General features: G+C 47.4%; 4 protein-coding genes across 10 annotated transcripts in view; 2 read left to right on the top strand and 2 right to left on the bottom strand.

The window, feature by feature from the left end:
* The window catches only part of Samdc (S-adenosylmethionine decarboxylase), a 45,714-nt gene extending 33,503 nt beyond the window's left edge, over window positions 1-12,211 (bottom strand). The window contains exon 1 of the mRNA XM_077683963.1: window positions 11,959-12,211. Within this exon, the coding sequence (XP_077540089.1) occupies window positions 11,959-12,074 (116 nt within the window). The 5' untranslated portion in view covers window positions 12,075-12,211. The remainder of the gene's footprint in view (window positions 1-11,958) is intronic.
* A 3,574-nt stretch (window positions 12,212-15,785) lies between these two features.
* On the top strand, window positions 15,786-58,835 carry LOC144153084 (cyclin-dependent kinase 8-like). Of its 2 annotated transcripts, XM_077684735.1 has the most exons (15): window positions 15,786-15,929; window positions 22,843-23,093; window positions 27,964-28,039; window positions 29,033-29,143; window positions 29,242-29,382; window positions 34,358-34,415; window positions 36,870-37,001; window positions 37,313-37,456; window positions 38,922-38,991; window positions 40,193-40,265; window positions 40,826-40,923; window positions 43,866-43,950; window positions 46,397-46,501; window positions 50,089-50,133; window positions 58,656-58,835. In XM_077684735.1, exons 2-15 carry the CDS (start codon window positions 22,966-22,968, stop codon window positions 58,770-58,772), a joined length of 1,383 nt encoding a protein of 460 aa, XP_077540861.1. In that variant the 5' UTR covers window positions 15,786-15,929; window positions 22,843-22,965; the 3' UTR covers window positions 58,773-58,835. The 2 variants fall into 2 exon arrangements, with proteins under 2 accessions (XP_077540861.1, XP_077540862.1); XM_077684736.1 differs by lacking the exon at window positions 50,089-50,133.
* Window positions 58,836-60,222: 1,387 nt separating this feature from the next.
* Window positions 60,223-65,591, bottom strand: Nd-b15 (NADH dehydrogenase (ubiquinone) B15 subunit). Its single transcript, XM_077684426.1, has 3 exons — window positions 65,392-65,591; window positions 63,579-63,728; window positions 60,223-60,346 (listed from the first exon to the last, which is right to left on the bottom strand). Exons 1-3 carry the CDS (start codon window positions 65,548-65,550, stop codon window positions 60,278-60,280), a joined length of 378 nt encoding a protein of 125 aa, XP_077540552.1. The 5' UTR covers window positions 65,551-65,591; the 3' UTR covers window positions 60,223-60,277.
* A 132-nt stretch (window positions 65,592-65,723) lies between these two features.
* On the top strand, window positions 65,724-121,435 carry Scm (Polycomb protein Scm). Of its 6 annotated transcripts, none has more exons than XM_077684417.1 (13): window positions 65,724-65,848; window positions 66,917-67,003; window positions 72,312-72,482; window positions 99,370-99,562; window positions 100,255-100,325; window positions 100,653-100,829; window positions 107,616-108,006; window positions 109,441-109,824; window positions 111,127-111,327; window positions 113,423-113,605; window positions 114,712-114,942; window positions 115,962-116,149; window positions 117,447-121,435. In XM_077684417.1, exons 3-13 carry the CDS (start codon window positions 72,327-72,329, stop codon window positions 117,573-117,575), a joined length of 2,304 nt encoding a protein of 767 aa, XP_077540543.1. In that variant the 5' UTR covers window positions 65,724-65,848; window positions 66,917-67,003; window positions 72,312-72,326; the 3' UTR covers window positions 117,576-121,435. The 6 variants fall into 6 exon arrangements, with proteins under 6 accessions (XP_077540543.1, XP_077540541.1, XP_077540542.1 ...); XM_077684415.1 differs by having other exon boundaries at window positions 114,709-114,942; XM_077684416.1 differs by lacking the exon at window positions 65,724-65,848 and adding an exon at window positions 66,174-66,562 and having other exon boundaries at window positions 114,709-114,942.
* The last annotated feature ends 21,223 nt before the right edge of the window (window positions 121,436-142,658 follow it).

Raw genomic sequence — 142,658 nt, 5'->3', positions numbered from 1 at the left:
GCAGAGAGGGAGAAACAACATTGATTTGTCCAACGTGGTTTGGAAGCAAAGTATACGGGGTATCTTCGCCACCCTCAGACGGTGGCCAGAAGCCCTTGGGCTCTGGCGGATCCATCGACCATTTGGACAACATGGATCTGGACGTTCAGGTCGGAGCTGTGCAGAAGGGCTTCCCAGTGCTCCTTGATTCCATGCAGTACTAGCAGACTGTTCGAAGTTTCGAAGGAGCTAATATCGCCCGTTCAATAGACGCACGGGTGGCGGCCGCCTCATCGTACTCGCTTCCGATTTCGCGCTGTAATTAGAAGTCAAATAAAGTGGCACGTGGAGCGAGATTCTGAGTTGTGTCCGTTTCAAAAATGTCCGTTTCGCATTCCGTTTCAGCCGTGACGTATCACTTGCGAGGCCTCTGAACAACGAATGCGCTGCGTCACATCTGGTCGTCTGCTTTCAGCCAATCATGGCTCGCCCGAAACGGACACCTTCAAACGGGCCACAAATGGACAAAACTAAAAATTCCGGCCCTCCTTCGATGCGGTGAAGCACAAGATCACATTTTCCCGCACACGAACCATAGGCAAAACCGACACGCGTGTTACCCTCATAGTGCCTTTAAAAATCTATGAGCACACAACAATCAGACAAGCTCACTGGGCGACAGTTTTTTTGAAACGAAGGAATGCCACTAATTCAAAAAGAATAGTCCCGACCACGTTTCAGCTGAAAGGCAGACCGTCAAATTGACACGGATGCCCAGTGTGTGAAAAGGCTCGTCGGTGATGCGTTCTTGTAAACGAAGCGCAAAGGTAGACACGACAAGTAGTGCTCGTCTTCGTCTCACTCCTGTCTCGTCCTGTGTCCACTTTGGCGCTTCGTCTACAAGAACGCATGCGCAACACGACAGTGGCAGTGCCCGGGGCGGTTTGCGGCGTGGGCGCAATTCATCCGATCAAGGAACAAGCGGTGCAAAAGTAGTGACGCATTCAGCGGAAGATTTGAATATTCCCAAGAAATGTCCGGAGACTAATTGCACTTAAATAGTGTTGGGCCCAGAACGAGAGCTTGAGGCACACCAATGCGTTGCTAAGTGAGATGCTCTAGCAGAAACCCACGACTTGGTTACCGCCCCTTTTCACCGACGCCCAGTGCAAAACCCAAGATTTGGCAGGCGTCCAGAGCAACGTTTCGAACCTTTTTTTTTTTTTTTTTGCGCTAACATGATGACCAAATAGACTGTGCGCGAGCCCTGGGGCATAGATTCCAATTAGCGATCAATTAAGCATATCGTTTGGTCGAAATGTGTATTTTCCAGCAGCCGCTTTCTACCTTTACAACCGATCACGTCACCGGACTAGCCAGAACGCCTCGCTCAGTTGCCAACTGCGCAGCGTACGCTGAAGCCACGTACTGAAAGGGGCCTTGAATTGAGCGACGTACATGCAGCGCGCGATTTTAATGCACGCATCCATTTCACGGAACCGCAGACGCAGACAAAGCGAGCCCGCAATCATGCCTCGGTGAAAGGCACCACAGCTGTACGTAAAAGCTGCACTTTTCCGCCAAACCAGGAAGACGCATAAAAGGCACATACGAGGGTCGCTCGAACTATAACAGCGCGGAGACACGCGCGCAGAAAGAGATCGGGCGAACCCATCACCCGTGGGCTGCACTTGAAGACTCCGAGAAACCCGTACGCCGTCGTCTCGGAATCGGGTGATAAAGGAAGTCGCGGAACTTTTTACCGCCTTCGCGCGCGCGCGCGACGCCACATTGACACACTACACCGAATTGCTAGTAGTTGTTTTGCTACGCTAGTGGGCGCGCATACGCTTCGGGGAAGGTGGCCGTGTACTGTAAGAATAGAATGGGAGGTTTATTCAGCATATAGGCCTTGCGGGGTAGCAGTTTTTTTTTTTATTCAAGTAGGGCATGCAATGCGTTTCACGCGTTCGTCTATTATACCCGTGCCATACGTACGGTGCTGTCAGTAGTAATTGGAGCACGGAAGCTGTGGCCGAGCCGCATAGGAGCGCCGTGTAGCTGTACACTGAAGGAGCAGAACACGCATGCGCGCTGCCGACGGTGATCGCCCCTCTACACTTCTCAGCCCACTTCTTTCAAAGCGGCTTCGAGCATTATTCGCAGCATACTGGTCTCGGCGATGGCGCTGATAGCAGACCCACCTAAAAATAGTAGAAAAAGAACAATTGTCACTTCAGATCCCTGCGATTGCGACGCTTCTCCAGCAGCTCGCGTGCGCTGAAAGTGTTAGCGACGCTGCCAGATACCGCCTCTGCTATCAGCTCCATCGCTGAGACCAGTATGCTGCGAATAATGCTCGAAGCCGCGTTAAAAGAACTGGGTTGAGAAGTATAGAGGGGCTATCCCCGTCGGCAGGCGCGCATGCGTGTTCTGCTCCTTTAGTTTACCGCCGGTGTAGCTACATGGCGCTCCTATGCGGTTTGGCCACTGCTCCCGTGCTCCAGATACTTCTGACGGCACCTGTACACGAAAAATGACATTAAGTGCTTAATGCCTCAGGTTTTAATGCCAATAATTCACTGCTACACGCAAAAATGTAATGTCATTCGCTCTGATGTCATTTTTGGTTTCAGGAGTTCCGCACAACTCATTCGCCGTCACGAACGTCTTAAATCTGCCTACTCTCGAACGCGATGGGCACTAAATGAAACCAACGAAATTCTCGGCACCAGACTGTTGACGCGGAAACGCAGCTGAACTTCGAAATAAGGCGTTATTCGGTTCCCTCTTTGTGGCGCAGTTCTGAAGAAGCTCAGTAAAACAGCGGCGAAAAGCAGAACGTCATGCCACTCGTCGTTGTGAATTTTTGACTGCTACCGGTGGCCGGAGACGGCAGCTGCTGAAGGCCCTTTTAGAAACGGCTCACCATTTTTTAGAAAACACTATTTCGCACACTTTCAACCCTTCGAAGATGTTTTTCTCTACGTTGAAAACTTCTAAAATAGGAGTGCATTTTTCTTTTTGGGCATTACCACCAATACGCCGTACACATTTAATGCCTTTGCGTTTCGGCGTGTAGCACGGAACGCCCAAATAATGTCATTCGGTGTTTTAAGGACTTAACCACTTAATGACATTTTCCGTGCACGTGTGGCACGGGTATATTAGAAAGCCGCCCATCAGACTGCCCCATTCGAGCGTCCGTATAACAAAATTGACCGACGATTAATCTTCCTTGCAATGCAAAATGTGCGCGCAGCTGTGAATGTCTCACTGCGATAATGCACGACTCCAAAGAAACGCGAAGGCTGAGCCAACGCAGTGAAAATCGGTACGGGCTGCGATAAACGCTCCCCAGGCGCGTCTGATTTAACGTTAACATTACTATGGGACCTGCTACTCATGACCAACGGAGTTAAAAACCATTGTGAACGAATACGAAAGACTGTACAAATACACAATGTTCACAACAGCCTAGTTTGCTTACATTAGAGATGTGTCACTTCTGTATGAAATAAAAAATACAAAACTCTCGCTAGCCAGACAGCTAGCGTCATCTAGTGAAAACTGGATAAACCAAAATTCGTTTCTGGTTAATCTTTTTTACCTCAGTAAAGAGGTGTTATATTCCTAAAAGAAGCTAGCTAGGCCGTTAGGAACACGTTTATGAATTTAAAAACTTCATGTCGGCACACGATGGTTTTTGAGCCAGAGGGTCATGATTAAGCCCGTAGGAATGTGATCAGGTGAGTCCCTTTTAGCGTGCAGCGTACCCCAGGCAATCTATTCGCGATGTTACGGGGCCGCTCTAACACCACAAGTCACCGCAAGGAGCCCCTCTGTATACAGCCCGCGCTCACCTCGTACCAACAGGATAGAAAAAGAAGATGCTTAGCGGCTTCCCCTTTGTAACGCGGTGGCGTTGCACAGTGACCAGTCGTAACGCCACTGTGCAATCACCTCGCAAAAAAAAAAAAAAAAAAAAAAAAAACTTTATGGAATTTTTGTGCTAGTTTGACTTCTATGCTCGCATGTCTTCCCAAATTGTTCCCTGCTCTTTTCCCACCAACATTCTAACCTTTTGCTAACCTCTACTGCTGTCCAATTCATTTTTCCGCTAACCTTAAAGCCAAGGGTATCCGGAAGCTGGATGACTTCCTCACTGAGGACTGGAGGGATACTTTTGTACTCCGTTACAATATGCTGCATGGTTTCCGATTCCTGCCGCAACCTGCGCACAGTACTGCCTGAGCGGGCTTGCGGATAAGCGTTTTTGTCCGCAAGCAACCCGCCTGGGCTTCAAAAAGCAATGCCCTTCCTTTGGTATTATCAAAAACGTTTCCCTCAGGATTTCCCGATCCTGTAGATATGATAAGGACTTCTTCGCTTCCATCCTCGTTTTCCAGGTCGTTGTCTCTGAATCTTATCACTTCATTTTTTTATTGCCTTGTTCCGTTTCCCCTGCGCTTCCAGGGGCGGTATTCTCGAGTTTTGTCCCTTTTGCGTCCCTTTCAAAGTGTCCCTTTTGGCGAGCCCTGATTGGCTAAAAGCAAACAACCGGAAGTGACGTGCGCAAGCGCAACAAACCTACTGTCAACGCTCATTGCTTAACCGGAAGTACGTGACGATGAAAGGGACTGAAAAGGGACAGTTACGAGAATACCACCCCAGGTTTCATGCACTTTGTCACTGCGCCTTCTGGTTCTCTTCCCCCGCTGTGTGTCCACGCTTTTCATGTAAAGATACCGCAACACTTTGGCCGCCCATCTCTAATCAAAATTTTGTCGTTCTTCAAAACATTTTGCCCTGTGCTTCTCTCACTTCAAAGGAGGCCCATCCCACGTCTCCACCTTGCGGCAGCCGCAGACACCAGCGCTTCTGCAGCGCTGTGCTACCTCGCTCCATACTTTTCTCACCATGCTTCCGCTGCACCTTAGTATATTTTTTGTCCTAATAGACTCACTTCGCTATCCCCGCCACATCTCCGCTGCGCATGAAAAACAAAAAAACAAATGCCACGCCATAACGTTGCGCCAGTTTTTTTAGCACACAAGAAAACTGAATACGTGATGACGGCGAATCGGCACCGAACGTTGGCTGAGGCTAGAGTCGAGAGGACTAATCGTTTCTCCCTCTGCGCGGGAGAGGAAAAGGCGATGTCTCGCTGAGTAATCTTTTAGGTGGTTGGGAGCGAACAGAAGCAGCGGTACTTCTCTGCACGTGGCCGATAGCGGCGGCAAAAGGGGACGTAAAGTGTTCGCTCTGGTGGCTTTGAAAGACGACGTTAGTCTTCGGCTTCGCGAACACAAAAATATTGGTCTGTGTCCCTCGATTCAGCCGCCTGGCCTAATAGAGGGACAGACACTACTACCAAACTACTAGATTTAATACCATACCTCACACTCGTCAACATTTTGAGCAAAAAGAAAACGGGCATATTTTCGGCGAAACATTACTACACAGCTGGTACTAGCGGTGTGCTTTTAATTAAAAATAGATGTGTGCTCGATTTTTAATTGTGGCAGCAAATTAAAACAATGTTTTGGCCATAAAATACAAAAAGAGCTCGCGCTAGAGACCAGACCTCGAGGCGGCATTCCAAGTCCGACAGTAACGAAGGGTTCCAATAGGTGACACGCGAGCCGTGGAAGGCGGGAAAATTGAATTGGTTTGCGCAAACCTTCAACTTGTTTACCGTGGGAGTAGCGAAACGGGAGCGGAAGAGGGTGAGAGGTGGGCAGGGGAGTGGAGAGGCTGTTACGTGGCAGAGGCAGCAGAACACTGGTCTTTCGACGATATTTCGAGCGAAATGAGCAGAAACACCGCCAAGTTTTAAGGCGAAGCTTGTTACCTCTACCCCCCAAGGGTCCTGTCGTGACCATTGGTGTCAACAGAAAACTTCCGCGAACAAATAAAAGTTACTGGCACCACCACGAATCGAACCTTGAACGATTATATAAACTGAGCGAGAGCCCGTTGTCTTGCCGATTGAGCTACGAGCCCACGCGGAGACGGGGGAGACAGACGGTGCACACGCCGAGCACATCTGCGGGTTCGCCTCCTGCGTTGTACCACGTGACAGCGTCATGCGACCTCTCGCACCGCTGTGCGCTCCGCCCACGGCACGTGTAGCGGCCATGTGCGCGCCTTGCGCATGCGCTAGGAGATAAAAAAATTAAAGGAAGCTCACACCAACGCATGCCATCTTACTTCTCCGTCTCTGCCGCCGATCTCATCGCCTCCGTCGGCAGCGGCAGAGACGGAAGATAAGTGAGATCGTCTTACACAGAGGTTGAGCTTCCTTTGATTTTATAAAAAAAAGTTTCCACTGATGTGCTTCCCCAATACAGCTCAACCAACCACCGTTCGTGAATCATGTACTTATTTAACCTTAGCAAAGAATATTTCTGAATTAAGGGTGCGGTTAAGTGCATTTCACCTGTCTCTCGCTTCACTCTTTGCGCAGCCACGTGTGTGAATTCAAGTGACGTCGCATGGGTAATTGTTGTGGGCGTCGCTTACAGCCTCGCTTTCAAACCGCGTTCACAGGGTAGATTGGCGCGCATTTTTGCAACTGTTTGTTTTTGTCGACGCCACATGCATGCGTACTAAGTTTTTTCGACAAAATAGAGCAGTTGAGATTCACCGCTCTTGCTTGCTTTTCCCACATACTCCTCTTCATTAAAACTTGACATTGGCCACGGTTGAACAAGCGGCGACCACGCCGTGGCAGCCGGCCTAAAGAAACCGACTCGCCCCATCCTGCCTATCTGCAAGGAAGCGGCATTCGATCTATCGGGGCTCTCACGAAACTGCGGGAGATATGGAGAGGCTTCGGATCGCCGCGTCAGCACTGATATATAGTCGGCGCGCAGACAATGAGACGTAGCGTGACTGCGACCCCGATTCGTAGTCACGCTGCAGACATGTGGCGCTAACATTGGCAGCGCCAATCCCGAGCGCAATAAACTTGCACGCGCGGACCGGACAGACGATCGCCCAGTTCTATGCTCTGTCTTGAAGTATCCTCGGTGGAACCTAATCTCTACATATCACCCTGCCAACGGTATCTTCCGGTTTACGTTCATCCACGTATCAGAATTAGCGAGGCTAGATTCCGATGAAGAGAGACTGGACATAGTAATTTTCCACTTAAGTATCATGGTTCGTAACTGCGCCAAAAGCCCAGGTCTACAAATAGAACAAAGATGAGGAAATTCAAAAGGAGGGCTAAAGTAAATTGAAATAAGCAGAAAACATCTCTTACAAAGTATTGGGAAGAAGATTTTGAAAAATAAAGTTATCCGTGTAGGAAGTGACAAGATAATGAGCGCGACACAGCCGCTAATGTGCACCGGGCGACCACTAGTGTGCTGGTGGTACGCGAATTTTTTCTGCGCTCACGTATTGATTTTTTTTTTTGGGGGGGGGGGGAGGGGTGTTACGGGCGAAGCTGTCCCAGGACTATGCGGCGCGGCCGAACGTAGGACTCGGGACTGATTTTGACCACCTGGGGAATCTGCAACGGCAGCGTCGAAATCTCGACACCAAGGGCGCTTTCACCTCTGTCAGAAAAGCGTCCGCGGAGGTGGGGGTCGAAACCGCGTCCTTGAGCTCTGCAGCACCGCAGCGGGTAGCTGACACAGCGACAACAATGCTCCCAACACGCGGAAGCAGACGACCCGTTTTGGAACTCTTCTTCCGCGCATTCTTGGCTGCGCCTGTTCGTGCGTCACAACGTCTACAGCGCTGCAGAGGCCTGTACTTGCACGGGCGGAGGAATAAGACGAACCCGGCGTCCTGTCGAGGCGGACGTGCCGGGTTTAAATCTGAGTCCTCGCCGAGACACTTAGCGACTACTGCCCCTGTAGACAGGGCTCGAATGCGTACGGTATACGCGTGGTAGAATGACGAGGACGAACGCACACCTGACGCTACGCTCTCCGAACAACGCGTTCCGTGTACTCCGACGCTCTTCCGGCCGCAAACCGTAATTGTACCTGCTCCCGCCACGAGCTAAGAGACTGCGCGCGATGCGCAGGTGCGAAACAAAGACCGCGCCGCAACCGTACAACCCCGGAAGGGAGCATCCGATACGCCCTATATTCGTTACGACGGCCGACACAGACATAGGCGCCGAATAGTCTACCGCCGGCCCCGCGCACTGGGGGCGATCGAACGTACGAAGCTTGGTCTGTGGATTCATGAGCGCGACTACATGTACATGTGCGACTACATGTGCAGAGCGCGTTAAGTGCAGAAATATTGCGTTAAAATTCAGGCAGAGCTGTATTAAAAGTGAACGCGAAGTGCACCTCGACGAGTGATTGTGGGATCTTATCTTAAAGAATTTCCGACCTTCCATATGTCACTCATGTCAAATTGCACTTTATAATTGATATATCGAATTGTATGGCCGAACTGTTCGTATCCTATTGCAATGCTGGACGCAGAGAACTCTGCCGGGAAAGCAATGTCTTGCGGTAAGAACGCTGGACTTTCAAGCCATTACTGATTAACGCAACGAGCGGGACTTCGTGTAACGTGCAGCCAATACGGGGCCCGACCATTTAATCCCTTGCCCCTTCTCGCGTGGACGCAAGCGAGCTGCGACACCAAATCTCCTTTTAAGAAGTCGCCGCTGTGCGACTGCGTGGGACACGTGAAACGTATTGCGACCGCCAGCACTCAACGTCAGCACAGTGGCGCCTTTCATCCAGCGGCCGTGCTTGTGGGTAGCTTCGTTTCTGTGATGTCGCACCACCTACTAAGCCAATCCCAGACAAGCCAAACGGGCGCTTATCCCCGACGCGTAGTGCGTCCCAGCGACGCCGAGTTCTTCCTCCACTCGAGCCTCCAGAAGAGGAGATCCTGGAAATGGATTTCCCCATGCAAAAGCATTGCAGAATCCTCCCCTCAACCGGTGGAGGGATCGAATGGAGTGGAGGAGGGACTCAGAATACGGTATTAACCGGACTGATTTCAAATTACGCGCGCACGGTCTTCCCCAGAAGCTATCCGGCATTAGTTCACATGCATTCTGATGACGTGGGAAATCCTCGGACTATCTGCGGTGAGTGGGGGAGTAGGGTAGCGTGGGAACTAGTGGCGCTGCACCCTTATCTTTACGAGGAAGGAACAAATAGCGCCAGTGGCTGCATAACCGGCAGTGCAACGTGCCAAGTAACCAGTTCCAATTTTCATGTGCCTTTAAAAGCAGCACTTTGTGAGTCTACTCAGCGGTGCCATTTCACATTCAGGCGGTGTACGCGTGATTGGTGGCGGGAGGGGCTGTGTCGCGTTCGACCAATGGTTCGACGCCACGACCCCCCTTTCACGCGTTTCCGCCGCTGCTGCGCTGTTCCCCTTCCCCCTCCACGCGTTTAATGCAGCGCTGAGCGCCGACGCCGCCCTCCCCCACACCTCGGCCCTTTCTCCCTACCCAGATTTTGTCCGCGGTCATTTTCCGGCCCAAAAATGCTTTTAATAATCTCCCGGAAGATCTTCGGCGCATGCTAATGTACTGTGAAGAGTGGAACTCTTCTTCAGTGGAGTGAGATTGTTCAACGCTTGTGCCTGCTCGCTTGCGCACCGTCGGTGGTTTCTTTTAAGGTGTTCGTTCGCAGTTAAGACCATGGGACTCTGGACCACACTCGTGGTACTCAGCATTTTGAACGAGATGATTTCGAACGCACTGGTTTGCGTGCATCCGACTCCCACACAATCTGCTTTCTTTTACAACGACACACTGGCGAGCTCCCAAGGCTAAAATTAGCCTATTACGTTTAACCTGCATAACCCTGTGGGTGAACAAATACGACGACACCACAAATGGGTGGGAAGCGAATTAACGAGCGGCGGCCGCGAACACCTGCCAATTGCAGTTAAACTACGGCTCTGAAGTTTCACTTAACACTCAACTCATAGTGGAAATTCAGCGCAAAGAACAAGACACAAAGGAAGACATACAGGACGAGCGCTTGTCAGTGTCTTTCTCATAGCTCTGAATTTACACTACGAATATGTACGACCTACTTACGACCAGAATAATGATTTACACGGATTAATACACTGCACGATGCAGCTACAAATCGGAATTCGACAAGATCACCTCAGTGTCCTATGGCGTTTCAATACGGTTTCGCACTCCCATCCACATACGGCAATGTTCAAGAGGACCGCATCATGAAAGGAGCACTGGCCTACGGGGCCGTTCAGCCGTCATTGTTTCGGCGCTGGTGCCATTCAACCACACAGATCGCGTGTGTGCTAGGAGCGACAGAGCCCAGACATGCAGACGCAGACCGGACAGGGACCGGTCTTCGTCATAGTTTTTAGAAACGGGCACGGCCGAGTAGTAGTCGCCGAGAAATTGCCCCTGTAATGATGGGCACACGCAGTGCATGAAGCTGCAGGGCGGCCAGCCGTGCCCGCAAAGGGAGCACCCGCAAACGACCGCCGCTCCAAGCAGACGATCCAGAGGGCGAGAGCGAAGACCCGTCTGCGCGCTGATCCTCACCCCAACGACAAGCAAACATGCGGTGCGCATCAAGCCGACGACGTAAACGCCCGAACCAGACAGGGCGAGGCCGCCGTCAACAGAACAAATGTGTGTGGAGCGAAACTGATGGATTGAATATTCGAAAAAGCGCGGGCAGTTATTCAGAGGCTCTCAGACAGGCGACGCACAAAGAAAGGATGTCTCGTCTGCACATCGTTCGTATGTCTCAGCGTCGGTCTATCTTGGCAATGGAAATTTACCGGGCAGCCCAACCCGACATTCTGGGGTCAAGCGAATCACTGAAACTTCAACGCCTTTATAGATAATGAACGCAGACGCACAGACACTGCATATTGATGCCGTCGTGGTTTTACTGGTCTGATTAAAGATATCTTGGAACAGTGATACGAAACGATGTGAAGTTAGCAACTCAGCTGAGAAAAAAATGAAGGAAGTCTTCGCACGGTTATTTTGCCGGTATGGTCCGTTGTTGCACATGTTCGACGCACACATTTCTTGCGTCTGGCACTTGCTTATATTAGAGTGAACAGTTCACTCTACTTATATACAAACAATGCCCTGTAAAATCAGATTCGCGGTACCCGCGCAACAGCAGCCACGCGTGACGTCACCACCGGCTCGCCCGGCCATTGGTTACAGCGTATCAAGCGACACGCCTATCTGGAGCAAAGGCGCACCGATTCGACTTTGACCGGCAAGAGAACGGCACTGCTAGGCAGCGCCGAACAATAAATGCTTTTGCACGAACCTCGTTATGCGTGTGATTTATCTTTTGAGGTAGGTTCAGAAAACGATAAAGAAAGCGCGAACGCGAAAGACGCCGTCGCTCGCGCAAGTTCTACGCACGTGGTCGGCCGCGCCGGGCGCGCGAGATACACTACGGACATGGGGTCGTGGCCTTGGGCTAGCCGGGAGCTCAGCACACAAGCCGTAAAGATTTCAAGAAACATGCTTCTACCCAGCAACGGAGCACTCGAAATGCACGCATGCGGTTCTAATTAGCGTGGAAAAAGAAAGTAGCGGCGTATCAACAGAAGCAGCTACACATTAACTACGATAACTTATCGAAAGCAAGGGTAAAAAAGTACCAGCACACAGGCCAAGATTCTTTTCGTGCGGAAAAGAGCGAAAAAAAAAAAAAAAGCTGGCGGTGATCGTCCACCAACTCGGAGATATACATGTCAAGGTTTGAAATGTTGCATGCAAATTAGGCGTGGAATGATGCATAGGTGCGCGGCGCGTGCACGCGTTCTGTTCTACTGCCCTCCCTAGCGCGACCGCATAGGCCTATGTGCACCCTGCAGCCACCGTGAATTATAAATTATATTTTCACCGAGTAAATTTCTTACCCCGGTTACGAGACTACACGTGCGAAGATAAACAGCGTGAAATTGATTCACGAAAAGCCCGAGTTTCGGGTGTAAATGCACGGACGAAGGGGGTGAATTTCTCACCTGGCGATCTTGCGCAGGTCGCAGTTTTCTTCTTTGCCGTCACGGCGGCTGAACCACACCTCCAACAATTTTTCAGTTCCTTCGAAGAAGTCAGAGTAATTGCTCTGCACGTCCATTTCGACAGCTTGAGGCGGGTGCCGGGCTCACGGCGAAAGAACACGCAGCGGTCGCGGGTTCGACCGGGCGCTCGAACCGCAGTGGGAGAGCTTCTTCCAGGCGACCACACGAGAGGAGTGCGCGAGCTCGAGTGCTGGCACAGAACAGGGAGGATTTTAGAGAAGCAAAGGTCTAGCTTTGCCTGTAGTGCCAGAAAAAGCGTAGTGGCGGCGTCGTGAACTACCCAGTACGCCCGCTTGATGGCGCTGTAAACACGGCTTTGTAAACATGGCGGATGCTTTTTGCACAGGCCGCTTGAGCTCCTTAATAACATGGCTGCCCTCGCACGGCGGCCGCCGGCTCGCTGCTCCACGGCCGGACTCGACTCTCCTCCTCCCGCGCGCGAAAGGGGCGTCGAGTCCGGCCGTGGCTGCTCCTGCTGGCTCCTGGCTGGCACGCTGGTCGCGTGTTTACTTGCGCCGCGCTAGTGAAGTGATGTTACGCCAGGTGACCAGATGGCCTCGACTGGCACAGACCACAGTGAGCAGCAAGTGAGAACAAATCGTTTATTGACATCCGCAAGTTTACAGAGGCCAGGACATCATTTCATTTCGATCGCTGCAATTGTACGTCGCTTTCGTGACAACATTTTTTTTTTTTTTGCCATAACAACTCGTTCACTTGCGCTAAGATTTCGAACGAAGGGCACAAATGAAGTATTGACGGCGACAACGGTTTCCTTTGCACCGTCTTTCTAGCGGAGTGCATAACACTCACCTTCTGTTGGAAGAATCGAATATTCTGGCCTCGACAGCTGCCTTCCGATGCGGAATTTCCCACATTTGTCATTCCACAAGCACTCAATTCCCGTGTTTTGCCAGTCCTCTCAACAACTGATGGACGCAAAAGCACATAACAGCAATAACAGTCACGAAACCGGTGCTCCGCGCACATTGAAACGGTCGGCCGTTGCAGCGGTTTCAATTTGAATTGGCGGCTTTGTGGTTGCGAATTCAGAAACGAGGTGGTGCACCAGTCGGCTGTTCGTAAAAAGTTGCGTACATTTTTGCTCAACGGATGTTTGATGCGGAACTTGTTAATAGTATTTTTAAATAACACATTGTAAGCGAACTGTGTGGGCTCTTTGAGTCACGGAATGAATGTTTTGTATTCTATACCAAAAGTAACATTTTGCCTGCGCCGTCTGGTGGGCTTGATGGTCGAAAACAGCGCTTTAGGTTGGTCCAGGTTGGTCACGTGGGGCGTCGATTTTTACGCCGCCTATAGGGAAGACAGGGAACGTCCAAGCTTGAGAGGCCTGGTGCTGGCTTGCCGCACAGAACAGCTTGCCGGCTGCAGCAACAGCAGTGATGAGCCGTGGAAAGGGGCGGCAGCAGCGAACGGGAGCAAACCGATTGCCAGAAGTGACGTCAGCTTTATTCCCGGAAATACGTTTTTTTGCTCCGTGTTCTTGTGTATAGTTTTGTAGTTTTGTTAAAAAAAACGTTGCACATGTTTCTTTCGTTTAGCAACTAGCATGCTTCATTTAACTACTAAAAAGTTGTCCCTGTTAACATTTTGTATTCATTGTTGTCATTGAAGGCGCTTTACTAGAAAGTAAATAAATAAAGACGACGTAGTTCAAACTTTTTGCAAGTCAAATACTCATAAATAGGTTGTTTTTAGTACTTAAAGTTGTTTGTTATTGGTATTATTAGTAGTTTTAGTTGTGTGACTCACAGCCTGCGCCCTCTTTAGTAGCCATGTCCGAAGCCATCATTAGCGCGCCAACTATAGTGAACTAGAATGATCTAGTGGCGCGAACGGCGAGGAAGGGGCGTGCTCTTCTGTGTAGAAAACACCAGGTGGCGCTGCTGCGCCATCTTCGAAAGGCGCCGCCGCGGCAGGCTGTCGCTGTTCCGATGTTGGGTAGTAATTAACCCTTAAAAAAAAAAATGCTACTCGTGTCTGGCATTTCCGTACCTTGCTAGGAACGTTTTGTTGCAAATCTGCCCGTTTGAGCTGTAGGGAAACGGCTATAAATCGAGTTGTTTGGTGTCGTCTGCTACCTGCGCAGACGATCGATGCGAGCGTACGCGTTCGATGTGCTGCCGGCGGACAACTGCTATGTTTAATTCTTTACGAATGGATTTACTTTTTATATTTACTGTAATAAAGTCCCGGCATGAACCTACTTGTGAATTTCACTCTACAAAAGCAAATTATACCCAGTATTCACGCGTCCAGTAGCACCCGGCTGATTTTCTCAGCAGCAAAGTTTGCAATAAACAAATTACCTTCAGAGGAAACTTTCCCCAGGCACTTAGTGCTGAAGGCAGCGTCTCCAAATGTGTCGTTTGAGATCGCAGCTTCTGTGTTAGCACGTGTAATACATCACTAAACCTCCTAGTCGTCATGGCCCCTTTGCAGGCCGAACTGCTGTCAGCTTCTTGCAGCACACTGTTCGCAACAGCTAGGGAATATATGTCACCGCTTCCGCATAACACACCACGAAAAGAATGTTTGCGACGACACTTTGTCGTCATGTGGATAGAAGAGCACAGATTTCTCGTGAAAATGTCTAGCTTTTTTTTTTTTTTTTTCGTATCGATGTCGTATAGCGAAACGAACGTTTCGATCGTCGGCACAATTTAGCCGGCACCAGAGCTTTGAAGGAAGCTTGACTTCTTGAAGATGGCTCATTGTGAAAGCATCATTCCACAGAACTTGCGACTTCATTTGATGAGCACTGCGGAGAGAGAGCCTCGTGTTGTGGCTGGTGCACCTCATCTTTTTCGGCTCTTCAGCTTGCTTGCTGGCTGCCGAAACTGAAACTCTTGTCCGCCTTTTCCTTTGCGGCTTCCGCGTGCATGCTCCGCGCAGAATTCGAAGCACAGTCAGGCAGGATGGTAGGTACAGCACCTGGAGCCAGTGACAGCTTCCCGCGTACAAGTCGCACTTTACAGCCGTTTATTACGTGGATGTAATCACGCAATAAGCACTCGGGCTCAAAGTGGCGCTCACCAACGGCTGAAGATATGGTCAAGAGTTTGTCCAGTCTTCCCAAATTTTGTCCCCACTTTTTGCACAGTTCCTCGTCCAAGGAGCGGCGAACAAAGACGCCTTGGGAGCACCTGCAGGGTAACCACTGTGACAACCCGGAGCAAAGCAATAGGTGTCCGTCCTTCGTTTTGACATCGCGTACCCGGCCTGGCCAACCTCTATTCGACAGCACTCGCAATAACTATATTCCTGACGATTGTATACCTCTTGCTTCTGTGGAACATCACGGAAACGTAAAACACGCAGAAAATGAAAGGCCGGCCTCAGCCATAAACAGACGGAGAGTTTGTCCGACCGCGCGCCGCCAACGTATCGCACATCCGCTCGTATCGTCTGCGCCGCTAGCAGACGATTTGTTTGTAGCCGTTGCCCGATGGCTCAAACGGGTCTGATAAGCAACAAAACGTTCTTAGAAAAGTACAGGGACAACAAAAGTGAGCATCTTTCTTCCATAAAGGTTAATTACTGTACCACAGTAAAAAACGGCAGCGGCAATAGCTGGCGAGCGCCCCAAGGAACGGCCCGTGCAACCGCGGTACCGTTTTCGAAGAAGGCGCAGTGGCGCCCCTGGCGGCGGTAGACGCGCTTTGCTTCAGCCCGAACGCTGCAAAGCGCTCCCGTTCGCGCCACTGGATCAAGACATTCTAGTTCACTGTAGCGCCAACTGTCCCGCAAAAATCCGGCGGTAGGCGAAGTAGGCCCCGGTAATCAAATGATGCGTTTTTCCAGGCTACAACGAAAAACTCTTCATGGCTGGTCGGAGTAAACTCGGATCCTGCATCTACTGAGCGAGGAGTTTGAAGTCGCACCGGGTAAGCAAGCGTCACGCTTAGCGGGAGCGTTGCTGCGCTGCAAAACACAATGTTAGCGTCGCGTAACCCGGGTACGTTGACATGATGCTTCTTGGTTTTTGTATCAATCAATCACACAATACCGCAGCTTCTCCGCTTACCTAGAAACCTTTACAATTTGACACAATAGAGGATCAGTAACCGGTGTTACTGCTTAGCTTGCCTCGGTGACTCCATAGCGGTGACTCCATCGCAAAGCTTGCGTTTGTTTCTTTTTGGGTAGGTGGATGCAAACGCAGCAGCAGTCACTTTTCAGTCTTGTCTGTTTTCCAGTGAATATTTGAGTGCTATCTTTTAGTGTCTGTGGAAACTTTTTTTTTTTTTGCGTTTTGCATCGATCTGCAAAATGATCAACCCTAAACGAATTGCCGCTAGTTAGGGTTGTGCGAGATGACGCGAAGAGAAAAGACCTGCAGCTGTAGCTATCAATGCACTTTTGAGCCTATTTAACCTTGTGGTTATGCCTCTCTAATCACGACCTCCATGCGTGCAGGTTGTCCAAGATTTTTCCTATGGCAGCATAGCTTCAGGAGCATAGCCTAGGACGCCTCGCATCGTGTGCGTCATTGTATCTTCGGGTCTCCGGCAATCAGGATTTTGTACGACCGCTGAAGAGCGCTGTTTGCAGGACGTCTGTATTTTAGCTGAAGTGGATTCGTATTTATAACACTTGCTTGGGAGTGGACGCAGTATCACGTTGTTCCTGTTAAGTGATTAAATATAGCCTAACCGAATGGATCCTTTGTAAAAAAAAAAAAAAGGCTCCTAGCCAATGCATATGAGTGTCTCGATTGCGTTTTCTTCGCCCTGTGTTAAGTGATTAGATGTAGCCTAATTTAATAAGTCCGATAGGGAAGCGTCCTTTATGAAGAAAAACCTCCTAGCCAATTCATATTCGGGTCTCGATTACGCTGTCTGCTCACAAATACCTTTTAGGAATGAAGGGGCCCTGCTGTTAGCACCCGTCGAGCTTTTGTAAGAGTAAAGCTCTTGTCCATATGCATATATAGGGCGCTTTTTAGTCAGGGGTACTGCCAGGCTAAACCACCGATGCAGCTACTGCAGTCTGCTGCATTTTGTGACGATGCTATTTGTTGCTGCTTCCTGGCTATCATGGCTTATTGGAACAAAAGTATTGCAGTTAACTTCGTTTCTACGCCTGTTTTTGATTTCCTGCTTTGACATTCGGTGACAGATAAAAGCATTCAATACTCCTTTCCATTTATTTGGCTTGACGAAATGCAAAATGCCTCAAAGATACTTGGTATGCTTCCAAGTATCTTTCAAGTATGCAGGGTGTTCAAATTTCAGTGTGAAATGAGCTTTATGCATGCATAATTATGGGTCTCAAGCATAACTGACACCAACAGTCAAGGAAATAATTTAATAGGCCGTTTACCTTACCAGGGAAACTGCTTCTAAGCCGGGATGGTAAGTACATGTAGCCAATTGTCTTGAAGTATTGAATGAGCATTTGCCAGCCAGCATGTCAATGCCTACTGGTGGTGCTCAGTAGTGAAGTCGCTGACGGACAAGTCATTGCAAAGAAAGCTTACGTTGCCGTGACCGCATTTCGTGTGCATGTTTTCTGCATTTTCTTGTAGCACTGAGTTGTAATGGCCATTCTGGATGAGATTCTTTTAGTACTCTTTTAAATTCAACTTACACTCTTGTTTATTGTATCCCAATGCCATTGTCTGTATAGAATAGGTAAAAATCATTTTGTTCAATTCAGAAGCATACGTTTGTGTCTCATGAATTTACGGCTTTTTGTTGAGGAGCACTACCTTGTTTATGGTTGTTCTATTGAGCTGACATGTTTAGTTAGTTCATAAATCAAAAGAATGTAGAATGGGGCTAGTCCATACTTCTTCACCTTCAATTGTGCTGGGTTTACTGCACAAGATCCACGGCCCCTTGTCGTCCAATTTGATGTAGTAAAGCCAGTGCAATTCATAAATCAAGATGCAATAGCTTCATCTCGGGCATAAGTAACAGCAGGTGCCCTTTTCGCATGGGAATCGACAATTTATAGCATTTCTTGCTTACTTTTTTTGCGACATGCAGCAGTCCATTTTAGGAGCAGAAGTCAAACTTCCTCAATAACGGTTGCCTAACGTTCCCTCTTGAAAGGAGCCATGAAGAGAAAACACAAGTTTGGTTCATTTGAAAGATTGCCTCGTTAGAACCATACTGACACCACTTTTAACACAAACTTCGCTCAAATAAGCTACATAATTAGGAAAAAAGGGAATGACCATGCGACCCACCAGCTCATTTCCCGCAACAGAACCTATGATGTCGCACGAGAATGCTCTGCGATTGGCGGAGGCCGGCAAAAGCAAACGCAAGTTAGGCAGGGCTTACCAGTTTGCATAGTGAGCTATATGCCCATTAAACATACTGCACATTCCTTTTATGACACTAAGAACAGTGGAGTAAACGGTTGAAGTTCCGAATGAACACGCAAGCGTGTACGCCAATGCGTACGAAACTACTGCCAGCCGAACTCGACATCTCGCCGTCGCCACCGTCGTGCAGAGGAATTTTCGGGTTCGAGGCTCTTCGGGGCCAACGAACCGTCCCAGCACGCACAGCAGCGACCTTGCTTGGTATCGTAATCCCTTCACAGGAGGTTGGCCGTCATATCGCCAACCAGCAAAGGTAAAAATAGAAACGAGGGGAGTAAGGAACAGCAAGAAGCGACGAGATAGTGACAGTCGTCGCAGGAGTTTCGGAATGGTGTTGGCTTGCTGCTGTTGTTAGTTGCTGCTGAGTACTTCACAATGAAATTTCATTGCTGCGTTTTGAAATGCCCCTGTAGTACGGGCAAATCGTCGAGGGAGTGCGACATCCCCGCCGGTGAGGAGACTCCTTTCGTGTGCTGCCCAACGACGAACCTCGGCGAAGCAAGTGCTACGTTTTGTGAACTTTGCAAAAGGAGGAGAAAGAGAGCTAAAGGAAGTACGAGTGTGCTCGCTTTATTTCCGAGGAAGTGATTACGGTAGGGGGACCCTTACGTTAGCTCACTCCTGGGACATGCTGGCGCTCGTCGCCGACTTCGTCAAATCGCCGTCAAAGCGCTCTGACCTTGGGGGGAAAAAATACCGTACACACTGCGCATTGACGCTCGTATCTTTCTGGTCGAAGCAGGGAGCTCGCGCGAACGGCTTTCCATACACGACACCGGCCAACTGGCATAAGCGATACTGCTACTGAAATTGAACTATTATTAACCGTAATAAAAATACGGCACATACGTACCAGTCTGTATTCGTCCGTCGCGACGGGGCTGACGAGGCAGCGGTGCCGACGGCTGGGCATTCGTCTGTTGTGGCTATCGCGGAATGGTCGCTTTCCGGCCCATCCGCGTATCCTACAACTCCTGCCGCTCGAGCACTTAGAAGAATTGAGCGTTCAAGTGGTGTGAGGTTGTTAAATGCAAGCCCGAGCGAGAGTTTTGTTCTCCGGATCAGGCGATTCCAGGACTAGGGCTGCGGGTGCACTAGGTTTTACTAGTATTTTTAAAATGGCCGCCGTCTCGGTTTCGGCATGAGTTCCGGTTCCTGTTTGATTCCCGCGTGTGGGTGCTATATGGAGTCGACATACTAAGTATCTGTTTCATGGACCGGCTCGTATGACGCCATTGTTCACGTCACGAAATGTGCAATTTAGCGGGAGATTTAAAATTTTGGCTTAAATTGCCTTATTTCTCAGTGAATAAAGCATCATTTGCTTCGGGGAAAGCGCTTAGGGTACTATGAAACACCTAATCTTTCGAATAAAACAAACTTTTGTTTTCTCTTCATGGCTCCTTGAAGGCCTCAAGGACACACGGGGCCTACTCTTGATTCTTCGTGGCTGAAAACAATCACTGTCATTGTTTTCACCAATTCGGGAGATTGGTTGCGAATATAGATTTAATCAATCGAGGTCATTGTGATGACCTTGATTGGTTATACTCAAAGTATTTGCCAAAAGGCTAACATGACTGTCGCCAATGGCTGGGTGGACAGACACAGGGGAAGTCGGCAAGACTGCGAGAGGTGTAACTATGCAGAAATGCTCATTACGGAAGCGGATCTCCCCACTCGTCTTATTTCCTTGACCCAATCCTGAGCAAAATAAAGTTTTTTCTACTCCCTTGAGGCCCCCCCCCCCCAAAAAAAAAGAAATGTGCAGCAAAGCCAGTCGTGTCTGCTGATTGAAGCAGTGTTGTAACCTGATGCCCCAGTGCATGCATCGGCAACTGTCTGGCTACCGTGTAATCCAATAAGAGTTGTGCAAAGAAGCCACTTTGGCGCTCCACAAGGGTGCGTCAAGGTCACTGGCTTTTCAAAGTCACTTGTGGCCACAATGGGCCACTCAATGCATGCTATTCATGATTTCACTTTTTAGCAGAAGTGCAGCCCTTTAAATTATCTGTAATGGGAGGCGGAAGAGAGAACACTATGCCACGCTCACAGTTGCCACGCCAACTTCCCCAGAGTTGTCTCAGTGGTTTTCAAAGTGTTTTCGTGCTATCCCTCAAAAATGTTATGTTTATTAATTTTATGGTTAATACGAACATTTTGTCTGTTTCATTCAAAGGTTTTTCGAGTGGAACACGCCAGCAAATTCCTTAATTCAACCTTATGGACTTAGCAGCTTGCTGTTACAGGGCTATGTCGAATAAAGAAAGACATTTTGTTTTACTGAAGTTTTAATCTTCTGAGGCTACTGCAGTTGTGACCACCAGTGTGATCAAGTGGGCTTTTTTGTTTGAACTTTATCTGCCGTTATGGGTGTTCGTATAATGCAGCTAAAAAACAATAGTGCCCATGCTGTGTATAAAATTTTGGCACACGGTAAACATTACCCGGCTGGCTGAAATTAATCCTAACACTCCGCTACAGCACACCGCATAGCCAAGGGGCTTCTTCAGAGCTTGGAACCACAGTTTTGCCCTTTTCTTGCTTGGAGATGTAAATTTCTTTTTGTCTGTTACCGACTTTTGAGAGATTTTGTCAAAGCATCGTAAGACAGTTTCACTGTACAGCTTTTGTAATAGATTATTCTATACCGTTTGGCTGGGATCGCGACTGGGTGGCATCCTGCTCATCATACCTGCATTTCACAGACATTGAGGTTGAAAACTGTGGATGTTGACTCTCGACAAGCCCTGCCAATCTGTTTTCAGTACTGGTGGCATCTCAGGTCACTGGGGAGGGTGCTCTTAATGTTGGTCATTTTCAAGTGAACACTACCGCCTGATGGCCACTTGGTTCTTATTGAAACCGATGTCCATTCATGTTTTCAAGAATTGTTCGATGTAGTGAAGCTGCTATGCTGTTGTACGGCTGTCCTAAAAGGTCATAAAAAGATTATTTCATACACAACAACAGATGGCAGATGGGGTAATAAAGTTAGCAATAAAAAAAATACAGTAGCAGTGGATGAAAATTCACTGAGCGATCTTTTTTTTTTTTCATTTCCTGTTATTATTTCACAGGATACCACACAAAGTGATTTTAAAACTGCACAACGTGCCAAACGGCATCTGCTCAAGCACTGTGTAACCAGTTTGTGTGGAAAAAAGAAAAGAGGAAAAGTCTCGTTACACACTGGATGTAAATTAAATTGCTGGGTTTCTAGGTTTTCATCCTGCTTTCATTTCAAAGGTTGTTTGTTTGTTCTTTGAGGATGGTGCTGTCTGTTTATTGGGCCAGCTCATTGGCCTTTGACCATTTCAACTACGTTTCACAAGCTCTGCTAAGTTCAAGGACCATCGAAGTCAACTGTCGTTTGAAGGGGCCATGGGGTATGACCATTCAATTCCTGGATAATCAGTTGCAGTGTTCACTAAGGTGGTAGTTTGGAAAGGTATAAATAACGGCTGCTGAAGTTTTTCTGTGAAATATGTCGAGTGCATGAAATGAAGTAATAGCAGCCTGTGGCCTTGTGCTGCCAAATGGTCTTGTGCTGCCCATCCAGCACTTTCGTGTTGGATGGGCAGCATCCAGCGAGCGGTGGGCAATGGCTCTTCTTGTATTTTCTTCTCCTGGTCAGTTTCGAACCATGGACCTTATGTTCATCAGTCAGTGAGCATGCCATCTACTTCAAAGAGTTGGACGTGATGGCTATGTGTTGTGCGTTGCTGTGGACGCCATGGTTGCTACGATGTAACAAGATGTAACCTGTAGTAGCATTGAGGATCGGGTGAGTTAGTGTGCGTTCATGACAGCATCGCAGCGCAGGTGGTACTAGTAATAAGAAAAAACACGACAAGCATTACCCTTTCTATCCCTATTCCTGTCCACACTGCATTATTGTAGCCTTAATGCTACTAGAGTTCCACGAGATCTTTTCTATGTTAACAGCACTTGTCCTCTCTTTTCTATTCCTAGTCCCATCCGAACTGCACTGTTACGAGCTGCTGCATACGCTGTCATTGCTAGGCGATGTCCGTGCATTGCTATGGACACTGCATGCTAGGTGATGAGTGCGTAATTGTCTTGAATCAAATTGAATGCGATTGGACTCGATTGTTGAGCGATCTTGCTATCTGCTGTGCTACGGTCAGTCCTCCTGCATGAGTCAGTCGACGTCGTCTTGAAAAGTATGTGCTAACGGTGAAGAAAAGAATACAAATGATGGTGGCAGATAAGAGATCAGAAGGCAGTGGTGAGGCAGAAGAAGAGTGCACCTATAAGGAAATGCTGCCGGATCACCGAGCCACACTAACTTTCAGCTGTCCTTACTGAGAGGCGAGACTAAAAATAAGGAAGAACTGGAAACTCAGTGGAGGGATGGCGTAGGAAAACTTTGGGCAGGGAATGGATTTGGGTGATGGAAAATTTGGGTTGAAGTGTCTCGTTCCTCTTGGTTCTCCCAGGTACGTGACGATGGCAGTTCTACGGCCAAGGTGTCCCTTGTAGCCCGGCATTGTTCCGTGGCAGTGGGAGGGGAAGTGCTGCTTCCCCTGCTGCTGCTGCCGCCTACCTCTTGAGGGGAAGCCATGGACTACGACTTCAAAGTGAAGACGGCCAGCGTGCGGGCCAAGGTGGAGGACCTCTTCGAGTTCGAGGGCTGCAAGGTCGGCCGGGGCACTTACGGGCACGTCTACAAGGCCCGACGGAAAGACGGGTACGCTCTGCCAATCCTTCTGCCATCAAACCTTCTGGCCTTTAGAGGTGTCGTTTGGCCGAGTTGGTAGTACACAGTTGCAAGTGTACTTGAAAGCGTTCGAGAAGGACGAGGGACTGAAACGCAGTCTCTCGACATTGCCAGTGAGAGTGCACTGTGTGTATGTCGATGTTTTGGTCTGCTTTCAAGTCCTTGTAGGTGTAGCGGTCTTGCCTGGTCGATAAGACGGCGCTTGTTGCCTCTGCACTTGGGCATCTCAATCTTGGAAGGACATATACAGTGCGTGGTGAACTGCGTAGGATGAAGGGGGCTATAAGGGTCTGCCAAAGCATCAGGCTGAGGGACTGCCCGTGCATTTTAATGTGTTAGCGTTCGCTCGTCCTTTACTGAAATTCTCCGCCTTTGACACATGGGTGGTGACAGAAATTTGTTCAAGCAGCCTGCTTCGTGCCTTTGGTCACTTTTGTCCCCCTGTGATGATGAGTGTCATGCATACAGAAAGATAAAAAAGCAAGACAAAGGAGCGAGGGATTGCGAATGTGAGGGAAGGCTGGACTTTTAACTCTTGTGACTGCAGGAAAATGGACTGATTTTTAAGGGTCTAAGAAAACATTTTTTTTTTATGCTAAATAATTGGTTAGGGACCAATTACAGAAACAAAAAATGCAGATATTTAACAGCCTTTTCAATAACACCAGTTTTAAAATTTTTTTCATGCATCATAGTTGCGAAAAAAAATATCAAAATCAACATTTTTGTCAAGTTGTAGAAGAAAATGATACAAAAGGCGTTGTTTATAACAAACCACCGGTAGTAGAAAAAAAATTAGAATATAAATTTTGTAGGGAAACGTTTCAGAAACATGCCCTAGAAAAAATGTCGACTTGCGCAGAACTGTTTGTCAGATACAGTAATCCCTCGTTATAACGAAATTGCTTTACTCAAAATATCGCTTTATTTGAAATTTCTTCTGGTCCGAACCCAAACGCATGCATTTTAGGCCGCATTACTCAAAGCGCATGAAGAGCTGGACCCGCTTAGAGTGAAGTGGCGACCGGAGGCGACCCAGCGGCGAGTCAGGCGGTCAACATACCGGGTTAACAAGGTGGTGTTTTCCCCGGCGATTTTCTCGAGCCGGTCATGCTCAATTTGTGCCATCGGACTTTAGACAAACGGTCCGAATGCGTAGTAGGGTGATTGAATTTTTTTCTTAGACGTTGGTCAATGGCGTGGACGCAACTGTTTGTGAACACTGACACTCGAAGCGTAGAATTAGCAGTGTCGTCGACAGTGGGACACCGAAAAACTCTTGTTTTGAAAACTTCACGGCTGCACACCTTGGGAAAAAAATTGCCCAGTGATCATGCAAAATCCTAGTGGAAAACCGGTCAGTTTGCAAAATTGCGCTGCGTACGAGCAGTTGCTTTTTGAACTCAACAAAAACACCCTCAGACTCGAGCCACGGAATTGGCAACGCTTTCCAGCCCGAAACTCGCGTAGTGTTCCGTGACGCCCTCACCGACCAACCCCCCTCCCCTAAAAAGTGGCCGCTGCCTTTTCCTCCTCATTCGCTCAGCAGTCTGCGAGGGGTTCGGACAATAGTCACTGCATGCTCAAAGGGGTTGCTCACGCCCTGCAAGAACTCAAAACAGCCAAAGCTCACTGCCTTTTTTGCACCTCAAAAAGCTTTTCTTCACTGAATACATTGTGTTTTGATTCCTCGTAGTTGTGGCGCAGTTAAAGCTTAAGGGGGGACACTGGTCTTGAGGACCAACAATTTGCCAAAAAAATCAATTTTCTGTATTAATTTTATTTGCAGTCTAATGGTCCCAAAGAATCTACCTGCAAAATATTATAGCTGTACCATAAGTATTTACAAAGCTGTCACCATTTGAAGTTGGCTAAATGGCCATTTTCCCCTGCATTTCCGAACTTTGTGCCTTGTTTTCTCAAAACCAGTTTTTTTCCCATGACGTCAACTGTCGGGTACAATATCTTGGGATGTACTGGTCAGATTTACGTCATTCTTGCTGCATTTGAAAGCTTAAGAACTGAACAGTGCAATAAAACCAGAAAAATATAAAATTTCTTTGTACTAGTACAATTTTTTATGCATTTTGTTTTACGAAAACATTGATAATTGATGACCTGACATTTCATAGGTTTAGAGCAATTGCAGAAACAGTGATAAAATTACTGCTGTGGTATAGTTGCACTCCCTGGTCCTTCGAGAGCACAAAGGAACAAGAATTATTCAAGTATATCATAAGCAGATAATTAAAAAATTGCCCGAAATGGAATGACATAACATGTGGCAAAACTCTGAACTTAGACTATATAGATGAAAACTGACTGCATATTTGCGCTCAGGATGTTAAAACACACTTAATGTGCAAATTTAAAGGAGATTGGTTCAAAAATAACAAAAATGTCTTCAAGACCAGTGTCCCCCCTTAACTATTTTAGCTTTTCTCGAGTGGTCGCTTATATTGAAATACCGCTTATAACAAAATTTTTATCCATCCCGCTGACTTCGTTATAACGACGGATTACTGTATAAAAAAAAATGTTAGCACGCATGGTGCTCGTGCGATGCGGTGAAGCCCAACCTCCATTTCAAAATGTGCAATTTCGGGTGGTTCCCTGGTAGAAATCTGGTGGTTTGACATTATCAGAGGCACATATTTGCCCCCATGTAATGTAAAAACATCTTGTCAATGATTGACTTTGCATTTATGGCCAGCACAGTATTTGGGACTAGCACGCAATGTGGAAAAACATGCATGAAGTTGAAAATGCAACACCATGGTTGATGTTTGTTGACGTTCACGGTCAGTTATCTCTGAACACATAAAGCTGAGCTTTATTATCATCTTCTGACTCGCTATTGTAGCCTTGCTTGCAGGAATGATGTGTGATGCGCTAGAATCGTGCCCTGCAAACTTTGGCCAAGTAGCTGTTGCACGATAAAAAAGATCAGCACTACGAGCCTCCTACATTGCAGTGCCATCTAACATTTTTGAAATGAAATAGTACGAAAACTCATTGGCGACTTTGTCCGAATAGGCAGTTGAACTAAGAAGCAGCCCTAGACCCCCGGGAAATACCCTCGTATGAAAACGAAACTGGCAGGCGAACAGGTGGCGGTGTGGAAGGCTGGTTTGAAGCGCTCTCCCCGTTGGAACAGATATCTGGCGACTGGGTGATATCTTTTGACTTGCATCAGAAGTTCTTATCGCAGAAATCAGGTTAGGGTGGGGTAAAATCAGGAGCGGCATGCTTTTTTTCAAGGATCAGTCGCAGATGCCCAAGGCGCCATGGCAGGTAGGCTTGTAGTTGGGTAATTGCGTAGTAGTGCCAAATATTATTTTCACGATGCAGAAACGAAACTGAAACTGTTGTAAATTGTTCACGAATGGTCCTGTGGTAAGTAGAACTACAACACAGCTTAGAATAACGTATGCAAAGGCAATAAATCTGCCTAGGATCATAGAGTAACTTTGCAAACAGGCACTGCTTGACATTTGCAGCCGATTGCAGGGAATATTGCTGTCAGAGTGCAAACCTGACGATTGAAAATAATTTTCTGATTGACCATTCATGCCCTGATAACAAAAACCTAAGGCTGATGCAGAGTAATTATGAGTGGCACGCATTCTTCGTTGATAGCAGTGACACGCGATGACCATGCCCCTTTTCCACACCGAGGCGATGTAAATGCGCGTCAAAAATCACATTTTTGTTGCAAAAATAGAAACAAAATTGATTTTGAAAGGGCATTTTCTGAGCTAACTTTACTTGTTCCAACAACGCCTGGAATGCTATGAAAAAGGGCTCCCAAGGCATCGTTCAAATTGAACGATTTTGAGTAGGCGCGGTAACGAAAGAGTTAAGCCTTGCGTGGAGTTGCCGACAATTGCTCTGCGTACATGACACAGTTTAACGTTGTAAGAATGCTTGTCCACCCGTTAGCGCAGAGTTCTGTAGCTCTGCAAGAACGCCTGTTCACAGCATTGGAAAGATGATGTCATCCATTGGAGCATGGCAGACTCCTAAGGGCTGGAGGTCACGAAAAAAGTTCACCTACTTTGGAGATCGGTTTGAGCAGTTCACGATAAAGGGATTTACATCACCAAGCAACTGGCATGCTACCTTAGTTACGACCACTTAGATGGGTTGATACATGGGATCAAATGTTAATTTTGCTTTGCAATGCCGACCTGTGACTATCACCTTGTTCTTTTGTGGATATTATATTTTCTGGTCTATAAGTCGCACTTTTGTATAAGTCGAACCCCCCTCAAAATGACAGTTTTTCTGAAAAAAAAGACGTATGCAAGTCGCACGGGTGTATAAGACGTACTGGTGTACAAAACGCACTTGTTAATCAGGTAAACACATAGAGTTGCGGTGAAAGTACATGGTTGCGGCGGCCGCTGCCTCTGAACGCATCCCCCAGTAAGCAGTGCTAGACACGTGCTTCTGCATGCAAAGTCTAGACAGAACTAACTTCTCAAAAATGGTTTATTGATACACCCACATGGCATGTACTTACAGACGGTGTTGAGGCATAACCATCGAAGCCTTTTTTCGACTCGCTAACAAATAATTCATTCATTTAGACCATAGAGCTGTGTCTCTTAACGTGCGCTGACATCACGCAGCACACGGGCACCTTTTTGAGTGCGGGCCACACGCGGCCGCCACGTATGGGATTTATTCCATACATAAGCCGCACTGGTGGGTAAAACACACCAACTAAAATTTCAGAAAAAAAACGGCGACTTATACACCGGAAAATACGGTATATATTGTGCCCTGATGCTGTTTGCTCAACTCCTTCTGTTGGTTTGTTTCCGTTTCGTTCCAGGTCTGATAGTAGAGACTATGCACTCAAACAAATTGAAGGCACGGGCATTTCCATGTCGGCTTGCCGGGAGATTGCTGTAAGTGCTGACTTTGTGCTTCCCTGCGAATACCTCTTGTTATGGTCAGTGATGTGGGAGGGTTTGGTTAAGAAGCTAGTTGGTTTCAAGGAGTGGTGGTTAACACGCTAGTCGAAAAAAGGATTGCAGTTTGCCTACCTTAGCCAGTGAATTCCATTACCAAATGCCTGCCCCGTATGCCCTTGTCCCCCGTTAAGTAATGCGCTGCATTAGTGAAGTGAACTGCTTTTTCGTACATTTTTGTGCACGACAGCAACAAGGCTTGTTTCCTTGGTGTGAGGAAATGGACTGGGCTACTCTGTTTTGTGCACCAAAAAAGAGTTCTTTAGAAATGTGCTAGTGAAGCATAACAGACTAGGGAAACACAACAGCTTGGGGAACAGCAGCTGCCTAACTTGTTAAACTGCTTCCTTTACAAGTGACGGACTTTAAATTTAAAAAGCCTGCAGTGAATTTCGCTGTGTGTATTAAATCAGACACATATATAGCCTGTCCATGCATTCTCCTCTGCTGTGTGCAGCGTTCTTGCCCACTGGTTTTTACGTTCGGTACATTGTGAATCAACTGGCCCAGCAATATACTTTAGCTAGTTGCTACTCTTGGCATTTAGCCTATGTTTTTTCTGTTTCAGCAAATCCACATGTAAGTTTTTGAAAAGCTGTGCTTTGGAGCTCGCTTGCGACTAGTCATACGAACCGTCATATGGAGAGTCTGTCATACAGACCGTTAGAGCGTGTAGCGTGCATCTTTAATTGGGCCCACCGTGCAGTTTACCTTTGGTTCAGTCTTTGGCTTACAAGTGAGGCCTGGTCGTGGCGGAAGCATAGCCTGCTGTGGCCAGTTGGTGATTGATCCTTAGCCCTTTTGAACAGTACGGCTGGACTGGGTGCTCTGTTCCGTCCACACCCGTTTTAGTCCGGTTGTGTCGTTAGAGGAGCCCATCGTGGGGGGCCCATACAGAGTGTGACGCCCCTGTTGGGCCTGGCTTTGCAGCTCCTGCGAGAGCTGAAGCACACCAACGTGATCAACCTGCAGCGGGTGTTCCTGTCGCACAACGACCGCAAGGTCTACCTCCTGTTTGACTTTGCCGAGCACGACCTCTGGGTGAGATTGAGTGCGAGAGAGAGAGAGAGAGAGAAAGAAGGAAGCAGCCGCTTCATGCTAGTGCCTTCCCCTCCTCTTCTCCCCTACTGCAACGACAGCACATCATCAAGTTCCACCGGACGGCCAAGGCCAACAAGAAGCAGGTGCTGGTGCCCCGGGGCATGGTCAAGTCTTTGCTCTACCAAATCCTGGATGGAATCCACTACCTCCACTCAAACTGGGTCCTGCACAGGGACCTGGTACGTCTGCATATCTGGTCTCGCTCTTCCTTTTTGTGCGCGGGGATCTGGAAGAGGAGGGTGGTGTTGGGGTTGAATGCAAGGGGAGTAACCGTAGGGCTCCCTATGCGAAATGTATGATCTGTTCATAAGGCCCAGGAGGCAAAGAAGATTCCTCGTGGTTGGTAGTTTATAGCGACGTCCAAAAATGCAACACTTGATCCTGGCACAGATGGCAATTGTCCTTGTGGGTTAGTATTGGTCAAAAATCTGCAGAGGATTACTTAAATGTGATGGGATTGTTCGGAGTCGACTGGCCTTGTAGCGTCTGCCTTCTGTGGCTTCAGTTGTCAGAAATTATAGTTGCCATAAATTGCCTTTACAATGACGGCCATTGGTGTAATAGTTTTCCCTTGCGGGTGACTGTTTTGCTACCTTCACTGCAATGCAGGTGCGCTTGCTGTGGAGCACCCTTTAGAGGGTACATAAAGGCAAATTACGTGGTGTTAGGACAATGAATAAGGGCCTTTATAAAGTTTTTTTCTTGGCACTGCTTCATCGGTAGCACTCAAACTTTGCACGAAGTGCCCTTTTTTTGTGGGTTCCAGTAAGGTCTTTTTTTTTTTAATTCTAAAACTGCTGGACCCAAAAATCTACAAGGCAGACCAAGGGGAAGCTCAGTAGACATGCGTTTTAGTGATATAGCTTTAGACATAAAGGAAAAGATCAAAACGTAAAATTGAATTTGTATAAGACAAATTCTTGGTCAATCTTACGTAATGTTTTTAATAATACACCTATAGACCTTATGCAAAAACTGGCGCCCTCTTGCGGGAACCGCGTGCACTTCCGTCATGTTGGGGGATCTCCAGATACCGCAGTATACATGATAGCCCGGGGTTAGCGACGCGCACGTCGGCATACATCGTGGTCCAAGATGCTTAAATACTGCCGTGTAACTTGCTGTCCACAAAGATGATACGAGGACGACCACGGAAATAGCGTACACATCTTTTTTATTATTATTCCTCAACAGAAGCATGATTCGAGCCCTGCGTGAAGTTGCTTGCAGGTGTCGACTTCCGTTCGCGCAGTAATATTATAGCTAGATCGCATGCATAGTCATGAAACGAATAATATGTGCAGGACTAAAAAGGTCCCAAAGTGAGCTATTTTCTAGCCCTGTGTTTTCCGCCGACCACTCCTGCCTGCTTGTAGTAAAGGCGCACTGCATCGGTCAGCTCGTACTTTATCGTGTGGGATGAGTTTTGAGTCTGCCGTTCGTGCTTCGCGCGCCCGTGTTTCCTTTTTATTCTGGACGTTCGGTGGGCTTTTGTGGACGTACTATGCATTCTTTCGTTTGTCAAACGTTACAGGAAATAAGGGATAGGCAAGAGTTGCAACCTTCACGTTGCGCCATGAGTATAGCGCAAGTGACTTGAGTATGTAGTAACCCGTGCATCGGTCATCTACCGCTCGTCGCCTGCTGTTCTACCGTAGCCTATTTTCCCAAGATCAAATTTTTCAAGCGGAATTTTCTAAGTGGTAGTGTGCACCCAGTTTTGTTGGCGAGGGCGCCGCGGTCGCCGCGAGGCACGCGCTCAGGAGCGCTCGGCAGTTTCTCGCTCTTTAAGGTTTTCGCAGTTTTTTTTTTTTTTTGCTAAAGCCTTTGCGTGTGCTGGGGATGCTCGGCGGTCGCCGCGAGGCACCCGTTCACCAGCGCTCGGCAATTTATTGGTAATTTAATTATTCATTGGCAATTTACTGGTAATATTGAAAATTTTTAACGTGTTACATGCCACACGCGTTACGCGCTACACATTACGGCAAGCTACAACAGCTCCGCTACAGTCGAATCCCGCTACTACGAAATTGACGGGACGTGCGAAAAATTTTGTTGAAGTGAAAATTCGCTGAGGCGAAATGTGCCCCAACACACCACGGAAAGGCCATAAAAATAGCCCCGTATGTTTCCGCATCATTGGCAGCATAATACAATGTTTAGAAAAAGGAGTGACGCGCAATAACGTCATGTTTATTCGGATAACAAACATACCAATGGTTATCTGTTTTTTCACCACCCAAAGAACGCGTTATGGAGGGGGGTGAAGATATTCAGGCGCAAAACGTATCGCTGTACAACAAGGCGTGTCCACCGAGCTGATTACTTGCAGATAGCTGCTAGGCGGTGGGAAGTCCCCCTCTCGCTTGTGGCAGGAGCAGTGCCGTTATCTTATCCTCTGACAGGGCACGGCAGCTACTGACCTTGGCAGGCAAGACGTGCGCGCTTGCATTTAACATGACCGCGCGCTCGCGACTAAGATAGGATGACTAGGCTTCAAGACCAAACGCGCAAACATGATTTTCGCTCTTGGCTATGAAGAATGGTAGAAGGAAAACGGCAAGGACAGCTGCTCACAACGCATACATGACGGCACCGCGCCAGCAGCGGAGCACATTCATGCAATTTCAACTGGATACGGATTGGCTGTAGCTCTGGGGCTCCGCCTTGGCGAAGCGGGCCTGCGCCTCGTGTAAAGACGGCCAGCCACATCGTTATCACCATCAAGCAATGGCGTGCGCCTATGAGTTATTTTTTGTTTTGTTTTGGGTGGCGGTGTGGTCGCAACGCGCATTTTCGGTGAAACTAAGCGTCCTGAATGTATAAAAAGTTACAGATAGCTGGCTCTATGCTTATTTTATTGTCAAATAATTGTTCAAACCCAGCCCAAATCATCGAAAATTTCGTTGAAGCGAAAGCAAGCCTGACAAATGGTTCCTTGTGGCGAGGACTTTGTTGCATTGACTTCTATGGCTAGCTGACGGGGAATTGGAAATATTTCGTTGAAGCGGAAATTTTGTTGAAGCGGCGTTCGTTGTAGCGGGGTTCGACTGTATTAAAAAATGCCAGGTATGCCATTTATTTTATTAAGTGTTTTTTGTTTTGTTTTGCAGGTTTCCTCTGCGTCCCAGAGGACCCTTAGCGTATAGCTATATCGCGGAGTGCCCCTCCTCCCCCTTTTCAACCTCAGGGCAGCCCGCATCGGCTTGAAGCGTTTCAGGAATGACCTGCTGAGAAACCCGCAGGATGCGAACCAACACAGATGTACTTTCAGTGTTTGTGTTCTCAAAGCCCCCCCCAAAAAAAGGAGAAGAAACGCGACAGCCTCCAGAATCTTCCCTGCCGGTGCCTCCGTCACTGCTTTTTTGATGCATAATGCGTATTTAAGAAGTAGCTCGCAAATGTGGGCAACAAAGAAAGGTCCACAGATAACTCGTCGCTCATTTTGCTGCGCCTAAATCTGAATATGAAAGGATCGCCAAGCCCAGAAAGCCCCTCACACGCTCCGTACCAAGTAATCCCGCGACCACCATCCCCCAACATGGCGTTGCGTGCTCGATTCGTTTTTCTTCCGGTAGATGGCGGCACTTTTGCATAAGGTCTATATCTCATTTTAAAAACATTTTGGAAAATACAAAGTTTTCTAACGGGCATTAGTAATACTCTTAGTAAGAATTGAAGTCATATCTTGAGTAGCTTGCAGATAAAAGAAAAAAAAGACTCGTAGCCCTTTAAAGTCATATGAAAAAAAGTTTTTTTGGTCAGTTCCAGCAGTTTCTTTTTCTTATCTTTCCGTACTGCACCCATGGTCAGTGGGCTAACGATACATTCAAACGCCAATTGTGACTGAGTTAGCGTCTGTGTGAAACTGCGCTGGGCTTTTAAAGCCCCTGGTGCATTGGCTGTGTTGTAGGCAAAGTGTGCTTTCATTTATTGTGGATGGTATTTAACCGAAGGGGCAATTTTTAAAACCGAGATAAACTGCATAGTAGCTGCAGATCAAGACATGTTTGCGCTTAGCACGACGCGTGCAACTGAATGCCATACATCGTGCGATTCCGCAGTATCTTCTGTTTGCTCAGAATATCCTTAACACATGTAAGAAAATTTCGTATATTCAAAAATGTAAATTAAAAACATTTTTGAATATATGAAATTTTCTTACATTTTTCTCTGGACATACAGCACATCTTTGTCATTTTTTCTGGAGCTTGCCAACAATATTTGTTGTTTTGGCAACAAATGACAATTTCGCACTTGATAATTTTGTGCTTATGCCTCTTATTTCGTCTACTTCATACAAAAGCAAATCTGTTTAGCTGTATATTTATATGCCTTTTATATTTCCAAGCCGTGCCGTCCTTGCGTAAAAACTTTTTTTAACCCACATAAAAAATTTCAAGATTTGGAAAGGATGTAAGGAATTTTTTTTTTTTGCAGCTGGTAGACCGCTCAAGTCAGAACTTTAATTTCTGCTGAGGATGTAGCTAATACACGTCAGAAGACCTTGTATATTGGGAAAAGCCTTTTAAATTTCTCATTCTGATACATACACGTATCTGGCATTTTTTTTTTCTGAAGTTTTCCAAAAATTCTTTCTGACAAATTGAACTTCACATTTAAGCTTCTTACTTCACTTCGAAATCTGCAATATTAAAAACTACATCTATGTTGCTTCATTTTTATGTGCCTTGTGTGTTTTTGAGCCCAACAGTTTTTGCATTAAAAAGAAACCTTACTGAAACCCACGAAAAAGGCGCTTACCGTAGCTGAGAAAATACGAATCGTACAGAAAATGAAACCATATTTAAAACACGCCAAATGCATCAGGGCTTTATGGACAAGCTACAAAAGATTCATTGATTGATTGTAGGGTTTAACACGCCGACGCAACGCAGGCGATGAGGCGCGCCGTAGTGGAGGGCTCCGGATTAATTTTGACCACCTGGGGATCTTTAACATGCGCCGAAATCTCGAACGCACGGGCGTAAGCTACAAAAGAGTTAAGGCTGGCATCGTTTTCGAGTGCTTTTTGCTGTGTCCTTGTAATAGTGTGTAGGGTTTTGCCCAAGGGTTTTCCTATGGGGGTGAAAATGGCCCAGTATTTTATTGGCGCTGACTCTGTTTCCTTCTCCTTCTCTCCCCTTTTTCCAGAAACCAGCGAATATTCTAGTAATGGGTGAAGGTCCAGAGCGAGGCAGAGTGAAGATAGGTGAGTGGTGGCTGTGCTGTGGTGACTGTGAGTGGTGGCTGGGCTGGCCATGCTGTAACATGCAGTGTGCATGGGAAAGGCGTTTGGCCTTTTCTTGCGGGCTGTTACAGTGGACCAAGTACAAGAGGGCATCAGAACATGCGATCTCTTTGTGCAATCTTGCTGAAGTTGCCACTGAACCTGGCACGAAAACTCAGCAAGTGTCGCTGTTTCCGTTTAAATTTCTCACGCATGCTTGATCTTCGAAAACCTGTTGTGTAATGGTCTCAGTTTAGTCAAGTCCCGCTTAATTCATTCAAGTGGCCATGAATACAATGTACGACTTTGCTTTATTAAGGAAATCGAGCAGCTCATATACGTCGGTGTGGCTTTATTGGATGAAAAATCTTGCTGCCGTCACTTGACGTGGTAGTTCAAGAGGTGGATTTCAAGTTAACCCGCTTAGTGCACCATTATATGACAGGGCCAGTCAGTTGCTTGCTCGGTGCTATAGTGGAGGAACTGGAAGTTAGGAACTGTAGATCAAACCTAGCAAAACATAGCCAGGCATTCCAGTGTTCAGTAACCTTATCCTGTGTAACGGTGTAGCCTTGAAATTTGCTCTTTGTTCAAGCGATGCAGTGATGGAAGTGCTGCTCCAATCGCTCCAAACTGCTCCAAGACGAAACTGCTTCATGCTGCTCCAAATGGTTGTTTTAAGGGATTTTTGCTCAAAACGTGCTCCGAAGGGGCATTTCAAAAGCGTGTGGTGTTTTAAGAACGGTCGCAGGTGCACGCCGTAAGCAAGAGGCAGACCCGGGAGCTCCGCGTCACCAGTTTTATTACAAGAGCGAACTGTTCTAGAAATCTCTCGCGCTGCCAGTTCACGCGCATTGCCCGCGATGTTGCTGCGGATGCCAATCGACATTGGAGGTTGACCATACAACAGTGGTAGCACTTCTAACTCTCTGGTGCAAAGCTGAAACTGAAAATAAACTTGTGTCTAGTGTCACCTTTATTTAAACATCCAAGTCAAAACCGCTTGTAAACTGAGTTTGCTGCGATGTGTCTGCGCATCTGTAGACATGGCCTTCTTTATCTGTAGACATGGCCTCTGTGATCGTCCATGGCTTTTTTTATGGCTTTACGGCCGCCCTGGGGCATTGCCATGTTTGTCACAAAGAACATATGAACGGTTCTTTGTGGCGTGTACTAGTCTTGTTAATGTTGTAGAGTTAGTATTATTCGGCTTTATATTTTTCAAGACATTTTTCTGCAATCATTTTCTATTACATGCTGCATTGGTCCAACTCCAACGTTGTTGTGGTGTACCCGAACTACATATACAGACAATCCCGGAAATTAAAATGTTCAATTTTTTAAAAACGTGACGTAAGGATGACTGTGACTTTGTGGCTTTTGCTCTAATTGTATTAGTTTTTGGCTGCAAATGGAAATGTACGTTTTAAAACTGGGACAGTTTAGTGATGTGCCTCGAGTATTTTTATCCGAAAGTTCAAGGCAACAGAGATCTTGTTCGGATTTTTGAAATAATGTGCCTACTGCATTTGATCGTTGGTTTTTACATGCAGTATCGTGCGTAATAAATATTGGAAACTTCAACGGTTTTCTTGTGAATTATATGCACCCTTATAACTGTATTGAAGCATATTTTGGCATCTGCTCCAAAGTGGCTTATGGCTGCTCCAAACTGGAATTTTGCCTGCTCCAACAGCTGCTCCGAGAAGTCAAATGCCGCTTCCATCACTGGCGGTGCAAACGACCAGAATTTGAGGGCCTGAGCTCTCCTGAACCGTCAGTGTCACCTGGGAAAACAGCGGGCACCATGTAATAATAATCTTTTTAGCTTGAAAAGCTATCACGCTATTTGCGGTAACCAATCAAGAGCTGGCGCATTGTCACTGCTGGTTATGGCTTTCGTCGTGAATACCCCAGTTTTCCTTACATTGTTAGTTGCCTCATTGCCGCAAGATAATTTTATTCTTTGTTTGAAGAACTATAAGCTCCAGCTCGGTGAAATTTGAGCTTAGGCTTAGTTTGTTACACAACAGCACTTTTTTTTCCCCTTCCAATCACCTAAATTAGTTGTGCGTTTCATTTGAGGCTACATTGGAAATGAGTGAGTGGGGCGTTCTAGGTTCCACACTCTGATGCTAGCTGGTCATGCGCATTAGCCAATTGTCCAGTCGTGCTCCGCAGAAGATGAGACGAAGAGCAGGGTTCAGTACTAGTGCCTCTGCTCTTTGTCTCGTCTTCTCCACTGTTTAAATGTGAACCAGCTAGCCCAACTTTTCCTTTTGCTGCAGCTGTCCAGTATTCTATTCTTGTACGAAGAAGTTTATAGCCCTCAACAACTATCTGTGTGAGGAGGCTGGGTGTGGTGACTGGTGTGGCCAGCCAGGCTGCCAAGGGAACCCCTCCTCCTCTCTGTGTCTCTCTCCTGTTTTTGTTTAGCGGACATGGGCTTTGCGCGGCTGTTCAACTCTCCGCTGAAGCCCCTGGCCGACCTTGACCCCGTGGTGGTGACCTTCTGGTACCGGGCACCAGAGCTGCTGCTTGGGGCACGACACTACACCAAAGCCATTGGTAAGGGAGGGGGGCTCTTTTTCTTTTTTTTTCTTTCTTTTTATTGGGTTCCAAGAGCTTTCTTGTGATGGGGTGAAGATGTGCTCTTTCTTTCTGTGCCACTGTTGGCGTGAGCAGAGGGGAGAAGGCAATAACTGAAGGGCCAGGGACAAGAAGGTCATGAAAAAGTGGCATACAGTTGTTCGGTTCAATCGTGAAAACACTCTTTGCAGCTGTGCTAGGGTTAAGCTATGGCTGCGGTCTAGTTTGGAGAGCAGAGCAGGTTTCCCCTCTCTCTGTGTTAACGCTGGTGGGGTGGTGCGTGATTGCAGACATCTGGGCGATCGGGTGCATCTTTGCGGAGCTGCTGACCTCGGAGCCCATCTTCCACTGCCGCCAGGAGGACATCAAGACCAGCAACCCCTACCACCACGACCAGCTGGACCGCATCTTCAACGTCATGGGCTTCCCACACGGTCCGTCTTTTCCTCTCCTTTTCCTCTTCTTTAGCGGGCTGCAGAGGTAATTTTGATGACTGCACTCTGCAAGCTTCCACTTCAAGCAGTGCAGTAGTAAATGTGTGTCTTGGTTGGCCACTTGGGGAAGTCGAATTGTTGGTGCTACATGAGGGCAGTTTGATTACCTGTTCTGGACTCGCCATGATGCGAGAAGCAGTCCAGCGTTCATTATCCACATGAGCCCTTGGATATGAGTGTGAGGCTGATTGTCAACTCAGTGAACTGTGCGTGCTCGAGGTGCTATCAATCTGGGCTGCTATAGTGTTCGATTTGGTTGAGGTATTTCTAGATTTGCGATGCCTGCATGGCGTTGCAGGCATTTTTACCCACATTGCATCCAGTTCTTCACATGCCATTTGGATTTGCATTTCCCTAATTTTATGGTGGTATTACTGGTATGTCTGCATATAGTAGCGGCAGTTTGATGTTCAGCTTATGCCAGCACAAGACAAAGCTCTATCGTCCTGATGTATGTACTGTTGGTGGGGCAAAAAATATGTAGACAGATGATTGCAGCTTGTGTTGAACACACTGACAGAAATATGTCTATTTTGTGGGGCAAAAGTACTACCTGCTGCGTATATAGTCACAGTGCTAGACGAATCATCCGTACGATGAAAGGCTTGTGCCTTTCTGCTGCCAGTTCACAAGGAGTAGTGGAGCTTCTCACAGCTTTGCCACTGGCTTTTGGGGCACCTCTCAAATTTCATCTCAGTGGCATAGACAACCATCCTCTTGTTATTTGGATTTCTTCCGGCCGCACGAGTGGCTTGTCAGCAGCCCTGGCTTTGGTGGTGATTTAGAGTTGTGCTTGCTCGCTTCTTTGAGTTTGTGCCCTGTTACAACTTGTATGCAAGGCACATCGTGGCTGGCTCCCGCAGGCATTATTGGCATCGCTTTTCTGAACTTGATGTAGCTCTCGGGGTTTGGTCTTAGCAGTTCAACCAGTAGCATTCAGGGACTCTGGCGTAATACCGGTATTTCGCGAAGCAGCCGTATGTTTGACAATACAGACTGCGTTGCTTCTTTTGCCGAAAAGAGAATTGGCACTGACATACGTAGAAACGAAATGCATCTCCTGTACAGTCGAGTCATGAGTGTGTGAAATTACATTTCATGTTAGATATTAGTTTAGAAATTTAATTAAGAATTTAATTGTCAGAGTGAGAAAAGGTTCGTATTGTGCTGGAAAATTGCGTGGCATTGTGCACATTGATGTTCTCTGGATACACTCATATGTAGCAGGCTTGGCTTGTGGAAGTACACTACACTGTGTTGCTGTCCATATCACACGTTTGCTGTATTGGAAATGAGATAAAGAAGCGATCACTCGCAGCGAATACTTGACAACTAACGTGTGCCTCAGATGTGCTGAGCACTGTTGGAGCTGCTGTCTCTTGCGACTCTTTCCCCTTGGCCACAGAGAAGGACTGGGAAGACATCAAGAAGATGCCCGAGCACCACACGCTCATGAAGGACTTCAAGCGCTCAAGGTTCGTTGTGCATCCCGTATTGTTGTGGCGCTTTTTGGAAAGTGGATGTGAGTTTGTCATTGTTTGCTGTATGGGGATGGGGGAAATGTGTGACGGGGGAACGTTGCAAAGAATTCGGAAGTGAGTCAATCGGTAGCACAGTTATGTTAAAATTTACTGTAAGTGTACAGCTCGCCAAACAGTAGGATATGACAATAGTGGGCTGTGCCAGTAGTTGTAGCATTGTTTACAACTGAATCGTTCTCGATACCTGTTATAGCAGCCTTTATAGCTAGCGCACGCTGTGTGTGGTAATGTGCAATAGGCAGCGTACCATCAGCCCCCTGCCAAAGCGTTCCGTTGCTTTTTTTTTAAACCGTTGTTTTGTGTGGTCTGGCAGGTTTCACTCACAGAACCGTGGCTGCCCATTGCTTTGCATGTTTCTATTTTTTATTTATATCTGAGGAAAGGATGATGTGATATGCTCCTGGCAGAAAAAGTGCGGTGCTTGCCCAAAATGTACTGCTGGACACATTGGAGGAGTGGTGCCCCTGCACCATCACCACAAGTCGTATAGAGATTTTAGCACTGTAAGGCATGCTGGGGGCTGTCACTAGCACAAACTGTTATCAGAGGTTGGTAGTTGCGCTTCCTTGACACCTTGTTGTCGGCACCTCTGTCCTCATCAGCATGTTGGCGGTAAATTATAAATCCACAACCTCTTCTGCTACTGCTGCAAAAAATAAATAAATGAAAAATAAAAAAATAAAGAAAAAGGTATATATAGTATTGCAAGGCCAGGTAAGAAGGCTTGGCAGACTGCATTTATTCAGCATCCAGAAGCCCGGCCAGAACGGAACCAACACAACTGTGATGGTCACTCATGGTAGGAGGAGGAAGGTGGTGGTGACAGGTTGCGGCTGGGAGGTGATGAGTGAGCACTGTTGGAGGATTGTAACTGAGCAAACATGCTCAAAATATTTGTGTGTGTGTGTACGCACACACGCACACACGCACAGCTGCCTAATGGCATCACCATCGCTCTTTGTGGTGCACCAACCAAGCAGCTATGGGGACGTCGGTGCGAGCGATCAATAATGTGTCCAAGTGCTACCTTTCGAAAAACCGTGGGATGTTCTACTTTTGTCAAGTTGTGTGCACCGTCAGCCAAGCGTTTGTGTGTGCATGAGGTGCCGCCATGTGTTGTGCTTGGTTCCCGCAGCTATGCCAGCTGCTCCTTGGTCAAGTACATGGAGAAGCACAAGGTGAAGCCGGACAGCAAAGCCTTCCTCCTGGTGAGCGCTGGGGCGTGGGACAAAGGAGCAGAATGCAGGCATGTGTGCGAATGGGGATTTTCTGCCTTTGAAGCGAATTATGACTTGCTTGGAATTACCGCAATGTGCATCCTTTTTTGTGGGTGAGAAAAAAAGCAGCCGAACCGTCACCCGTCATTGAAGTAAAAAACTGAGACTCGGATCGAAGTAAATGCATTAAAATTTCAGTACGATGGTAGACACAGTGATGTTGTTTATACATTGTTAGCCTTGCTTAGCATCTAGCTATCTCTAACGGCCACTAGAATGTGTAGTCTCATGAGGGGGGGAAAACGATATCTCATCACTGAGCTCTGAGACATCGAGGAAACTTGACGATGTGGACATCGTCAAGTTTAATGCCAGTTCTTTTGTGTTGCACCTGTGCTGTAACCCTTTCTGCTGTAGCCTCATTACTGGCAAATCGTACGTGATGGTTTGGTTCGAAGCCAAGCCTAGCTCTGTTGCACTTTGCGTGCGTCGCGATAAACACTTCTCTGAGTGAGGCGTGCCATCGCTCCTTCTGTCCCGGACCCCTCCAGCTGCAGAAGCTGCTGCTGATGGACCCGACGAAGCGGATCACCTCGGAGCAAGCCATGCAGGACCCGTACTTCCTGGAAGACCCCGTGCCCACCCAGGAGTGAGCCTCCTCCTCCTCGCTCTCTTTTAAGTGCAGAGCACTTTAGGGGCACGCCTTGTCGTCGTAGCTCGCTCACTGAACCCAAGTAGAGCCCCACGGCGTTCCGTCGTCGTGGCGTAACCCAGAGGCTTCGAAAGCCAATCGGTTTATATGGTCATAAGTGTTCGAAACTCGTGAACCGCTGGCGCTTGTCATTCGTCTCCCCGTTGTTTAGCGCAAAGATAAAAACTGCAGGTACATTTGATGCAAAATATACATAATTAACCAGCAGCGCCTGCGTTCATTTAGTTAAGAACGCTCGTTGGGTTGGTTTTTATGATAGTAAGCAAAAAAAAAAAGGGGCAGTGCAACGCCGGTACGTGCGGGAGGAGCAGCGAGCACTAGAACTCCCGCTGGCACAGTTTCAGGCAGGGGGCGCGCGAGCACTGCGAGGGCGGGGAATTCGAATTGCATTGGGTGGTAGCAGTGAGCGGATATCGGCGCTACAGCCCATTATGGCGAATCACTGCTCTGCACTTCCGACAGCTTTCACATTGAGTGGAACGGCTTCAATTTTTCCCTCTCTTTGGCTGATAAGCAGTGCTCAGTCGAGCGGGCCTCTTTGTAGGGCATAGGTTTGAACAAGTTGGTATTCCATGCTTTACGTAAAGTCAATTGTGCAAAAGGACAAAGACTGAGGAGAGACCACACGGCACAGAGCGCAACTTATGTCGTGCGGTCTCTCCTCAGTCTTCGTCTTTTTTCAGCAGTGAATGTGCAGTGTCACCTTTTGACTCGAGATTAAACGAGGCCAGTGTGAGGACTCGGCTACATTGACTTATCCTGCCTTTTAGGGGGCATCAAAATCGCCTTTGACTTGTTGAGCCTTCTGTAGTGTGCGGAATGCTCGAGTTTTCAGAGGCCATTGGGATCGGCTTCTTCTTTGAAGCAGTTTCGCAGGGACTTTGTGAAAGTTGTCCACTCTGCTTTACATCTTTGTTTTCTTTGGCTTTGACATCATTTTGGAGATAGTAAGAGAACGCCAGCCGTGCATTGGACAATCGGAACTGGCTGTAGTTCCTTTTGCGTGTAGGAGGATGGCTCCAAGCAGTACTGAAGATTAAAAGTAGATTGTCGGGTACTACCTCATTTGTCCATCGGCGACTGTGAATGTTGTGATCCAAGGGTCAGTAGCCACAAAGGTTTGACCAGTTTTTACAAAAGCTTCGCACTTGTTGCGTTAGCTGGATAGATCCTTTGATGCAAAATGCTCTTGCTCCGTCGAGGGAAAGGAAAGGCGGACAGTTCCTCCCTCATGCAGTGTGAACAAACTCTGAACACACAGCGCTGCTTTGTTTTTTTCCACACACCCCAGTTATTTACGCTTTATGAAAGGTCATTTAACACTTCCATAAAGGTCAGTTCCAGCCACCGGTCGTTGATATCGTTCGCAGTGTGGGCCAGGTGGGCGTTTACTTGCTGACGGAGGTCAAGACACACATCTGGCTCACCCCACCATGCAATGTTGGGAGGGCATTGGTTTGGGCTGCAGGCAGGTGGGGAACATGGAAGCGTAGCCATCTGATACCCCCGTTACACCAGCAAATCTAATGACAGTTAGAGAGATTGGCATTGGCTGTGAATGTCGTTAGCTGTGAGCGCTACACGAGCATACTTCACGCAAATTCACGCAAATGGCATTCGGGGATTGAACGACTTTGGGGAACACATTCACAGTAGATTCCGAACCGATGAGTATCCTTGACAGCAGCAGTCCATCACTAAACATGGAACTTTAATAACAAACTGTATTGCACTGCATCTATAACATACCAGTAAATCAAAACTTTTCTGTGCATGTTGCTTTATATGTATAAAAAAAAAAGCAAACAACACCTTTGCCAATTTCCTCCTTGTTTGCTGGTACCCAGATACAAACTTCTTACTTGTTGTCTCGTCTTGTGTTGTGAATGTTGCCTAAAACAGAGCTGCAATTTCTTCATTCAAAAAGTAAATTCGTTTTGTTTTTAAATTCAAAGAGCAAAGTTTGAGGACATTACGAACGCGCTTACATTATTATCCTGCCATTCTGCGAGTTTTCCAATCCTCCCTGCTTCAGTGTCAAATGACGGCTCAGCCAAACTGAATGTCATTTATAGCGAATGTCATTAGCTTTGGATGATGTTAGATTAGCTGTGTGACAGTGGTACTAGTGGCATTCCCTGCAAGATTGTACATCAGCGAGGTGGACTACTGATGTACAGTCATGATCAATTTGAAGGTGATCACCCTTGAGGTGAAGAAACAAGCTGCAGCGCCGTTTTACGGGTTTTATCATGGTGGTATCATGCAAGGGACTATGAGGGTAAAAAGGCAGTGCTATCTTGAGATCCAGAGTTCTGAAAACTGCCACTGTGCAGCTTGGAAGGCCCCTGCTGATCGTTGATCCCGCGATCACCTTCAAATCGATTGTGACTGTACCTTTGTCTCAGGAAAGAGGTCCGGTGAGAGGCTCCGACGGTGCTGGTGTGTGCGGCGGAGTGTGGCAGAGCGTATTTAGAGATATTGCCCTGAGAAAGGCGGGGAATTTGGTTGAGAGTTGCGGTAAGGGGATTTGGGGTCAAAAAATTAGGTTCTGACAGCACAGCTTAAGAGGATCTCCATCCCACTGTGGACATCAGCAGGCTGCTGTGCTGATGATGGGACGCATAAGGTGCCCCCCCCCCAACAAATGCTTCAGTGTTCCTCACTACAAGAGCAAAATGTCACTGTAGAACCTGGGTAAATGTTTTTTGCTTGGATCTCCTACTCACATGTTCAGGGAACATTGCCTGTCTTATACAAATTAAAAAAGGAAAACAATGCATTGTAGATCTAAAGCAAAAAAAAAAATTGTGGAGTTCTGGGCGTGCTGCCCTGGCAGTGGTATTGAAGGGCGAACGCGTGCGTTGCTGTCCACGCAGTGTGTTTGCGGGTGTGCCCATACCGTACCCAAAGCGAGACTTCCTCACAGATGAAGAGCAGGAGGACAAGTCCGATGCCAGCAAGGTAAGCACTCGGCCCTGGCTGGATCATCCATTATGCCTTAGTTATTAAAATACCCTTTCACTGTCACTGAGGTACCGGTACGTTTTCGCACTTCTCCCTCACAATGTCACTGACGTACCGGTACGTTCTTTATTGTGCGTTGTAAAATTCGTGCCATAGCGCAAAGCAGGCGTGCCTGGATTGTTCGCGCCATCTGTCGAATCATTGTAGTAGCTCGTATTTTCACTTGCTCGCTGTCTGCAACAGTATATTGAAAAGTACGGAGCGACTGCGCCCACTCTTCGTTGCTTGGGTGCTTGGTCGACCGTGCGGCACATGTGCGATTACGGGTGCAAGGGTTGTTGTGCCATCCGCAACGGGTTTCTAGGGTTTTTTTTTAATTCCATTCCCACATCTGCTACGGTGTGCCGTGTGCCGTGCCGTTGCCTCTCCAATAGACCGAAACATGACTCGATCGCAGCTTTCTCTCGCTCATTTCTGTGTGTTGTGCGGCCTGCTGAAAGTGCTCCCTCCATGCGCGCGGTTACTTTCGGATGGCTGATCTGGCGGGGCCTTCGACTGCGGGCAGGAGTGATGGTTCTTGGATTCCGATCCAAATTCACATTCGCTGAGCTCGAATTCGCATTCTGAGAGTTGCTCATCCGAGGCAGGGGTGCGAGTTCCACAGCGTCAGTTTCTGATGTTGTAACAGTGGGGTTGTCCCGGAAACGTGCTCGGCAAACTGAAAATATCTGGAAGAATGGCGATTTCTCATCCACGCTCTTTCCTTTCGACGTGTTACGCTTGAACCATTATGTTCCTTTCCTCATATTTCGGAAACCAAGCCGACATTGATGGTGCGTCATGGCCAGAAACACCCAACTGAAAGGGTTAAGGGGGCAGACTGGTCTTAGAGTGATTTTTTTATTTACCAATTTTAGTGAAACTTAAGAGTCTTTTGTAGTGATTTCAAATCTGCCATTAGATTTTTTGTAAGTTGATTATATTTTGAGTAATTAATGATTAATTGCCATTATTTTGGGTCACAGTTACAAAATAACCACTCCATACAGAATGGCAATTACCATGTGGCTAGGCAGACAAATGACTAAAGAATACAACACAGGGAACTTTGCTCCTCCCACGCTCTGCCAGAAATGGCTCGCAGGTGGTGCCAATTGAACACAATAATAATTTTCCAAAGCCTCCATTTGAAAAATTTGTTTCCAACATTGTATTCTCCACACATTTTGGTATCAGAGGCAAAAAGAATTAAAGTTGTACCTGCACTGGGTGCCGAGATTTCTGAGGACGAAATGCTAGCTTTGCGTTGCAAGAAAAGTGCCGTTTCACCATCGAATTCTGCGCTAACTGAGCTGTAGAGTGCACTTTAAAATGCTATTATAATATAATAACAACAAAATATGGTGCCTTTTGATGAGGAAATTTACAGACTGATAGAAAAATGGCCATGGAGGCCAAAAGTGCCATTTCTGAGAAAATGCTTTTTTTGACCGTTTTTCAGCCCCAAAGATCCAACTGCCCCCTTAATTATGCTAGATAAATTATGCTAGGGGGGGCCAACATTCCTGCGTTTTTCCTCTATTACCAGCTGTGCCAAATGGCTGCTGCCAGCAAAAGCAGTTAAGGGAATTCATCAAGCTCCTGTAATACCCCTGCTACACTAGCGTCCGAATGTCATTTGAACCAAATGTCATTTGACTCAAATTCCAAGTTGTGCTGCTACGCTAGGTTTTGAAGTGCCATTCGGCTCAAATGACATTCGAACCAAATGAGCACCGAGAGAGACATCTGTGATTCCAAATGCCATTTCTAGCACTCTCGCACGCAGCGTCTTCGATCGGCAATACAAAATATAATACATACTCCTGTACGTAAAACAAACAATATATTTTTGTTTGTCTAACTTTCTTCACTGTTCATTTACTTAAAATATGAAATCAACATATTTAATTTTCATACTCTCAAAACCAGTGGGTAAGTTGCAAAAAAAAATAAATAAAAACAGCCGCCGCAATAGAGCCAAAACTTGTGTCTCTTCTAATTTGATATTATTTTGTTGCCTTAGACTGCTCCTAAATTTGATTGTTGTATTACTGTATGGAAATGGAACGGGGCGACAACAGTGCCACTACAGCACGGCGAGCAATTGTGAAAGCTTTCAAATGCCATCGAAATCGTAGTGTAGCACGGTGGATTCTGAATGGCATTTGAAGCGCCCCATTTGAGTCGAATGACATTTGGTTCATATGACATTCGGACCCTAGTGTAGTCGGGGTATAAGAATGCAATCAGTTGTTAATTAAGGAGAAAGTCACATGTGTGAACGAAATGACGTTGACCAGTCGCATCGAGTCCAGATGGGTTTCTGTAAAAGTAATTGCAAGAAAGTTGTATGGTGAGGAAACTTGTCGGACCTCAGGGCTCCTGCATGTGCGCTTTGCAGACCGCCGCGGCCAACAACCAGGGAGGCACGCAGGACAACAACAATCACGGCCCCAGTGCCAAGAGGGTGAGGATGGCCCCGCCCACCACCACGGCGGCCAATCAGGTGAGCCCGCTTGCCAGCAGCGGTGGGTGGGCTGGACTCGGGTGGCGCACCTTTCTTCCTCTCTCCCTTCCCCCCGCCCTCTCTGCCTGCACCCCCCTCTCAGTTGTCTCTTTCCTGGGGCTCTCGGTGTCTTCTTTTGGGGAGCTTGCGACGGTGTGGGAACGGTGGCCTCCTTGCGTTGGTTCAACCACTGATGGCACAAGCTTGGCAAGGGCCCAAAAGCTGCCTCCAGCTTATAGCAAAGGGCTGACTTGGTGTTGTGGTGGTGCTCGAAAAGATTGCCCATCATGGCTCCCGCCATGGCACCCACCATGAGCTGTGGTGTGTGGTGGGCCACGAAGCGCTGACGGAAACTGCTGCAGGATACGGGGTATCTTGCGCCAGGCCTGTTCCACTGTGTGACAGTTTAAATTGTTGGTAGGTGAGCGCTAAAGGACAGGCAATGTGCGGAGCGATGCTTGAGGTCGGCCGTTTATTCACAGGCCGCAAGTACGTACGTAGTACGTTGCTAAACTACGCAGAAAGCAGGAAAAAAGCAGAAGCCCTCGCCCAGTTTTATCATCAATCACTGTGCAAGAATGTGTTTGTAGTGAGAGGAAAGTGCAAGAGTAAGGGAAGGGGAGATTTTTTAATCTAAAATTACTTCAGGGGGTGATTTGTTGTATTGTGTGTTCTTTCATACTCTAGGCATTTTGAAGCTTCACTGCAACCCGTTTTGGGGACCCGACTGAGACAGAAGTTTTGTTATTGTTTTACTTTCTGCGTGCCCGTGCAGTTTTGTACAATTTGCGTCTGGCAGTTTTAGTGAGGAACTAGTTTAGCGATTGTTCCGCTCACTTTAGGTTATTGCGTCCTTTGGCACTCCTCCTCAACGCTGTGTTCCCAACGTGCTGAGCGTTCTACATTTAGCAAGAGGAAAATTGTGCAGCACATTTTGTGCTGTTCAGAATGCGTCTGAAGTCCCGATTTCTTGGTGGCAATTTGGAGTCCCTGAGTTGCCAAGTTTCAAAGAGAACGTCGATTCTAAATAGAGGTCAAAAATGGTGCTAAACAATCATCTGCAGGTGCACTTTTCACTTAGTATGTATGGGTGTGTAAAGAAGTTCTTTATTCTACTTTGTAGTAGCTCGTGTTCTGTGTAGGATAGGAGCCAAAATAGGAGCTCACTGGGTAGTGAAAGGGCAATACTTACTGACCCACACGAAGGACTTATAATGGGGCTGTTGCTTGGAACTTTGAAGGCCACCAAATTAAAATGAGGATTACCATGATGTACCATGGTGGTACAAAAGTGTTCAACCAAAAGGACTTCACAAATAAGGCTCCGTCGATGAAAGTTAGGGGGTGATATGTCGTTCCCAATTCTGATTTTTACGCACATTTTGTTTTTCTGTAAAACACCTCTTTTAAGATTTAACCACCCTTCAGAATTTGTTTGGGCTGTGTTTTTTTAGTTAAAAAAGAAATTTGCTTTGCTGATGAATCTAAACTTTGCATGTATTGGCGAATTCTACACTAGTGATGGGTTGCAATGAACCTAACATTATGATTCATTCTGTTTTGGAGCAAAGGCTGTGATTATTTGAAGTTTGGGCTTGAAAGGAGAAAAAAACTTTATTTCCACTTTTCAAGCCCATACACCCATACATTGGGCCCCGAGACAGATGGAATAGTGATGTTAGTCTAGTTGCACGCATTAACTTGGGGGTGATTCATGATTACTATGTTTAGCTGCTGCATTTGTTCATCAAGTTTTTGCTGAAAGAAACCGGTACTTGTTCCAAAGTTTTGTGTACATCTTACATTTTTCATGTGAACATAATTTAGTATAAAGTAACCCAACAAAAATCTCCTAATATTGTCATCATAATTACTGTAACAATTAATAATGTTTTTGAGCCAACTTGGAATACATAATCGTGAGCATTGGCAGTAACATAACCCTACAATGGCCACAAAATGAATAAAACAACATGGTTTCTTTTTCTTTGTATATTTTCCAAAAAGGTCTTGCATTTTAGTGCTCCACAGTGAACAGAGGAGAGCCAGGTTATTTTTTGTATGTACATGTTTAATTGCATAAAGTGGCTACATTACATTGAAGACAATACGTAGTCAAATTTTCGAGATGATTGCCATTGTGGCTGTTTTTCTGATTAAGAAAAAAGAAATGTTTGTTTAGCACAAAATAAATTTTGGCACACCGTCAAATTTACAGCCTTCCACCATGTTGCACTGCGTGAAGCCCGAATGTAGCCGAATGTAGCAGTTGTTAAAACTTATTTCTTTATCGATAATTGACTATTCACATGTAATCAAATATTATTTCCGCTGAGGCGTTTTCTTGTGATTGTGGCTATTGGTTTGCTTTATTCATTTCGGCAATAAAAGTGTCACCTTGTACAGCGGCTTAGCTGAGGTTGTGGCGTTTGTTTCACAAGAGACGGGGATTGGTACAGGTTTGGACATGCTTGGTTGAAAAGTCACTTGCTTTGATTGTTTACTGTAGCGTTACAAGTGGGTAAATTCATCCAGGAGGGCTGATTTGATTCAGTTCCATCTCCAGCCCAGCTTGAAATTGCTTGAGCCGCTGGCAGTGCTGCAGACATCTTTGAAGTTCATGTGGCGTCCATGCGGAGTAATCGCTGCCCCCAGTACATGCAGTTAGTTAAAGGAATCTCACCGTTGCGCATTTGGCTGCTTAGCCCTTTCTATGGCCCTGGCCGCGGCAGCTGGCACGAGGTTTTTTTGCCCTGTGTTTGTGGTGCTAAGATGGCCAAACGGTTTGTTTGCTTAGAATGGACGATGGGTGGCAGGTTTAGTGTGTGAGTGCCGCAATGTGTAACGGACTCTGCTTGTGATGGAGCGGACAAGAGAGAGGGAAGCAGGCAGTCCCACGTGGCTGTAGCAAGCCAGCAAGAGCTCCCGGAGGGCAGGTTAGAATGTCAAGACATGATTTTCAGGACACACTAAACTCTTCTGGGGTCCCCGTTTTCAGCCCTTCCATACGTGGAGCTTCGAAATGCGCATGCACTGTGTTTGCAGTCTTTGCCGACCTGCAGAACTGGTGGTGCAGTTTTCTGGTGAGGTGTCCTTGCTTGGCGTGAAAGATTTAGCTGTGTTTTGCGAGCTCTGGGTCACCACCAGGCTGCAGAGATGGCGGAGGGTACAGGTTGAGAAGGCTCGTGGGAGTTTCAAGACTGTTAGCAACCGAGACTGCCGTGTTGGTGTTCTTGCATGAGCCCAGGAAAAGTGCAAAGGTAAGGCACTGCTCACCAGCGAGAGAGAGAGAAAAAAAGGGAGTTGCAGTGGTGCCAAATGCAAAGATGGCATGAATGCTGTTTGTGCCACTGTTCAGTATTCTGATTCCCTGTAATGCACGTCGTATTTGAGCAAAGAGAGAGACTCCAGGCTTGGCCAATATAAGCAGCTGTTGGTATTTTTTTTTTTTTTTCTGTTCTTTGTAGTTGGCCTCTCCCCTGCCCCTGTTTTACTGCGAGCGACGCTGTTTCTGTTGTGGCGCCGATGGCGGTGTGGGGCCGTTAGCTCTGCCTTTTATTGTTTGTTCTTCTTCTCCTTCCCTTCAGATGCAAGGTTACAATAAAAATTATCATGGTTTCAAGAAGCCCGAGGTAAGAGTCCGTGGCCGGCGTGACCCTCCTGCCCGCCCACCTCTCTCCTCTCTCCTCTTCCCTCCTCCCCCTCCCTCCCCTGTCCCCCGCTTCCCCCCTCGTAGCTGGCCGACCCATCAACCATCGTCATCTCCCGCTTCTTGAAACCACCACCACAGGCTGCGTCGCACGTCTGCCCGGAGGGGCGGCCTGAGAGGCAGCCTGTGTGCGAAGTGTTTCTCGAATAGCCGCCGTGCTTTTGTTCATGAAAGCTCACTGCGGTCGTCCGTGGGTTCTCGAGTGACGTGAGCTTTTCAGCCAACCACTTCTTGCACACGTGTGGTGCTCGTTGCTTTAGAACAGCGCAGACTGTGCTCAATCTCGGAAAGGCCCCACTGGTCTGTGAACTCGGTTGCGCAGTTTAGAGCTTGGGCGTAGGCGCCTGCCTTTGTGGTTGTTTAGTGGGAGAGTTGTGAGCTAGCCGTGGCCAACTTGTTTACGAGGGAGCCCTTGTAGGTGCCGTTTTATCGCTGCCTCAGAGGGGGCGAGCTGCCTCCTTTTGTGGTGTTCTTCGTTATAGTGGAAGGGAAACAAAGGGCGCTCTCCGGAGCCCCGACTTCACGCAGTGCCATCACTTTTCTACCGCTACTCAGGGTTTCGTTTCCATTGTACCCAGAAAGGAACCTTGAGTGCAGAGCTGCAAGGTTGTGTGTGCAGGCAGCTTCTTTTCCAGCCTGCCTGCTGTCACTTCCCCTATCGCGACACTACCAAAGCTGCTAGCAGTTCACGTTTGTTGTGCTGTGCACAGTTGTAGAGTCTGTGCTTAAAGGGGTTATGAAGACAAAATACAAGTTTGCTTTATTCGAAAGATTTCGCGTTTTATAGTGCCCCCAGCGCTTGTCCGGGTGCGAACGATGTTTTATTCACTGAGCAATTAATCAATTTAAGTTAAAATGTTGATTTTCCCGCTAAATCGTGTTTTCGTGGTCTGCAATCAGATCACAGGAACCAACCGCTCTGCAGCTGATTCCGAAGCCTTGTTTCCCGTTAGTGAACCTAGGCGGCGCCACCATACTGCGAGAAGCCGTTTTTTGCCTTTGGTTTGTTCTTGACCGTATTTAAAACTGGCTTGTTTTTGTTCAGGGAGAAAATAATCGTTTTGTGAAACAGTGCTCGCTCGACAAATAGGCATGGTCCATAAGACACCGTTGCTTGTGTAAATCGGTCAGTGTCGTCTAAAACTACCCCAAAGCCCCACAGTTCTGTGCAGCTAAACGAAGCATAGTGCATTCAGTACCAACAGCAGTACGCATCGGTACTTCGATGTTAACATGTGCTTTCGTAACTTCCACTGTTTGTCTCGCCATTCTGACTGCTTTAAAAAGAATGTGCCCTAAATTTAAGCGCAAATAGCTTGTTCGGCAAGCTTATAAGCTCTGCCTAATTTGCGTTTGCTTTTGCCGGCCTCCGCCAATCGCAGAGCTTGCTGGTATGACATCATAGGTTCTGTTGCGGGAAATGAGCTGGTGGGTCGCATGGCCATTCCCTTTTTTGCTAATTATACAGCTTATTCGAGCGAAGACTACGTTAGGAGTGGTGTCAGTATGATTCTAGCGAGGCAATCTTTTGAATGAACCAAATTTGTGTTTTGTCTTCATTGCCCCTTTAATGTGGGAGGCTTCATAAGCTGCCACTGAAGGGTTTGAAGAGTAGATTGATATGCCAAGAAATGCACATGTATACACGAATAATAACACTGCAGCCCCCACTCGCTTTATTTTTGCCAGAACAGAAGTTACTTCATAACTGTCTGTGAGGTTACACCGTGGGCGTGACAGGAAGGGGCAACCAAGCTGGAAATGTAATGCACGCCTAGCTTGCCCGTCTAGCCGTGGCAGCAGGGACCATTGTGGCGACTTCAGTCTCGCTGGTCTGTCTCCAATCTCGATAGTGAGAAATTGCTTACAACTGGATGAGACAACTGAGCCTCTTCAAATGACTGTATGCTCTGCTTGACTCAAACGGCATTTGAACCGACTGTCTGATAAAAACACCGTGTAGCTGCTCAAAGGTGGCATTCGAGTCCAATGGTATTCTGTTAAACATGTTCAAAACACTTCTGTAGCTAGGGCAATAGCTGGCGCACGTTGTAGTCGTCGAAAAGACTACGTTTTCATATGGTTTCAGCCGTGTTGCATTGCCTTGTCTCCTTTGAGACTTTTCTTTTTCTCATGAGGTTAGCTGTTGCTCAGAGTGTCTTAAGATGTACTAGTCAGATTCTCATAATTTTTGCTGCATTCAAAAGATTATAAATTGCGTAATGCAATAAAACGGCGAGAAAGAAACATTTGTTCTTGCTAAGGTAAAGTTTTCTGCAGTTTATTGTTACTAAAATGTTAGCAGTTACTGAGATATGGTTATCGCTTTCGCATTACATTGCAAAAAAGAAAAAGAACCACTTTGGTATAATCGCACTGCTGGTCTTTCTACAGCACAAAGGGACATGAAGTAGTATTCCAGTATTCAGTGGGTATGTTGTAAGAAATGTGGGCAGAAAGCAATGGCGTAACATACCATGAAAATTTAACTTAGTACACATAGGTTGAAACTGATGGCTTATCTTTGGCGATATGGTAAAATGCATTGAATAAAAAAACCTTAAGAGCGTAGGTAAGTGATACCCCTGTCACACGGCAAATCTAACGAAATTTAGAGTGAATGACATTAGCTGTGGATGTAATAAGTTCGGCACTACACGGGAATATTAAATGACATTTACGCGAATGGTATTCGGTGACTAAATAAGTTGAAGAAACACATTCGCATTAACTTCTGAATCAAATGAGTAGCCTCAACAGCAGTGGTCCACCACTAAACGAGAATGTTTAATAATAAGCTGTGTTTAAAACCTACCAGTAAATCAGAATTTTTGCCTGCATGTCTTTTTATATAGAAAAGAAAAGACACCTTTGCAAGGCTCCGCCATGTTTGCTGCTACCCATAGTATATACGAATTTGTTGCTTGCTTGCTTTGTCTTGTGGTGTGAATGTCACCTACAACAGAGCTACACTTTTTTCAATTCAAAGGTAAATTTTTTTTTAACACGAAAGTGTTTTATTCCCGGATACACGAAGATTACGTTGACGTCATATCCGTCACGTAAGTGACGCCAGTACAATGAAGCAAGCGGCCTGTAAAGGGTGCACCCCTGCACACACGGTCTTCTTGCGGGGACGCTATCTTTAGTACTAAAGAGTACCTTATGCTTAGGATTGTTCGTTTTCGGGTTTTATATTTTAACACGAAAGTGTTTTATGCCGCGATACCCCAAGATTTCACTCACGTCATATCCGTCACAAAAATGATGGCAGTACACCTTTTCCAAAGCGACCTGCCAGCAGGACGTCGCTCGCCAAGCACACCCACAAGATAGCCGCCAACCCACAAATCATGCTCAGCTGCAGATTTCACTTTCGTGTTTTACTGATTCTTATAACAGAGGAATCAACCACAGTTTTTTGTTTTCAAATGTAAAAGCTTTAAATGCTTTATGGATACATTTCAATTATTTTACAATTCTGAAAGTTTCCCAATTGTCACTGCTATCATTGCCAAATGACATTTACTTGCGAAAAAATTGTGAGGGCGTGTGGGGTGGTGTTTTGTGATCTGCACCAGGGCAGAGGTTGCCTCCTGTGCGGTTGACTTACAGGGTGTCTAGCGACCGGGAAAACCGGGAAAAGTCAGGGAATTTTGCGCCACCGGGAAAAGTCAGGGAATTGTCAGGGAATTTTTCAATCAAGTAGTACCAGTCAGGGAAAACCACGTCGGGGCCTGCCCACAGTTTCAGAATAGGGGAAACCAGTGTTGGGGGCCCCCAAGAAGTTACCGAACGCAACACGTTCGCGCGCGACGAAAACGTAAACCGCATGAAACGTTTTCTGGTTTTTCTGCAAGCAAAAACGCACCGCGCACGCCTGAGGCGCGCTGACGCCGCCGCGAAAACCACCTGCGCGGTGCGCGCCGAGCGGCAGGCGCCGGCAACATGGCGGCTGCACCCTGCACCGGCCGCGGAGTAGTGCGGTAGCTCCAACGACCGCTTCTAACCGCTCTTTAAAATGCTACTCAAGGCACAAACGCACTTGTTTGTGCAGGAAAGGAGCCACGCACGAAATCGTCGACGCGACCGTGAAAATACCCCGCACGAATGGCGCGCAGAAACTCGCCGTGCGGTTCACGCAGCTCACAGCTGGCTTAGGTTGCTGGTTGCACTTGCTCAGAGGGGCGATGTAGGTGGTGCCCAAATCGCACGCACAACGCGCTTTTTTTTTCCAGCGAATTTCAAGAGTCAGCGCTTTTTTGAAGAGCTAATCTTGAAAGAACTTCATTCTTATGACATCGGAAGCCAGAATTACCTAATCAAAAAGGAACATGACGTGGTTTTCTGCTCGCGAAAATGCGCCGCGCACGTCACAGACGCTCTGACGCTGCCGCGGAACCGCCTGCACGCTGCGCGCGGTGCCGCCGGCAGCGGAAACATGGCGGCGGCTTCGACCGCGAACTGGTGACGGGAGATCGAGCGACCGCTTCTAAGCGCTCTCTAAAATGCCACACAAGGCACGCACGAAGTTGCTTGTGAAGTAAAGGAGCTTATAATGTGGGCGAAAACGGTACTATGAAACATCATCCGCGCCGTTAGTGTTAGCGCCCATGCAATACCTGCCGGGGTTACGTAAGCCTAAACATCTCTTGCGGGCCCATCCGGCTGTCTTGAGAGCTTCAAAACTGCCACCATGAGGCGTGCGGCTCTCCATTGGCGGAAGTCGGCAGGCTCCTCCCACTTCCTCGCGCGACGCGCGTCATTTTCTGAGCGAGGCAGAAGCTGCCGCGCGCGCGAATCGTCGACGCGTGCGCGAAAAAATCGCACGCGCAACGCCGACGCGCCCGAGTCGCGTGCAAAAACGCACCATGCGGTTCACGTTGCATGTCGAGCCAGGACAATAAAAAAAAGAAAAGCAAAAGGTGCTCGCTGAAGCGCAACTTGAAGCTTCTATCCCGCAAGATGAAATAAACTCTCTGAAGCCGTAACAGAAGGCAAGCAAACCTCAAACTGAAGTTAATGTGTTTTGTATATGCTTTTTATATGCTTCATAGACCATTTCCACAGAATGGCGCCTGTTGTATAAGTCAGGGAATTTCGTTTAAAATGGTCATGGAAAACATGGAAAAGTCAGGGAAATTGAATTAGGCAATTTGCTAGACACCCTGACTTAGGTTCATTTGTTAATACCGCTAACAGCTGCAACACTAAAAGTTAGTGCCTGCAGTGCTGGAGACCCAATTTCATTCCAACTGACTTTGATGTAGCGTTTTGTTTGTTTGTTTGTTTGCAAACATTTTAAATTTCGAATGCAAAGTCATTTGTCCTTGCGCTTTTTGTAGAAAACACAAAATCGTCACATTATCCGTTCTCTCTTGGGGACAAAATGGCCTGGAAGGGAACGTGAGGGAGCAAGTGAGGCATGTGTAAAATCACCCTTTAAATTAGGCCAGTCCAGCAGAGATCATTGTCCATGAGTGCCTGATGCACCCGTGGCTGTGTTGCTGTGCCTCACATAACTCAACGGAATGCATCAGAGTCAGGGTTGTGCCGCCTCATTTGTGCCACCTTGGTTGACAACATTGCCACATTGTGCCGCCTTGTCTTTCCTCGTGGGTGTTGCTGTGGCTGTTTCTTGTTGCATGGCGGCGGCTTGGTGGTTGCTCTCATTGTGGTCTGTTGCATGGCTTTTAATCATGTCCCCCTCCATATTCCCATGCATGTGTGCTTCGAGATGGCCTGCTTCGAAACTTGTGTTTTGCTCAGCAGAACTTGTTGAGCTAGTTGGCTCATGTGTGCAGTAAAAAGGATGGGGCGCTCAACAGACTAGGGTGAAGGTTGGAACAAATGACATGTACAGGCGCCTGTACATGTTGTCTGTCCACATCTGTTTAGCAGCCTATACTTTTTACTACCGAGCAGCGGATATAGCGTTGGCTGTTCTAAGTGCAGAGCACTTTAGGGGCTTGCCTTATCGTTGGAGTTCGCTCGCTGGACCCAAGTAGAGCGACACAGCGTTCCATTGTAGTAGCTGTCGTCGCAGTTTTACTCAGAGGCTTCGAAAGTAAAGCAATTTATATAGTCATAAGCGTTGAATAAAACATCTCCCCGTTGTTTGGCACCGAGAAAACTGCACGTACAATTGAGGCAAAATTTATGTAATTAACTGGCAGCGCCCTTGTTCATTTAGTTAGGAACGCTCGTTGGGGTCGGTTTTTACTATAGTAGGCGAAAAAACTGGCAGTGCAATGCCAACACGTTCGGGAGGAAAAGCAAGCACAGAAAGAACGGAACTCCCGCTGGTGAACTTTCAGGGAGGGGGCGCGCGAGCACTGTGGAGGCGGGAAATTTGGGTTGCATTGCGTCGTAGCAGTGAGCGGATAACAGCGCCAAAGCCCATTATATCGAATCACTGCTCTGCACTTCCGACAGCTTTCACGTTGAGTGGAACGGCTTTAGTTTTTGCCGTTGCCGAGGGGGCCAACAGCTGTGAAGCAGGGGAGAATTGTGCAATGAAAAAGGCGGCAGATTGCACCGTATGCGATGCATGGTGATGATGACTGCCTTTGTACCTAAGTGCACCGTGCCACCATTTACCTTTTGCACTGCTTGTGTTCCCATTTAAATGTGTCATTAGTAGTGCATCGAGATCTACTGATGGAGTGTGGTGAGATCGACAAAGTGTGCTTGCTACGAGCTGGATAACGAGGCACGAAGCGATACCGGCGGCAAATGCTGTGACGTTATGGGGGGGGGGGGGGGGGTTTGCTCATCAAACATTAATGAAGTGCCCAATAGGTAATTAGAAAAGGGCACTTAAGAGGCCTATTGTGAAAAATGTGACAAGCATGGTGGCTGTGACCTTGACAAAGGTAGTGACAAGTTTGTCCAGGATTGTGCAGATAGAAATAATGAATAAGCAGTATGCAGTTTGATGGATTGGGTGAGGAGAATGTAAGTGAGAAGAAAGAAAAAAAAAAACGCTTGTGCGAGCTTTCAGGTACATAATGAAAATGCCATGTTTAGCTCTAGCTCTGTGCTAGATTTTTTTTTTTTTTCTGTTCTGGGCTGTATGTGCAAGCTAAGGCTCAAGCCTACCACTGAACAGTGAGCTAAAGAGTTGCACAAGTTAAAACTACGAAGCAAGGCCACGAAAAGAGTTCACTGAACTGTGCTGAATGTGTCCTCATAATGGTACGAGCTTGCTTATGGGAGAGCGTCTGAGCTGAGCACTACTATGGAGTATCTGCAGGACTTGGACACAAGAACACTGTGCCAAATAGAAATAGGAACAGTAGCTATAGTGCTTCGCAATTGGGGCATTGTGTAGTGAGGCTGCTGCTTGCTTCTCCAGGTTGCCTGAACGCCCGAGAGGCGTTCGCGTTGTACGGTGTGGATGGTGGAGCCCCACCTCTTTCCACAAGACGAGGCTCAGATACTTGAAACTGTACGCCACCGGCTACAGCTGACAGTAGGCTGCAGGGCATGTTACGAACCACCTGCATTGAGCAACATTTCTCACTCATTTTTCGCTTGCTGGTGCACAGTGTGGCTCCAGTGTTTTCCTTTTGTTGAAACTGCTTTTAAACGCAGGCAGCAACCGCTTGCTTCTCGCAGCCACTTGCAGATCTCCCATTGTACCAGTGGGGGGGACTCATGTTTAAGACTGTGCACTGGTGAAGGCAGTACCTGTCTGTGTAGCTGCAGCCCTGTGGTGCATTGCATTGTGTGCAGTGTTGTGCAAGCTACACCTGCATTCAGCCAATGGGAAGAATCGCTTGACGGCACCAGCTGATGAGGGTAACATGTCACTGTCAACAATTGGCAAAAAAAAAGAGAAAAAAGAAAAGTAAAACCTCGCAATGGTAGATGGGCATTGTACACCTGTTGGTCATCGCCTACAGAGGCTATCGGAGATGAGCGACAGCAAGTGCCTACTGTACGGCATTTGTCACGTGGGGAGAGGAGGAAGTGTTGCCTGTGCTCCCATCACGACGAAGCATTTGATGCGGCTTGGAGGTCTTCTCATTAGCACATTGAGTGTGAAGTTCTCTGCTCAGTTAGTATGCGGTGCTAGCAAAAGCACACTATGCTTGGGTCAAGTTATTGGTATTTTGAATGCAAAATGACTCGTTTACAAAATTTTTTGGACTTGCAATCTGCTTATAAGTTATACTGCGGCGGCTACAAACAAACTAGGCGGGCAAAACCAGCAGCAATCACCTTTCACAAAGCGCTCTCGCATTGAGGTCACAAGTCCGTCGCTTCGGCAGAGTGATACACTACGTGAACTATTGCCGTTCTTAACTATTACCCGAGCATAGGAGTGAAGGTGCGCACTGCGCGGAGGGTGATCATTTACATAACTAGAAAAGAAGAAAATGATTGAGATGGACGCTCTCCTGACTTGTATGTTTCTCTCTCCTGTCCCTGCCGATGTAGACGCACAGCAGCCTAAGCTCTGGCGTGCCGCCCACCCAGCCCCCCGTGCTGGCGTTCACCTCGGCCAGCGGAGCCACCCAACCCACGGGACAGGCCACCTTCTCCCAGCGCTTCTGAACTTTTCTTGTGCTTGTGTTTGCCGTTTTGTCCTTCGAGTGAATGAAGCATGTGTGGAAGAGACTGTCGTGTGCTCTTTTTCTTGGCACCCCTCTGTGGCTGGGCCTTTGGGTGCGCCGCCACACAAGCTTGCAGGAAAGTTGTGGGAAGAAGCCAGCATCTCAGCTGTGGACTTGCACAATCCTGGCGTCAAAGGAAGGAAGCTTCTACAGCCAGTGCTTTGCAGTATTCTACTACACTTCACTTCTGCAAACCATATGTGGCTAGAGGTGTGCTCTTCACTCGGCTAAGCTGCTACAGCACAGAAGAGTTGCTTTTAATGCTGCCTTTTGTGGGGCAGCGGTTAGCCCCGCAATAGATTGTATTGTGAGTCGGTCGTTTCTGGGTGCTTGGCAAGTCCTCCGAAGCTCGGGAAAGTGATTACCTGCAAAGTGGGAGCCTGGCACTGCTTCGAAAACAGATACACATCTTAAAGGGCCACGAAGGAAAAATACAAGTTTGTTGTATTTGAAGGATCTGGTTTTTTATGGTGCCCCCAGTGCTTGTCCGGCAGCAAACAATGCTTTATTCAGCGAGAAATTAATCAATTTTAAAAAGTTAAAATTTTGGTTCTCGCGCCAAATCATGTTTCACGACGTTTGCGACGAAATAACGAGGACACGTCTTCAAGCGAACGTTAGTATGCTGTTTATTGTGCAGCAGACTGCAGAGCCTTGTTTACTGTCAGTCCTCCTAGATGGCGCCACCATGCTGCGGAGGTAGTATGCTGTTTATTGTGCAGCAGACTGCAGAGCCTTGTTTACTGTCAGTCCTCCTAGATGGCGCCACCATGCTGCGGAGGACTGGTTCCTGCCCTAACTGTGCTTCTGAACGTATTTGCAGCTGGCTTGTTTTTATTACGGTTGGAAGTAATCATTTCATGAAGCATTGGGTACGCTAAACAAACAGGGTCATGTCAATGTCGCTTTCGCTAATCGGCCTTTGTCGTGCGAGACAATCCCAAAGTGGCAGACTGCTGTGCAGCTATAACAAGCATGGTATGCGCAGTAACAGCTGCAGTACGCACCGGTTCCTATGTTTACTTTCGTAATTTACATTGTTTACCTCGCCATTCTTACTGCTATAAAATAAATATGCATTACATTTAGGGGCAAATAGCTCGTTCGGCAAGCTTATAAGTTCTGCCTAATTTGCGTTTGCTTTTTCCGGCCTCCACCAATCGCAGAGCTGGCTGGTATGACAGCATAGGTTTTGTTGCAGGAATAGAGCTAGTGGGTCGCATGGCCATTCCCTTTTTTACTAATTATGTAGCTCACTTGAGTGAAGTTTACCTTAAAAGTGGTGTGAGTATGATTCAAACGAGCCCATCTTTGGAATGAACCAAACTTGCGTTTTGTCTGCATGGCCCCCCCTTTACCACTGAAAAGGAACTGCGCTCACACAGAGGCTGTTGACTGTAGAATTCTTTTATTACACTACTGGGGCCTACTTCAGCTGGCTGCTGATCAGACCATCTTGAACATCCGGTCCTTGTACGCAATCTCTCCACTTCGGCACTTCCGTTCAAATTCTTTCTGCAGGGGAAAAAGGAAAACAAAGTACGTCACTCCACTGGAACGTGTACAGAATGGCTACTAGTGCTAAACCAAATGCAGTTAGAAAACTTTTGTAGAGCAGGTAATATCGGGAAGCTTGGGGTATGCACACACTCAGCGGGAGGGCATAACTGCTGCAGCACCAAATGAGCAGTGCAAGCACTTTTTACATGCCTACACCGCATAAACACATGGCTACATGCCACACCTTTTGAAGGCAAATGTGACACAAACTGTCATTGTGGATTTTACTCCACCTGACGAGACAAAGGACGACCATTTACTCTCTTTACAGCAAGGTCCTACCTGCTGCAGGAGCTAGCTATGAGCACCTGGTATAAAACTTGCGAAAATCACTCCTCCCCACTGCATTTAGCGCTTTGATGTCTAGTGTTGCTCAGGAGCAACAAATCAAACTATTTTTATTCTCTCGCACTTTGTGGTTTTTTCCCCCCCACACTTAACAATCGACAGACAAAGGATCCTGATCTTCAAAAATTAAAGAAGAGAGGGCAGCACGTACTTCCGTATGGTAAAAAAAAAATACTGTTTACGCATGTCAACTAGCATCGAGCCTGAATGGTTCAATGAGCTAGTGACAGGTAACCGAAATTGTGCAATTTCGTTAGGATTTGTTTTTTAGTTGTGCGTAATTAAAAAGGGGGAAGCTAGAAATTGGGTACATCAAGTTATTTCTGCATTAATACACATTTCTGTAACAGCACCCCAATCTCCTATAGGCTCAATCCCAAAAATTCCAGCGCCGTTCTGAGAATGTCGGTTAAATGTGATCACAGATGGTGCCCATGATTAAGGCGACCTGAAGGACAACAAACCACCCTTATTTACAAAAATAGCGGGTAAAATTGATATAAGGGAACCGTTTTCTCTCTCTCTCACACACACATACAAGCGTGCACGCATGAGCGTGCACACACACAAAAAAAGCAAAAGAGATTTTGAAGACAGTTGACATTAGAATGACTACTTCAACGCAACAGAGATGAAACTGCACGCTCCATTTAGCAGTCGTGCAAGAGACAATCGGGAGTGCTCCAAGCAAGCCGGTGTAGACAGGAGTTTCTGGGCTTGTACCTACTTGGGAGCGGAATTTTGTGTTACTCCGGCCAACAGCTACAGTAAAACCTCATCATAATAATGAAACAGGATATAATCGTGATTGCCCTTGAAATTCTCATTTAAGACCTCCGATGCTTAAATTTCCCAGCAATGGGTATAAAGAACCTTTTTTTCACAACCAGCATTTACGGACAGTTTGGCAGCTGGCAGGTTAATGTGATGGTTTACATTGCATCACGGATACGGTAATTCAAAACTAGCGCTAGCTAGGGGCCGTTAACTCCAGTGCGCTAATATGGCTGCAAGCACCTGGCAACGCGCGAGGGTGACGATTCATTGCCGCTTCTTTTGCTCGTTTTTCTGATTTTCGCGGCCTGCTGTGAGTTTGGGTGGTGAGCGCATCCTGTTTTGCGCGTAAATTGTCGGTAGAAATGAACACTGGCTATAACGAAGTAATGGTTATAGCAAAGTAATTACGACCACCCCTTCAACCTTGCTATAATGAGGTTTTACCTCTATATTTGTGTATCATGTTCGGTGAGACACCCGCGACAGTTCAGAAACAATACATCTCATTAAGCGTGACAAGAACAGCCACTGCAAAGATGCCTGTGCTGAAGATTAACAGGAGCAGGCCAGTTGTTTCGCATCATGCCAGGTTTCCAACACACTACTGCATCCAAAGCAATGCCCGAACTAGGGCCGTGCAAATAGTGGAATGTTTGCTCAAATCAACCAGTGCTGCACACCGGCAAGAAATTCAAATGTGCAATGGTAGAATAAGAAAAAATGAACTTAAAAAACACCACCACTTATTTGTATTTCCTGTCCAAGTAACCAAATTTGCATGTGCCTTTTCTTTCGAACCACAGTAATTTGCACATACTTTTTCTCTGTGCTGTTTCATCCCCCTACAGTTAAGCTGAACCAAAGCCCATTTAGAAAAAACGACTGTTGGCAATACAGCACCACCGACCTAGTTGCAGCTACATATCTTGACCCCGGGAGCATCATCAAAGCAAAAGAAAAGATAAAGGTTACAACACAAGCTCATGTATTTATTCCCCAGCCCTTGTGGTTTTGGTGATGAAGGTGGTGTGGCTATGCCGTGTGTTAGTGGGTTGCCCACTGCATAGAAATGCAAGCCATAGGCAAAAAAAAAAAAAAAAAAAGTTTCTTACTTTCCTTATTTCAAGGGTTGCTTGCACACTGCAGCATGAGCAGGAAAAAACTGACAAAATTGGGATCTTATCGATAAGCTGACTTGTCTAAAAAAAGAAAGAAGAACAGTCCCCGAAGCAATGTATTGGATCGAAATGGAACTGGCTGCAATGCTGTTGCTCAGACAGAGCTCACGAAAGCAAGCAGTGATTTCGGTGGCAAACTTAACCAAGTAGTATCTCGAGCCGCTTCACTGCTGAAAGCTCAGCTGCACTGTTGAGCACCTCTCGGCCGCTAACACTGCCAGTTGAATGGGACTTTTATTCCTGGCAGCAACGCGGTGACACCGATACTCAGGTACAACTTCAGAATGACAACGCAAGTTGTCACTGCACCTCACCACCACAGCTAGCTGTTGTTCTATGCGGCGCAAAGCGTGCCTTTTTGCGAGTGGAACGCACTGTTGGGAAAGTTGGTGCATATTTGGTGAAACTTGGAGCGCAAATCAACAAGGACAACAAAAAGACAACAAGCAATGCACCCTGGGGAAGTTTTGCGTACATATACGAGGATGATGCCTCCAATAAAACTGGTTGCGAGGGAGCGCTTGTGTTTGCAGTCTTTCCGTTGTCCTTGTTGATTCAAAGTTTTACCAAATTACTGTGAGTGACGCGAGTTGTTCAGTTATTTTATACCTGCTCACAAATTACTGCGGGGACGACAAACAAACTACCCGAGAAAAAGCAGGCAATGTCATCATGCATTAAGTGCAATCTCCTTCCGAAACATGTGCCCGCACTGACACACGGGGCCGTCCTTACCTTGTACCCGAGTACACAGTACACTTAGGCTAGCAGGATTCTTTTTTTTTTTTCTTCTTATCTAACCACTGCCCTTGTGTGCCCAGTAGCCTGTTGTAGGCCTTCTCTTGCCAAGCTATCGCTGACAACACCTTGGCCCATCCGCTCACCCTGTCGTTGTGGACGAGGTATCCGAGGATGAACATGGGCACGAAGGTGACGCCGATCCACAGAAGGCCCCCCTTGGGCGTCGGCCGGAAGTGCTCGTAGATCTGGCTGTTGGCCCGGGCCGCTTGGAAGCGCATCATTTGCGGGTCGAACTGCAAGGGGCACGGGGGTGAGGGCACCGCTCCAGCTACGTTGGCCACATTTGAACAAGAAAAGTTGGGAAGCCTCTGGGCTGCACGAATTTCGACCAGCAGAGCCAGAATTCTGCAAGGCTGTGCGGGCCAATCCCCGGCAAGCATTACCACGCACCGGGAGCACACACCCTCGCTCACACCAAGCACCATTTGCTTTGAAAATTCTGGCTATTAGGTCAGCACGAGAGCTGATGGTACTCGCCGTTGGGGGACCTGGCGAAGGAACGCCGAGGGCAGTGTTTGCCGGGCACATTGCCCTCGGTTCTGAGGGCAATGTGAAGGTTCTGAGGCCCATTCGGGATGCTTTCCCACCAAGGTTCGCACAGGTCCTTGAAAACCCTTGAATTTAGAAGTGTAAATTTCAAGGCCTGGAAAGTCCTGGAATTTTTTAAAGGGTCCTTGAAAACCCTCGATTTTTCTGGAGAGAACCACTGGCCCTATCTTTTCACAAGAATTTAAAGTGTTTGTCGTGAATTTTTTGTGGTAAAAATGTAAAGAAACATTGCAACAATCAAGTTTCAGTGTATTGCGTGAAATTACGAGTTGTGGATTCTCATTATTACGAGGCAACATTGGGAGCAGCACTGCTCAATAGAATTCATGTCGCGATACAATCCCGTGAAAGCCGGCTTCTGTTCTCTATCTTGCATGTTCCATCTAGTCCTGTGGACATGTGGACATTTCATTACATGTTTGCTGCACCTCATACGCTCCATCTGCGTTTGCTTTTACATGCAAATGGTGGACGTGTACATAGTTCATCCTGCCTTGCAGCAACACTTGCTGAGTTGATTTCAGCTGATACTCTTGCTGACAAAGCAGGAGATGCAGGCAACATTAACGAAAGTTTTGAAATCAAACAGCCCCAGCAAAACACCAAGAAAAAAAGAAAAATTTCTAAATACAAACTATGAAATAAAAAATAAATCTGGGGGAGCATCCATGAACCCATAGCGCCTATCTAAATGTGCATTAATGTTCTTAGGTATTAGGCAATATCAAAATTTTGCATTGTGTTGAAAAAGTTATAAATAATCCCAGATAAAACATAAGATGGGAACCTTGAAAATGTGTTTTCTGGTCCTTGAAAACCCTTGAATTTTTGCTTTTGAAGCCCGCACGAACCCTGTCCCACTAACGTACCCAAGGCATCCGTAGTTCCACACCCACTCCTCCACTTGCAAGGTAATGCTATACACATGCCACCCGATACGCACCTCAAGGTGCAATTAACGACATTTCTTACTTTTATCACTGGGTAGTAAGCTTCAAACGCTCCATTTATTTAGGTCGCTTTAAACACGGCGCGCATAAAACACTGTCCTCCATTTCGTGAACTCAAACTTTCTAAACCATTCACTCGTTTAATTCTACTTTCACGCATAGAATTTGAAACTCGCCAAGCCGTGTATGTAGTCATCCGGCTAGGAGCACACGATGTCCTCCGTCATTCATTAATAATAGCGTAGAGTAAATGGTCAGTGCTCAACTAGCATCAGGACAACGAGAATTTTTTTTTTAAAGGTATTTGTCCTCCTAACAAAATGCAGATGTGCATGTTGGTATCAAGCGACCTTGGCAAGACGGACGATCGGGGAGCAAACATGCGAGCAGCACTTACTAGCACGCCTCCTGCGCCATGCTTGTTGGGATCTGTGATCTGGCGGACGTACTCCTGCCTCAGTTGGGCCCTGAGCTTAGCCCGTTCTTGAATTAAACGCTTTTCCTCGGGAGTAACTTCAGTTTCAACTTTTATCGACGACGGCTGCCGGTACGCCATGTTGCGATGCTGACCAAGTACTCTCGTTGCAGGTATTCTTGGTTTCGCAAGTTTAAAGTTCTTTTTTTAAAAAATAAGTAACTATTACGCAACATTCGCACTGTTATAATCTTATTTTTTGCTTCTTTATATACAAACTGGTTGTTTTATTATTTTAGCTTTTGAACACGACTCTCAGATGCCTGCTTACGAGGCTAATTTTGCATTTGCGGTGATTGTTATGGTTCGTGGTTCTCACAGCCATCTCGGCGTTGTGGTGGACGTTGCAGAAATATGCGTGTAGTCTTTCGCTCACAAGGTAAGCAAACGACATTTGCGCAAATAATTGCCCTGGCGATGTACTCGCCGGAAAAGCCGCCACGGCAGACCGGCGCTGCGTCGATCGTCGTTGTTCCGTCGTTCGAAGCTCGCGGCCGCCGCCGCTGTTTTCGAAGTCTGCGCTCCTTCGGACTTCGCAGAGAGAATTTCATTTTGCGACCTCCGTTCGGCAACTTTCCTTTAATATCGAAACCGACAGCTTGGAATGGAAGCTGAATCGTCTCTTTTACGCCGTGGTGCTGTCTGATAGTGTTCCGAACGACGGAGTCCGCGTGTGCGTTCGGACGCGTGGGTGATCGCGGCACTGTCGCTCGCGTCCGGCGAAATCTCGCGCCGCCGCCGTAATAAACGTTCCCCTCCTCGCCCTTCCGAGTTCCCAGCAGCAGCATCCACGCCTATCCAGCTTGTTTATGCCCGGCGCTTGGCCGTGTCGCCTGCCACCGCTCGGCGGCCACTTGATGGGACGGGAATGCACGGCTGCTGCTTTTGAAAAAGTGTGCGCGGCACAGCTGCTGTCATCGGTCGACTTTGGCGACGCAGTAGCGGCGCCCGTCAACACGGCGGGTCGTGATCGACTTCTGACGGCGTGCGCGGCGCGCTCTTCTCTTTCGCTTTCTCCCTGGAGGGCCGGAGTTGCCGGAGTGTTGTTTCGACCGCCCTCGCGCGCTCCCTTGGCCTTGCCCCGGTGACTGAGGTGCGCTCGTCGACTCCCCCGGTTCATTTTGCGCTGCGGCCGCCCTTTTCGGCACAGATCGATAGCGAATTGGATTTTTCTCGTTTTTTAAGAGCTCCTTTACGGCGACCACGTTACGGTGCGCCCAGTGACGTTTGCGAACGTGCGTTTTGTCGTCACCGCGGCGCGCGTCGTGGCCTTTCGTAGGCGGGTTTCACCACCCGTAAGCGCTCACTCGCTTGAATTGTAACCGACCGCTGCTGTCGGTCGTTCCCCGTGACGGGCGTGAAAGCGACTGTCAAAGTACTTCCGGTTGGGTGTGTTTTTGATGTGTGTTCGCTAATTGTCTGACAGTTCTTATTTCTGCTTTCACAGGCTAGACACGACACGCCAGCGCTGCTCTGTCGCCGTGAGTTCGCACACCGAGGGAGGAGGAGGAGGAGACGGTTGGAGCGTGACTAGGTGAGAGTGAGCCTTTTAATCGTCTCAAGCTTGACAGCTGGCCCGGTCGCGCCTGCTCTGACGGACCAGAAAGTCGTCCACGGGGAAACAAAAGTTTCGTTATATACTGAATGCAGATGTCAGTGCTCGTTTATTATAATCCAGGCTCTTGACTTGCATTGTGCGTCGTCACTAAATACGAACCGGCAGTTTCTGAGGCGCAATTTGGGAGGTAGCACGTCTTCATTTGGAGCTTGCTGACACATGTGACCTTTAATTTTGAAGCGAAGTGTTGAACGATTCTTGATTAAAATGAGTGGAGGCTGTTTGGAGATGGCAGTTGGGCTGACCTTCAACAGGTGACGGTAGTGCCCCACTCGCCCTTTAGCTTGGGGTGGTTTCGGTTTCTGCCCTAGGCTGCCGTGGTGCTCAGCAAAGCGCACAGTCAGAAAATGTGGAAGGTGCACAAGGAAAGCTCGCGCCGTAGTCGGATGTACCAGCTGCGGTCGGGGCCTCAAGGTGTGAGACGAATCACTTTTTTTGGCCAGGTGCCAAGAAAGCAAGTGTGAAGACGTTATCTGGCCAAGTGGGAAGAGGGGGGGTGGCGTGGCAACTGCAAGCAATCTTGCTTTGTTCCTACCTAACCACATTTGAGGTTAAAATTGCCATGTCAGCCTTCACCTAGATAAGATGTGACAAGAGGAGGGGGTTTCTGGTGTCGTTGGGGGCATAATGCTTTGGCCTGCATGCTGCAGGCTTCTTACCACTCACATACATGGTTTCTGTGTACGTAGAAATAGGAAAAAATGCCGCCAAACAGCTAGGAACCTGGGAACAGCAGTTTGGCAATGAATGCCAGTCATAACAGTGCTTTAAGAGGTTTGATAGGTCATTTTCCGGGACTAAATAGTCTCTGAAGGTTGGCAAACTATATCTACGCATCCGGTAAGTCCTCGTTCACAGCAACACTTCAAAATAATCGCACAATTCACCCATAAAGCCAATCAGGCGCTTGCCGGTGCGCCCTGGTCTATTGAAGGCCATGGCACGAAACACGTTCGAAAAGGCCAGCAATGCCGAGTAATGTCATATTGTCCAACATGGCTGCCGCTCTGTAAACAGTGTGTAATGTGTGGCTGGTGACTGTACTTTTTCCTGGTTCCTTTGCAGTGAATGGTAAAATTGTCGGCACAACTAGATGTCGATGTTGGATGTCAGGAGCGTTGAGAATTGATTTGATGCCACAAGACTGGCTGAAATGGGTGCATTAAAAGAATCCGTTTTTATGCACTGGCTTAGTGACGAGAGCTGGCCACTGACATTCTGCAGCATAGAGTATCGACTTTTTTTTTTTAACGTTCAGCAGCATTCTGGTGTGTTTAGGGGGAGGAAAGCTGATTCCGTTATCTGAGCAGCCATTAGACACGTCAATTGTCAGACGTAAAACAATGGGAAAGAGCACCGGGAACCCAGCCCAACATTGCCTAAGCTACTTCTCTTCCGCGAGTAGTGGTGATGCTGCCATTGGCATACCCCATCATCATCATGACCAGCCTATCTACGCCCACTGCAGGGCTAAGGCCTCTCCCGTTAATCTCCAATTGCCCCGGTCCTGTGCTAACTACGACCGATTTATCCCCACAAACTTCTTGATCTCATCTGCCCATCTAACTTTCTGCCGACCCCTGCCACGCTTGCTTTCTCTGGGGATCCACTCTGTTACCCTTAATGACCAACGGTTATTTTGCCTTCACATTACATGCCCTGCCCACACCCACTTCTTACTTTCTACTAGTATGTCGTTAACACACGTTTGTTGCCTCTCTCTTGTCCCCTAAACGTTACACCTATCATCTTCTGTTCCATTGTTTGCTTAGTTGTCGTCAATTTAAGTTCAACCCTTTTAGTGAGCCTCCAAGTTTCTGCATACCCCATCGCTGGCTTTTAATTGCACTGTAGCTGTGTTGGCGTAACTTTTACCAGCCGTTCCAAATGTAACTACAGCACCCAAGCCATTGATGGAAGTTTGGATTGAAGCGAAATTTTTTAACGGAATAAATTCTGTGCACTACTGTAATGAAAATGGTACATCTTGGTGAAGTCCCACACTAAGAAATTGCACTAGGAATGTCAGTGAACAGTATAAAGAAGGGGCATCGGTCGCTGCACTCGGACTGCCTGATAACGAGCTAGCATGACATCGCACATGGTAAGATAAGGGTGTGACATGTACAATTGTTTCACACGCATGCTGTCTTGCAACCAGGGTGTCAATGCGTTGGGGTAATGACTGCGAGGGGGAAAAAAAACGACTATTTTTCGGCCGAACATAAATGAAACCGAAACTTTGTTATTTTTCACTCCAGAGCAGTGCTGAAAAATTAGCCTGCTTTTCTCTTTTGTCATACTACTGGGCCAGGTGCCAGGCCACCTCATGACATTGTCACCGAAGGAGCTAAGCATGTCTTCCCTAGCTGGTATGCCTTGTGGCCATGTAAGGGAAAACAATTGCAGCTGTGTTGTAAGCCAGCGACACTAAAGGCCAACTGCACTCAAAATTTCGACCTCTTGAAAACATTTCCCTATAGCTGGCTGTCTAATAAGACTGTGAGATACGAAATATGACAGCTGGAATACGCCTATGCACAATGCAGACGGCGATCGAAAATCGGCAATTTTGAAACCAGAATTGACAAGAGTGTGTGGCCATTACGGCCAGGCTGAATTGACGTTACAGTCGGCGAGCAAGGGAACGGGAGCGGCCAGCCAGCCGGAGCAAATCTGCGCACGACGCTTCGATCTCGTGGCAGCTTAGGAGAAGTGCGCCCAGCGGCCGCTTTTCTGATGGAGGCGAAAAGCAAAAGCGCTTGTGTGTACGAGATGTTGGCACACGTTAGAGATCCCAGGTGGTCAAAATTAATCCGGATCCCTCCACTACGGTGCGCCTCATCGCCTGCGTTGCATCGACGCGTTAAACGGTACAATCAATCAATCACTTCCACTTCATGGCTGTTTGTGCAATCCACCGGCAGCTGCAGTGTCATCTGCAACACAGCTGCTTTAAACTGTTCTAATTAACAGTGCCTTTCAGAGCAGCTGGAGAGGGTATGGGGGCTCAAACTAGTGCACTGCACGGGCCTGGCCCGCAGGCTGGGCTTGGGCTGAGTGGTGTGCATTCTCAAGCCCGGGGTAACAAACGCACCCTTGGGTCTTTCTTACACTTTCTTTCTTGCCAATGAGTGTGAATTTTTGGGTAGACAACCTTGTGAGCATGGGAAGAACTTGGCTGTAAGGGATCGGTGCCGGGGACAAGCATTCGCAAAATAAAGAAAAGTACAAGCTTAACTAGCTCTCCACAGCGTGCTAGCGTCAAAAACGCATAGGAAGGAGAGTTCTTTGAGAAATGAATTGAACGAAACAACGCGAAGCACAATATCTTCTTGAAAATACATTTTCGAAGTCAGGATATTTATGTTGTACAGACAATTACCTAGTCCAAGTTTAAAAGAAATTTAAGTGCAATATACTCGCTCTATACTTAATTGTAGGTAGAAGGGACCGGACATTTTCGAGCTCATGTTGAGTCTGTCTGACTCGGGCTGGACATTGAAAAACAGTCTGGCAGGCTCGGGCTTATTTTATGAAAGTCTGTGTGGCTCGGGCTCATATTTTAAAAATTTGTAGGGCGTGGGCTGGGCTCGGGCTTTTTTTATCTCAATGTTTTGTCAGACTCTGGCCGGGCCTAGAAATTGCAGCTTGTGCTGTGCTCTAGTTCAGACCCCCTCCGAAATTTTTTCCAAGCAGTGTGCAAGTGAGGCTTAGTGTTCCTTTCGGCATAATTCCTCCCTTCTGATGACCCGTAACCACCCCCCAAAAAAACTTTCTGGCTACGGCCCTGTTTTACAGAGCTGCCATTCATGTTCCAGTTAGTTTGTTGGTACACATTGTACATGAAAACAATTTTTTGGCTGAGGTGACATTTGAGTGCAGGTAGCCTTTAAAACGGCCGTGAAGACAACATACACGAGATAGCTTCGCTCAAAAGATTGCTGTGGAAGAATAACGAATATTCCGAGTTTAATGCAAACTGATTAGGTGGTATAATGAGGGGAAACCTAAATAGGGGTGCAACACCTGAAGAGAGCACTGCCCTGAACTCTCTGCCTTGGCACGAGTTGCTCTTGGAATTCCTACCACCCAAGTCAGCAGAAAACAAGTTTTCTGTGTGCTAAGTTGAGTCCCATCAGACCAAAGGCATTCTTTTGGTTGCATTTTGAGATCATCTTGCAACTACGCTTTCGTTGGGCGTTAGGCATGTATTATGCATTAACAATTTACACACAAATCGCCATAAATATGCATCGTCCTTCTCATTGGGATTGTCAAGCCTCTCGCGGAAAAACTGTGGCTTGAAACACCATGCACCACACAACACAACCACAGAAGAATACGCCGGGGTCATGAACTATTTTTTGCATGTGCACCTGTAATGGTTAATATCCAAACCGTTATTTCTTTGTTTGGGAGCTGCGCTGTCTAATACCCGTGCTACACGAGCGTTTTGAAGGCCTTTCAGTCGGACGTCATTTGACTCAAGTGACTCCTTTGGGCTGCTACACGACGTTTTTTTAAAGGCCTTTGTTGGAAATGCCGTTTAAGTCAAAGGAGCACCACCAATGACCTGTGAGGTTGTCAAAGGCCTTTGAAACGCGAACGGCTGTACTCTCTGCAGTAGTTTCTGCATGCCTTAATTACAAAAACAATTATTTACGAGTAAAAATTGGGTTTAAAGTGCACAATCTTCATGGTTCATCACGTCTTTTTGTTTTCTATAACTCGCTCTATGATCACAAGGTAACTTGGTACTCTCAACACTGGCGCTGCAAAAAAGAAAAAAAAAAAAACTGGCTGCCAGCCCATATTTTTTGCGAGCTTGTAGATTATCAGTTCGATCGCTAATAACATTTTTTTTTTGCTCATTTTAACTCTAAAATTTTTGTCGAAAACGAAACAGGGCAGCAGTGTTGACACCAAAACATTACGGGCGAACGTGGAAACTTTCAACTGCCTTTGAGAATTGTCGGGTAGATTGGCGGGGCTCCTTCCAGTTCGAATGGAGGTCATTCTACTGAAATGTCCTTTCCACCGCTTGTGCAGCACAGGTATAGCTGTGAGAGTTATAAGAACCGGAACGGAGCATCGCTTCATTCCTCCCGCACCCTGGCTGGGTGTGCAGCAATCGTGCCCTTGTGGCTTGGCAGTGGTGGAGACCAGGCTGTGTGGAATACAGGATACTTGATGGTGCCCCCCTGCCCCTTTTCGTCCGCAGGAGCAGCGCCGGGAGATGTCCAGGAGCCGGCCGGGCCAAGCCAACAAGCCGTGCTGCGCCTGGTGCGAGGACAACCGCAAGGACCTGAGGCACGCCATCACCGTGGGGCACGTGCGCAAGGAGTTCTGCTCCGAGAACTGCCTGCACGAGTTCAAGCGCGTCTACCTCAAGGTGCGTGCGTCTCTCTTTGCAAGCAGCCCCGCTTCTTTCTGCCCACCACTGCCTTTCTTTCAATGCCTGGTAGAGACCTGTTACCTCCTCTGGCTTTGGGGCTAGCCAGTCGGGTATCTGCGGCTGGTGTGCCCGTTAAATGGCTGGTTAGCCGTTCATCATCATCATCATCACCAGCCTATCTACACTCCTTGCAAGGCAAAGGCCTCTCCCAGGGATCTCTAGTATCCCAGTCATGTGCTAACTGCAGCGGATTTATCCCCGCAAACTTCTTGATCTCATCTGCCCTTCTAACTTTCTGCCGCCCCCTGCTACGCTTGCCTTCTCTAGGGAACCACTCTATTGCCCTTACTCAGCAACGAATGTCTTGCCTTTGCATTACATGCCCTGCACACGTCCATTCCTTCTTCTTAATTTCAACTAACATGTCCCTAACACGCGTCTGTTCCCTGGCCCACTCCGCTCTCTTCTTGTCCCTTAATGTTATACCTATCATCTTCCGCTCCATCGCCCGCTGAGTCGTTCTCAATTTAAGTTGAACCCTCCCTCTTAGTGAACCTCCAAGCATTTATTATATTTTCCTGTGCATGGTAAGCCTGTGAACGCCTATCACTTCGGAGCCGAGTCTGGGATCCACTTGAGGAACTGCGCAGCCAGATGGGGGAATTCTAGCCAAGGGAAAGCGGATGCAGTGAGAAATGGGTGAAGCAAGCATAATTTGAGAAAAGAATCAACAAATTATATTAGGCAAACACGTTGGCAGACATGGCTTGCCTCAATGCCGCACCCTCGTTTGCGTCTTGCCTGTTGTCATCAGTTACGCTTGGCTGATGTCCATTGACTGCTGCTCTATTTGTGCTGGGCATGGTGCAGAGGCTCGAAATTCACTGTGCCCGTCCTTTTTCTGCTGTTGTCTTTTCTAAACCACGTTTCGCACATTCTAGCTTGGTGCTAAAGTTGTTTGGAGGGTAATATGGTTGATCGGGGTTAATTGATTTATGCAATTGCTATGTCACTCTCTTCTAGTCTTTCCCAAGCCCAGTGAGCAACTTCGTAAAGGGAGCATGTGTAGCCTTAGCGACATTTTTTTCGATGTATTCTTCCTGTCTTTGTGGGATCATTTTAATGCTTCTGGTTGGTGTAGCGGTTTTATAGGTCAAAAGCCATCCATATGGTTGTGCGCTTGAGTTGGCTTTGCATAGCTATGTTTTTAAGACAAAAAGCAAAAGCACCTGTGTGTCGAGATTTCAGCGCACGTTTAAGATCGCCAGGTGGCCAAAATTAATCCAGAGCCCTCCACTACGGCGTGCCTCATAGCCCAGGTATAGCTTCGGTGCATTAAAAATAAAAAAAAAAATTGCTTTGCTGTTTTTTTCCTATCCTTATGAATGGTCACCATCATACTGTGCGTCAGTGTGTCATTGGCGGGCTTGTGTGTCCCAGTACAGGGGTTCCCGCTATTGAACAGCTTTCTCGTACATTTATAGTGAACCGAAACATCACCTAATTACTGTGTGTGGTTCTGTTGAATCGTTGACACTTTTATCTTGCATGCTGCATACTTACGCGCGTTTGTATCTGTCTGAGCTTTTCTATTTTTTTTCTGGGCTTATCCTTTTTTTTTTTTTTTGCCCGTCTTGTCATGCCCCTCTTAGCAAGGCGTAGACACAGCTTGTTGAAGTACTCGCGTATCCTGCTTGTATACGACAATTGTTTTCCTCATGTCATTGCATGCTTTGCTCCCGTTGGCGCTGAGAAGGCCGTTTGAACGTCGTCTTGAACAGTGAAAGCCAATGCATTTTGTGCCGATGCACTGCCTTTCGCTCGTCATTTTCGATCCACACGCAAAAATGTTGCTGCGGAATTTCCGGCTGCAGAGTCGGCGAGGACAGTTTCACAACACCAAACGTAGCAGTGACCCGTGGCAAGTGTGGCTAGAACGCATGGGGCTATCTCAGCTTCAGGCAGGCAAAGGTGCTTGTAGATTTGTAGACGACACTTTGCTACTGACGCCTACACAAGCAGTTCAGAGGCGGTGCAGTCTTTCAACATTTTTCTTGCAAAACATTTTCACAGCCGAATGCAGTGGCGAATGCAGTGAGCACCTGAGGGTGTAATTACAGGAGAACAGCTTCACTGCGTGTACAAAAGATATCACTGTTGTACCATCAATCACGAAGCATAGTCTTGAGGGCTTCAGGCACCCTATTCGGTTGATGTTATAAATCAGAAATAGCTTGCCTGTGTATGCATGATGTTGCCTGTTGCTGCTATGGTAATGACACCGATGGACGATTCCCCAGTACTTGACGGGCCAGTAAATGAACACTTGTTGGGACATTGCAGGGCCTTTTGAGGTAGCACACATGGTCCGAGAAATCTTTTCGCAAAAACCTAAAGAGGCCACGAAGGCAAAATACAAGTTTGTTTTATTTTGAATGATTTGGTGTTCTATGGTGCCCTCAGCGCTTGTCCGCCCACAAACAATGCTTTGTTAACTGAGAAATTGCACATTTTAGGTCATAATTTCAATCCTCCCAATAAATCGTGTGTTTTTTTTATGTTGGCAATAACTTGTCTAGGGCAGGTACCTAAAATTAAACTATGTTGACTAGGACTGCTGCCAATGGCAAAAACATCTTTTTTAAGTGCAGAGCACTTTAGGGGCTCGCCTTGTCGCCGTAGCTCGCTGTAACGGTCGATGCTACGAGATAACGGACCCAAGTAGAGCGCGGCGTTCTGTCGTAGGGTGTCCCCCAGAGGCTTCGAAAACCAAGCGGTTTATATAGTCATAACCGTTCGGAACTCGTAAAACGCTGGCGCTTGTCATACATCTCCCCGTTGTTTAGTGAAAAAAAAAAAAACTGTAGGTACATTTGACGCATAATATACGTAATTAACCAGCAGCACCCACGTTCGTTTAGTTTGGAATGCTCGTTGGGTTGGCTTTTGCTATAGTAAGCAAAAAAAAATCATGCCATATCCACGGAATGAATGATGATAAGTGGGGCGAAGCTCGAGAGGGGGAGATCATCGGTAGCGGTAACTCTCCCGTGAAAGTTCGCCCATTACATCATTAAGAAAGACGTAAGACTGTGTGCGTACATTGTACAAATGAACTTTTATTTTCAAAGTCAATGCTCCCAGGCCCAGACCTGGTGAAAGACCCCGCGCCATCGAGGACTACCCCGCACCTCCACCACAATTTGTCACGTAGGATGGGACACAACGGTAAAGAAAGAACTTTTATTTAGGGCGAACTTGTGCCCGAACAAGACGAGAGGAAACGAGCAAAGGTCCTTGCGTCTCGTTCGATCTCCGAGAACGACTGCGTGCGTTCGTGGCGTGATCTCTTGCGTGATCTCCCCCTCGCAGTGCACGTGCGCTCGCGCCTCCGTTGGCGAACACAGACAAGCTCGCGCTCCCGGTGCCGAGATTGCGCTGCCGGTTGCAGCCGGTTCTTGCGCGTGCAACGCGGCCCACTTTGCGACATCTCCGAAAGCATGCGGCGGTCACGTACCACGAGACACAAGGGATGGACAGACCCATGGCTTTAGGAGCTTCGCCCCTAAAAAAGTGGCAGTGCAATGCCGGCACGTGCGGGAGGAAAAGCAAGCACAAATAGAGCAGTACTCCTGCTGGCACAGTTTCAAGCAGGGGGTGCACGAGCGCTGCAAAGGCGGGAAATTTGAAATTCGTTGGGCGGTAGTAGTGAGAGGATAATGGCACTTCAGCCCGTTATGGCGAATCGCTTTCTCTGCACTTCCGTCAGCTTCCACGTTGAGCAGAACGACTTTAATTTTTGTTAGCCTGGTTACCGTCTGTCTTCATAGGTGGCACGACAATACCGCTCATGGACTGCTGTATGTGCACATGCCGTACACATTAGTTCTATGTTCATGTGGTTGTTTGTAACTTCCGGTGTTTACGCCACCATTTTTACTGCTATAAAAAGAATGTGCACTATATTTAAGTGCAAAATATCTTGTTCTGTAAGCTTATAATTCCCCGCTTAATTTGTGTTTGATTTGTCTTCTTCTGCCAATCGCAAACTGCCCATAATACGTCATAAGTTCAGTGCAGAAAAGTCAATGGGGAGTGAGTAGTGGCTATTCTGTGTCTTCCTCGTTATGCAGCTTATCTGAGAGAATTTTACGTTAAAAGTGGTGTCAGTGTTCGTCTAACAAGGCAGTCTTTTAAATGAGCCAAACTTGCATTTTACCCGCCGCGGTGGCTCAGTGGCTAAGGCGTTGCGCTGCTGAGCACGAGGTCGCGGGTTCGATTCCCGGCTGCGGCGGTCGCTTTTCTGATGGAGGCGAAAAGCAAAAACGCCCGTGTGTACGAGATTTCGGCGCACGTTAAAGATCCCCAGGTGGTCAAAATTAATCCGGAGCCCTCCACTACGGCGCGCCTCATCGCCTGCGTTGCGTCGGCGCGTTAAACCCTACAATCAATCAATCAAACTTGCATTTTGTCTTTATGGCCTCTTCATGAAATTCATTGACTGTCATTTTAAGCTATGTTATATAGAAGGTTTAACGTTGTCCTTTTTTGCCTGCTGTTTTCATATGGCTGTGGCAACTGAACAGAACAAATTAGAACAAGTTATTTTTACTCAAAAGTACATAAAATGCTGCAAGTGGCTTGAGACAGGGCTCATGCTCTCATCCAGCAGTGAACTCCCTTTGTGCTAGAAAAGGATATAGGGTATGCTTTGGTTAAAAACAAGAGCAATATAAAATAATAAGATCACGCAATTACCACTGCAAGGCATAGCAGGAATACAATAATAGGGCACGGTACAAAATTAAGGAGTAAATAGAGCCACTAAGGCAGGCATAGCGAATGAAAGGGAGCAGTTTTGTTGAGTTTAGCCGTACAAGTACTGTCAAAAAGTTCTGGCATGTCAGAGCACACGTGACATGTTGATAAAATGGTTGAGAAGTATACCCGTTTACAAAAATGTAGAAAACTGACAGTTTTCTAATCTCGTGAGGGCATTGAAAAAAAAAACCACCGTCATGCCCAGATGAGTATAAGCACACTTTGTCGCGTAAAAAATGGATTTAAAAATCTTCCATTATTTAACATTAAAACGGCAATTTGTTGGCGCTCATAGTCTGTGGAAATTGGACTTTCCACTGGGATCAGCATCAGTAACCGTAGGAGGGCGTGAGTCTTCATCAGATGAGGTTTATTAAAAAAAGAGAAGCGCATCTCTTGCACTCCTTTCAAAGGGAGGAAGGAGCTTGAGAAGTGCGTGGGCCACATGATCTGTCGACATCCCCTTGCTTCACACTGTGGATGCCCTTTGGTCTATTGCACTTGTGGGTAGGTTGCTTGGGTTCATTGGGACATCACGTACAGTTCCCCACAACCCATCACGTGCTTGCCGTGCTGTTGGTTTAGTTCTGGAAAACACATCTGCCACAGCGTGCATAGCTGGAGGCGGATGAGTTTCTGGCTGAATGCACCACATTTAGAAGTCACGCACAGAAAGAACGACGCATCGCTCAAGTTCTTTGTTACAACTTTGTTGCACCTTTTGTCTCTACTACAGTGCCGTATTTTCGCGTGTATAACCCGCACCGAAAATGCAAAAATTTCAAGGGTGAGGTGGAGGTGCGGATTATATGCGAGGTATTTCCTTTGGTGCAGCTTCACGGCAATACGCGCTGGGCCGTGATGCTCCTGCAGCAGTAATAGGGACTAAGCCACCGTTGTCCCATTGACAGTGCTTATTGTGCACACACACAGCTCAACAATAAAGTAACCTGAAAAAGTGTATGCGGCAAGTTATCTAGTTATGTAGTCAGCTCTTTTGCATAAACAAATGTGTAATGTTGCTTGAGTAGCAGCTTTCATTCATACTTTTATGTGTAAAATATGCGGGCAATACGCGGGCATAGATTTTTTAAAAATTCGTCGACGGAAAGGGGGAGGGGTGCGGGTTATATGCAGGGGCGGGTTATACGCGTGAAAATACGGTAACTATGGCTTTTTAGCTATAGCAGTATTAATCAGCTATAGACAGTGGAACGTAGAGCAGCATCAGCGAATGCCAGGCTTTCCCGAGACAATGTGGCTGTTTTAGATAAATGCAAGATGTGGGTAATGACGACCTTTCGCACCATTTTGATATATGAGCACGAATAAGAGGTTAAGAAGGGCCTTTGTGGTGTTTTCGTTGTGCCTTTAAATGCCTATTTTGGCATTTCTGCCTAAATCCCTATAAATGCCTATTTTCCAAAATCGGTGCATATATGAACACTATTTACCTAGCCTCAAATTTTGCTTTTGAGTGCAGCTTGAGATCATTCTTCATGTCGCCGGGTAACACTGGGAGTTCTGAAACTCTATTGGGTTTAACCTAGTCCTCTTGTTCAACCAAGTCTTCTACAGGTTTTCCTTCTCAATTTAATCCAATTGCCATCTAATTTAATCCAGGCACCAGCCAATTAATTCAAGTTCCATCTTGTTTAATCCAAATGCCATCCAATATAATCCAGGTGCCAGTTGCTCTCCTGGTCTGCGTGTGTTAGTGAATATCCATTAAGCTGCACGCATGAGTTTTCGCGCATAATGGATCAAGAAACAGCACATTTTCACTGCATCACGTGCAACAAAGTCCGCAAAGCTGCACCTAATTTCGCACAAAACACTCTTGAAGAACCTTCTGACATCTGGATTAATTTGGTTGGTGACCAGATTAAATTAGTTGGCATTTGGATTGAATTTGCTGGCACCTGGATTAAATTAAAGGGCATTTGGATTACTGGTGCACGCGATTCGCATGCGACTGGTCGTTACGATTGATCGTTAGGACCTGTTTTGGCGTCGTTCGCTGGTCAGAGGAGGCTCACGACATGCAACTGGCAAGCCAGATGCAGTCGTGCCATCGTTGCGATCATCGTGAGGCCACAGCCAATGAGAGCCCGCTGAGCCCCAACCGCCCGCAATTGGCTAGCGTTGCTCGGGTCGGATCGGGTGTTGGGAACTTTAGGCTTAGTATCCTGGCGGATATTTGATCGCCGCTATCTGTGCAACTGTGAATGACAATCTGTCACACAACTTTTCACCACACTATCATCCCCTTTCTCGCATGTGGAGCTTTATTTAAGCTATAACTGCCGTTTGAGCGATCGTTGACCAAGACATCTGCGTAGCCTGTTCGATGCTTCCGCGCAGGTATCGCCATCTCTCGGCCGCTCGGCGCACCATGCGCCGCAGCGACTGGTCAGCGTAGGCTTGCATCGCGGCAGATATCTGATCGCTACTTTTAAAATAAGCCCTGACAACAATCCTTAGCCCAATTTTTCACCACACTAACACCTACTTTCTCGCATGTGGAACTTCTTTTTAGCGATCAGAATGATTCAGAAGAGCAGCGACAAGCGCTGCTGCTACCGTGGCCTGCGCCGGTTTGAGCCGCTGAGTGTGCCGAGCTGGCAGGCGCGGCCGGTGTGTGCGCGGACCGTTTCCGAAAACAGAAAACGCTTCACGATTTCCTGCTTTATCCATTTCTTGCGAACAAACGCGCGGAATCTACAAATTCAGCTCAGCGATTGTCGTAGTTGACCATGGAGCAAAAACAGTGGGCGGAGCGACACCGATGACGCATCGCATGTGCGCATCAGGCCATGTGTCTCAAATTCACGCGTACGACTAGTTGTGGCGACAGTCGTAACAATCAGTCGCATGCGATTCACATGCACCAATCGTCCATGTGTCTCGCGCTTAAATTGGCAGGTGCCTGGATTAAATTGTATGGCGATTGAACTCATTTGAGCGGGAAAACCTGTAGTTCAACCAACTCCCAGAAAGCAATAGCGAGCAGCAATGAAATGAGACGCGACTTCTCAGTGACAAGAGGCAGTTTTGAATAGAAAACCGGGGGATGGTGTAGTTGCTGTTGCATCTACAATTTTCCCAGTAATTTTTAGACTACGCTCTGCATACTCTCCAAACAGATTTCTTCAAACGTGCGGTTGCATCCTGATTTCTAGAAGCATACTTTAATCTACCGTATTTACTAGAATCTAACGCGCCCTCGATTGTAACGCGCACCCGTTTTTCGTGACCTCCCCCCCGAAAAAAAAAAAAAAATCTTGATTGTAACGCGCACCCGTCAGCCAGCACCTGCTCGCTTTGAAATCGCTCCGCGTTAGCCCTGTTTGTAGGGCTAACTGCATCGCCCGGACTTTGAGCAGCTCGGTCGTCACGGGCCGCTGCGCCGCTCGCTGCTCTTGAACGTATTCTGCGAGCCGCTCTTCTATTTCGGCAAACCGGCCCTGCTTCGGTTCACTGAAGCCCTTTCGTGTAGCCTTGCTGGCGAAAATAGTCTCCTGCTGCTTGCGCCAGTCCCGCACGCATGTTTCCGGAACTCCGAATGTGCGTGATGAGGCCCGATTTCCGTCCGTCTCCGCACACATTATGACTTTCCTTTTAAAAGCGGCATCATGATGAACTCGGCGTATCTTCGCTGTCGGCACGTCCATGCTGGTAGATCAAACGCAGAAAACGGGTAGACTAACCTAAGCACATGTACTACCACAGCACACGGAGGACGCTACCAGGCGGCCATTTTGAAATGCCGATGGCGATATGATATCGGAGATTTAGGGTCGTACTCGATTCTAACGCGCACCCAATTTTTGGACCCGATATATCGGAAAAAAGGTGCGCGTTAGATTCGAGTAAATACGGTAACTGAAGTTTCAATGTAGCGGTTGAGTGTTGAGCTCATTATTAGCAGATCACTCCTATATTGAAGCGCCAACGGCTTAACATCACTGTGCTGCTGCATTTTGTTACGCCTTAAAATTCACACTGCCGAGAGGCTCTAAAATACATTTTTTTCATCAAAAATCAGTTCGACTTCTAAGCACCTTTTCAAAAATGCTCTTAAAATGTGTTTAAGTGTATTTGGCTGTGTTGGGATGTCTTGCTTGTAAAATTCAGATAATATCTGTGACAAAATTCAGATAATATCTATGACAAAGTTGTGCCTAACAGCCTTTATGTAAGAACATGTTAAATTCTAATAAATATTCTCTTTTGCCTTTTTTTTTATTTGTCTGTTTTTGACGTGTAGTAATTTATTCGTGACAGGCAGGCACAAAGTAGTGTTTAATTAATTGGTATTTCCAGCTTTTACTATATGCGACACTAGAGCAAGCAACCTTGACCATTGAAAATAAATGTGAGCAGTTCACTTGGTGAATTAAGAAAAGGGATCCTCATTATTAGTTCAGCAGTTTTACGGGGGACAATTGAACGGCTATATTTCGACTATTGGCGCCTTTGTGTCATCATAAACAATTGCATCTTTTGGTTTTCTTGTTGTAGATACAGGCCAATCTTGTCTTTGTTTGAAATGATTTGCATTCATGTAACACTGTATTGTGCTTATATTTGTGATGTTGGGGGCTTAGAACGTTGTTTTGCCTGCCTATTTTAAACGTGAAAATACACATTTTTATTGCCTAAACATCCGGCCTCTAGAGGTGACTTCTCATGCAAATCTGTGAGTCCCCTATTGAATGTACCGTATTTATTCTAATATAAGGTGAGTTTTTCTTTTCCGGAATTTGTTGTCTCGAAGTCATACACTGCCTTATATTCGAAGCTCAGTATATATATTTTTTATATATAGCGTAATTACCCGATTCTAACGCGCACCTGATTTTTCTGGCAAAAAAAAACGAAAAAATTTGCACTTCCGATTGTAACGCGCACGGAACTTTGTGAGCAAGAAAACGAATGCGAGAGAAACAGGCAATTTATTTCTTGAAGTAATCTCACTCCTTGTTGCTCTCCGCTGACCCCAACATCTCGTCCTTGGTTGATGCCGTCACACGCGTTCGCGATGCCACACTTCATAACGAACGTTCAACCATGCATCGACGGGATCGTGGCCCACGCCTCGCACGCCCATCCTGCGAACTTCTCCAGAGGCGCACGCTTCAGCCGACCACTCATTTTGAACGCGTGAGAACTACTGCTGCCATTGCTGTTATCAAGTGCTCAAGTTGAACGATTTGACGATTTGTGTGAACGCCGATAGAAATTGTTGCTAAAAGCTTTGGCGCCATCTTGTGATGGCGATGCCGATGGGCGGTACGAAATTTTCGTTGTTTCGGCAGTTTCGGTTTCGTATCCGATTCTAACGCGCATGCGATTTTTCGACCTATTTTTCCGGAAAAAAGGTGCGTGTTAGAATCGGGTAATTACGGTATATATATGTGGCGATTTTTCTGACTGTCCAAACTGCACCCTCGCTTTATAATTGCGACCGCCATATAATTGAATAAATGCGGTATACGTGTTATGTATTGCTTAGAAGCTTGTTGCCATGGGGTTCGAAGTTTGCCTAGCTCTATTTGCTCCGTTAAGAAAATGTTGCCTTTGGGGCTTTTTTCTATAACACCGCATTAAACTGTTGCGGGAAAAGCAGCACAGCAAAATAAAATTCTTCGTACCAAGCGTGTAAGCATTTGTTGCCCATGTTTAAAATCCTGCGAATGTGAGCAGTGCTTGTGCATTCAGGATGGTGAGGCTGCAAATGCGGTTAGCACGGATTTTACGCTTTCAGGCGCTTGAAGGGAAAACGTGAGCTGAAATTTGCGTTTCCTTAATGTGTGTTACTCTAGACGACCTAGGTAGTGTGTGATTTTTGCCAGAAAAGGTTGCGCAGGTTAATTTTGTGTTGCTGGAAGGTTCCGTCCACTGAAACCCACTAGCACTGGGCTAGCCTGGACACATATTTCAAGCAGTTTTGTTTGGAGTGGGCTTTTTGACTGTGGCTGGGTGTCGCCAGTCCAAAGGAAGTCTCTGCAAGGTACCCAGAGCAGGTTTGTCCCCATTTTTTGATAGAAAGAGACTGAATTTAATGGCCTTTTCTATTGTGTTTTCACTGTCTTAGTACCATTCCCCTATTTCGAAAGTACTGCATTTGGTTTTTGCGTGGTTTTTGACCCTCCCCCCGTGGTGGGCCCCTTTCTCCTTCTTCAACTGCAGAGCGACAGCAGTTGTCTCCTCTGCCAGGTTTGAGGGTTCTGGTGCGCCACTGGGTTGCGCGAGGTGCGTATCGGGGGTCGCACTGGGTGCGACCCAGGCTCCGCTTCTGTGTTGCCACTCCTCGCTTCTCCCTCGCTTCTGTGTCCGTCACTGCCACCTCTTTGTGAGTGAGTGACTGGTGGGATGAATGGCACTCCTGGCATCTGTCATTACAACTGGGCGGTTCTATAGCAAGGGGTCTTAACACCTTCGTTTGATGATGCTGTTGGGGCTGCTTCTAAGTTGGGCTGGGGGGCTAAGTTTATCTGATGCATTAAAAAAATTTGGTGCATCTGCTTCCAATGCCACGTGCACATTTGGAGGCTGCTAAAACAAACGAGAACTTTTTTTTCGTACTTTTTCAGGTGCCACTTTTTTTCTGCAAAAGCAAATTAGGCTAAAATATTTTAAAACGAGGCTAAATAAACTATGTTTTAGATTTTATGAATTTCAAAAGGAAGTTCCTAGCCTGCGGTACATAAGATTTTTGGCAAATATATTTTTGAATAAAATTTTTCGTAGAAGTTGTATCACTGTTCCTGAGCAGATTTCTGCAAAAATATTCAAGTTTTAGCTTCAAACATTTTCGAACCACAAAAAAACAATGTAATGGGGAAATCAATGTCTAGTTTCTTGGGTGGACAGAAGGCACCTTACAAATCAGACATGTGACCTCATCAGTATAAGTGAGCTGACCAGAGCAAACAAAAAACATCATGAGCAAAATACAACTGATGAACTGCTGCTGGAACTCTGGGCTCGTTTTAGTTTTTTTGATCAAGACTGGCCTAAGCAAATATTTTGGCATCAACAACATCACCACTGATTGCTGCAAGGGTCATCAAGGAAATTGATTGCATACGAAAGCTAGTTGCAAGATTGGTGGCATTTTTGAGCATGTATAGCAATACAGAAAGAATTAATTGGAAAAATGTGCACTGCCTAAAGAATCCCGGCTGGGCTGAGAAAGTGTGACGTGAGTGGCTGTTATTTCTGCAAAAATGCGCAAATGCCCTTGTGCATGTGTTGAGAGCATTAAAGGAGCCATGAAGAGAAAATGCAACTTCGTTTAATTTGAAAGAACTCACTCAGTTCCATTAGAAGCCACAAAAGATGTTTTTAACGAAAAAAAAAAGCAAGAAGTATTTAAAAACTTTCAAATTTTGCGCCACAGTGACGTGTTATGAGCAAGAATGACGTCACACGGGCCAACAATAAAACATAATTTTCAGAGCGTTAACTGCACGTTAGCGTTCAAGTGATGCGGTAAAATAAAACTAGAGGCCCCATTACAGACGTCCAGTCATGTGTCGTCGCGGCAGGTCAGTTAGGCGGCCGCCAATCGCACAAACAAGGTTCCGTGACATAGAAAAGTTGCAGGAAATTGGCTAGGGTGTCGCGACTGCTTCGCACGTTTTCTTCGATATCTTCGTAATTTGTTTGAAGATTGCAATGATATTGGTATCATTGTTATTGGGACTAGGCAGTCTTTCTGATAAACCCAACTTGTATTTTGTCTTCATGGCTCCTTTAAGGAATTTCGAGTGCTGAGTGCATGATGTGAGTAGCCTGCAGGGATGGCTGCAAACGCACGAGTGGTGGTGTGTGTGTGTGTGCGCGCTGCCTGTTGGTGTGGTTTCCCTTTGCTTTCCTCTTCTGCACAGGGCCTCTGCACGTTGTCAGTCTGCATGCAAGTGGTCCTTGTGTATTTGTGGTGAACCTTTACGTGGGTCTGCAAGTTGCCAAGAATGGTCTGCTTGCCTGCATCGAGAAATACCTGCACAGATTGTTTGTCAAAAGTGTTTGTGCGAGGCATTTTATTACCCTAGTGTAGCAAAATGTAGGCTGCGTTACCAGCCTATCTTTTCTTAACAAGGGGTTCAGCCGTACACCATTGAGAACTTGGGATACTTGTGTGAGGTCAGTGAGTGGGCGCTATCACTAATTTAGAACCCCTTTGAAAGTGAAAAAGACGTCTACAAAAGGATGCTAGCTGTCCACCTAGGTGCAGCCATGTGGCTCAAACAATCTGAATGCAATACCGCAGCTGTTTGTGGCAGCACTCGGACTGGCAGCCTTTCTTCCTTGGAAATAGATGGGTAAATGCCGCAAATAGTTTCTGGATTGCTGCGAGGACATTGGTTTCACGCACGGGATGATGCACAAGTGTTCTTGTGCCTAGGTTGTTGTTGCAAGGCCTCTCACGTGCACAGCTGTATGTGTACAGTGCTCACGGATTGAAACGCGACACCGCGAGCGCGCGGCCGTCGGTACATGCAGCGTCGTCTGCGGACGCCCGCGACAGCTAGGCGTTGCACTTTGGCACACCGCGAGGATGAGAGCGTCATCCTCACGGTGTGCCAAAGTGCAACGCCTAGCTGTCGCGGGCGTCCGCAGACGACGCTGCATGTACCGGCGGCCGCGCGCTCGCGGTGTCGCGTTTCAATCCGTGAGCACTGTACGTACTGCGAGAGCATAAAATTTTCCTGCCCGGACAACAGGTCGTTAATGGAAGTCAACCGACCAAGCTGAGTAGAAAGATTTGCCTGCAGTTGTACAGTCAGACCTCGTTATAACGAATTATCAGCTAGAGTGGACTAAATGCGAACTTTGGTTGGTCATGCTTTAAATTTGTGACACTTATTCTTTTTACAACGAAATCAAGACGGCGAGAGTCGTGCGTAGTATCGGCTATAGCGAAAGAAATATGTGGTTCGCACGAGGCTCGAAACTCGAAAGCTAGCATAAAAACGCAAAATTTCTTAATAGTTTGTAAAACTGGAAAAGTAGAAAAGGCTCTTTGTGCAAGGACACAGTGGAAAACTTCGTCCTGCAGTACCGTAAAAATCCACCAGACGAAGATCACATCGTTCTTCAAAAAAAAAAAAAAAAGAACGCAGGCCTGTTCTGTCAAACAAACTTTGTTCTGTTGTCATTTCGCAACTGTCACTTCCTGTCCCCTTTAGTTTGAAATGCTACAAGAAGACAGGTAAGGATTACCTTGTTCATAGTGGGCTCCAAGCCTAGAATAGCGCGTTTTACTATCTGGGATTTTTGCGCGAGCCACATTGCCGACTTGTTAAGCCGATTTTTACCTCTACTGTTACAACGAATATCAAATATAGTGAACTAATTTACCGCCCCGATACTACTTCGTTAAAACGAGGTTCTTCTGTACTATGTTAGGTGTGTTACTGCTTTGCAAACAGGGTTCCATTGCAAGCTGCACTGGTGTTACATAAAGAGCCCCGAATTGAGGGAACGCGGCTCTACTGTGCTAACAGTCTGCATGTTATCCAAGATTGGCTAGGCATGAAGGTTGACTGTGCATGCACGGTTATTGCTGGGCACGGTCCGGCCGTGCGTGTCTTGTCTGTCTACATTTTCCATGGCTTGAATCACAAATCTTGCATGGTTCGTGTTTTTGGGGTTTGAATTTTCACTGTTGGCATGCTTGTCTTGTTACAGTGGCAGCGAGTGGGAACGCTTGAATACAGTTTTGGTAGGAAGGGAGAAGGGAAGAAAGGATGAAGCGGGGATGCCAAGTGGTTCAAAACAATGTTGCCTGAATGGGTGAATGACAGGGCTGATCACGGCAGGCCAGTATGGTTGGAATTCACCTTTTTCACGTGGCACACACAAATGAAGACCAGAAGAGAAGGCACGGACAAGCAAGACCCGCCGCGGTGGCTCAGTGGCTAAGGCGTTGTGCTACTGAGCATGAGGTTGCGGGTTCGATTCCCGGCCGCGGTGGCCGTTATTCTGATGGAGGCGAAAAGCAAAAACTCCCGTGTGTACGAGATTTCGGCGCACGTTAAAGATCCCCAGGTGGTCAAGATTAATCCGGCGCCCTCCACTACGGCGCGCCTCATCGCCTGCGCTGCGTCGGCGCGTTAAACCCTACCATCAATAAATCAATCAAAACACGGACAAGCGCTAAGAGCCTGTCCGCGTTTTCTCTTCTTGTTTCTATGTGCGCCAAGTGTCAGAGACAGGGCTGAGATTACCAATGTGTCACTTTCAGCTGCAGCAATTTCTTAGTAATGCAGGAAATAGAAAATGCATAAAGTACGTAAGGAGTTATCCCAATCTCACACATTTTCCAAGCCTGTACTTAAAGGAGCCATGAAGAGAAAACACAAGTTTGGTTCATTCAAAAGATTGTCTCGTTAGAATCATACTGACACCACTTTTAACGTAAACTTCGCTCAAATAAGCTACATAATTAGGAAAAACGGGAATGGTCATGCGACTCACCAGCTCATTTCCCGCAACAGAACCTGTGATGTCACATGGGCTAAGCTCTGCGATTGGCGGAGGCTGGCAGAAGCAGACGCAAATTAGGTAGAGCTTACAAACTAGACGAACGAGCGATTTGCGCTTAAATTTAGGGCACATTCTTTACAAAGCAATAGGAATGATGGGACAAACAGTGGAAGTTACGAAAGCACATGTAAATCTTTACAAAGCAATAGGAATGATGGGACAAACAGTGGAAGTTACGAAAGCACATGTAAACATAGAAGTACTGATGCGTTCTGCTGTTCGTACTGCGCACAGCATGCTTTGGTTTAGCTGCACAGCACTACGGGGCTTGGGGTTGTCTCAGACGACACTGGCCGACTGACGCAAGCAACGGTGTCTTACGTGACCCCATTTGTCGAGCGAGCACTGTTTCAGGGAACGAATATTTTCTCCCAGAACAAAAACAAGCCAGGTTTAAATGCGGGCAAAAACAAACCAAACGCTTGCCACGGTATGGTGGCGCCATCTAGGTTACGGAACGTAAAGAAACGCGGGAACAAACCAACACCGCTACAGGGTGGAGACAACCTTTGAACGGTCCCGTGCCGCCGCAATTGGGCCAACGGGCTCAACGCGTTATTCTTTTCGTTTCCCACGAGACCTAGCAACGCGAAACAGACAATATGATTCAAACTTCTTCAGTAAACCGCGTTGCGGCGATAATTTTAGCGCGGTTTTGACACAATGACTTGCTTCGGCGGCGAGCGAGCAACCAAACATGGCGGTGCCAGCGTTACGTGTCTCTACCCTGTACGGCGGATGCGTGAATGAAGGTACTCTAGGCTGCAGAGCGGTCGGTTCCCGTGATGTCACTTGGGACCACGAAAACGCACGATTGAGCGGGAAAATCAAAATTTTAACCTAAATTGTTTAATTTCTCAGTGAATAAAGCACCGTTTGTATCCGGACAAGCGCTGGGGGCACTATAAAACACGAAATCTTTCGAATAAAACCAACTTGCATTTTCTCTTCATGGCTCCTTTAAAGTTTCTAATGCTATTCGCATACCACTAATGTTTCAATTTGGGTCATGTTTTCTGGATTTTTTATCTGGTGTTTTTTATCTGGTGGCATGCAACTGTTCGGTGCGCCTTTCTTCTTTGACGTGTTTGAATGTCACACACTATGTATAATAAAAAGCCCTAATTTGAGAGCATCTTGTTATGCTTTAGAGCAAATAAAGTAGCGTATGTTTGTGCAAAATGGACAAGAGAACGACTGAGCTGAACTCCCAAAGGCACTCGTCACTTTTCATTGAAGTTTGGGCAGGGAAGCTCCCTCTATCAGTGCAAAGACCGAGTGTGCAAGTCAGCTAGTAGTAGGCACTAGTGCACAAATAGGTAGGTGAAATGTGAGGGGTCTCAGCACAATGTAATTGCAGGCTTTTTAGTGACACGTAGTAAATACTTAGTACAAAAAACATAAAATGGGATTGTTGCGCAATACGCATGCTATGCATTACTGTTGGTCACAATGATGATGATGCCACCAACATGTACAGATTTAGGATAGAGGCCATGTGCGGAAATGTCCCTTGCCCACGAACTACTATGTAGGAAAGAGCGGCCACGTTTTTCAGTTTGTCACTTCTGTTCTCTTGTAGGCATTTGCTCCTTCCTTCACTTGGCTCTGGGAGTTTGTAAACACTGACTTGTGGTGCTGACGGTGTTATTTCAAAAGCATTGCAGGGCCCCTTTAATGGTGCACATGGGTCTTTAGGACCGAAAAATTTGCCGAAAAAGCATTTTTAGGTCACTTTTCTCTTGATTTGCACAGTTTTTTTCTTTGAAAATTCCATACATGGAACAGTACCAGGTACTTATAAAAGCCATACAGGCCCGATTTCAACAGTGAAAAAACAATTTTCCCATAATACTTTACTTTTTTTGCCACGAGTGGTACCGCAGTGATACAAAATTCTTGAGAGGTAAATCCCAGCAAGTAGTGCACCTAGGAAGATCATTTCTTTTGCACTGTGAAGCTGAATGTGTAAACCATACGATATTGGAAGCAGATTTTGCATTTTGTGCTTCAGCAGTTGTTTATTAGCATTATTTTTAATTGGTTGGCAGTAGTAGTTCAAACCTAGAAGTTAGAATTGTTGTAACCGTGTATGTGATTGCAAAACAAAAAAAGAAACTGCTTCCCACATTTCATTCTCCACAACTTCTGGTATGTATTCATGCCTTTTGTTGAATAGTTTTATTCCTATTGTTCTCAAAAACAATCAAGGAAATTTTTAATTAATTTAGAAACTAGTTACATCACATGAAAACTAAGTTTCTGGTTTCTATGCTTTGTATCTCGCCAAATATGTATTGGCACATTACTGACCCCAACACAATCTTAGGTTTTTTTCTCTTTTTTTTTTTTTACAGTCATGCATGAATTGTGTACATAGCGTCACAGAGGTCAGGAGCATCAAGTAGCGCTGAATATTTCCACATACGTATATATTGGTGTGATATGCATTGCTTCTCTATTTTTAGGGCCACACGTCTTTTGTGAAAATGAGGAGATAGTTGAAAAAATTCACCTGCTGAAGCCATTGTGTGCGTTGCCATTTTGTTTGTTTACACTCTTATTATTCTTACTAGCCGCCAGATGGCCCTAAAATCTTCATTATTAGATGAAGAATACAAAGTTATGCTAAACTAGCGAATACTTTCAGCTTTGGTATTTCTGTTTGTAAAAAACCGTACGATTGAAATGTACACAGTTGTGTACATAGCGTCTAAAAGGGTTAAGGCGAGCCTTGGGTGCATCTGAAAGGGTTAAGGCGAGCCTTCGGTGCTGATGTCAGGGCACCCACCTGGTGCAAAGATTCCTGTCCATTCTGTATCGTCGATGGGACGGGTCGGAGAGTTTTCCCGAACATTTTTCCATTCAATTTGTCCGGCCGTTTCATTTTGCTGCTGATTCTTCTTGTGGTGGGAGATTTGGAGCTGAATGATGTAGGGATCGCTGCCTAAGGTTTCTTCGAGGCAGGACCAAGTGGCATTGCTGATATTATGGGTGCACTTGAAATGCTGTTGCTGGTGCGGATAAGGGTGCCGTAGGTATCGCAGAGGTAGAGGTTACTTTGCTGCGTGGCTTCTTGTAGTCGAGTTCCTCTTCGGTTGTTTCTCGTACAGCTTCAAGCTGTGTGCGGAGTGCTGAAGTCTCCTAGGATGATTTTCTGTCCTTCGGTGCGTTCGCATACATGTTTTAGTAGTAGAACCATTCAACAGAAGGGTGAGGTGGCTGACCTGATTTATTGTTTCAGCGTCCACTTCTGCTTGGCGTAACGTTAAATGTAAACATTCGAATGTAAAGGTTTATATGGGCATCCCTGCAGGGTAGCAGTTCGATGAATGTGTGTGCGCTATGCTGAGCACCTATGTTAAACGCATATGGTAAGGCTGCAGCATTCGGTGCATCATCCGTCAGTGATGTGAAGGCCTCGATAAAGTTGCTGGTGTCCATGTTTTTACGAGGATGGTTTGGTGGGCTAGTTGATGAGGAGGCTGACAGCGCATGAATGCGTCTGTTGTCGTCCTCGTGCACTGTTAACCTCTTCACCTTGTTTTTACTTGCATGTGCCCGAAAGCCACTGAGGCCAGCAGGGAGTGCTGGAACATCATTTTTGTATGTTGTTGTTTCCAAGCAGGACAGGGAGGGAACTCTGCTGCAGCTGATACGCAAATACTGCTGCCTTCTGCTGCACTTGCAACAGGAAGCAATGCCACTTCCTGTTGTGAGTGCAAACCACAGTGCGTGCCATCGTCCTCCCCTCTTGGCCGTGTTTCAACATATCCTGCCTATCACCCTACCCCTACACATTAGCTGCTTTGGCATAGCTTGAACCTTCCACAAGCAGTGTTGGGAAATTATTGCCCATTTTTGAGCTTACGGTTAAATCTTCATAGTGGCTTAACGGGTTGGCATTAGTTTTGGGGCAGGGGATTTAATAACAAGTTGAATAACAAGCATACTGGCACTTCCTGCATATGCGAGGGGGAGTCAAACGTAAACCTTAAATGTGTATTTCAGGGGTGGAACAGCTGCACCATTTGCGCCATTGAGCGCCAAACTTGCTTACCTGCGCCATCCTACGCCGGGGTGCCTGAATTGTAGTACAATTCGGGCGCGAGGTACGACTGCCATGGTGCCCAGTGCCCGAAAACATTGTGTTTTCGATTTCATCAAGGCTATGAGTGGCTATGGAACGTGGCTTTGGCTGAGCCATAAGGCCACAGGCACTACACGCTTCTGTTTGAATTTCTATGTGTTGCAGCTGCGCGGTTGTGTTTGCCGGTGTCAGCTGCCACACCACAGTCAATAGAAAATGAACAAAAGTGAAAGGTTTTTGTGCCTCATCGCAAACAGATAGAATAATATTTCCACGAAAGGTTGTAGTCAATTGGAAGGGACCATCAATATGGCCGCCCATTTTTTGGCGATCCTAGCAGTGTTGCCTGCAACTGTCCGTTGCTGCACGTATGGAACAAACAGGGTCTCGGACGCTTTGCCCTCACTTGTTAATTTGGTGCGCTTTTGTTTTGAGGTAACTGCTCATTTTTGCCTGTGAACTTGAAACGGAACTGAATTTGAAACTTGAAATAAACTCCCTGCGAAACGGCGGGACAACCTCCGTTTTTCTGTATTCAAAAAAAGAACACTTCAGTTCAATTCAATTATAAATTCAACTTTGGGGTTAGCTTTGCTTAGTTGAGGATGGTCTACCATTAATAGCGCCTTCTGACACGCTCTAGTTACGTAGCCTGCGGTGCAAGTTCGTTGACTCTGTGAAAGGCGAAGACAAAGCTATGTTCGGCTTCGCACGCACTGAAACCGCTGTTCGATAGAAAAAAATTCAAGCAAACACCTTGTTTTACAGAATGCCGCCGTAGGATCGCATGAACACTGTTGTTTGCAGGGCACGAAGCAAGGCCTGTTATCTGATGTCTTTCGACATTGCGCGTGAGGTTTGGCCTTCGAACGGTAATAATGCAACGCACTCGTTGGGGCCGAGGGTAGATTACACCGCATTTTGTAAACCTCTAGATATAGTGCAAGAACTGCATCCCTGGTTCAGAGTACTAGGTTCTAGTGCATAGTGGACACTGGAAATAGACAGAGAAAAGGTACTTGGCAGGGGAATTATACAGTGGCCTGTAGGGAGATTAGGGAGGCACCATAATGCTGTGAAATGGGGTTACATCTTTTCCAAATGGCATTTGTGGCTGCTCCAAAGCTGCTCCAAAAATGCCTTTGTGGCAGCTCCAAGCCTGCTACAAAAGGCACTTTTGCCTGCTCCCAGAACTGCTCCCAAGCCTATGGACCCTGTTCCACCCCTGATATTTTTTATTACTTAATGTGTTCACATGGCACAAGGCTGTATTACTTTTTGACGTAACCTCCCCCACGCTAGGTGCAAGTTCGCAAAATTTCTTAATTTCTATAGAGAAGAAATTGAGGTGCCATCCTGTCGTGCACAATTGGATGGCCAGCAAAGCTGTGGGTAGTTTTTTGCTCGTCCAATATCCTCCAACTTACATTTTTTCTTCGTTTAAGCCTACTGTGTCTTGCTGGCCAGTGGTGTTCGTTTGATTGGGGCCCAACTTGATTGGCTGCTGAGAGGAGCCAGACTGTACACCGGCCCCAGCTTTTTTTTAAATGCAGAGCACTTTATGGACTCGCCTTGTCATCGCAGCCCGCTAGCGGTCGATGCAACTGCCGGAATCAGGCGGCGCAGAAAGATAACTGACCCAAGTAGAGCCTTCTGTACCATCGTCAGGGTGTCACGCTCAGGCTTCAAAAAACTCATGGTTTAATAGTCATAACCGTTCAAACCTTGTGAACTGCTAGTGCTTGTCATACATCTCCCCGTTGCTTAGCACAAAGAAAGCTGCAGGTACATTTCAGGCAAAATCTGTGTATATAACCGGCAGCCCCCGCGTTCATTTAGTGAGTAACGCTCGTTGGGTTGGTTTTTACGATAGTAAGCGAAAAAGGGGGCTGCGCAAAAAAAAAAAATGGTGCGTTCGAAATGACGCAGGAAGGCTTTAGCCGCACAAGAAAAAAATGGCGCGTTCGAAATGACGCAAAAAGGCTCCAGCCATGCAAGAAAAAAATTACGCATTCGAAATGGCACAAAACAGCTCCAGCATACAAAATTAAAGCAAGCACAAAAAGAACACAACTCCTGCTGCTGCAGTTTCAGGCAGGGGCCCCACAAGCACTGCGAAGGCGGGAAATTTGAAATGCATTGGGTGGCAGCAGTGAGCGGATAACAACGCTGCAGCCCATTGTGGCAAAATCACTGTTCTGCACTTCCGACAGCTTTCACACTAAGTGGAACGGCTTTAGCTTTTTTAAACCCCTGCTGGATTAGAAAAGGCTTCATACTGGCAAAGTCGAAGTCTAGTTTTCGAGGTAATTTTTAATGCTTTCGCATAAAAAATTCTGCTACATGCCTTCTCTTCATGTGCAGTAAACTTTTGGCTTGGTACATGTTTACTCTAATGGGTGGTTGCCAGCGAAGCTGGGCAACCACCCATTAGAGTAAACATGTACCAAGGGCAAAGCTGGGTGGTTGTCGCAGCATTTGCCTGAATTTATTTAGTGGCACTACAGATTTTCCCATTCAATTTAATCCAATCGACATACAATTTAATCCAGGCACCAGCCAGTTTAATCCAAGCACCATCTAATTTAACCCAGATGCCTAGTAATTTAATAATCCAGGTGCCAGCTAATTAATCCAGGTGCCAGCGAATTTAATCCATTCGCCAACCAAATTAATCTAGCTACGTGAAGAATGTTCAGGAGTGCTTTGTGCGAAATTAGGCACAGCTTTGCGGACTTTTTTGTGCACGGTGTTGGGAAAACATGGTGTTTCTTGAGCCATTGCGTGCAAAAAATCATATGCGCGCAGCTTCATGTACATTTACTAACACGCACAGACCATTGGTGCCTTGTGCTGTAAACTGATTGTCTGCGAGAGCGCCGTCGATAACTCGCGTCAGGAGCATTGTCTGCTCTTCACATAACAATGCCTTCAGAGGCTCCTTCGATAAAAAACACATTACTTAAATGCCCTTTGCATTCTGATGCTTTTCTGCAATATTAGGCATTATCTCCAAATTGTAATATCGTCTGCGAGATCGCCGGAAATATCGCCTGCTTGTGACAAGTGTCGTCTGCTCGGGTAACGATATTGTCACGAAGCCAAGGACGACGCAGTTGTTTGGAAAAGAAACAAGTTTATTGGAGCGAACTTGTGCTCCCCTAACAACTGAAAAGAATAGAGAGGCGGCGAAGCAGCGGTCAACAAAGTGACGTACGTGCGTCGGCGAGCGTCGCAGAATCGAATGCCGCGGCGTCTGCTGTGCAGGCTTTTATCTTTCGGCGCGAGAGTTTCTGGAACCGTCGATTCGCATCCAGAACATTGTAGATCACAGAAGATTATTCTGGGCTAGTGTAGTTAGGGCGAAACACTCTTCTTATCTGAATGAGATAGCCCGAGCGGCATAAAAATAAAGAATGGAACACGCGCTTCGCATGGGACACAGATAACAGAGCCGGGCACGGCCGGGCATTAAGAACAAACAATAAATAAACAAACCCGTACATGGTTCGCGGCAATATGCTGGCAAGTCTTGACTTTATTAAACGGGCTCATGAACTGAAACCCTTCCCGTTCCACCAACAAAACACGTGCAGATGATACTTGTGGCGATCTCGCAGACGATCAGCACACAGCACTAATGAATCAAACATGACCGCTGTCCTGGTCTGCGGGTGTTAGTAAATATCCATCAAGCTGCACGCATATGATATTTTGTACATAACGGATCAGGAAACACCATGTTTTCACCACACCACGCGCAACAAAGTCCGCAGAGCTAGGCCTAATTTCGCGCAAAACACTCCTGAACATCCTTCTGATAGCTGGATTAATTTGATTGGCGAAGGGATTAAATAGGTTGGCACTGGGATTAAATGCGCTGGCACTTGGATTAAATTACATGGCGTCTGAATTAAATTAGATGGTGATCAGATTATATTGAACGGGAAAACCCAAAGTAGGAGGGTTACAAAGCACTTGTAAAACACACTCAGAATTGACGGAAAGGCTGTTGAATTTGCGGCGTAGTTTCTGTAATGAAAATCTCACAGAAAATGTTAACGAAGCTCGTGTACATTTTTTAGCCATTGTTGCAATCGGATTAACTCATTACTAAGGATTTACATGTACTTTTGGTTACCGTTTTGTCGGTTTACCAGTTTTGCTTTGTATAGGTTTTTTTTAATTCTATAGCTGCTTTTTTTTTATAGTGATGTTCAGTGTTGATATTATTGTCACTATTGTGTAAAACTGTTGAACTAATGTAGTCGTTCCATCTCTGTATGCTACATCGTTGCTGTTGTCTTATGCAGGATGTAAGGAGTGCTCAAGCTACACAGGGCAGCTTGTTTCCATTCGTCCCCTCTCGTATTGTATTTTGTACTCTACAGAGAGAAATAAGTAGCTTATCTGTATATGTACTGCTACATTGTACAGTGGCATACAATAGAACGGTTGAGTAAATTAATATATGCTGCAATTATAAAAAGATTATAAGTACAAATATTGGTTGCTGTTTGTATTTTTTTGAAAAGCGTTGCGAGCTACTTGGGCAATATTAAGCGAAGTTTGTGCTGTAGTTGCCAACATTGTGGCAGTATAGCTGGTGAAAGTGCACGGCGGCACTGTCGTTTCTAGTGCACACCTGTAAAAATAAAAAAGAGGGGACTATTCAGGAAACTGCTTTTAAGCATGTCAAAACATCTGAAACTGCAACTCAAAATGGCAGCAACAGTAGAGCAGGGCTACTCCATAGCTGTACTACCATTTATTTACTTTTTTGTATGCGAGCAAAAGTTGTTTGTAGATGTTGGTGAATGATTAGAGCTATCATGGAACCTATTGAGCTTTTGCTGGTTTATTCAGAAGGCCTCTTAAAGAATTGCTAAGTAGCCGCCTGTTCATAAAAACACGATAACTGAGGCTGTGGATTGTGAAGGCAGGTGCAATTTTTGATAATTCCCCTTCATGCTTGCTGACTTGAATGCTAGGAGATGACAGCAGTTTAAATGAGCATCAACCTTTCCACTTCACCTCTGGAATTTTACCTCTGCACTTTCCATGCGATGGCCAACAACAACAACAAAAAAAGCACTCTGCATCTGCTTAGTGCAGCTGGCCTGTCATTGGCATTTTGTACGTGTTTTTTGTTTGTGAACGAAACCTGCGTTGTTTTTCTGCCTTTCGCACCTTCTTCTTCTGTTGTGCAGAAGATGATCGATATCAAGATGGGATTTTCGTTCTTTGATAAGTTTATATGGTGACACCTGCAGAAGTAACAAACACAGTTATTGTCTTGAAAGAAGGCATGCTTCGTTGCTGACCCCCTTGCCGTTTCCTTCTCTGCGTGAGCTTTGTGTTCACCGCACCTGCCATCTGTGTAGGTTCAGTCATTTGTTTGCTCTTGGGGGGGCTGTGCCAATGCAGCTGTTTTCTGGCTGCCGGTCTTTTTTTTGTTTCCTCCTTCTCCTTGTATGCCTCCTGCTTTTGAAAAATGAATGCAAGCTTTGTGGACAGATGCGTGCTGCAGTCTGGCACCCACTACAGCTGCATTATTCTCTTTTTCTTCCGCCCTTTCTTTTTTTCTTTTTTTTTCGCCTTTGCAACCATAATGGCTGTGTGAGCAGCTGTCGATTTCAGTAGAGCGAGAAGTGCGTTGCATGCTTGGTTTTGCAGCTTCTCTCTGTGAGGCTGGTTGTGCGTTCAACTTGAATGGGAAATGTGACGATTGGTTCTCCTTCTGCTTCTGTACTGCCTTCTTGTTGGGGTGAGGAGGACACATTGTTTCACAACACCGCACGCCGAAACGTGTAGTAGTAGGTGCAGAGAAGTTCTTGCTGCCGGCTGCGCCTTTTCCAAAGGGCTTTGTCTGTGGCTTCCTGGAGTTCTACGGAAGGAAGGCCTCTTATGAACGACGTTTCGATTGTTTCGCGTAAGCGGAAAAGTGGGGGCGGAAGTTTTGTGCCCACACAATGAGACTTTGAAGACTGAAAAGCAGTCAAGGTATGTGGGGGGGGAAGTGCGTTGACCTCGGGGCACTGCTTGGCATTGATTGGCCGCGCTTTATGAACACCTGTTTTGTCCGCAGAGGGAGGGGTGATTGACAGGCACTTTACCATATGGGAAGCCTGTTTTTGTGGGGTTGTGGTTTGCTGGATCATTGCTGAGGGTGAACTTGAATTTTGTTTCTTTTGTGCTCTGGTTGGCAAAAACAGTGACCTATTTTGCCGTTTATTTTGCTTTGAAGTTGGGAGCGTCTGGTTATTGTGGGCGAGCTGCTATTGGAAATCGCTGGTAGTGCCATTGAAATGGAGTTAGCGTTGATTGGAGTAGCACCCCCGGCCCCCTTTTTTTAAGTTAGGAACTTTGTTAGATCTTTATGGCAACTCGGGCTTGATCAGTAAATGTTAGTGTTTTGGATTTATTTACTTTAATGGATTTAAACTGGTGGGTGCAAATGCATAGGTCTTTTCATTTTAGGCTTTTGAAGCCTTCAGTTGATGTAGCTACAAAGCTCTTATGAGTGAGCACAGTTTCATCACATACTTCATTTCGTGCATGATTTTCAGTGAGATTTAATGCGCTTACTCTGTATAGTGTTGCCAGCTTGTGCAATGTTGCTTACATAAAAGATGCTTGTGTTTGCTGGTCGTAGTATGCATTGTAGCCTTTTGAGGAGCAGGTGAGCTTTTTTTTTTTTTTTTTTTCTCTCCCCTCATGGCGAACAACTTGAGAAGGCTTTGTTGCTGAAGGTTGTATTTAGAACAAGCCGCGCATTTGTGAAAGCGGGCAAATCCATGAGCTTGCCATGTGGAATCGCTGGGCAGATCATGGAGTGCTTGCTTGAGACTGCGTGAGGAAGAGGTTACTGGGCCACAGGAGTCGTCTTCCCTGTGCTGGCATTGTTGTGTGCAGTGCATTGTAGCCGACTGAAACATTAGAATGTCGCTGTAGTTGCGTCGCCATGTTCCACACCCCCTTTGAATGGTTTTCAAGGGTGGGTCAGAAGACTCATTGATCGCTGAGGTTGCAGTCGGGAGTGCCCGTTCTAGGCGCTTGCTACCATCTCTCAGAGCCTGTGAGTGGTTAGTCGACCGTATTATCGAATGTCCACATGCAGTTGACGTAGGTTTGGTGCCTGTTGCCTCACCATCTCTCATCGAGTAGCCACAGAGGCAATGCCTGTATTCTGGAGGGCATATTACTGTGGCAAGCCGTGATGCCCATTCTGCATTTTCGAAGTTGCTGAGGCGGTTGAGTGTTTGTAATCAGTGGGGCTTTGTTCGTCCAGTAGACCTTTGTTTTTCGTTGTTCACTTGGGAGCATTGCCCGATTTCGAGCTTTGTATATGTGGTTAGTGCAGACTTGCGCAGTCTTGGTGAGCACGTGGCCCTTGCGAACGTCATGTTGCAGGTTGCGTGCGCCCTGTGCGAGATTGTGATCCGGGGCGCGTCGGTGCACCTGGAAGACCATGGGCAGCTGCGTGAGTTCTGCAGCACCGAGTGCCTAGACAAGTACCGGGACCCCGCCAACATGGCCGCCTCGGCGGACCGGCCCAAGCTACGGCCGCAGAACACGCAGATCCAGTACCAGTACGAGAGCTCCGGTGGGTCCGCCCCTCCTCTTCTTCTCTCCTCTTCTCGTCTCTGAGAGGGGGCTCGTTGCGTGACACGTCTCCATTTTGCTTGTGTGGTATCCTGGTCACTAAGCGGTGCACACTGATGCTGTACCAGTGCTAGAGACGACTGAAATGTACTGATGCTGTACCAGTAGTAGAGATGACCGAAATGCACATTATCATGTGCTGTGGATGTTGGAGTACCGTATAAACTGGACTGTATTGGTCGAGCCTTAAACTTGAGGTGGAAAAGTGCTGAGAAAAAGCATTCTGCAGAAAAGCTTACCAGACATGTCAGATTGTGCTTCTGTCTTTGTCATCAGCACTTCCATTTGAACGGCAAAGCCACCCTTGTGCTTCATAAAACTGGCCCCTCTTGGCTGGCTTATGGTGTGGCTGAAAATGTGGTGGGCCGTAGACCTCAACAACGGACATTGCTAGGGGAAGTTTGGGGTGCAGAAACTGATGGCGGCAATATTGTTGAGCAGCTGATTTCAGTGCAGTGCCACCAAGCGGGTGCGCCGAAAGTCCTGGAATGGCAAAGGGGGCATGGTCATTCTATTGGAAGACTGGATGCGTGCATGTGTGCCCTGTGGCGTCCATGTCTGTCGGAAGATCTGCCTGCCCATGAGCGAGAGGGAGAGAGAGCTCACGTTGGACGTCTTGTGTCCGTCTTGCAGGCTACTTCGACTGGGACGAATACCTCAAGGAGACCAACTCGCAGCCAGCGCCTTCAACATGTTTCAAACAGGCAAGTTGCATGGGGTCACCCACTGCACTGCTTATAGCTCTGGCCTGCATTGCAAGTGCACTGTGAGCAGTAAAGAGTAGGGGTTCCATTTTGGTGCCTTGTAAAAATGTGTCGGCCTGTGGAGGTCATGTTGTAACAAGTCTTTCCTGGGCTAGCCAAACGCGGAAAGTTTCGGCCTGTCTACCTGCCACCGAGTCTGCTTGCTAGTGCATCACTGACCCAGTGAGGATTTGTCTGTTTTTAGTGAACAATCGGTGACCCACACTGAGTTCACTGGTGAACGCGCAAGTAGCACGCTCACTTCTCTTTTCCCTTGTGCTGTTTCAGAACCCGGTGCCCCCGAAGAACGAGTTCCGCGCGGGCATGAAGCTGGAGGCCCAGGACCCGCGCAACGTGACCTCCACCTGCATCGCCACCGTGGTGGGCATCCAAGGGCCCCGCCTCCGGCTGCGCCTCGACGGAGGGGACAACAAGAACGACTTCTGGCGACTGGTCGATTCGCAGGTGAGGGGTGATTTGAAGCAGGTCTGGGTTATCGACGGAGCCGGGACAGTTCAAGGGGCTCTGTACTCGCGTGCGTTGGTCATGTATGGCCAAGTACGTATGGTGCGTTGGTCATGTATGGATCATGCTGTAAGTGTAGTGTCTCTACTACAGTTTAGGTCATTAATTCAAAGCGCATCATCTCAGTTAGAATTAATGAAAGTGTGCATTAACGAAAGTGAGGAACAACACTTGTACATGGCGATCGGGAAGCAGTAAGACATGTCAATAATTTTGTGCCTTGAAAAACTCGGTGATTGCTGCATGCCTTTTGCCCTGTAAGCAAGTGGTGAGCACTTTTTGCTTTTAGTAGCGCATATGGCAGAAGGCCTCCTCTTCGCCTTTTTTCAAAACTGAAGGAGAGACGGGCAGTATTCCATCCTACCACGACATTTGAGTGTACGGCCACACTGGTGTTGCATCCTCCTCCTCTTCTTACTCACTGGCAGTGACAGGTTTTGTGTTTCTGACCTAAGAAATGATGTCGTCATCTGTCAACACACCACAAAGCCCTGCACTCGCGTTCGCACCGACGTAATCTGCAAAGAAGATGTCTTCGAACACGTCCACCATGCGGGTTTTAATTGGTTTTACCCAATTGTATTTTCTTTCTGCATTTTTCACTACGTTCTGGAAGCAATGCACCATCGTGTGTAGGCAGCGGGTGCATTTCTGTGGCCGTACCCCAGGCACGAAACAGGGCACATTGTAGTTCGAATTTTTCACGGGGGAGTCCACTCACGTTTGAATCAGCGGACTTTTTTTTATTCATAGGCTTCTATAGGAGCTTGGCTGACTATTTGAATTATCTATAAATTCAAATTATTGAAGTTTGAATTAACGAGCTTTCACTGTTGTTAAAAACCATGCCCTGCAAGTGCCTAAGGGCTCTCCTAGTCAGCAGTGCATGTGCTGTGAACACTAGCCCTATCAACGTGAATGAGGCGACAAGGGCAGCTATTTCGTATGTAGGGTTGTTTGTTTTCGGGCAAAACCTTATTTTACCCTATTTTTACACCCCAAACGTTTCAGGAGAATCAGGAATAATCCGGTTTCTCCCCGAACGGACCTTCTCAAAGTAGCGATCTGCACAATTATGGGGTGACGGTCCACTGTTCTCGACCAGTACTGGCTGTAAGAACGCCCCACACACACAGCTTTCGAACACATTGAGTATTGGCACGGCTCTTTCGCTCGCTACCCCAGTCTGGCAAATGCTACTCCGACATTGTTGTGCCTGGTTACTGAAAGGTGTGATGTTGAGACAACTTTTTCCCGGTTGAGATACGTTCAACGATCGTTCAGGTCTCAAATGGAGACCGACATGTTGCGCATGCCGGTGATAATTACAGTAACATGGATGTGTAAAAAACGGTGGCCAACTTTTGGTGGATAAAATGTTTCATTTCTTCAATGCTCTTTATTGCCATCATTACTGATTCATTTCCAAACAAACGCCAAATTTCGGAGAGTATTTGCTAGAACACCTTGATATCCTGCTTGATTACCAGCTTCAAACAAACACCAATTTTAATGCTTTAGGGTTAAGTAACTTTAACTGATAAAATAAACCATTTATTACTAGTAGATCTGTAGATTTAACCCGAAAAAAAAAAAAAACTAATTTCAGAACGGTTTTACAGAAAAAAAAAACGATTTCTCCCTGATTACTAGTTTGCAAAGTAGCACCCGATTTTTACTCCCCGATTTTTACACCCCGATTTTGATAAAATATAAAACCCAAAAATGAACAACCGTATTTGTCTTTCATCCTGGGCAGAAAGTGGAACGCTACTAAGAATGGCACAATGCCGGTTAAAAAGAACACGCAGACTACAAAGTGCTACTGTTTACTTTCCCGAAACTCATCTGGCGTTAAAAAGGAACAATGGGTGAGGGAAGAATAACACACACCCCAGGAAAGTCTGTAAAAAACTAGTTTAGAAAGCCTAAAAAATACTAGAAAGTGTAAAAAGAAAAAAAAACTAGTTGCTCTCATCATGTGCACTCAAAAGGTCTTTGCCGTTATCAGACAGTTGTGATGGATTCCATCACCCTGTTCGACAGCATAACACTCCACACGCTCGCACACTGGTCGTGGGGCAGTGTCATCATGGTGTATTATTTGAAAGTTGGTCTCTTGATTGTGCTTATGTTCTTTGCAACTTTCATTTTGTTCTTTTTCCTTATCCTTAGTTTGTTCCAGGTGTGTTTTGAGCAAGTAAACAGTAAGGAGCACTCGGTACTCTGTGTATCAGTTTCTACCCGCGGGTTGTGTTGCATTCAGTAAAGTTTATTTTCTGCTCAAGATGACAATGGTGTTTGCATGATAGTTGGGCAAATGGTACTTGCTTGCAATAATGTCAGAGGTCAATATCAAAAAGTGCAAGTGCATCATAAAATTCCTGGTTTTAAACTTGGCGAGATTATTAAAATGAGGAAGCAGTTAGGCCAAGTTCCACAAGGGAAAGACAACGCTTTATCAGCGGGTATAAGTTACACTAGATTCGTAACACACTCAAAAAAAGGGAAATATCTTAAACAAGCATTTTATTTTTTCTAGCAAAAAGAGATCATTATGGGAGCAGGTAATTAGTACTCACAAGGCTTGGTTGAAGCAAAATTATCACAGTTTACTTGGATCACAGTTCACATTGAATCAAACTAAATAATCACATTGCTTTTGAAATGGCAGGGCTAGCATCCCTGGATTTTTTTGTCTTGGCTTTTTGGCCTAAATCTTGTGTACTGTGTGCACCTAGGCGCTTCTGTTGCACACGTTGTTGCTCTTCGAATTTGTTCTTCAGCAGTGCTATGTGGCTATCCACAGTGCTGCCTGTGCAAGCATCATTTCTCTTAAATGAGGGTGTTCAAGTGCCGCTCGGAATCCGCTGTGCTTCACAGCAATTTCGATGTCAGCTGACAGATTTAAAGGGGCCAGGAAGAGAAAATATGAGTTTAGATCATTAAAGAGACCGCTTTCTCATGATAATGGAGCTAACAATCTTATGACAAAGTTCATACAGATAATGGAGGCACTAAGAAACAGAGAGGACAAAAGTAGCTGTAGGCATATTTATTGAATGCAATTGTACAGGCTTTTCAGAACCATGAAACTATGAAGAAAGAATATAAACTGCACGAGGGCATACTTTGAAAACTAAAGCCGTTCCACTCAATGTGAAAGCTGTCGGATGTGCAGAGCAGTGATTTGCCACAATGGGCTCTAGCGCCGTTATCCGCTCACTGCTACCACCCAATGCATTTCAAATTTCCCACCTTTGCAGTGCTCGCGCGCCCCCTGCCTGAAACTGCGCAAGCGGGAGTTCTGTTCTCTTTGTGCTTGCTTTTCGTCCCGCACGTGCCGGCGTTTCACCGCCACTTTTTTTCGCTTACTATCATAAAAACCAACACAACGGGCGTTCATAACTAATACCCCTGTCACACGGGCACTTTCAATCGCGATTGAAGTGAATTGCGATCGAGTTTTCAAGCGCGCCCGACGCACTGCTACACGGCCCATTTCAATCGCGATCGAGAAGTTGCACCGGTTGCACTTGTGTAAGCCAGATGGCGCTAACAATGTACTTGCAGCCGGCGTCTGGTAACTTCACGCGGTCGTAGGTATACGTAACTATGTAAATGTTACCGAACGCTTATTTGGGTCAAGTTATCTGACACAATTTGTGGCGTTAGTTGGAGTTGTCACCTTCTGTGCCATTACTCAGCGGGGATGAAAGTATCGCCGCTTTCGTTTGATCGCGCTTGAGAAACCGGGATTGAGCTTGAGCAGGATCGAGCTCGATCGCGATTGAAAGTGCCCGTGTGACAATGAATGCGGGCACTGCTGGTTACTTACGTGTATTTTGCCTCAAATGTACCTATAGTTTTCTTTGCGCTAAACACCGGGGAAGTGTAGGACAACCGCCAGCGGTTCACGAGTCTCGAATGCGTATGACTATATAAACCGGTTGGCTTTTGGAGCCTCTGGGGTACGCCCTGAACGACCACGTTACCACGGGATGCCCTGTGGCTCTACTTGGGTCCAGCGAGCGAGCTACGATGACAAGGTGAGCCCCTAAAGTGCTCTGCACTTAAAATGGATCAACCAGTGGCAACTTTCCGGGCACTGTTCGGCCATTTCTTGCTAGTACATTTGGCGGCCGCCAAGTCAGTGCCAGGAAACATGACTGGGCGACTGTAGTGGCGCCCCTAGGTCTGTTTGGGTGTACAACTTGGATGCTAACGTGCAGTTAGCATAGTAATTATGCTTTTAGTGCTGACCCACATTTATTTATTTGTTTATTACAGATACTTTCAGGGCCCATAGGGCGCAACAGAAACGAGTGGTGAAACATAGGAGAAGAGAATGTGCAGTTTTTACAACAGTGGAATGGTTCAGATGCACGTATGACAATAATGCACGTGCACTATTTGCACAACAGCAAAACAATACACAATCTGCTCTGGCATTCTACGAACAATAGGCATTATATACAGCAGTTTTGAACAGGGTTGTATCAGTAAGCGATGCGATGGCGGCGTTGGAGGTGGTTCTATTGTATAGGTTAGTACGACAAGATGGCAAGCCGACTGCAAATATGGTCCGTTCGAGATAAGATATGGCGAGGCGGGGTAATAGGTTGTTCTTTTAAGTAAGGGTTATGGTGATATATTTTGTGAAATAAACACAGGTGCGAACATTTACGGCACACTGACAGGTCAGGGAGGTTGTTTTGTTTTTTTTTTTCATTGACAAAACACTGTCAGTATGTGAATAGGACGATAAGATGTGGCAAGCGGCCCGATTTTGAATTGATTCCAGACAATGGGTGAGCGTGACCTGATCAGGGTCCCATAATGCGAATGTGTACTCTAATTTGGAGCGAACAAGTTTTTTGTACAGGGTGAGTTTAAGAGAGGTAGAAACGGAAGAAAAATTGCCGCATAAGTAGCCCAGCATGCGGTTAGCATTGTTTAAAACATATTCTGTGTGGGTGTTCCAAGAAAGGTTGTTAGAAATGTGAACCCCTAGGTACTCTGACAGCAATTAACAGAGAGCAAGGGAATTGTTATCAAGGAAATGCAGGCAAGCGTTTGTTTTGTCAGTCGGGCGAGTTATTTGCATACTTTTGCACTTTGAAACGTTTATTTGCCTACACCAGTTATTGCACCAATTAGTGATGTATTAAGGTCATTTTGAAGATTTTGAACGTCAGAGGAGTTAGAAATCTAAATTGCACAGTCATCCTCAAACAGTTTCATCGGCGAGAATTTAACACAGTTGGGTAAGTCATTACATCAGAAAAAGTTGCTCCTGCTGGTAGTACGCCACAGTACTGCGAAATTTAGAAGTTCTTCAATATTTCTCGCATTATTTTCCTATAAAAAGTGTCTTTTGTGGCTGGAAAAGAGCTGTATAACTCCAAAAGCTAGCTTTTTGAATTGAACAAAGTTGTATCTTCACAACCCCTTTAACAGTCACTCACCACGCTGCAGTGGTGCTGTTGCTGTCAAGTTCTGTTTGCATGCAATAAGGGAAAATTTAAAATCCTAGGTAACCTCGCAATGAAAATGTCATCACTCGTGTTTTAAAGTTAGTTACAAGTGCAATTTAGCAGTCTCTCTCTCTCTCTCTCTCTCTCTCTCTCTCTCTCTCTCTCTCTCTCTCTCTCTCTCTCTCTCTCTCTCTCTCTCTCTCTCTCTCTCTCTCTCTCTCTCTCTCTCTCTCCATATTAGGATTTGCTTTCAAAGTGTTTGCTGTCCGCTTGCTGGTACGGAGAGCATAATGTCCGTAAAGCTTGCAACAGTATTTCAAGTTTCAGAAAAATCAGTTGCGCAACGAAATTGTTAAATTGTTTGTGTAAACTTACTGTTTTATTTTGGATATTAATTTTCCGAAAGTTTCCTCAACACACCGGACGAAGGGGCAAACATTAGTGTCGTGAAGGCATTTGGGGGCTTCAAATGTTGACTGTGACGATCATCCTGCTTGAGTGGACTCCAAGCATATCTGAACTGAATGCCGTTGGAAAACCGTCGAATAACATTCGCATTTGAGTAGAACGACATTTGGTTCGAAGGCATTTGAGACGCGAGTGTAGCAGGGGTATTCGTGAAACCCAAAGTTTTTTGGGGCATTTGCTGGCTTGGCAACAAAAACATTTCTCTGTTTAGGAGGTCTCATTAGAGTCGGACCACTGCAACCAGTGGTAATGGTCTGTTGCCCCCAAAATTGTATCTAAGGGTCTGCAGGAAGTGCAGTATGTTGAGCAGTGCCTTTCATGTTTTCTTCCTTTTTTTTTTTCTTTTTTTTTCCCCCCCCCATGTCGGAGACTGGTTGTTCTCGCAGTGGGATACAACTCGCTTCATTGTACACAGGCAACAGAACAGGGTCAAAGAACACACTGACCAAAGCATAACGTTAACAGCTTTGTTGTAGTACATAGATTTATAATTAAGCTGCCACTGCTGCTTTAATGTCTGACTGGAGCACGTGGTATGTGGGCGTTCGAGGCGTTGAACTCGTCGTCCTCCGAGTCCTTACAAGCTTGGAGGCAGAGGACACTTGGCACTCCGTGTGTCCTGCTCGGCATCCTACTGTGGGTTCTCTCATGCTGAGGACCACCGAAAGCCGAGTGGGTTTAAAGACATGGGGGTGGGGAGTCCTTGGATGGATGGACGCCCCCCTCCATTACTCTGGTGCCGATTGCACTAAGCCGACGCACCTCCCCCCCCTTTGTGCAGGAGGTGAAGCCCATCGGCCACTGTGAGCGGTCCGGTGGCATGCTGCAGCCTCCGCTGGGGTTCCGCATGAACGCCTCATCGTGGCCCATGTTCCTGCTGAAGACGCTGAACAAGGCGGACCTGGCCCTGGAGGCCTACTTCAAGCCAGAGCCCCCGAGCCCGCGGGGCAACGACTTCCGCGTGGGCATGAAGCTGGAGGCCCTGGACCGCAAGAACCCGCACCTCATCTGCCCGGCCACCGTGGGCGCCGTCAAGGACGACATGCTGTTCGTCACCTTCGACGGCTGGCGGGGCGCCTTCGACTACTGGTGCCGCTACGACTCGCGCGACATCTTCCCCGTCGGATGGTGCCGCCTCTCGGGACACCCGCTCCAGCCGCCGGGCAACAAGGGTGCGTTCAAGGCCTGGGGGAACTGTCCTGCGGGGCTGCCCTGTTTGCCGCGTAGCTTGTGCCCTCAACTAAGTTACAGACCCCCTAACTTAAGTCTCGAGTTTTTGAGGGAAAAGAGAATTACTCGTGTCCTTTGTGAACCCCTACGCTTTATGGCACTTTATGGCACACCCGCCACGGTGGCTTAGTGGCTATGGCGTTGCCCTGCTGAGCATGAGGACACGGGTTCGATTCCTGGCCGCAGCGGTTGCTTTTCTGACGGAGGCGAAAAGCGAAAAACGCCCGGGTGTTTGAGATTTTGGCGCACGTTAAAGATCTCCAGGTGGTCAAGATTAATCCGGAGCCCTCCACTATGGCGCGCCTCATTGCCTGCATTGCATCAGCGCGTTAAACCCTACAATCAATTCGACAGAGAACATGCAAATTTCCTCTGTGTGTGGTATCTACTGATAGCCACCAGCAAAGAGTGCTTTGTGAGCTATGGTACCAATGGAAGGCTCACTGACCAATCACTGCTGTGTTATCTGGCCCTTTTTGTTAGTATCTATCAGTGTATTACTGGCAGTACCCCATGGCAGCAGCTTGTGTGTTGACCCTTGATAAATCTTTTGACTGTAGGTCATAAAAGAGCCTTGGTGTACCTACTGTTATTAACCGGGGCATGACTGTGTGAAAGGGCCGACTGACATGAAGATAACATTTTGTGCAAGAGGGGCGTGTTATCGCAATCTTGTTTCTCCTGCAGCTGTAGCAGATAAGTAGGTGTAAAGTAGATTGGCATGCCGCATTAGCTCCTCAATAGAGGAATCATATGCCCTCCTATGAGGGATTTGGTGCCAGAGAGCTCACAGAGCTAGAGGGGCTGGGTGAACACTTCGCAGCAGCACAGAAGGGGTTGAGATGTGACGGTGCAGGGCAGGGAAGAAGGTCAGGATGTTGCGAGTTGCTGGAGGCCAGAAGGATGCCTGAAAGTTAAAGAAAAGTGCACTTCAGCAGAGGGCTTCATGTTGTCTAACCGTGTGTGCGTGCATGTGTGTGTGTGCACAAAAGTTGTGTAACTTGTCAGCACATTCTGTGTACTTACGTCTTTCTTGGAAAGAGTAGTTTAAACGTGGATTTTTGATTACATGATAGTGGTGAAAGGGTGGTTCAGTTCACGGTTCTCACTGGTCTACAAGTGCAGAAAAAATGACCACAGTATGGGATTTGTGCCAAAGGGCACTGAGCATTATTAACGCTGCTGCCTTTCGCTGCGTGATTGGCCTCCGTGGCAGTGACGGTTGGATGCATGTTGATTGGAAGGCAGCAATTGGAGGTATTCTATGGAACAGAGTTGGACGGCGATATGTCTTGCACTCCCTGCTGGCAAACCGTGCACGATTTCCCCCCGGGCGGGTGGTTGTGACAAGTGCCCTCTCCCCCTCCCCTGTGCAGGGGCCAAGTACAAGGCGCGGCCAGGTAGTGCGGGCAGCAGCAGCAACAGCGGCGGTGGCGCGGTGGGGGCCAACCACAGCTCGCCCAGCATCCCTCCGCCTCCGAGGGTGCCCTCCCCTCGCAACGCCACCCCGTCCGTGGCCCCCTCTCCGGCGACGACACCGGTGGCTGCCGTGACGAGGGCGCGCACGGCCGTGACGACCGGCAACTCTGCCACTCCACCGGGAGGAGGGGGCTCCTCCCATGGGGGCAGCAACAGTGGCGCCGCCACTGTCGAGGCACCTCCAGAGCCGCAGCAACCACAGGTGAAGCGGGTCAAGTCGCCGCACGTCCTGGTCACCGAGCCGGACACCAGCACGGTGGCTGCCAAGCAGAACCCCACTGGTGAGGAACACTGCTCTGTAGTCGTCTGCGTACAGCATAGATGTCTCGGGAGCACTGGCTGCGAAAGAACCTGTTGTTCATGGAAACAGGTGGAAATGGGATGGGTCAGCAGCATTTCTCTGACAGAAAGACTGGTGATACTTCATGTTGCTGCTTTGCCGAAATTGGTGTTCTCCGTTACTGGCGTCGCCTGTTAACATTCACCTGTCACGCCTGTCATTCACCTGTCACCTGTCAGGCTAGCTTTTGTCCTGCTGCTGGCAATGTGCTGAGGTATTATCATGGCAATGCACTCGGCTTCTACTCCGGATTCTAGGTTCAGTTCCCATAGGACTAACCTAACCTAACCTACTAACCTAGTCGAGCCGAGTTTCTCTGTTGCCAGCAGTTTGACCTTCATTTGACGGCAGCTGCGCCATTGCCTTGGCAGTGCAGGGGAGCTCCGTTGCGTGCACTAGCCATTACCGCCACCACCCTCTTGGTGCATGCACTTTCTGCAGCTTGTCACCGCCTGACCACCTGATCAGCAGCCCCGCGCTCGCCTAGTCAGGGCGAGCTTTGCCATGGATGAGAGCCAGGCCGGGCCGTGTTTTCTGAGCATTGCATGGGAGTAGGAAGCTTTGAGCTTTCGTCGGCAAGTGGTGTCTGAGCACCCCACGGATATTGCCGGGAGAGCTGTTTCAGTGGAGAGGTCCGGAGCGCAATCACGCGAAGCTAGCGTCGGAGACTGAGGAACAGCGAGCGAGCCGTTTGGCTCTCAAAATTGACTTAACCAAGTTAAACCAAGGCGTAACCAGGCTAAACCGAGCTTTCGCTTAGCATTTCCAGGGTTAGCCAAGCTAAGCCGCAGCCATTTCTTGGTCTTCTCTTTGCAGCAGCTTTCCGTACTGGATGACGCCAGTATTTTGCACAGTGGACCACTTGAGGCTTTCTCCTTTCAAAAAAAAAAAAAAAATCATGCACCCTCGATCACATGATGATAGTTGAATTCGAAGGTCTCTTGTGATGGATTCTTTGGTTGTCGTCTAAATTTACCAAACCGCTCCGACCATGTCAAAATGGAGCAATCGGATAGATGTTGACTTCATAATGCGAGAGATTACATGATTCCGCCACCGGAAGCATTTTTTTTCCCCCCCTTTCACTTAGGCATTTTTGAGTTACGGACGCCATCAGTGAGAACACGGAAGCTTCGCTTTAAAAATGGTTTTGGCAGTTGTGCAAATTGTGAGAGTTGCTGGGAAAAAGTGGAGTTCACACACAGCAACCTAATTCCCCCTTACTGTGTGGGGGGCTGCGCAGTGTGCGTGTTTGTGAACCAGCAGTGCTCGTGTGGGCCCTACCTGGACCCGTCCAAGATCGCTCAGCTCCCACGACAGCTTGGACCCGGATCGATGAACCGAGTGCTTCGTGAGGCTGTGCAGGCGTGCGTCGACTGTGCGCTGAACGAGAAGAGCGTCTTCGACCTGCTGCGCAGGGGCGAGGGAAAGGTCGTCATCAATGGTGAGGGGGTGGACCCTTTTAGTTTTCTTCTTGATTATTTATTGTGTTTACTCGATTGTAACGCGATGGATGGCTTTTCATTGCATCCAGAAAGAAAAAATAAAGACTGCGAAAGTAACACGAGGGGTAACTTTGTCACGTCTAAAAAAAGATGAAACCGCCGAGGTACTTAGGTGAGGCGCCCACCTGTGACGCTTTGAACTTCGTTCATGGTATGCCCATCTGTCGAGCCACATCACTTGTTTTGCCCTGTATCAATTCAACACTGACCGCCCAAGGCGGTTGCACCGTTGTGTGATGAAACCAGCAACACGCTTCTCCAATTTGTGAATGCCGTAGCGTGGCCCACGGAAACCTTTCAGGCCTTGCTCATACATGAAAAGGCGCTCCTGCTAGAGCCACCATCTGCAGATGGTCAACACGTCGAGTCTACAGGCAGCAGTGGAATTGCCGATTTCTTCGCCCGTTAAAACGGCGCATCTCTTGAAAGGGGCATCACACTGAGCGCATCACGTTGCCATCACAAGGGGAGCAAGAGGAGTCACAATACTTGAGGGCAATGAAAACCATCGAGGCCTCCATGCAGTATGATGCAAAGTAAAAGCAAAGGCGAAGTGCTGCGCACGCCGTCAAAACCATCACTACCACGGCAGGAAAAAGAAAAAGAAAAAAGAAACAGAGAGCCGGTTTTGGCTCGTAGTGGATCCAAATGGCTCTGTCACATGTTGCCAACATAGATCATGAAATGGTCAGAACTGAGAATTGGGTGCATCATTGCTCTTTTTAGGCAGCTTGAATTTCGGTATTCAATTGTAATGTGAAAGTCAACTTCAGGTTGCAAAAAAAAAAAAAAAAAATTGCATTACAATAGAGTAAATACGGTATTTATTTTCAGATACTGCTGTCTTGATACTCGAGATAGCAGGAAAGGGTGCATCAGACATTATAGCAACAACAAACATACAGTGCATTTGAAACGTACTACAAAATGTTGTCAGGCAATTCTTTCACAAACGTTTCATTTGGTTTTTCCCACAAGAAGCCACCTGTGTTCCAAATACCAGCAATGCTTGTAAAGATGCGATACTTAAAGCAATTTACAAATTCTCCATTAGCAAGATGAACGTTGATGTTTTTCCTGGCTTTAGATGTTGTGTTGCGTGAATTAACCCTTCAGATGCCAACTGTACACAACAGTGTAGTCGGAGTATTTTTCTTCTTCGCAACAGAGAGCAGGAGAAATGTATGAGGGGCGGGCACCTTTTGCTTACTCCATTCCTAACATCGTGGGATCTTGTAGGGGGTTAATGCAACGTTGGGAGTGGGCGCTGTAGCCTGGAGAGGCATCTAACCGGGACACCTGCGGGTTTTTAAAACATTTTGGTAAGATCACTTGGATGCAGCAAGAGGTACATTATTATATACCAGTGTCCCCCAGAGTGCTTACTTTCAACTGTTTGGTAGTGCTTGCGCAGAGCTTCTCAGCTTCGAATCAGCTAGTGCTATTGGGAAACTTGTAAGCTACTTTTTTAATAATTTTGAAGTTTGAGACCGGAAGCATATAGTAATGCTGTTTTGTAGTGACCTCAGATACGCAGAGTTTTTCCTAAAATTACGCACACTTTCAAACGTATCAGGCGTCCAAGTATGTCGCATCACTACCCAGATGCGCTGGTGAATTCCTTGGGCAGCAGCGGCGAGCCTACCCACAATGCAGAGTCGGCGTGCAGTTGTAGGGTAAGAGGGAAGGAGCTTGTGGAGCATGTCTCATCTCGTTGGCCTTAGCCCCATAACCTCCCTCGTTGTGCCTAGTCAACACTCCCAAGATCAGAAAGCCTGAACTGCGTGGCAGCCTTATTTCCGTGGGCCAGTCGATGCGCAGTTGCAACAGTAGGAGGAGAAGTGTGTCTGAAGTGAAGCACAGTGTTCTATCCTAATCTGGAACAGTGAGTGGCACAGCCGTGCAAACGTTTCTCAGAGCTGATGTCACAAGCGGCAACGGGATGCTTGGGTGTGGCTTCTGGGGTGAATGGCTTTTTCTTGCTTCTACCCGTCCCCGGAGGTAAGTGGCTGACCGCTGTGGCGTCCCGTGCAGCGCACTTTGACGGGGCCGTGCACGCGTGCCGCCTGCCCCCCGTGGACAAGGCGTCGGCCTTCTGGACCTGCCTGGAGAACCTGCTGGAGGAGCTGCTCTGCTGCGAGAACCTCTACTCCAGCCAGCCCCTGCTGCAGGGCGCCTGCACCAAGTGCAAGGCCCGGCCCCTGCCCCCCATCAGGGGTAAGAGCCAACTTTCGTCTGTGCCAATGTCCGACGTCCGCAGTGGTAACAGTGCACGCTAGTCGTGCCCCTCTAGGAAAAACGCCTCCTGAGAAGGACTAAACGCGGTCCCTTCAAAGCGTCACAAATGGTTGGCCTTACTTGGAACTGGAACATGCGGTGTATTTTCTTTTAAGAAGGGGGCGACGTTGGCCATTAGTCGCTTTCATTTTCTTCCAAACTAGGCACTTAGTAGTTTTGCGCCGAATGTGCTGGGTGTGCTGATAAAAATGCAGGCGGTTGTTGTGTGAGTCCCGTAATTTTGAGGGTACCTAATGTGTTGTGTGTAACCATTATGGCCAAATTTTTATAACCCGTGTGCTGAAAAGTAAGTTTAGATTAAGTGTTTTTGGTCTATATGATGACTGAGGCATACAAAAATACTGCAGCTTTAATTGAAGCTTGTTACTGGAAAAATTGTGCAACCATGTGGAATTTCATGTTACAAAGCATGCTCTTTGTCACGTGAACTTCTAAGTATTTTTGCTGTGCTCGTGGGAACGTTATTACTTGTGGTTTTGCTGCACTATCCAAGAGATGCACTCTCGAAGGCAGCAAGAACTATTATGCAAGTCTGACCACTACATTTGAGCATACTGAGGCAGCAGTTGGTCCCATGTCAGAAAAGCTTTGGCAAAACAGCCAATTGGTGGCTCAGTGGCCAATGAGTGAAGCCCGAGGGTGTGGCTTTGGTGCTGGGGCGGCCATTCTTTTGGTGGGTGAAGGAAAGAAATAAAAATACTTGTGTGATGAGATTTCGTCAGCAAATGGGCTAATTTATTCCCTAGCCCTCCGCTGTGGCACGCCTCATAGTGCAAGTGTAGCTCCGGCGTGTAAAACCTGTTAATATGGTTTCTTTTGGACACTACAAAAAGTTTGAAGTCTGGGCAGCGTGGCCATCTAGACGAACTTGGGGGGCAGCTGTTTGGCGGATATTTATCGTAGGATTGGGATGTCTTGCTATAAATGAAATGAGTGTGTGGAATTTGTTCATTCGCTTTATTCTTTCATCCTGAAGGCGAGGAAAATTGACGTTGTTTCTGCCCCCTTGCCAACTGATGCAGCAGCAGCGGAGCAGTCCTCGGTAGACACGGGAAGGACTGGGCCCGGGAGTAATGTGAGTGGGACGGCCAATGCGGCCGGCCAGAACAATGGGGGTGGGGATGCCGGCAGTGGCGTGAAACGGCGCTGGTCTTCAGACTCGGCCAGCACTACGCCCTCGCCCAACACGCCCCCAGCACCGGCGTCCCCTGCCGCAAAGATTCCCTGCGTCCGCAGCAACTCCACCGACACAGAAGGTGACCACCCTCTCTCTCTCTCTCCATCTCTGAGCTCCGATTTGTTGTCCGAGTGGCTCGCTTTGTTACAGTTGCAACAGGGTTTTTTGTGGTTCCTTTTGAAAGGTCACCATATGTAACGTTCCCCTTTTTTGGGTTGAGTTCAGGAAGAGGACAAACAACAGTCCGGTTATTGTCCTTTCACATCCTCCTCTTCTTCCCCCTCCTCCAGCTGCTCACCTCTCGGTCGACCTCTCCCTCTTCCTGTTACACAGGCTGCTCCCCTGTCGTCAACTCGCCTGGGTTGATGCGGCAGTGCGGAGTCATAGGGTGCTAACCAGTCAGTCTTGTAATTGTAAGGACATTGGGTGCTGCCAGCTGATTGTCTCCGTTTTTAACACGAAAGTGTTTTATTCCGGGATACACGAATATTTGAGTGACCTCATATCCATCCCGGAAGTGATGCCAGCACAACGAAGCAAGCAGCCTGTAAAGGATGCACCCCTGCACACAGGGTCTTCTTCCGGGGAAGCAACCTTTAGAACCAAAGAGTACGTTATACTTAGGGTTGTTTGTTATTGGGTTGTACATTTTAGCACGAAGGTGTTTTATGCCGGGATGCACCAAGATTTCACTGACATCATATCCGTCATGGAAATGACGCCAGTACAGCTTTGAGGAAGCAACCCGCCAGCATGGCGCCACTCGCTGCGCACACCCACAAGACAGCCGCCGACTCTCAAATCATGCTCAGCTGCAAATTTCACTGTACATTTCACTTTTGCGTTTTACTGATTCCTAGGACAGAGGAATCAACCACAATTTTTTTTATGGCTGCAAGCCCATTTTTGTTATTGTACTCTCACCAAGCAAACACTCGGCTTCTGTAGCCGCCTTCACAGGTGATTGTAATATCTCGGATGCACATCTGGCCGTGATTGAGGGCGAAGGTGATGGCTGCACATGCTGGAATGTGGACATTTTTTTTCCCCCGCCTGGGTGCAATAATGGCCTCCTCCTCTCGTGTGTCCCCCTTGCAGCCAGCTCGACCACCAACCACCAGGCGGAGCGGCCGCAGAGGCCCGTGGGTTCCTCCACCGTGGCCCCTGTGGCGCCCAGGCCGCCACCCACGGGGCCGGCCTCCGAGTGGAGCATCGAGGACGTCATCCGCTACATCTCCAGCCTGGACGCTGCCCTGGCCACCCACTCGGACCTCTTTCGCAGACACGTCAGTGGGCCGCCTCCTCTCCTGCTCCGCTCTACCTCTCCATAGCTCCCTCTTTTTACGGTTTCCTTTTCTGGCTTGATTTTTTCTACCATTTGTTTGTGTCCTACAACCGTGCGTTTCATCTGCTTGTGCTTATTAACTTCACATCTTTTATTTTTCCATCTACGTGTGGCCTTACTTCTTGAGCGCCATCGTCTTGGCCAATACATATGAGTAGGTGCGAGGTGTGTTTTTCTGGCGTGTTACTTTCTGTCGTGCTACGAGGTGTCTTTTCCTGGAGTGTTACTTTCCGAGTGCCATGAAGTGGGGGGGTGACCTTTTAGTCTCCAGAGGTAGTGGGGTCCACAGAAACTTCAGGGCCAGGTTGTGCAACGGATGCCCACAGTGAACTACAGGGTTCGCTCCATGACTTCAGCAGCACTAATGATGCGCCCTTTGTGAAAACATTGGTTACTGTATTCATTCGCATCTAGCCAGCTAGGACTTCAAGCGAGCTCTTAAAAATCGGAAGTCCGGAAAATAAGAAAGAAATTATGCAAATTTAAGCCGGCCGAAATAGGTGACAGTGACAGCTGCTTTAAAACTAAAACGGCATTTATTAGCCACGAACATGTCAGGGTTGAATTCACTCAATGTCGTCAACTTGAATGGTTTTTTTCATCAATGCCAAGTTGCCACCATGCGTAGAAGTTTGACCGGTTCTCGGCCACCGGCAGAACTAACTTTCTGTTTCACGGCACTCATGGCCTCCGTTTTTCTCTTGCTTGCCAGGAACATGTTTCTGAAACTAATCGTTTGTTCCGCTGACTGAGAGTCATTTACAGTACTGCACCGCTGCTAAGGACATGCAGACCAGCCACTCGTATATCAACTGCCCAGTGTGTACATGTCGTTGCTTGGGCCTCTTTGGGATCCCGCATGCTTTCACCGGTTCCTGCCTTTCTGTAGAGGCCTACCGATGTTCAGTTCGGATTCAGTTTATTAGTGATTCCGAGTAAGACTTAAAGTAATATCATACGGGTGAATGTCCAAAAGTTAAAAGCTGCAACAGGACCCCCGATGAATATAGCAAGCAATAAATTAGATCGAGCAGGCAAGCAACACGTAACACGAGTGAAGAGCGATCAAATATGCGATTACTTGGGATTAGTAAATAATATAACATAAGGGACACAGCAGGCAACCAAAGGAAGCAAAAAGGAAGAAGGAAAAAAAGAGAAAAAGGAAAATAACGTGCTTTAGAGACAGACAATGTCAGTGCTCAGTGTGCGTGTGTGTGGTTGTGCCCCCCTTGCAGGAGATCGACGGCCGAGCCCTGCTGCTGCTGAACAGCGACATGATGATGAAGTACATGGGGCTCAAGCTGGGGCCCGCCCTCAAGATATGCAACATCATCGACAAGATCAAGGGCAAGCGCTCGCTCTGATCCCCCCCCGCCTCCGTCGACCGACGATAGCTACGGAAGTGGGTGACAGCGCCTTCTCCAGCCAGCTGTGTGTGTGTGTGCGTGTGTGTGCGGTGATTCCCCCGTGACTGTCTGGACGGACTCCCGGTTTCGTTTTCAAAACAGTGGGCTTCGGGTGCGATTGGTTGCCTCCTTGGAAGAAGACGACGCACGCCTTCTTGCTCTCCTGGCAAGGCCGTCGTGACGGACTCGTTTTCTTGCACAAACCGCCGGTTTACTCAGCAGACTGTCCCGTGCACTCGCAGTGTTTGGGCTGACGATTGGACCTGCATTTGGCTGCATTACCCAAACAGTGCATTTCCCCCACGCAGCGAAGGAAAGGAAGAACTGATGACTGCACTCTGGTGTGGTTGTTTCTAAAACGCACAAAGCATGTGAAATCATGGGTATGATATACACTTTTCATTTTTAATTTAAGGATAAGAAGCAGGGTGTGTGTGTCGAATGTGTGCACTTACCTCCCCGGTTACTCCATCTTCGTCCTTTCTGTGTGCCCGACCGTACACAGACTGTCATCGTGTAGCCCTGCTCATCTATTTATTCGAGGTGCGACGCAAAACTGGACTGTGTTTTCAGCATTTCCTTTTTTTTTTTTTCCTTTTTTTTTTTTTTTTTTTTTTCCATTGCGTGTACATAGTTAATACTGCCTTTTTGGTAAGTGGCTGAAATTCCACCGGTTCCTGATGGTATGTTCCAAAGGCTGGCTTACTGCAGGCCGTCAAACGACGTTCCATGACACACTCATCAGCATTGCTAAACTTTGTTTTGGCCGACTTCTGTTTCTTCCTCACTCTGTCCTTTCAAATTGCATGTTTCGCTGTGAATTGGCCGAAATGTCCCGGTTTTTCTCCTGCACATTTGTGTGAAAAAAGAAGTTTGTTCATATTTACAGAGCTTTCTTTCTCTCTTTTTTTGTTTTTATTTTGCACTGCTTGCTGTTCAGACTGGCCTCAGTATAAGAAAGTATTCATCTACCTTATTATTCATCTTTTATTCATCTTGTTGGTATCGTAATTCAATGCAAGAATGAGTTTTTCATTGCCCCCTTTCCTTTCACACTCGCCTATACCGCTGCAACAAAGATGCATCCCCGTTTTGTCGTAACCACCATGACTGTACGCCATCTTTAAAAGTTGATCAGGCCTAACCTTCTTTCGTCCCGTAGCTTTTAGTGTGCATTCGTCTTTGCCGTTATGGTGACCCTGTACAAGCATTGGAAAATTTCACACACAGTGCCTGGACGACTTAAACTCGTCTGTGGCCCAGACACGTTTTGATTTGGCTCTTGACAGCTCACTTCTGCTTCACCTGACAATCCCAGGAACAGGCGCTTCAAACGCCTCGAAGTAGGGGCCTCCTACTAAGATTTTTTGTTCTTTAAAAAAACAAAAGCCTATCAGAGTACCTTGCTGTATGGGAACCTCTTTGTAGGAAACACAAAGTGTGCTGAAATTCTTGTTTTGAATTTAGGAACACATGCGCACTTGTGCAGTTCGTGTCCACTGCAGTGCAGTGTATGCAGTAATGAAGTAGGTGCGAGGCCAAGGAATCAAGCAGCTTATAAGGATCCTCTGAACATGCTCAGTCCCTGAAAGAAGCGTGTGACTGCTGAGGTTTCGGGAGGTTCTTTTGTTTTTGGGACTACATTTATAAGAGCTTAGTGCAACTTCGGTGTCAAAAAATTTAGATCCTGTGACCAAAACAAAGCCATAGTTCAAAGCCATGGTTAGGGTGTTCAACTATTTTCAACACGTGGCACGGTTACCAAAAGATGCAATTAGCAGGCCTTTGGCATGATGTAGACACTGTTTTCTATTTTTGTGCATTGAATTGTGCCAAGCAGTGCTGTATTAGCTCTAGTGCATGAAATCCCGGCATTTTGATTAATAGCTAGCGTAGTGGTAATCTGCTTTGTGTTGACGACGGCCAGTTATGCTTCAGTGATTAATTGAAAAATCATAATCGTGCAGCAAGCTGCGAGCCAGGTGAGTGCAGGCGACGCAGTTGATTTTTCATTGGGACCAAACTTGGGTGTAATAATTAGCAAGGCCTGTATGGGTTTTTCGGTGATAGAAACATGCAGTAAAACTGGTTGAAATGGGAAGATTTATGCCCCATAGGAAGCGCTGCATAGATCGAATAGCTGGAGAAGTGGGTACAACTGAGCCGTGTGCGCCTGATCGTGTGCCACTGTTATTAAGTAGGGCTGTCGCAGCCTCAGTTATTTCCCGCTTTTGTCTTGGCTTTTTCTACAATGTGCTGGAGGAGGGGGCGAGTGTACCATTGATGGCAATAACAATTGTTATTGTTTGTTTAGTAGCATTGCTTCCTTTCGGACGTGTGATCTCGGCGTAGTGGTTCCTTGAAGATCTCCATTGTCAGGCAGGAGCGGACATCAGTGTGGCATTGAAGGATGCTACTATCCAGGAGTGCTTTTCAAGCGAATGTCAGTGTGTGCTTGTCGTGCTGTGCTGAACACTGCATGGCAAGGATTGAGGGCTTTAAATTGTTGGAAAATTTTACACTCAGTCGTCATTTGTAAAACTGCCATCTACTTTTGTTATGTTTCTTTTTATGTATGACTGTGCATGAGCAGATAGGAAATGTAGTCTTTCCAGTTTTGTGCTGTCACCTAGATTGTTGTTGGCGTTGATGGTAAGGAAATGTTTTGGTTGTTGCTCTTTTCTACAGCATTGCAGAAAAACGGGCTAGGAAATTGAGGAGTCATGAGTCGCTAGGCAGTGTTATTGTTACTAAGTAAATCATGATTTTTTTTTTTTTTTGTCTTGTCTATGTCAGCTGATGAAAGCTGCAATGGGCACAGGAAGGGTCTTTGGCCATGGGGAGGGCGGGCATTGTGGATCACCCTAGGTCGTACCCTCACTGAGGATTTTGTCAACAAAGAACTCCTTTTGACTTTTTTCAGGCCCTAAGTTAGTCATTCCTGATGAAGGTTATTATGTTTAAACATTTTTGTGCGGTACCATCCCCTTGGCCCCAGTAGCCAATGGAAATACGCAGTAAATTGACCGAACGGCTTTCAAAAATGCTTTTTAGAGGTTTTCAACCATTAATCACATATCTAAAAAGTGGCCGTAAACCCATTGCAGCAGTCTGTTTTTTTTATTTTTAGTCAACCAGTCGCGAAACAGGCAGATAGAGAGAGGGAGAGAGAGAGAGAGGAGTTAGTCGCAGCCAAATTAGTGTTAACCAAAGGCAAACATTCTTCACTGCACCGAGCCTTGCTTTCTGTCTGGTAGGCCTTGTGCTGGAAACTTTTTTAGGGCTCAGGAGGACCTGTGTGCACTTTGCAACTGATCGGTCATGTGATAGTGACCGGCAGTTGCCGATCTCTATGCACAGTTTATTTTTGCCGGAGGGGAAGGGGGTGCTAATGTTTGGAGCCTCCATCCTTTAGGTTTTTGTAGAATTTACCCTCATTTTTGGCTCTTCTTACGGATAACCGCTTTTCGGTGGCTTGGCAGTCACACGTACGGTCGTCTTGTGCACAGTTTAGAAGTGCGTAAGGTCAAAGCGTTATTTTGTCGCATCCTGCCCGTTTATTGCATACCATGACGTTTATTTGGAGTGTGCAAAACGGTTTCATTTGTGTGTGTCGTGGAACCTCCTATCATTGTGCGGGTGTGATGACGCATTTTTTGGCATGGGTGGTGCGTTATTCTCATTAGCTCTGTCCTTGATTTTTGTTGAGCATTTGTGTGTGTGTAGGCTGTCTCTCTGTAAATACACACGCATCCGGTTATTGTGTACATGCATCATGCAGTTGTTGTTCCTATAAACAATATTGTGGTGGGGAGAAACAGACTCGTGTCTGCATGACTGGCAATGCTTGTGCGATCATTGCTGTACTGGCGTGTGAACGCTGTACGAAAGATTGAAAAAAAATTGAAAAAATTTGCACCGTGCCTGCACTAAAAAAATTGGTTTACATCATGAAGTTTACATCAGTACGCGACATAAGGTTTGTGTCAGTACATAGGGTGCCTACAGCACAGTTTCCTTGACCTCCTTGTGCATCGATGTTGATGCGTAGCAACTAAGTTCCTGTATACACAGTTTTTCTTTCTGTCTCGCCTGTAGTGTTCATAACAGTGTGGAAAGTGCCACCGGGGTAGACTCGGGCAACGACCCCGAAGCTTTCCTTGCTAAAAAAAACCTGTTTATGCTGCTATTCACATTTTGCTTGTGACGTACATTGTACACGAAGTGAAGGTCTAGAATGCAAAACGGTTCAGAACTGGGCCAGTGGGTGGAACAGTGCACCATTGTTGGTACAGAGAGAAGACTACAACACACGTGTTAGCTAGCAACTGTGTCAGTTGTCATCACTTGTGTTGTCTTCTCTGTGTCCTGACAAGTTTGCACGGTTCCATTATTATGAAGCTCTAGAAGCTCTGTGGAGCGGGGCATTGTGGGCCACAGCTTTGCAACAAGCACTGTTTACAATGCTGACCAAAGGAGGTAACGTGAACAAATGGCAGCAGTCTGGCCAGCGGTACTGTGCTTTGCTCTAGTGCCATCTAAAAGTGTGCCTGATATGACTGCGGTGATTTATGCACAGATCAGGGAAGGGGTTGCTTTCAAGTTCTTTTCATTGCGTTGCAAGATGCACAGGGTAAGAGCAAGGGCTACTGCCAGTAGCAGCTCGTGTTATTGTGAATTTTTGAACTTCAGTTCTTTTGCACTAGAGGGGAAGCACTGTTTGAGGACGGTGGAAAGTTAGTCTCAAAATGACCAGTTCTACATGTAGGGCTTGATGAGATGGTGGCGTGCACGCAGCCTCCACAACTTCTCGCGAGAAGTGTGCATGAGGGAAGGTACCTTGCAGAAACACAACGCACATGAAAGTGTAGAAGCCTTTTAAAAACTGCAGGCAAAAATGATTGTGAAAGAAAAACCTCAGTGCCGGTGAAAAGCAGATGGTGCCAAGATGGCTGATGGTGTTAACGCAAATGCATGGAACATTGACCAATAGCAGTAATCTGCTTTACAACATAGAGTTGGTGACAATGCATAAAAGTGGCATAAACGATGGTGGGGACTAGAAATGATTGAATGCATGTAATGGGTGGCAGACTTCGTAGTGTAATCATGAGCGTTCTACTGTTAAGAGGCGACATCCAGCTCGAATGGCCTTGAGCATGGTGCCGCAAATTGTGCGCCTTATACAGATACGGGTCCTGAAGCACGCTCCACCACCGCTACGGAGCACATATGGTCCAGTGGAGCACTGTTACACAGGAATTTTGTTAATGCACTTAATGTTAACCAATTTATGTACTTTGTAGCACCAATTTATTATGTGGGTTTGGTGTTCTCAACTTTTACTTTACACTTCACAGCTTCGATCAGTTCTACAGATGAGTCGATTGCCAGGAAAAAAAACGTGGCCACTTCTGCTCAGCGAAAATAGCACGGAGCGCAAAATAATTTGGGAAAAGCTGTTTGCCAATTAACAATTTCTTGTGGGGGATTCACCTGTCAACATTCATATGTGTGCTTAAAAACCACTGTACTGCCAATAGGAAAAGTTTTACAGATACATACAGTTTTTCACAACGGCCTAGTTTGCTTACTTTTGAAATGTGTGGCTTATGTGCTGAAATAAATGCACAAAACTCTAACTTGCTAGACCGCTAGCTCCATCTAGAGAAAACTAGATAAATGAGAATGTGTTGTTTGTTGTTTTATTTCATTAAAGAAGTGGTGTATTTCTAAAAGAAGTAAACTAGGCCATGAGGATCAACATTACTGTGGATCTGCAACCATTTCATATTGGTACACGATGCGTTTTAATCCCGTGAGTACCAAGTACCATAGGAATGGTACTTGGTACCATTTTAACAAGTACCATAGGAATGTGATCAGGTGAGTCCTTAAGTTGCACATTAAGAACGTCTGCCATGAAGTAGTTTAAACCACCGAGTGTAGGCTCAGATGTGTCCCATTTACCTTGCACCATGTGCCGGCAGTTGCAACTCAACGAAACCGACGAATTTTTGATGAAGTATCACAACAGTGCAACAGCAACATTACTTCTGAGATTTTTGCCAGCATATATGCTAGATGCCAAATACTGGACTATGTAACAGGATGCCTACGAATGGAAATACTGTTTCTGGCATGACATTCATGCGGGACACCTTGGGGAGAAACCAGTGATGAGAGTATACCTGTGGTGACTCATTTCCAAATTACACTGCGAGTCGTAGTTTGCTGCTAGAAAATAATTAGTCTAGCTGAAAATGATGCATTCCAACGAAAATCACTCGATACTAGTGGGGCTATCATTTCAAGCTGGAATCACCATTTCCATTTCGATCTATCATTTTCTTCTAGATAAAAACAATGCCCCAGTTTAGAGTTCTCATTTCTAACTAGCAATTGTCAATCCTGTTAGAAAAACATAAATGTTGCTAGCTGGGAATTATCCTTACCAGGTGGATCTAGGTTTGTTCCCGCTAAAAACTGTCATTTCTATCTAGCATTTGTCAGTCCAGCTGGAAACCTATATTTTTTGCTAGAATTTCCTATTTTCACGGGGCAAATCCGCACCCCAATCTACTACGAAGGAGGTATACACCAAGATGTATTAACCTCCTCCACCCTCCTAGGAAAAGTCAGGGACACTAGGACGAATTATAAGAAGTTGTTCATCGTTCACTGATGAATTGCTCGCAACAGAGGTATACTAGACGTGTGTAGAGCAAAAATCATCTCAAGCAAGGTGTTCCAAGTTGTTTTCAGGACGTCTTGATGTAGAGTACTAAGTACGTTCTCATCAAGACACCTTGAAGACGTTTACAAATAAACCTTTTGACACTGCATGCTCATAGTATACATTTACAAGAGTTCCAAGCTGTTTCAAGATGTATCAGGACGTCTTCAAGACGACCTGTGTTTTATGGTGTGTTATGTTTGAGGTGTGTTTGAGGCAAAGAAAAAAAGCAGACAGTACAGTTGGTAGAGCGCTCGGCGGCTACAGTCGAACACTGATATATCGAGTTATTGTCGATATCGAACAGTATGAGCGTCCTCTTTGAAATCCCGTGCAAAAGTATAGCGATGTTGTACGCGTGTATCAAACTCCCGATTACGGGCACATTCGATATATCCAGACGTACATACACGTTACCCAAAAAGTAACTAAATACCGTTGCTCAAAATTATGTAACTAAATACATGGCTCGTTAACGATTCTCAAAAGGAACGCGTGAGTTTCCCGAAAAGTAACGAGTTACTTTTCAGGTTACTTTGACCACCAAACGCACAAATGTTTGTTTAATAGTTCATTGTTTTCTGTTTAGTAGCTGCGCTTAAGTGGTAGCTGGTAGCGGGTCGTGGCCGAGTGGTCTGAGGCGCTGGGATTTTTGTTTTGCAAGTCACAAGTTCGAATCCCCGCGGGTACGTGCTTTTTTTTTTAGAAGTTAACTTTTTCGTTTTCCGCCGATGTTTTCTATACTGAGTTCACCTTTTTTTGGGCCGCAACGTTCATTGCTCCACGAACTAGTTCACAGAACGCGCGCAGGCTGGCACTGGCGCGCTAGCGAGTTCTCGTTGGCGTGCTGTTGCCATAAGCACCGACTGCTTGCGGGCAGTGGGCACAGGCCAGAATCAACAGACCCTTGGCCTGGTGCGAACACGCTTTTTACGATACAGGCATGAGTGAGGCAAGCTCCAAATATGGGGGGAAAGTGCATGCATTTGAGCGTCTGCGGGGACGCGGAGGGCGTTCATGCACTGCGTAGGCCTCGGCTAATGAATGCTGCGATTCCAAGCCGTTCTGAGAGGCTTATGTTATGCATTTTACAGCCGACAATACGGCAGAAGCGCGCTACGATGATTACTGAGATATTGAGAATGCCCATCCAGCAACGCCATTGGTTCTGTTTTACAGAACTGAAACCGAAACCGAAACTTGTTTGATTGCTAACCTTGGACATCGTCCAATCACGGTGCCCCCTCCTCCCAACGTCACAGCCTTAGTTGGTGCGGCCGCCGCAAACCGCGCATGGTAGTTTTTCTTCTTTCGTGCTTTGTGAAATAATTACCGATTTGTCAACCGGATAAACGATGAAAAGTGTGCTAATTTGAGCCAGTCTACGCAGTGCCAGCAAAAACTGGAGCTTGACAAACTCACTTCAGTGTCCCTTTAAAGGGGTACTGACACCAATTTTAGGCGTTAATATCATTGCACAGTTTGCCTCCTTTACTCAGCAGAAAACCCTGGCTGAAATATGAGCGGCCTGCGACGCGAAGAACATATTTTAATTGGATCTCATTTATCGCGCCGATTGAACAGCGCGCGGAGCGAAGCTCAGCAAATGTACATCAGCGTGATATCATTCCAAGGTAGCTAAAAGAAGTGACGCGGCCAGCGCTCGTCAAAAACTCGTGACGTCACTTCACGCGCGCGGCCCCGCGAGCGGCGACTGGGCGCTGGCGCCTGCTGGCGCATTCACTAACGGGTGCACGTACGTAGCCATAGCTACAGGCATAACCGCTGCCCAGAAAGGCACTATTGGCAAAAATGAAGTTCCACACACGGGAAAAGAAGCGATAATACAGGCCGGCATCGACTTTTATTGAAAGCGGTCATCGAATTTTCGCCGCAATGGTAGGCCTAGCACCTTCAGGCAGCCCAGCCGTTCAGCTTAGGCGGAGGCGCGGTCGAAACAACGCCCCCACCAGCTTCCCTAGTGTTTTGACGTCCGCACAAAGCGGTGAGATCATGCCGGGATTCTGTCATATACGCCTTTCGTGCTGAAAGCGCGGGAAATTGAAACCAACGATTTTCAGGCCGTTCAATGTAATTAATTATCGCGCGCTCAAGTATTTAAAGTACTGTTTCAGGTTCTCCAGACCATTAAGCATCGATAAAAGCAATAAAAATGGCGCGTAAAATTCTCGTGTCAGTACTCCTTTAAACCGTGGGACGATTGTCGCCACCTGAATCAGCTGCGGATCGTTCATGAGATTGGAAAATATAACAAAAAATCAAACATCGGTAGTTAGCTTCTGTTCACGTTCTCCTTGACCACCACGTCAGTTGCAGGCTATTTCTAAATGAAAATAAGATTTGTAGCTTCAACTTTGGTTCTAGTACAGGGGAGCTGAGGCAAGGCTTCCTGACAAACCATGAGCGAATTGTTTTACACATAATGGACAATAACACAAGGACGGACCTGTTCAGGTAAAAACGTGAGCATTGATAAGATGCCCCAAATGCTTACCTTTTCTGCATTCCATTCAAGAGAGCGGTGACAGAGGCGAGCAAAATAGAGGAGGAGGAGGAAAATCTTTATTAAAACAACAGGTGCAGTTGTTAGGGCACCCGCCCGGTGGAGGGGATCCCTAGTCCGGGATCCCCTGGCTGCGGCTGGCTGCGCGGGCCCTTTGCACCAGGTCAAGCTGGAACGTAGGGTCCTTGCTGGTCAACCGCGCCGTCCACTGTTGTATAGAGGGGTTGGGGATTGGGTGCAGGTCCGGTGTCTTTTGGCACTCCCACACCTGATGGTATAGGGTACCGGGCGCTGGGCAGTAGTGGCAGGTGGCTGGATAGTCTGTCGGATAAATGGCATGAAGAAGGATACGGTGTGGATACGTGTTAGTTTGAAGTCGTCTGAACGTTGTTGCTTCATCCCTTGTGAGTTGGTGGTGTGGAATGGGGAAAATTTGCCGTTTGTGTCGGTAGTCCGCCAATATATCTGTCTAGCGCAAGAGAGGTTGCGGATTAGGTGGATGAGGTGGTGACTGCCCCGTGAGAGAAACGGCCCGGTGTATGTAATCGCGGGCAGCGGCGTGAGCCGCCTCATTCCCCTCAAGGGATTCGTGTCCTGGCACCCAAACTATATAAACTTCGGGAATGCTCTGTCTTGTTAAAAAAAGACGAAGTGCCGTTTTAGAAATTCGACCTTGTAAGGAATTTCTGCACGCTGCCTGAGAGTCGGTAAGTATGGTGACTGGGTATTGGGCAGTGATGATGGCGTGGGCTATCGCGGCTTCTTCGGCAGTATCAATCGCTGTGGTATTTTGCTGCACCGTCAATACCACAGCAAAATAGAGATGATCCTCCGAACTACGGGAATGTAGAAAACGGCGCTGCTGCTTTCGAGGCAAACATCAGCGCAATAGAATAAAAAATCGGCCGCGTATCTGCTCTTTTCGTTGCAAATGTCGACAAAAGACGATAGTATTTATCGACATTTGCAAAGTAAATGCCTCCCTTCGCTATCTCGCTCACCTCTCATGTTGTTCCTCTTGCGTCGCTCTCCTCACAAGGTAAAGACGCCGAAGGTTCGCTTAAGTCAATTTAAATTTACCGCGTTCCCCTGCTCCATGGTGCTTCGATGCCAGCGCTACCGTACGGCGGAGACGCGCGTGAATCGAGGTGCCCTGGTGGTGAAAACGTTTTGAGCTGGAACGGAGTTACTTGAGCCGTTCCTCTCTTGCGGGGGGCGGCCTACTTCAACGTTTATAAAACCACGTTGCCTTCCACGTGCGCTCCAACCACGTGTGTTCCAAGCAGAACGTGGAACCTATCTTGTGGAACCTTTCGTAACTGTTGCGGCTTGATTTCTTAAAGGGGCACTGACACAAAATTTTGAAGGCGAGATAACTTCGGGGGTAGATTGGTGTGAACACATATACATCATCTGCAAAATATCAACGGCGAATACAGCCTAGAACATATTTAAAGTCAATTTTAAAGTGTGCGAAATGCAACCAAGCAGCCAGCAGAGGACCACGCGCAATCGACATCCCGCGGATATATTGGAAATAAACAACATCCAAACACGTCACGAGTTTGTGTTTGCCGCTTCCGCACTGCCGGCGTTTTTCGCCGGCTCGCCCGGCTCGCCGCTCCAATCGGAGGGCCGGAGGGCGGAGCTTCTGCTCTCGAGAACGAACGACCCCATGGAGGAAAGAAAAGCTTAGGAGAGGCCCTGACGTCACACCCAGCGCAGCCGGAAACGCCATTTCTGTAAGTCGAATGGCGGACCATTGGCCCTCCATGCCATTGGCGGACTCTTTTTGCCTTCTCTCTCGGTGCACCTTCTCCGCCTCCTCCGTCCTGTATCGCCTCTCTTGTCGTCTGCATCTGCCAGCGCCGAGCCGGCGCGAAATCAGCTGATAGGCAGGTAGAAGGCCGTTTTGCAGCGCGTGACCGTGAACCTAAACGCGCGGTTACACTGTTACACGTCTTCAGTGTGGCCGCAGCAGGTTTGCGAAGCGGCTCGCTCTAACAATGCCGCAATGCTCGGTGCCAGGCTGCAAGTCGCGATCGGTACCCAATGAATTGGGCGTCACTTTCCACCGGTTAGTGCATCATTCCGCTGAAAAGTATTGCTGTGCATTGGTGTGCATTCATCCTTTGTTTGCAATCGCCGCCGTTTATAGGTTCCCAAGCGATGGAGAACGCCGCAAACAGTGGGCGAACGCCGTGCGGCTACCGGACTGGAAAGTGCCCAAGTTTGCGTTGCAGTTTCACTGGCAATCCCAGAGACGACTAGTCAATTAAACGGCCGTTCTATATATATAGGTAAGCAGTACTGCATGCAGATTTCACGCTAAAAAATTGTGGAATGTTTTTACCGTTGTTCGCGTGCCTTCGATAGAATTTTTTGCGAAGGAGGAGGAGGAGGAGGAGGAGGCAAAACGTTTTATTGAGTAAAAAAATGAGAGGGTGGGTGGCGTCAATAAACTTTTTTTCGCCAAGTTTCAACTTGTCTCAGTGTCAATAAATTCAAGGTGATATCAGTTGAAAACGTTCATACCCTAACCTCGCAGTATGAAGCGTTGAAAAGCGAAATCCAGAGCGAGACCACAAAAAGATCCAGATTCCAGATCCAGCACTCTTCCAGTCAACAGACGGACACCTACTAAGGTAATAGGACGATGGAATTATATCAACTGGGAATCTACCTTGTAACAGTTGCAAAGGCGCTGCCGCGCATTGCCGGCCTAGCAAACTATATATTGCAGCGGCGGTAACCAAAAAATTGAGTTGCGAATCGTTCGGTTGCAAGTCGCCTACGTACTGCACACCGTGTATCACTTCCCGAAAATCTACCTGACGGGTGTCCGCGCGTACGACGGGACGGCGCGTTCACGATATCTGCACTTCAATAGGCGCGTCGTGATCGCGACCGGAGCAAAAGCTTGACGCGGTACAAGGTGCACTTGCAAGTAGAAATTAAATGACATATTCACATCGGCGCAGCTGTCGCAACTCGCAGCATCCTTTTCGAGTTCCGCAAGACCACAGCGCAGCAAAGCGAAGCAGCAATCTTCGCAATCGGACGACAAGGCAGGCGCTGCCTTTCCTCCATGACTGGCGAACGGCGGGCGGGCTGTTGCTAGGACGCCGTTGCTAAGCGACTTCAAATGGCCGCCGAAAACACGTGACTTCCTCCACACTTTTGCCAATGCGCGGGGATAGCTGGGGGCCTCTCCTAAGCTTTTTTTTCCCTCCATGGAACGACCCGATCGTTCGCGGCGGAGGCTCTGTGATTTCGTCAGCTCATCGGGCAGCTGGCCGCGACCAAAGTTCTACAGCGATTCCAGGCACTCTGTTTCTATTACTTGTAATTTACATTGGACGCGAAAACGCGCCGGAGACATGAAAAGCCCCCTGAGCGAGCCGCACGGTCGCTGTGCAGGCGGCGGCCACGGCCGCGAAGTGGCCCAGGCCGGCGCAGGTAGCTAGTGATAGCTTGTTACCGCTGCACGAAATTGTACCCAAGTGGCAGCTTATGAGGAAGGAGTTAATGATGCGATGGTGGGTTGCATTAAAAATTGTCATCTGCACCGCTTACGAGAGCGGAAGTCGAATATCCGCCGCAGTGCTAAGCCGAACACATCTGTAGGCGGACCTGTAGGCAGACCGGCCGGCTGCTCCCAGCGCGCGTCTTGCCACCCACTGTCTCGAGCGTCGTGCGTCGTTCTTTAGCCGCGGTAGTATTTGCACTCGCAGCTCCTGCGTCACGTCCACGGTCGCTTTTAAATGAAGAGCATTTCTTTAACTCACGATGTCACCCGGCGTTGGCGTGCCTCGGCGTCCGCAAAAGCCGTTCCAGGTGCGCCCTCTCCCCCACTCCTCCTCGCCTGCTCTCCGCTGCTCCTCGCGTGTTCTCTGCGTGCTCGGATCGCGTTCAGCAACAGGTGGGGCGCGCATGCGTCGTAGTTTGGCGCGGGAGCAACAACAGTTGTGGCGTGATCGTGACGTAGTCGTGACGTGGTCGTGGCGCGGTCGTGCCGTGATGAGGCGGTTCTCGGCGTTCGCTCTCGCTGTCAATTTCTTTCGAACCAGATAAAATCGGCTATGTGCGCCCCACGAAAATGCTCTGCATTTGACCGTGCCCCTCGCGAGGGGGAAGGTTTTATAACGCGTACACCAAACATTGGCATTCGTGCAATGCTCACCGAAATGAAAAGGCTTCCTTTTTTGTTATAATGTAGTCGCTGACATAGTATGATTTTTATTAAGGGGCTCACATGATCAGTACTTGGGGGCATTCGCAGAAACTGCCGGCGATGCGGATTCGACAGTGCTACGGCAGCTCTGCTCTGTGATATCCCTCCGACGGTCACGTGGTCAGCTTTGTTCACATAATCCATCGGTTCGCGGTACCCGCTGAAACCGAAACTGCGACTGGCCGCATTGAAAATGCCTCTGATTAAACAACCGCCGCACGCTGAAGCTAAATGAGGTTTCTACAGGTGATAAGTAGGTCACTAGCGACTCATCGCAACAAAAAAAAAAAAAAAAAAAAACAAGATTCAAAATTTTTGTGTCAGTGCCCCTTTAAAATGCCGCCAGAAGCTATAGTGACGCGGGCGACAGCAGGCGATGGCAGAGTGATTTTTTTTTTTCTGCAGTGGATGAAGTATTTAATTTCGCAAAAATCAAGAATCTATGATTTTTTATAAAGGAACACTGCAAATATCGCTTATGTATTAATTTATTGTCTTATATTTGCGTAATGTCTTGTTCTTCTTCAACCATGTTGACAAGTATGAACATTACACCGGACTGGTAGATTTGGCTGTGACTATATAAGACTATTGTGCAGGCGTTGTTATACTTTGGCTGGGTGGCTGAATCGAGTCACAAGCATACAGACAGACCAAAAATGCCCCCGCATTTCCCCGAACGGGAGTATGAGGAAGTGCGAAGCACGGGGTGATGCTATGAGGGGGAGTTTGTTGAAGTTTGGTGGCATTTTGCCCGTTAGTTACATTAACACCCCCTCGTGATCACGTTCGGCTTAACACGCCTCGTTTGTCCCTCTGCGGACATCTTGGTGAATTAACGTGTATGTTCGAGAGATGTTCGAGAGGGAATGTGCCGCTGAGTCGCCAACGCACGCCGCTGACGACGTAGTTTGAATGTGTTAAAGATATAACGCGCGTTACTAACACTGTTATCAGCGTCGCGTCCGTGGCTTAGTCGGTAGAGCGTCGCGCTGCGGCCGGTAAGTACTCGGATCGAAACATGGCGCCGGATGCTGTTTTTTTTTTTTATATAGTGTAGTGGCCTGGCTGGCGCGCCGAGAGAGGGTGTTGCGAGCTGGAGAGTAGTAAAGGGGCTTTAGGAGAGTAGGCGAGGGGGGAGAGGAGGCGCTATGCGAGCGCCCTCACGCGTCGGAAATCCGGCGCCGTTGCTAGGCACGGTAGCTAGCTCCGTTGCTAGGCTGCGGACGGAGGACGGCGGTGGAAGCAGGAGTAGGCCCGACTAAGAAGTGCTTCGCACTTAAAATGAAAAACTCCCACCTCCCCTCGCGGGAACCCCTGTGTAGATGCGACGCATAGGCGGAGCGGCGAAGGGACCGCCAGGGACCGCGTTTTATAGCGCGCATAACGTTGAGGGGACTGCGTAAGCCGGTCCCAGTCGATGACGACGTTGGCGTACTTGTAAAGCGGCGTGGACTCTAGGTGTTTGAGCCAAGCGTGGATGTTGTTTCGCCGGAGTACGGCACACCGGTTATATGCGCAGCGCGCTAGAAGGAGAGGAAACCGCGACCGCGGAAGAGAGAGTACTGCACATGCGGCGGCCCTAGCGCGTCTGCCGCGGCTATGACGCAACACAATCCAACACAATCCACTTTAATCCAATCCAAGCCAAAGCAATCGAATCCAATCCAATGTCCCTCGCGAGAGAGTGTTCGCTATCGGAGAGGAGAGGGGGTGAGCGGCGGAGAGCGCAGCTGGCGCGGCGAGGAGAATGGGGGAGGGGCGGACAACGCCGACGACGCCGGAGGGACAAGGCGAGAGAATGAGATGCTCTGCATCTGAAATCTCTGAGTTTAAGTAGCACAAGAAAGACCATCGTCTTTAAAACAAGACCGTGTAAGTGGTGGTGTAGTAGTAGTAGTAGTAAGCATTGCTGAATGAGGCGGACTTAGCCTTGCATAGCTGCCGGCAATTGCTCCGCCTAATCGTCCCCAATACAAAAAACTCCCACCTCCCCTCGCGGGAACCCCTGTGTAGATGCGACGCATAGGGGGTTCACGTTGCAGCGTTGGACAGCGGAGGAACGGCGCTAGAACGATGGAGCGGAGCGGCGCAGGCTCCGCGTTTTATAGCGCGCATAACGGTGAGGGGACGCGCCGGCGACAGTGCGTCTGCCGCGGCCATGACGCAACACAATCCACTTTAATCCAATCCAATCCAATTCAACCCAATCCAATCCAAGCCAAGCCAAGTCAATCCAATCGAATCCAATCCAATGCCCCTCGCGAGAGTACAGTGTAATATACTCGGTTAGAACGGTACCACTTCATGTAGTGTATCACTCCGCCAAAGCGCCGGACCCGCGATGTCAGTGCGCGCGCGTTTTGAAATGAGTTCGCTATGAATGCGTGATATCGTCTGCCTTGTCTCACGCAGTTTGTTTGTCGTCACTGGAGTCGTTTATAAGCATATTAAGTACAAAAAATCACGGGAACGGCTCACACCATGTTCAAAATATTCCCAGTAACGCCCTACTTGCGCCGCGCGGAGCAACATCCGGCTACGGTGATAAGGCACAGCGGCAACTTCTGGTGCCACCGAGTATTGGCGGTGAGATGTTTGAGTGGCGCCCCCTGGATCTGACGTCAGCTTAGGGACCCGCTCCGCTGTCGTCTGCTACACTCGCCCCGCTGCTACACCCGCGCCGCGGTCGTCCGGTTCTGACTGGCAGCAGTCCCTTTGCTAGAAATCGCCCGCTTTGATACTTTGGTGCTTTAAAAAGCGTGTTTTCAATCAGATTCTGACGGCTCTGAATAATTTCAAGCTTTGTCCCGCACAATTTTACAACACACGAGGAGAGAGAGAACGACTTTCAGAGAGCATCGCTCAGACAATCGTGTGTAACCCGCCCTCGTCCTATCTAGCGTATTTGCGAGTTTCAGCGCTCAGAGCTCCTCGATAAGTATTCAAAATGCGTATGCTTCCCTTAACTATTTCTGAGATGCTCTTATGAAGACTCAACAGTCTAATGCTACGCATCAAGCAGCGGGTCGCACAGCAGGAAATAAAATGGGTGTTTTCTCTTTCTTTCGTTGTTGTTAGATGAACGTTTTTTTTTTTTCTGTGCCCAACGCATTCATTTTTCTGCACCGTCCTAAACGTACTAGGAGGTTTGGGGATGTTTGCGAGGCTCACAAAGTTCGTCTCAATATTCAATGCAATAAGATCTGTGCTACGGCGCAGATAACGTTGTCCACAGTACTCGAAGGCGGCTTTTGTGCACCTAATTTCTATCGAACCATCGATATCGTAACGAACTCGATCTCAACCCGAAAAGTTATGACATGATTACGGTGTTGAAAACTTGATATACTTGCTAACTAACGCAATAGATAGTATACATGCCAATTTTAAGTATAACACAATTCGAAACCAATGAATATGTCCAGACAGCTCTTTATTGTTTTCCAACCCATTTAGTCGCAAAGAACAAATCCTGGCCTACTCGGGATGACGTTCGGTGAATTGAAGAATGAATCTTACTCTCTCGTCTTGGACTGAGGAGCCTGCCCACTAACCAGCTCGATTTTACTATTAAAGTTTTCTCCTCCTCCTGGTCCTCCCCCTCTTGAGTGCAGTTTTACTATAACGCCTATCTGAATATTGGGATGATATGGCTGTGGTAAATGTACCGAAATATCCCTCCAAATCTGAACAAACATAGCCTTACTGTATGTCTGACTTACAGGTTACTCGTTTTGCTCAATAAGCCTGCATACTGGTTAGAAGCCTGGTATAAAACCAGCACGCGCCTATACACACAGCAGGTTATTTGGAAATCAACCTACATTATTTGTGCCCCATAGTGCATGTCGGCACACTTTCATGCCGCGACAACGTAAAGTGACTTGATACAATAGTTTCGAGTGTTAGGCAAGATTGCCAAATCTGTTTTACCTTACATACGATTAGCTGGAATCGTAATGCCTTCTGCCAAAGCCGACAGCCCCGAAGGCCTGGAATTTGTTTTGGTCTTCCATTTTCGCTGTTGTCGGTTGTCAGCCTGCGGCTGTTACCTTTGTTCGAAGACACAGAGGCTGACGCCTAGCTCCGACTCTTCGCGCTCCGCACAGGACCAGCTTCGCAGCAATGCATGGGCGACGCCGGCAATGTTTTTTGCCGGAGCGGTATCAAAAACTATACTTAAAATCACGCCTTGAGCTAGTTTACGCTGTTTTAAATCTTTTGTTACGAAAAAAAAGTTGCGCATTCGCGAGATCTGCTGCGGACAAGCACAAAATCTCAACCGCGCGCAAAGAAACAGCATAGAGAGCGAGCCCGAGTGAAGCAGACGACAAATGCGAGAATCCCTAAGCCGACGTCACGGAGGCGCGCTCCGCAGCGCCGCCCGTGGTCGCGCTCACCGCCAATAGAAGGGGCAGTGTAGCGGGCGGAGGCGGCGGCGCATACGTACGCCGGCACCGCTGGTGGCGAACGGAGCGGCGGCGCTGCTGTCGTCCAATCTTCCGTTTCGCCCAATGTTCCGAACCGGCGTTTCGCAGCCTTGCTTGTGAATGTGAGCTACTACGGCTCACAAATGGCGCAGAAGCAACGCCTGAATCAGTGCTTCGCACCTAGATGCAACACAGGCAGGGTACTCCCGAATCAAGCAAGCGCAGAAATTGTCGTTTAAAGCACCCGCTGACTCGGGGAGAAGAAGTGTATGGGAACGCAAGCTGCGCAGAAGCGACAGGAGGCTCACGCTGGATTGTGCTATTTGTGAGTTACACTTTCAGAAGGAGTATGTTCATTGTCAAGGACTGTTCATCATATTAACGGCACAGAGGCGCGTATTGAGCGCGGGAGCCCGACCCTCGCACCGGGCGCTGTTCCAACGATTCTACCGAATGTTGCTCCATGTTTAAGTAAACGCTTGCCTTGAAAAAGAAACGACAACAAGAGGAAACCCGAAGAGGATGTCCTGCCGTAAAAAAAAAGGCACTACTGAGTTCTGCAGACGAGCATATGTTGACAAGCCGGCGACAAGTGACGGAGCCGCTGTGACAGGTGCGTCATTGAGTGGAGCGGCATTGCCCAACCAGTACGGGACTTTTCATGAGATGCAAGGTGCCCAGGGAGCGTGTTTTACGTCTTGCCCTCACTGGACGCCGGCACAAGGGATGTGACTGTAGAAGAGGCAGTATTTCTTACTGTAAACAGCGACGGTGTTACCCACTCGAGAACGTTTGTACTACGGAAACTTGCAGCAGAAGCGGCAGTGGTTACGATGCGGGATGTAGAAGCTGTATTAATCAAGCGGAAGCTCCGCACTTGTGTACAGGTGCAGCTACTGAAGCTTTAAACTGTTAACTAATGGAAGTGAACATTGATTGATTGATTGCGGGGTTTCACGCGCCGACGCAACGCAGGCGATAAGGCGCGCCGTAGTGGAGGGCTCCGGATTAATTTTGACCACCTTGGGATCTTTAACGTGCGCCAAAATCTCGTACGCACGGGCGTTTTTGCTTTTTGCCTCCATCAGAAAAGCGGCCGCCGCGGCCGGGAATCGAACCCGCGACCTCGTGCGCAGCAGCGCAACGCCTTAGCCACTGAGCCACCGCGGCGGGACTGGAAGTGAACATGTTTCGCATCTATTTTCTGTAATTGTAATATGTATGTGAACATTTTTTTTTACTATGCATTGTTAACATATCACTACTATACACAACTTTCGTGATTATTGTGGTGTAAAATTGCGAACATCCTGTCTAAAACATGATTTTTGAATGGAGTAGTCACTTTGCTTTTTCTTTCATTTTGCCTAGCATACTTTCTGCTTCAGTGTTTGTGTTGAATACTTTTTTCTGCCAAGCTCTTGAGAATAAAATGATTTTGTGGACTCATGCAAGACTAACTTCCTTATTCCGTGAATACATGCCCCACGCCCTCATGTGCATAATTGACGATTTCCTGCAGGTCTTACCACTAATTCTTCTGGGCTTTTATCCACGCAATGTTTGGATTCTCCAGGCTGGCCTTAAAAATATGCAACAAAATGTGGGTAGCTTGCGCTGTAAGTGTTTCATTTGATGAAAGAATTAGAATTGCGGGGCTATTATTTGCTTCCAATTTTACGGCGTTTATTACGGCGGATGCAGCTTGGCGCGCTCGGCGCCGTGAATGTTTCAGCGAGCGCTGTGGCTCTCCGGTAGAGGTATATAATTTTTTCGTCGTTGTAACCAGAGAATATAAATAAAACTGTTGAAAACGGTAATTTTGGAGCGCGCGAAAGCATCGCACGGGCGCGCTCCGCCGTGCACCGCGAACGCTTCGCCCGCCCCATGGCCCGCCCGCTAGGAAGATTGGTTGACCGCAGCGCCGTCGCTACTGGCGACGTTGCGGGAGTCGGGCGGGGAGCGGCGGCCGCTGCACTGCCCCTTCTAGTACACTGTAGCGAGAGAGTGTTCGCTATCGGAGAAGAGAGGGGGTGAGCGGCGGAGAGCGCAGCTGGCGCGTCGAGGAAAATGGGGGAGGGGTGGACGCCGACAACGCCGGATGGATGCAGGGACAAGGCGAGTGAAGGAGATGCGTTCGCATCTAATATCAGAGACTCTTAAAGTCATCACACCTCACTTAGTCCTAAAATAACAGACTACAATGTCACCACACCTCACTTAGCCCTGTGGGCTGCAAGAATCCGAGTAGGAGATGAGACACCTCTCTTCGCACAATCCAGTGGTCCCTAAGAAAAATAATGTCCTCCGATGTAGCATGGGACACTCCTAACTTCTGGAGATCAGGAAAAAAGTTCGTCCACTCAGGGTTGGTTTTGGAGCAGTTCACAATGAAGTGAAGTGATCAATGTCACCAGTCACATTGCACGAGTGGCACAAAGGGGATGAAACAATGTTGATTTTATGTAGCCAAGCTGGTGCACGGGCTGAGTCTGTTCTTACACGGTGGAGCAGGCAGGCTTCGGCTCTCTTCAGGCCTTTCGTCACGACTGGTTGATGTACTGGTCACCACAGCTGCCTAAAGTGCTCGCGAACGGTCTGTTTCTGTATGCGTTTGAAATAGCATCGCGTTTGCACCGTCCTTGTCGATGATGAGGCGTCCTTGGCTAAGCTGTCAGCGTGTTCGTTTCCCGCTACACCGACGTGCGACGGGATCCACTGGAATTGCACGGTGAAGCCTTCATGCTTGAGCCGCTTTAGTAGAACTAGAGATCACTGACAGGTTTTTTCAACAGGTATACCCTGCTGCAACAGGTGAAGGGCTGACTTTGAATCGCTGAATATTGCGACTTTTTGCCTTTCAAACGATCACAGTTGCGCAACGCAGCTTCTATGGCAACACACTCATTCCCTGTAGATGAAACCAAAGGCGTCACCCTGGCAGCCCACGAAATATCCAAACTGGGTGTGAAAAAACCGCCGCGCACACCTCACTTTTCGCGTCAACCGACCCATCAGTGTATATGTGGCATGTGCAGAGAGTGTATTCCCGTTCCAAATGCTCCAGCCCCAGTGATCGTGCTTCAGCAATAGGTGTACAACGCTTCGAGCGCATATGAGAGATGGTCAATGCACAATACACACTCTCGTGGGACCAAGGCGGGTCTGAAGTAGCATTTTTCCAAGGCCATTTGGGACACAGCACTCCAAGAGTATTTAGGGTTGCATGAGCACAATACTCTACCCTTAATCGTAGATGCTGCAGTAATGCCAATCCAGCACTTGTGTCTTCGAGGCGGAACACTTGCATAAGCAAACGTTGAGACGCCTGAAGATGAAGAGGTGTTCACTGCGCCTCATGGAGGATTTTGTTGTTTCCAGCTGCTTGAGGAACGCCAAGAGACACAGCGAATGCCAAGAGACACAAGAGACCGCAGCGATGTCTCAGAGGTACAGCGCTCGCCTCGTATGCGGGAGGTACTGGGTCACCCATCAGTCACCCGTCAGTCACTGGGTCACTGGGTCATGCGGGAGGTACTGGGTCGCCGGACACCCACCGGTTTCTTTAATGGGTACAGACGTCCCTGGTCTAGTGCGGATCCTTGAAAGGGGATTTCACGTCTGGAAAGCTGCCTTTACCCTATCGAGGGGCCCCTGACCCTTGTCCATCTGGCGGGGCCCCCGGCCATCATGCCGCGTTGCGCCATTACCGGGGGTGAAAGAGTCTGGCGGCATGTCCTGCCACAGGTGGTTGCGAGTTGAGCGTCCATCGTGGCTGTGGAAGGCACCATGTGAATTCGTGTTCCTTGGTGGCGCCGGGCACCTACCGGTAAAATAGGTACAAGCGACTCTCCGGCCTGGCGCTCGGCCCTAGTGTGGGACTACAATGCTTGGGAAGTTCACCCGGCTTGCACGGGAAATCGCCCCTATGGAAAGGGGCGGCTGCAAAAACGCAGGAACTTTTTTTTTCCTGTGTAAGGATTCCTACCGCTCGTATTGTGTCTTTGAAGGCGATATGAGAGGCAGCTGATAGAGCATGCGGTTCAAGATCAAGGCTTCGTGCAACTTGACCATAGAGGCTGGATGATTTCCCCACGTCACACCGGCAATTCTCCGCTGTACATTAAGTCTGGGCGCCACAGAGGAAACCATAGAGTCGACGGCCTTGCGCCAATTCAACCTATGGTCGAGAACAATTCCTAGAAATCGTACATGAGTAGCTTGGCGGATGGGGATTCCATTCAGTTCTATCCTGAGACACGCAGACCTACGTCATACACCAGGAAATAGAACAAAACACGATTTATTCTCTGGTAGTGTCAGCCCTACTGTTGAAAGATACGCTTGAACAGACGAAGCAGCATGTTGTGCTATTACACGCAATCGCTTTGTCTGGTATCCGGTGAGCCAGATGCAGATGTCATCCGCATATATTGACATACGAGCTTTTGACCGATGATTCTTCAGCGTAGAAGGCAGGGCAGCCATGGCTACATTGCTGAGAATGGGCGACAGAACACTGCCCAGGGGTACGCCTCGTACTACAGTTCTGTTTCAACTAAAAAAATTGGGCCCATCTCCCCGCGAGGGGGACTCGAGTAAATGCGTCGCATAGGGGGTGGGTGTATTGCGTTAACGTTTAGTGTTTGAGGAGTTGGTGGTAATGAATGCGTTGTATCAGCAGCTTCTTGGCGTAGTTTGAATGAGTCAAGGATATAAGGCGCGTTCGTAGCCTCCCATTCTGTGTCGGCTTTGTGGCGCAGTGGGTAGAGCACCATGTACATTGCGTTCCGCCCGCAGGGTCGAGGGATCGAAACCAGGCGCCGGATAGTATTTTTTTTATATAGTGTAGGGGGAGGGGTGCGGACTACGACTACGGACGTCAACGCGGGTGACATCGTGAGTTACTGAAATGCTATGCATTTAAAACATTCTCTATCCGCACCTGCATGAAACGGTCGGTCAAGAAGACTCGAATGAAGCGGAGTAGGTGTTCTATCACCTCCAGTTCTTGCAGATGACTCAAAATAGCACTTTTCAAGACAGAGTCGTATGCCTTAGCCACATCAATAAACACAGCAACCGTGGACAAGCCATACGCTCTGTTATGTTCCAAGTGGCTGACCAAATCCAGCCCACTATCTTGGGCGCTCAGCCTCTGGCGGAAGCCAGTCATGCAAGCGGGAAGCTTTTTCCGATGCTCTAGCCACCACATCAGTCTGGCACAGACTAGCTTTTCCATGAGCTTTGAGACACAAGAAGTAAGCGACACCGGCCTGTATGATGAAAGATCTGCTGTATCTTTGTTAGGTTTAGGCACCGGTACCACCCAGGCCAGCTTCCACGATGACGGAATGTCGCCTGTCGTCCAAATATGGTTAAAGAATCCCAGGAGACTATGCTGGGACTCCAATGACAAGTTAAGCTGCATTTAGTTCGTGATGCCGTCAGGGCCAGCAGCACACCGTTTCCGTAAGCTAGCGAGGACTGTTTGAAGCTCCCTCAACGTGAATGGGGTATCCATTACTGAAACTGAGGAGTAAGCGCAAGCCGTTGATGCACTAACGCGTAATTGCAGTGACACGTCTGTTACGCATGGTGATGTTGACGATGCGTACACGTTAGCGAACTCCTCGGCCAGAGATGGTAAAGCCTTGCCTTTGATTAGAGCCATTGCCAGAAACGGCTTGACAGGGCGAGTTTTGCCAAGAAGGGAGTTCATCACTCCCCAGATACGTGGCGATGGAGTAAATACACTTAATGTTGCGCAAAATGCCGCCCATTGGTTTCACCAGAGTTTATTTGTGTAACGCCGAATGGCTGAATTTAACCTATTGAAAGTCGTCTTCGATGCCAAATCTTTCTTCCGCGTGAGCTGACGTTCCGCCCTTCTTCGTGCCGCACAGAGGTTTTTAACCTTACAGGGACCGGGAAGTGCTTCGGTATTTTGAGTAGCGTAGTCGCCGCTTCCTTGCTTGCTGTCATGGTGTCTAATAGGTTGCCAGAAGCCGCTTCTAATTCCGATCGGTACTTGTCCCAATTGACAACCTGGACAATCTGAGAGGCCCGTAGTCGATATCCTGCTGCGTCAATAAAGATAGGGTAATGATCACTACCCATTCTGTCTGGCGCCACTCTCCACCCTAGCTGCATATCAGTGGAAATCAGGGTTAAGTCAATGGCACTACAGGATTTCCCGCTCAATATACTCCAAACGCCAGTGAATATAATCCCTGCGCCAGTGAATATAATCCAGGTGCCAACCAATATAATCCGGGCGCCAACCAATATAATTCAGGACCCACGCAGTGCAGAACACATGTCAGCGCTTTGTAATTTATTAGTTGGCAACCAATACAATCCGGGCGCAGTGTATTTTCATCCAAGTTAGATGAACTAGGTTACGTGACCAGTTTAAGCCGTCGACCTAAGAACTGCGCAATAAAACAGTCCCGTGACTATCCAGCACTCCCGCCTAATTACAATACTGAATCCGAGGATGGTGTCATGGGTATGAATTATCGCATTTAAATTGTTTATTTACTCGAAATTTTAACGGAAACTCCAGAATGCCTAACTCTCGAAACCCAATACGGGCCCGAACGGGGGACAGACAGGTGGCGCTGCTGGCGCCGTTCAACAGCGCCACCCGCGGAAGAAAATCGCAAAAATGGTCGGGACATGCCCTGGCGTGTAGGTGTGGAGAACGCGTGTTTCCGTGATGTTTAAAGGGGCAACCTCTCGTTACCGTGATGATGTTAGTCATAAGAAACTCACTTTTGTTTGTCAGAAATTAGGTCCGGGTGACACGAGTTCGGTTTAATTAATTATCTAATATAGGTACTTAATTCATTATTCGTTAGTCATTGATTTGGTTAAAAGTCAAATTAATGTAACCAGGGCTTGTGAGGTACTAAAGTAAAGGTCTCGATAAGGGGAATCACGTGGGAGAAATTAAAAATTGCTTCCTACTTATAGTCATGAGATAGTCACGCGAGTCATAGATTGGGTTAAATGTCAAAGTAATGCCACTAGGGCTTCTGAGGTATCAAATTAAAGGTCTCGATAAGTGGAATCACGTGGGACAAATAAAACGCAGCTTCCAGGTTGTAGT

Source organism: Haemaphysalis longicornis, unplaced genomic scaffold, assembly GCF_048455015.1.
Source record: "Haemaphysalis longicornis isolate Haplotype H1 unplaced genomic scaffold, Haemaphysalis longicornis Haplotype H1 scaffold_9, whole genome shotgun sequence".
In the NCBI taxonomy this organism is placed as follows: domain Eukaryota; kingdom Metazoa; phylum Arthropoda; class Arachnida; order Ixodida; family Ixodidae; genus Haemaphysalis; species Haemaphysalis longicornis.
The sequence above is the reverse complement of the archived record's forward strand: the minus strand, read 5'-3'. Positions and strand labels throughout refer to the sequence as shown.

Bases quoted from the DNA above. Each gene is read 5' to 3' on its own strand.
- Nd-b15 (XM_077684426.1), bottom strand. From the start codon at position 65,550: ATGGCGTACCGGCAGCCGTCGTCGATAAAAGTTGAAACTGAAGTTACT. The intron at 63,729-65,391 runs GTAAGTGCTGCT...TGCCCCTTGCAG, and splicing joins ATGGCGCAGGAGGCGTGCTA to TTCGACCCGCAAATGATGCG. The intron at 60,347-63,578 runs GTGAGCGGATGG...TTTCCCCTGCAG, and splicing joins ACCTCGTCCACAACGACAGG to AAAGAATTTGAACGGAAGTG.
- LOC144153084 (XM_077684735.1), top strand. From the start codon at position 22,966: ATGGACTACGACTTCAAAGTGAAGACGGCCAGCGTGCGGGCCAAGGTG. The intron at 38,992-40,192 runs GTTCGTTGTGCA...TGGTTCCCGCAG, and splicing joins AAGGACTTCAAGCGCTCAAG to CTATGCCAGCTGCTCCTTGG. The intron at 50,134-58,655 runs GTAAGAGTCCGT...CTGCCGATGTAG, and splicing joins ATGGTTTCAAGAAGCCCGAG to ACGCACAGCAGCCTAAGCTC.
- Scm (XM_077684415.1), top strand. From the start codon at position 72,327: ATGTCCAGGAGCCGGCCGGGCCAAGCCAACAAGCCGTGCTGCGCCTGG. The intron at 114,943-115,961 runs GTGACCACCCTC...TCCCCCTTGCAG, and splicing joins CAACTCCACCGACACAGAAG to CCAGCTCGACCACCAACCAC. The intron at 116,150-117,446 runs GTCAGTGGGCCG...CCCCCCTTGCAG, and splicing joins CGGACCTCTTTCGCAGACAC to GAGATCGACGGCCGAGCCCT.